This window comes from Lagopus leucura, unplaced genomic scaffold (assembly GCF_019238085.1).
Source record: "Lagopus leucura isolate 7727_CA_CO unplaced genomic scaffold, USGS_WTPT01 Super-Scaffold_100015, whole genome shotgun sequence".
Lineage (NCBI taxonomy): Eukaryota > Metazoa > Chordata > Aves > Galliformes > Phasianidae > Lagopus > Lagopus leucura.
The window spans coordinates 1,778,837-1,923,015 of NW_024962269.1; the positions used below are offsets into that span (position 1 = coordinate 1,778,837).

Consider the following 144,179-nt stretch of genomic DNA (forward strand, 5'->3'; position numbering starts at 1 on the left):
GAAAGCTGCACCTGGGAGATTCAGGCGGGATGTTAGGAAATACTACTGAAAGAGTGGTCAGGCACTGGAATGGGCTGTCCAGGGAAGAGTCACCAACCCTGGAGGTGATCAAGGAATGTTTGGACACTGTGTTGAGGGATATGGTTTAGTGAGACCTATCGGTGATGGGTGGATGGTTGAACTGGGTGATCTATAGGTCTTTTCCAACCTTGGTGATTCTGTAATTTGCCTCCCTCGTCTCTAATCGTCTCCATGTTGCCTTATTTTCATGTATTCTTGAGGCCTGAGTATTGCCAGTACTCATTTCCCCTCCCTCGTTCTCCTTTTCTGTCAGTCACTCGGGCGGCTGGCTGAACACGAACGTTCTTCTGTGCAGAGGAAGAACTATCAGCGAGCACCGCTGCGAGGCGACCCTCGCCCTCCCCGCGCCTACTTCAGCGCGCTGCTTCCCGCCTCGGGGCCGCTCCTCTCCCTGCCCGTAGTCCCCCAAACAGCGGCTCCGCAGCCACCCCGAGCGCTTCGCCGTCCCCTCAACCCCTGCGCGGCCCCGGCTCTGCGTGTGGCACTGCGCGGCCCCGCCCCGTCACCTGACCGCGGGAACGCGCCCGGCGCTTCCTCGCGCCGCGCCCCACCGCCCCTCCCTGGTCCCTCCCCTCCGCGCCGCTCTCCGCTCACGGTGGGCCGCGGGCGGCGGTACGGTGGGCCCGCCTCCGCTATGGTGCTGGAGTCGGTGGTGGCGGATCTGCTGAACCGCTTCCTGGGCGACTATGTGGAGAACCTGAACAAATCCCAGCTCAAACTGGGCATATGGGGGGGTAAGGAGCCCGTTCCGACCCGGCTCTGTGGCGCAGCGGGGCCGCCGCTGCCACCGGGGAGGGCGCTTCCTCGCGGGGAGCGGGTCTTGCTGGCTCCGGTCCCCCGAGGGCTGGCGGCCCCAGTGCGGAACGGGTGTGCGGCCCGAGGCGGCGGAGCCTACCTCCTGCTCGCTCCCCCGCGGAGGGCGGTCGCTACGAGGGCCGCGGCGCTCCCGGAGGGGCGGTCGGTCGGCTAGGGACAGCGGACCACCCCCCGGGGGGCGGTCAGTCGGCGGGCGCTGGGCCTCGTCGCTTCCTCGTGAGGGGCGGCGGTGGTCGACGGGGCCGCGGCTTCCCGCGCTGTTGGCGCCCCCAGGCGGCGGGTGGTGCCCCTGAGGGGGCTAGCGCTGGGGCGGGGCGGCTGCCCGCTGATGGCCGGCTCTTGTGGGGGCCGCGGGTGCCTCGAGGGCCGAAGCGTTTCTTCTCAGCTCGATTGCGCAGTTGCCATGGCGGGGAATGATTCATACCTATATTGTAAAGAACATAGCCCTAGGAAGTGTGGTGTTGAAGCACTCTGGTGTTACATGTGCAGTTTTCCTCGTGTGTGACTCCGTGTGCCTGTGCTCCCCAGTGTTAGACCTTATATTTGGAAGGCTGTGGCTGTTTTCCTTGTTCCAGCTTGCTGTGCATAGATGTTGAAATCACTGAACTTTTTTCTTCCACGTAGGTAATGTCGCACTTGACAACTTACAAATAAAGGAGAATGCACTAGTAAGTATTCCACTAATTCTCAAGCTGTATCTGGGTCTAAGGGCTAAGCCCCAGGTCTGCTTACTGTGTGTAGTCTCTCTTCACAGTGTGTGCCTTCTTTGCTTGTTACTGAAAGTGGTACTTGGTTAACGGCTTCTGACATTGCTAATGGTATTGGAACAAAGGGAAAAAAGTCCACAGGTTGTATCATAAGTACGTGCCCAAGAAAAGTGCTTCTGAGAAATGACCAATGGTGTTTTCAAGTATGTTTCTGATGTTTTCTGCATATCAGTCTGCCTGAGGGTCGGGAGGCCCTCCAGAAGCATCTGAACAGGCTGTATTGATGGGTTGAGGCCAATGGGATGAAGTTCAACAAGACCCAGTACAGGTCCTACATTTCAGTTACACCAATGCCATGTGCGGGTACAGCTTGGGGCAGAGTGACTGGAAAGCTGCATGGAGGAAGAGGATTGGGGTACTGGTTGACAGCTGAATGTGAGCCAGCACTGTGTCAGGGTGGCCGAGGTGCAGCCAGCAGGACTGGGAGGTAGTAGTCCATGTGTACTTGGCAGCAGTGAGGTTGTGCCTTAAGCACTGTATTCAGTTTTTGGGCCTCTCACTACAAGAAAGATGTGGAGATTTTGGAGTGTGTCCAGAGAAGGGTAGCAAAGCTGTAAAGGCTCTGGAGCACAAGTCTTGTGGGGAGCTGCAGATGGAATTGGGATGATTCAGTCTGAAAAAGAGGAGGCTCAGGGGTTGCTGTCTACAACTGCCTGCAAGGAGTTTGTAGCAAGATGGGGATCCCCTTCTCATCCCAAATAGCAGCAACAGGATGAGAGGTAATGGCCTGAAGTTGTGGCAGGGAAAGTTCAGATTCGATATTAGGAAAAATTTCTTCTCGGAAGGAGTGATTAGGTGCTGGGAAAGGCTGCCCAGTGCGATGGTGGAATCATCATCCCTGAAGGTGTTCAAGAAAAGGGTAGGGACACAATTTAGTGGGCAGTATTGGTGATGAGTTGATGGTTGGGCTAAATGATCTTAGAGGTCTTTTCCAACTTCAAAAATTCTATGATTCTACATAGATATCACCTGTCCTAATATTTGAAACTTGAAATAGTAAAACTAAAATGTTTGTACATTTCTGTTACTGCTTTAGTCTTCCAGTAGAACCTAGAGAACTGAATTTCTTCTGCTGCTGCATAATCGTATTTCCGTAAGGTCATAGTTTGGACTTCCATAGGATTTATCACTTGTATGTCCAAGCAGTAGATGGTTGTATGGTTCAGAACAACTTATTAGGAACAACTGGTATGCCCAGATCTGTGTATTCTTTTTTTCTGTTTGTGTTGAATGAATGGATTTTCAAAGCCTGACTCCTGCAGACTGTTATAACTGAAGTCCTCTGAGAGACTGTGATGCTGTGTTTAGGTATGGGTACACCGGGAGAAGTTTCATCTGTTGATGAAATAAAGGCTTATGTTTGTGGCTATGTAAGTTGATTCTCAGCTAAAACTGTCAAGGGTGACATGTTTGAGATGTTTATAGTCTGAATGTAACTTGTATGTACTGATTAACCATGTAATATGGTTATTTAAATGTTCCTGTTAAAATGGGAATAACAGTGAAGGGGGGGAAAAAAGCGAGAAAGAGCTTCCAATCAGTACCCTGATTCTTGTCTGAAAAATCCTTGGTTAGTTATTGTGTCCTGAGCTAAGAACAGCTGTACTACTGAAAGATTCTTACAACAAACTTCTGCATGCTTCTCACTGTACTCAGGAAAATTAGGGAAAACATGCTAAATTTTTGCTTGACATCACTCATTTTTCTTTGTTGCTCATGTCTTACCTGCTTCTTTTGCTGATAACTTTATACTTACAGCCCTTGATGAAGACATCTTTATAACATGGTAGTAAGAAAGGGAGTAGGTAAGGAAGGAAAATTAGGAAGTTCTGAGTGCTGTACTGATTATCAAAAAGATAAGACCTGTGGAATGACTGAACGAAGAAGTGAAATTATATTCTCGTATGTAGATGAAACTTTACTTCTTGGGTAACTTTTGTTGCAAAGCATTGTCATGCTTGTATTAAAGAGCTGCTAGAAATGTGTAACTCCTTTGTTTTTTGGCTTTCTACAAGCCTGACTGTATTTATGGATTCCCATGTTCACATGAGCATTGCTGATTAATGATACCTGTGTCATACAGAGAACTGCATCTGTTCTGGAACTTCAATTTTGTGTGCACGGTTTTAAGAGTAATCAGGATAATAATTCTGCTGTCCGAACCAAGTTGCCTTTGCAGTACGTGAATCTGTTTAATGCTTATTTTTCTTTTACAGAGTGAACTGGATGTACCTTTCAGAGTTAAAGTTGGCCAGATAGGTAAGGATTTTTGTTTTGTTTTGTTTTGTTTCAACCTGAACCTTAAAATGGAATTTTGAGTACAATCCTCAAGATCAGTCTTGCCTTTCAATTTCTTTTATTGAGGTTACTTAGGTGGTCTCTGTAATAGTACTTGCTGTTGAACTAGTGCAGATGTCTAATGTGACTGCCCTACATAAGTGATAAAAAGTTCCCTGGGTAATCCTGTTTGTGTGGCATTATAGGCTGAGTGTGAAAAATGTATCTGAAATGTTTCACAGGTACGTGGATGATCGAGGGAGCTGTTCAGTAGAGCTAGAATGTGTGTCTCTTCAAAGGGTGGATTAAGAATATGAAGAACTTAAGTATGATTGCTGAAAGATTGGCAGACGTACCAAGAGTTTAGCAGCTCTTAGATACAGGTTGTTAAAAATTCTTTCCCTAAAGGTCTGTGTTGCTTTTTCAAATGAAATGTTTTTTGGAAATAAATGTATTCAATTCCAATCCAATCACAGTCTCAGTTTTTGATCTGAAGTCTTTGGACTCAAAACTGCAACTTCTTGCTCGCGTTTTCTCTGTGTGTATTTTTAACTCCAAGGGCTTCATAAAAGATATACTCACACAGTTTCTCCTCAACTTCTAAGGCATTTAGAACATGAAGAAATAGAACTAATGACCTTCACTGTATGTTCAAACAAATCACAGCGTAGGTTTTTCTTTGAGTTAACTTTTATCTGTTTTTTTGTAGATAAACTGACTCTGAAGATTCCTTGGAAGAATTTGTATGGTGAAGCAGTTGTTGCAACTCTAGAAGGCTTGTATCTTCTTATAGTTCCTGGAGCAAGTAAGTAATCTCAGCACAGTGAAATAATCAAAGAGATAAATATCCAAAGGTACCATTAAATAAGCTGCTGTTTTTCACACTTGGTTCACCAGGGAACTTTCTAGACAAATGCAGAGAAGTGAGTGGAAGAATGGTGGGCAAAAAGAGCACTTCTTGCCTTTATGGAAAGTCTTGGTTGTGTCCGTGCATTCTAAGTTCAGTTTAACAAACATGATTCCTTTGATGTGTGCTATCTTGAATCCACTCTTCTGGCATGGTTTAGATCTTTTGGCTGTTGCAGGATACAGTCTGCTCCTAACTAATAACAGTCAATAGCAGTAATTCTGTTAGAACTGATTTTTATGGAGGGGAGAAGATCAGAGAACCTAATTTCCTTTCTCTGATGTCAGATGCTTTGTTATAATAAGAAAACTTTAAATTTTCTGGAATATCATGTACAGGTGTAGCAGAAATCACACCGTGTTACACAGTGCAAAGCATGTTTACGTGCCTCATTATATGTGGAAAGGTACTCCTGTAAAACAATGCTTGAATGTTGGTAGAAGCTTTTGTATCCTACTATTTTCAGAGGCAGGATGGAGGTTTCAGCAACTAGAATAGCCTTTGTTTAAAATGTCATTTTGCAGCATAATGTTCAGAATGTGCACATTGCTTGATTATGCATTTACATCATTTGCAATGTAGGGTAATGCTGTCCCAACTTGGTTTACAGGCATTAAATACGATGCAGAGAAGGAAGAAAAGTACTTGCAAGATAATAAACAAAAGGAGCTGGCCAGAATTGAGGAAGCCTTGCAGAAAGCAGCTGAAAAAGGTACAAGTTAATAATGCAAACTGTCAATGGAACTTGGGAATTTACTGTGCTATGAAGGAAGATGTTTTGTAATTGATTTAATAAATTTTAAGTGTCTAGCTAATCTTACTACAGTGCTTTAAAAAGGCTCTTTCCTCTCTAGTTTATGCCTAAGAAATGGTAAACAAAATGAGTAACACTTCATTGTCTGTTGGAAATGAGAATTCAGTTATCTGGAATGGTTTTGTTTTTTTTCTTTTTCATAAAGCTCTTTGGGAACAGGACCAAAGAGAGCCGCTGCATCTCATGAGGCAAATGTTTGTGTAAATCAACATTCATTACTGAAATTCTAAAGATGTTTTAGAGGTGCATGTGAGAAGTCATTCTTTGCTTAAAAGAAATTTAAAGGAAAGTGGAAAGGTTTAATGCTTTTCACAAAAAAATAGCAACAATAATGCCTTCAGTTTCTGCTGTTTTTTACTGTATGGTGAAAGATATATGATCTGTGGTGATATGATGATGATGGTGGCAGAGCTCAAGGAGAGGGTAGAGAGATTAAGGAGCAGCAGGGAGTGTGAGCAGAAGGAACGGGAGGGATATGGAGCTGTTGGAATGGGTTTTGAAAAGGGCGATGAAGATGTTCAGAGGGTTGGAGCACACCTCTTAGAGGAAAGGTTGAAGGATTTGGACTTGGTTAGCTTGGAGAAGAGAAGGCTCTAGGGAGACCTCATTGTGGCCTTCCAGTACTTGAAAGGAGCTTACAAGCAGGAGAGGACCAACTGTTTGCATGGTCTGATAGTGACAGGACAAGGGGGAAATGGCTTTAACCAAAAGCAGAGGAGATTTAGGTTACATGTTTTTACTCAGAGTGTGGTAAGGTGCTGCAACAGATTGCCTGGAGATTGCCTTGTGAGTGTTCCATCACTGGAAGTACTCAAGGCTGAGCTGGATGGGATTCTGGGCAGCTTGATCAAGTGGTTGGCAACCCTGCCAATAGCAAGGGGGATGGAACTGGATGATCTGCGAGGTCCCTGTTGAGCTAAGCCATTCTGTGGTACTGTGTTGGATCTGGTTTAAGAAATGGGACTGTCTTGATGAGGAAAGAAATGTGACACAAGAAAATAGTTAAACGTGAAGACAGCAAACTTTACTTAAAAGTTTGGATCTAGACCATTAAGAATTTAGAACTAATTGGTTAAAATAATTGAATATTTCAGACTGGTTAGTCTGGTTTTATTTTTTATCATAACAAATACTTATGTTAGAATTATGGTACAAAATAGGCTGCTTTGGACAGAGACCAAGCTCTGAACTGATGACAGGCAACTGTGCTTGTTAAAGACCTGATTACTGAAGGTTTTGTGTGATAGGAGGTACAATGGTTGATAAGATGCATCTCTGTGAAAATGGTAATTCTGCAAGTCATGGGCCTTGGAAAAGCTCCTGAAAATGAAATTGTTCATAGAATATTTAGGGAAAGATAGTCTGTGTTGTAGCTTCTCTGCTTGCTTTATTTTCCAGCTTCAGGACACTACTGCCTTATTCTTGTTTTCCTAGTTTGAAATACACGTTTGCAGTCCTTCATACAACGGTTTACCAGTCTGTATGGAGTGCAGAAATGAACCCTGCTTCATTTATTGTCTTTAATATGTCAGAAACTATTTGTGAGCTAAGCTACTTCAGTGGATGAATTTTGCAACTGTTACTTCCTACAGAAGGAAGGGAATATTCATAGAGTACAGAAGTTTTTTGACCTTTGCTATAGCCGTGCCTAAGCTGTAATTCTTTGCATCAGTAGCATGGGGATGAAGGGAGAATATAAGAAGAGTTTAATCTAATGGGCAGCACTCAAGGAATAGCAGATCTGGAGCTTTGTGCAGTGGTTAGTGCATCTGCAGGAAAGTCTTAGTATTTCTGAAAGAGATTTAATGCCTCCAATGTTTGCAAGTCATTGGGAAAGAATTTTTTTAAAATGATACCTCAGTAGATTGACTTGTCATATGAAGAGCTACAATTAGATTTTTACTCATGTTTTGCAAGGCTGTGTTACTAAATTTTTCTCCTGAGGAGTCAGAAACTAGAGGAACATTCAAACTGGATTATTCTAAATTGCAGTCCTTCTCTTCTAGGTTATTGTGGTCAGGATGACTTGTCCAGTTCTTGTATGAGGAGATCTCCTGTCTTTGCTAGATACAAAGTTCTTGGGGTCCAAACTGCTCTGCCGTTCTGTGAACTAATAAGAAGTTCAGCTCTTTCTAAAAGCTTTTAAACTCACTTAGATGGTAAAAATCTGGGAAATAACTGAATGGAATGTTTTCAGGTCTGTGAATTCTTGGCTTTATTTGCTCTTTCTATTAGTACTCAACTGACATGAATATGCACAGAATCTTAATTCAGTAGATCATGCTATTCAGATGTTGAACAAAATGGTCATGTCTCTGTGTGGTTAGTGTAATGTGATAGAGAAGTGGTAGCAAGATCTGCTAACAGAAGCAGAACACTTTCTATTTTCCAAGCTATTTAAATTTGTCAGTATCAGAACTCATACATGGAGACCAAAGTTTGAAACACTTGTTTCTTGCTGGATAGAGGTAAAAAGAAAATGCCATAATATCCATCTGTAGACAGTCTTTGAAGGTAGGTATTTCTGAAGCAGCTCTGGTTGTTAGGTACTACAATGTAAATACTGTCTTGACACGAGGTTTATGAACTCAGTTATTACAGGAGCTGAATGTAACATGAAATTGGGCTGTTTTCCTTCTTTTAAACAAAATGCATTTTTTGGTTATTTGCTGCCATGTGGACCAAGGTGCTCATTCACAGGATTCCCTGTATGGGCTGGAGAGTCTGATTTACAAGGACACCAAGCCTGGTGGGTATGCATGGTTAATTGCAGCTTATATTTTGAAACAAGAGCAACAACAAAACCCAAAGCTGCCAAATGTGGAAATAAGGAAACAATGCATGTTTGGTTAGCATGTGCATATCAATAAGATTTTAATGATTACTGATTCAGGCAGAGGCTTTAAGTGACTGGGGCTCTTCAAGAAGACTGGGAGACCGTTCAGGAAGTCATCTGTGTCAAATTCAGAGTGTCATAAAATGCTGATTGCGTTCTTCAGCATTAAAACACTGGTGTAGATTTTCTTCTCCTCCCTCCTTAGCCCTCTTATTTTTTTATTTGTAGGGTGGCCATTTTGTAACTACTTACAGGACAGGTTGAAATCTTGGCTGGCACTTTTTCCTCCTTACTTTGAAGGAATGCGCAAACTGCATAAAAACCAAAGCTCTTCCTCTAAGTTAAACTGGCCTTTGTGCTTGTTTCCAACTTTAGTAGGATGCACCCTTCTTGTGGTATATCTTGTAAAGTTAAGTACAGGCAGCCCTATTGCTAGGCTCTTTTCCCCCTTATGGCCAGAGGGGTGAAAGAAATGAGACAACTCAACAAACTGGTTTTCTTTAGAAATGTGGGAAAACAGACCATTAGCTTAATTTGTGGAGTGATTGTGTTTGTTTTTTTGACTGCAATTTGTGTGTGAATATTAGAATTTAATTTCATATGAAACTATTAAAGAATTATTATTTCTGTATGCATTTTTTTTTTCAGTTTCAGCTGTCATTCATTTAAATTACTTTCATATCCTGCTGTTGATTGTTGTGAGAATCTTACTGAAAAGCCTTCTGTGGGTTTTCTTGTACATCATGAATATCTTAACTTGGAAGTTATGCACTTGCATGGAAGTCTCATCTGGATTTTGACTTCAGTGTTTTTCCCATATGAGTATTCTGTTAAGTGTTTTGTTACGTGCATTTGCCTGAAGTCATGAAATAAAAGCTTGGATTACAGAAAAAAATATTCACCAGGGTTCTAATAAGTAGTCATGATTCTGTTTTCAGATCTGCTTTGTACATTGGAGATCTGAAATGAACTCATTAAAAAGTTTGAGTGTGTATTTGCTGAGAAGCCTGGTGATTATGGCTAACTCCTTAAACTCATGGGATCTTGTGTAACAGATCTTGAAACGTGCATTTACACTTCCAGTTGGCATGGCCCTCGATCACAGTGCAGTTTGTATACTGAATCTGAAGTTTTTACTGACATGGAGTAGAAAAAGAAAAGGCAGTGCTTCAGTTGCTTCCACGAAAGTGAATTCATGTATATGTGAATGATGGAAAATGATGCTCTGTGTTATGAGGATTAGTTGATTGCTTCCTTAACAGCTATGAAATTCTTTAATTCTTTTAATGAGAGCTTATTAAGGCATTCTGTTTTGACAAGCTAAACTTTCTGCTGTCTTTTCTTTTCTTTCTTGCATTTCTGCTTTGCTAACTTGAATTTTATGCTTTTCCCAAAAAAATTGCTTGCCCTGAAAAAAGGACGTAAGCGTAAAAAGTATAAAAAGCATTTTAAGAGACCCTTTAAAGGTCGTGATCACTCAAAAGGTGGGTAAGAAACATGACTTTGATTTTGTTTTTAACCGCTACATAGTTTGCGTGCTATTTGTATTAGTTTCTCCTAGTCTTGCATATGCATCCACTGATTATTTTTCCTTCCCTTTTTTGAAAGAGAAAATAAAGTAGAGAGAGCATTTTGTTGTTGGTTATTGGATCAGATACACTTGTGCTTAGTCCTTCTGAATTTTGAATTTACTAACTTAGCTTAAATGATCAGAGTACAGCTCTACTACTGAAAAACTAGAATATTTCACAGAGTATATTTTCATTTATTGTATTCAAGCTATTTAATCTTCTCAGGCAGTATCAGGCAATATCCTGTGAAAAGCTCTAATGAACCGATCCTTTATTATCCAAGCATCATCTTCACCTGGGTATTTTAGGATATTTTGTGCTAAATAACACCTTACCTGTTTTCTAATTGAAACTCCTAGTTAGTTGCTGATGGACTTCTAAGGGGCTTCTGCCTTGGAGGGTGCGGGGAGGTATACCTTAAAAGTCGATCTGGAGATTAGTGTAAGCTGCACTATTGTTAGTGAAACTTAGACATAAATTTTCTTACAATTGTGGTGCACGAAACTAATATTATGTTTTCACAATATGGATGTACAGAAAAGGAAAAAAATTAAGTAGCTAAAAACTCAAGTACCAGGTATTCACATTAGAATAAGTATTAAGTGTACATTGGAATAGCTGTTGGTGTAGCTAAACTCGATATGTATTGTTTCACTTGATGCTATTTCTTTATTTTATTTTCCAGATAAACCAAAGGAGGAGAAGAAAGATACTTTCTTGGAAAAACTTGCAACTCAAGTTATAAAAAATGTCCAAGTCAAGATCACGGGCATTCATGTTAAATACGAAGATGATGTAAGTACCTGGAACATGCTTTCTCCATTTTGTATGACTCTAGTGCAGTCGTTATGGTCTAGTCCACAGACACAAACTGTTATTTACCATTTTGAAAAAATACTGTGACTTCTTATGCGTATCTTAGAATTAAATACTTAAGGTACAACTGAAAGCCAGAGTTATTTTGGATATGTGAAGTAGATAATCTCTATTTTGCATTGCCTGGTGCTGCCTTGCTCACTAAACTTATGTGGTGACAGTTTGTCATACATTGGTACAAACAGTTGATATGCAGAACTTTTCATTGTAATGACCAGAATGGCAGGGACTTGTGAACTTAAGGATGAGTTGGAAAACAAAAAGTTAAATAACTAATAGGTAATAGGTAGTATTCTATCCCCATCCAGCTTCCTGGATATGAGTGAAGCAGTTTGTGATGAGATAGCTGCATGTAGAGAGGAAGCATTGGGCATAAAACATTACCCAGAGCTGTTCTAGATCTGTTTTTAGAGACACTGTATTTACAGTGGTGGGAAGAACGGAAGTCAGAAAGTGCTATAGTTGACTGAGACATGGTACTTGACAGTTCTTCAGTTCTTTACTATACAAAGGTTTAAAAACCTGAAAGAAAATTTCAGAATTGAATTCCTGAGCCTCTAATCTGCAGCTGTATGGTACTGACCCAACTGAATGCTTAAAAATTAAGCAAAGGAAAACAGCTCAAGATTTCAATCAATTTTAATGACATGATTCTTAGTATGTGGTGAGTATGGACAAATAGCTATTCTTTTTCTATTTTGCAGGTCACAGATCCACAGTGTCCAATTTCCTTGGGAATGACATTGGGCGAGCTTAGTTTATTGGTAATATTTGTGTGCATGCATGTGTTCATGGTTTTGATTTACTTATATTTGATTGGGCACCAGAAGACATAAGTCAGGCATGTAATAGAATGCAATTATTGTATGGATATGGTGGGTAAGACAGCCTTTGCTCCATGCAAGTAGTCCTTGAAGTTTGTACAAGCAGCAGGGAAGATAACTGAGGAACGTCATACTATTTTGTGACAAGCAATTTCTTCTTATGTTCAAGTGGTCTTTAAAACTGAATGTGCTTAATTTCATAGGAAAGCTTGTTTCCATGTCCAGTAGATAAATTAAGGCAGATGTTACATCATGATGAAGAATGTGGTATTTTGCCAGGCCTCCTGAGAAGAGAGGAGAGAGAATTTCAGCTAACTTGTTTGCCATAAATACATGGGATTTCATGGCTAGGATAAGGAGTTGAGAGCTAAAAGTAACTCACAAATTTGGAATTGGGTTTTGACTTGTGTGTGTGCAATCTAGAGAAGTTGACCTCTGTAATCTGGTAGCACCAAAATGATTTATTCTGTGCTTGGAAAAATAGTATAAAGCCACAGATGTGGTAGGTAAGGTACATCACGGAATGACTTCTGTCCCTTTGGAATTTTAGACAACAAATGAGAACTGGAAACCTTCAATTCTAAGTGATGCTACAAAAGTAATTTACAAGGTAATGTGTTTTGTTTTTCTTTCCTAAATGGCTAAAAATTTTAGCTAGCAACTGTTATTGGAGAGATGTAGTATGCAGGTACAGAGAAAAATTGGAGAAACTGTGAATTCTTGTATTTTACTTAATATCTTGTATTTACTTAATTTTTTAATAAGTAGAACTAAAAAGACTGGCTTTAAGTAAGGCACACCTTTCTACTCCATAGTTTAAGCAATCAGTGCAAACACTGATCTGCTCATAAACAACATTACACAGCAAGACAGAAATCTGTGTAGTAACTATGATTTCAAACAGTTTTGTCAAATTGCCATTTCCTATAGTAGTCTATATGTAAAACACATTTGGAATTCACAGTGAAGCGTGCCCTTTTGCTCCTCCCCACACCAATTACCTTTTAACAGTGCGTGTGAATGTGTGCACTTTAAGAGCATGCTTTTTAGCAAGTAATTTAAATGCATCTCAGTGCTTATAGTAGATTTGTTGTATAACCTTTTTTTTTTTTCCAAGTGGAAGCTAAATTCATAGAATGTATTGAATACAGAGTATGGAATCCGTTGAATGCTTTTTTTTTTTCTTTGCAGCTTTTATGCTTGGACAGCCTCAGTGCCTATTGGAATGTACGCAGCAAAATGTATTATCACGGCTCCCATGAACAGATACTGGTAATGTAGAGTTGAATGTTGAGTGGTGCTCCATCTCACGACTGTTACACTGTTTCAAACAATGTCTTATTAGTTTCAGCAGCACCCAACCCCAGACATCTGGTCAGCTCTATTCTGATAGCAGGGCCATATGTTAATTCATTGTGCCATTGATGGTTAATATGCTTTGGTAGCTCCATGTGTTACCAGCTCCTACAGACTTGGAGATGGTTGGAAACTGGGTTTGTAAGGACAGTTCTATTAGCATGTGACTTAGTGTGCTCTTGCTCAGTACTGTTTATTAAATGTCTGGGCTATGCGAGGTCTTATTTAGCTACTGTAATGAAAGCTGAAATAGTAAACAAATGTAGAGTTATTAAAATTTCAGAATATTAAACCTTATTGAGCAGAAACTTTATATTATCAAGATACCTAAGCCGTGTAAGTGAAACTAACCAATGCGATGTAACCAAACAGAAGAACAAGTCAGTAAAGCAAAGAACATTGCCAAAGAGAAGAGCAAGAACATCAAGTAAAGAGCATTTATTCTTTTTACTTTTAGCAAACTATACCTTGTAGGTGGTAACTGTCTACTGTCCGACGTGGAAGTTAGAGGAATTAATATAGTATTTCTCTGAAGGTAGCACCCCTCTTTTGGGAAACAGATATGGAAAAATGAGCATGCTTCAATTGTCAAGTTGAAAAGGGTCACAGCTTTACATAGGAAGTACTCAGTAGGACTGAGTAATGACTGAGTAAAACTTCTGAAAATGAAACATAATTAAGATAGACTGTGTGGCAGAGATGATGTTGGAAATAATTAAAATGGTAATTACAGGGGAGGGATAAACTCCAGTTTGCATGTATGAGCTACTCGAAGGCTGTGTCTAGTTTCTCTGATTTGTTAGTGTTCTGAGTTGCTGTTAGCTAGGTGAGTAGTGGTGTACTGCAAATTGTAATGTTGTAAGCCTAGGAAATACTCATGAGATAAGGCAGCAATTAAATAAAAGTAAAACAACTTTTACTTAGTCTAAAGAGAAACTGCGAATATAGCACTACTAATAGGGCAATTATATAGACATAAATTGCAGCTGAGGGCAAACATCCTCTTTCTGCACTGCAGCTGAGGAGTACTTGATTGCGAAAGTACCTTTGCTGTTAAGTTCGTTTCAGATTGCTATTACATAAATGTGGTTAAAAAAAATAGCTGATTTGTAGGTAATGAGAAGCAGCTAGGTATTCTAGAGAGCTGCTGGCTGGTAAATGAATGGTTTACGTTTTGAAAGTGAGCTTAGAAGGATTATGAAAACAAGTCAGTTGGCTTGGAATATTGTACGTATGACTACTCTTCTTAGTTGATCAGAAATGTGTTTGTTTCATTTTGTGGAGAACGCTGAACACGTGCTGTATATTATCTGCATTGTACTTTTGGTTTGAATAAGTACGTCTGTGCAAAATACAGTGCATTATTGACACACTGTGTTTATAAATGTTATACAAATGTTCCGTGTATCCTCATACAATATTCCTTGTTTCCATTTCTTCTGCAGTCCTAGTCTTTTACAGTTATCATTTATTTATTTTTCTCTTGTTAACAAAGCATACACTTAACGTGATGGACTTGATGCTAATAAGGAAGTATGCTTCAAAACTGGTAAAACCAGCCAGTCAATAAATGTACTCTGAATCCTTTCTGTTAATGTGGAACTTGAAACCCAAGACCTCCTTCTATTTTGGTTCTGGTTCCCATTGTAGGATAATTCTCATTTTCCAGAAGTTGGAATTCAAGTTCACTGCATGTATAAGATGCTGTGAATATGTTGTTTCTTTGTCCTGTCTGCATACTCTTACAGCTAAAATTCCTCAGGGTGCTTTCCATTATGCCTTTTTAGTTTAGTAGAGATGCTTACAAGTTCTTAATAAGCCATCATGAGGGAAGTGTGGAATTTGGCATGGGCGTAAGATGGCTTGTGTAAATCTTCTCAGCTGCTTATGAAGTCCTTTTTAGTACAGAAAATTCTGAAACAGAGACTAGAATACATTTTAAATGTAGTCTGCAGTATATCCTGTTTCCTGAAATGCTAGGACTTCCGTCTAGATAGGCCATTTCAGTCATACTTGTAAGCAGTATTATCAAGAAATCAGATTTAGCACAGTAGCTGATTGGTCTGCCTCGTAGTTGAAATAAGCTGTGTAATCCATAGCAGTCTGTCACTTTCACACAACAGTCTTCATATTTAAATAACATAAGCATATGGCTGTTTGTGAGATTAGCTGTTATACACTTAAGCTTATTGAAAAGCTTACTTTCACTACTGGAGTTCAGAAAATGCATTTAAATGCAAATATCTTTAATTAGCATGTGTACTTTTTTGTAAAATACGAAACATTTTAAAATAAGAAATTAGGAAAAGAAATTACGGGAAGAGATTTGTATCTGTAAGATGTTTTCCTTGTAAAAACTCTGCTTGATATTGATAGTCTTTGTAAAATAGGACAGTAACAAGTACTTCATCTGCCTTCATATAATGCATTGTATGTACTGCTGCTTAAAAGTGTGTGTCCTGTTTTAACTGATAGTGCCATTGCAATCCATAAACTAGATGAAATAATTGGTATTTGTATAGCATCTTCAAAAAACTGCTGAAGAATTGCAGCAGCGAAGAGACCTCATTTTGAATGAGGACTCAGTTCCAGCATGAAGTTGCTCATTCCTCTCAGGCTGCTTTCCTGACACTGTATCTTTCATTTCTCTCTTAACTGTGGAATATCAGAAGACTGAAACGGCTTCCTTATGGGATAAATATGAGGAAGGATAGATTATGAATATATTGTCTCTGCACCTTCAAGGAGTTTAAAAACAAATACTTCATCTATTACACCACATGTCTGCATGTACACGATTGCTAGAATGTTTTAAATTAGTGAACGCTAGTTGATGCAAGATATGAAGGTTCAGTGAATTTCTGAATGAAGTTGAATTAAATCGTAATAATGTTCTACTTGATGAGAGAAACCTATTGAGTCTGCTGTGTTAAAACTTTTAAGTACTTGGGGTGAAGGTTTGGGGAAACTCCTGCAGAAACATTATTGGAGTTGAACTGTCCTCTAGATTCCTAATGTCTTCTAAATTTTAAGTAGACCAACAGTAAATATCCTTCAGCAATTGCTAGACAGTATCATATTCCTTTACAGGATCAACTGAAAAGAGGAATTCCATATGGTGATAACCAGCCTCAAGACTACGAGTACAGTAAGTAAGCTACGAGTGAGTGAACGTACACTGCTTTGAGTGTTTTAATTGGTCTGAACTGATCATACAGGCATATCCATACTAGCTTCATTATGTTAGGCTTTTGTGAAATTTTACATCGTAGAGGTTTTTTCTTTTTTCTAACTATTGTTGGGCTGATCTCATTTGTTGTATGAATCAAATGTTTCATAGAATCATAGAATGGCGTGGGTTGAAAGGAATCGTATCCCTTGTCCTATCACTGTCTACCCAACTAAAAAGTTGATTCCCCCCCTTTTTTAATATAATCCCTGTTTAAGTACTGGAAGGCTGTAATGAGGTCTCCTCACAGCCTTCTCTTCTCCAGGCTGAACAAGCCCAGCTCCCTCAGCCTGTGTTTGTAGGAAAGGTGCTCTGGCCCTCTGATCATCTTTGTGGCCCTCCTCTGGATCCTCTCCAACAGCTGTCTTTCCTGTATTGGGGGCCCCAGAGCTGGATGTAGTACTCCAGGTGGGACCTCACAAGAGTAGAGTAGGGAGGGACAATTCCACTCCCTGTCCCTGATGGCCACCCCTCTTCTGATGGAGCCCAGATACCACTGGCCTTCCAAGCTGCAAGAGCACACTGCTGGCTCACTTTCAATTTTTCATCCACCAGGACTCTCGGGTCCTTCTCCGCAGTGCTATTCCCAAGGAGTTCTTCTCCCTGTCCGTATACTTATCTGGGATTACTCTGACCCAAGTGCAAAACCTTGCACTTTACTGTGTTGAACTGTTTCTGTGGGTCTTGAGTGTACATATCATATTATGTGGAGTAGGTGATATATCAGGCAGCGGGCTTAAGTATTTTTTAAGATGGCTACCTGTATTAAATTAATCTCAATTTTTTAATTTTTTAAGTTTTTAGACCAGTATCAGCCTCTGCAAGAGTTTTTATCAACCCAAATGCAGAAGCAGAACTGAAAACTCCCAAGCTTGATTGTAATGTAGAAGTGCAGAGAATTGCTATTGAACTCACAAAGCCACAGGTAAGTTGGGTTGGTGTCAGTTGTCACCTGCTTCAGAGTTTATGAGGAGCTGTATCAGTAATTGTGATTAAAAAATGTGATCCTTGTGTAACAGTTGCTCCCCGTCATTAGATTCAGGCTTTCTGACCTTGTTACCTGCAGAAGCTGTGAGAACAGCACTTGGAATAGAGAAAATGGAATCTCTTATGATTAACCCTTGTCTCACTTTATCTGCTGAAACTATAAGCCAGCACTGTAATGGGAGAGAAGGAAGGGTAAAAGCAAGAGTAGGAATGAATGGTGTGTACTGGCTTTGGCAACGAAGCCCACTGAAGTACAAAGAAACTCATTTTGATAGCACCTTAGCAATATTATTGCTTATTCAGTTATAATTTACAGTTCAAGTGTATTTTTAGCTCTCATCAATTCCCAAATGCAGTCTGTATTGAGAACAGTGCCAAGATTATTAGTGCAAATGCAGTTCCAATATTGGGGCAATTTTATATTGACAAAGGAAGAAAATAAGATTTGAGAAAGTACAAGACTGTGTTTTGAGCAGGCGAATAGAAGTAAGAAAAATAGACTTGTTTTGTTTCTCAAGGAAACCAGAATTTCAGATGGCAGCATTCTCCAACAGCAATAGGTATAGCTGTTGGTCTACTTTAAGTAGCAATGAAAATGCATAGGCCTACATTTCTGTGTAGTTCGGGGAGCACTGAAGGCAGCCTTACAAACATATATTTCTACTGGAAATATTGCATGTAATGAAATCCGAACTTTTGCTAAGGAACTTGTTTTCCTGTGTTCAGTACCTCAGCATGATTGACCTTCTGGAGTCCATAGATTACATGGTTCGCAATGCACCGTACAGAAAATTTAGGCCAAATGTACCTCTGCATAAAAATGCCAGGCAGTGGTAAGTTGCATTGAGTCATGCGCTCTCTGGGAGATGTGTCGAGATGTGTTGAGTCCTTTCCAGTCTTATCATCCTCCTTTGTGGATAATGTGCTTTTAAAACTGGGTTGCATGTGTCATTAAAACTTAACGTAGCTTTGTGTAGCCAAGTAAAAATAGTTTGCAGAGCAGATTATGTGAAAGATCCAGGTGATAAAATGATTTATAAAGCTAACTTTGATCCCAGAATCTCTGAACAAAACTCCAGTGATCTCTCTAAAGGTCAGAGTACAATTTTAGAAAAACTAAAGAAAAAATTAGTACATGTATTACAAGGGAAATGTGTCAACTGTAATTTTAGTTCTTAGTTTTGAGCTGATTACATTTTTTTATGGATCTTTTTCTGAATAATGAATTGATGCTACTTATCAAAGTGCTTAAATGTTCTTTATGCTTTTATAGCCCAGATTTGTAAACATGTGGAAGTCAGTAGTGAATATGAATTTATAGTTCATCAGACATGGAATATAAGCCTTCAGTCTTTTCATGAAGTGAAGTAGAAACTGTTTAAAATTTTATAAGTGAATTGCTTAAATGAAGAAAGTGCGTATTAATAAAATACTCCTTCTGCAGTTTCTAAGTTGCAGGGCACAAAATGAAATATGAAGTTATTCACATGTGGAATTTATTGTAGGTGGAAGTATGCAGGTGACAGCGTCCTTGAAGTTCACATCAAAAGATGTACTCGTATGTGGTCGTGGAGTAACATAAAACAACATAGGCAGCTTCTGAAGAGTTACAGAAACGCATACAGGAACAAACTGACACAGAGCAAACTGTCAGAAGAAACGCATAGACAAATTCAGGTATGCAGTGTTTCACTCAAGGGCAAATATTTTTTGATCCCTTGATTACATAATTCTTTAAATATGCATGACAGCCATCAAGATTGATGGTTTTCTTAGAGCACAAGAGTTCTAGAAAGACAGTTTTAATCAGAAGTCCAACATAACCTGGTGGGGGAAGAAAGAATTCTAATGTAGATGTGTAAATTAACATTTCTTGGTTGTAGGATAATAAACTTTGGTTTTTTACTGAAGTGTAAGACAGAAGGATAAGACTTATACTGTCTAACATCAGGCTTCAGAAGCAGATGTACCCATTAAAAGAAAGGAGCATGTCTAGAGAGAAGTTGGAGAGTAAATATGAAAGGATTGGTAGAGAAATTGTAGTAGTGAGACTTTACTAAATGTGACTGAGTAGCAGATGATTTCATCTTATATTTTTACAGGACCTAGAAAAAAAGCTTGATGTCTTCAATATAGTCCTAGCAAGACAACAGGCACAAGCTGAGGTAAGAAATTATTTCTGTTCAGTAATATTGTAGCACTTCAAATAGGATTATTTTGTCATTATAGAGTCTTGACAAAACCTGTGGTGATGAGTATGGCTGAATGGGGAAAAAAGAAGGCAAGCTTTCTGATGCCTTTTTGTGGACAGCAAATTTAATTAAACAGCTATGATAGAATTTTTAAGAGGTAGATGAAACCTACGTTTTATTTTGGAAATCATTTGTGACACTAAGTAGTTGCCTGTTACAATGCTAGGGAAAATGTGGGGTCTGCAGTTGAGGTAAAAAACACTTAGCATTCTGAAGGTAAACTCAGAATAGTCCCTCTTGCAGGGGTGATGTTGCTGTCCCTCTCATGCCTATTAAACACATAATTCGCAGGAAAACAAAATACATAATAATTAATTACGTATTTTAATGTCTGCTTTGTAGACAATAAGATCCGGACAGAAACTACTGAAGAAGAAAGGCACTGAAGCTGAAAAAAAAAGTGGAGGATGGTTTAGTGGTTTCTGGGGTAGAAGAGAATCTAGAAAAAAGGAAGATGAAGAATCATCCGTTCCTGAAAGTAAGTGTAGGCTGTAATATAGTAACTTCAGAGTTTCCATGTACTTGGTTGAATGAAGACAAAGAAGCAAGTTACGGTATGTCTTACTGTATGTTTCCTACTGTACAGAAGTGAGTATGAAATAGACAATACCACACAGTAGTGATCTATTCTGTGATTTTATTTACTGTTATTGATGATTGAGTTGGAAAATAGGGAGTATTTCTGAAATGGCCCTAAATACTTCAGAACCTTCTAAGAAGAGTATCGAGTTTTTAGCTGTGGTTTTACAGGTGACGACTGAAATATTGTATTCTGGTCATCTTCCATCTAAAAGAGAAAGTGCTTCTAATAGTACTCCTCAAAGCTCTTTTCATTGCTGGAAAATGTGGATTGTTTCGTAATGTAAATTATGGTAATTTTAGTGCTACATACATAATGCCATATATGAAGGCTGCTTATTATTTTACAAAGTGGACTTCACTGCAATATAATATAGAGCTTTGTGTCAACAGAACTCAAGTACAGTAGACAACTAGTGGGAGGGAAATTGGTTATAGTTGCTAGCTGAAGTGTAAGCTTTTGTGGATTTTATTTATGTATGTATATATTTATTTATTAGCTATCGATGAACTAATGACACCAGAAGAGAAGGCTAAGCTTTTTACTGCTATTGGCTATAGTGAGAGCTCCTATCACCTTTCCTTACCGAAACAGGTAAACAACTTTTAAGGGGATGGTTTAAAAGCAAATCTTTCTATTATTGTGCTTCCCATGGGAAGGCTCAGAATTCTAAGTGGCAACATTGTATTATTCTCTGTACAATCAGTCCTGTGAGCTTAGGTGCTTGTCAGATTGAGAAGAGTAGAGCAGCAGCAAGCATCTGTGACCAACAAAGAAGATGCAAAGTGCAAACAGTGCACTTGTGTAGGAAAAGGTTGATTTCTTGGTTTAGACGAACTGTGAACTGTAAAGGTGCTTTCATTTTTGTCAGTACCACATGGAAATGTGCAGGCTTCAAATTGATTATGGAGTATGGTTCAATTTTTCTTAATTTGCTGATTGACACAGTCACAAATGGTACATAGGCAAAATACATTTTTGACACTTGCTTCCACAGTTTAAAACCCCTGTGAGTTCTTAGAAGAAAAAAAAATTCAAATTAACTCAGCATTTCTTGAAATACCATGTTTTATATTAGAGAAATGTCTGGTGAGGGTTGAAAGTTCTGTAAACTGAGGTTATTGCATGTGGATGTATGGCTACTGGTTTAGCCATAACTCCACATTGCATTAGATTCATTTAAATTAGGAGTTCAGAAAAGAATTTTGTGATGAAGATGACTAATTGCAGTTTTCTCTCTCTTTGCTAGTATATTGCCCATATTGTGACATTGAAGCTGGTGAGCACTTCTCTTACAATTAAAGAAGACCAGAATGTGGCAGAAACTCTTAAAGTACAGATAATTGATTTGAGTACAAAAATATCACAACGCCCAGGAGCACAAGCCATTAAGTAATTAGATTTATATTTTGCTTTTGTAGAAATATTACTTTTTTCAAACTTCTTATACTTTTTTTTTTCTTGAAAATTGTATTTATTTTTTTACATGGATTTTTTTTTTTTTTTTTTTTTGTTTCATTCTTTCTAATAATTAGAAGATATTGTCAGTTTGGTGAATAATATTGAGTGGAATGAGGAAAAGGATATTATTTGTTGCTGTGTGAATGTGAATGAGTTGTTTGTTGAATTTATATGTTGAAGTGCTGTATATTAAGTCTGGGAATTATTTAAGCAGTGTGCAGTAGTTTAGCTAACACGTTCCAGCCAAGCTATTGAATGTGAGGTGGCTTACTTCCTACAGAAAAAAAATCCATGTCTGTGTATTGTGTGTACATATAAGCCAGCACACGGAAACCTTTCTCTTCTGAGAGAAATCACACCAGAAGTAATGGGCACAAGTTATTGTTACACAGTGATGTAAGAATGGTTTCAGTGTCTGGAGAACGAGTCTGCATTTGTTCACACTTTCATTTGCAGTTCCTTTATCTTTTGACTTCTTGCGTAGGATCACCAGCTGAGTTGTGAACTGTAGAAATATTCTGCTGAAAACAGTTTTATTAAAGGTGTGATCACAACCCCAGAAAAGTTGTACAAATTTTACATAAATGTATGCCATATCGTTTACTTGGCAGGAAGTGGTCCATAGAGAGATTCCAGCAAGAGAGACCCAGCACCCTGAAAAGAATTCTGTTTCTAATAACTGCAGTTGAAAGGAAAATATCACCCTTGTTGTGAAGAACATGGCTCCTACCTATTTCTTCACAGTTTATTCATGTTACAATGAGTTAACCATGTGGTTTGTTAGTCCTAGTTAGACACTAGCTTGATTTCTTATTTTCCTTTATCAAAAACCTTCTGATAGTGCTTGTTCCTCATAGATGGAACTGTTCTAGTTTCTAATTTACATAGTAATTACCCACCTGTTGTCTTTAGGGTGGAAGCAAAGCTTGAAAACTGGTATGTTACCGGCCTGAGACAGGAAAACATTATACCATCTCTTGTGGCTTCCATTGGGAACAGCAAGTCTTCTCTACTGAAAATAGAGTTTAATATTAATCCAGAAGATAGTACTGCTGATCAGAGTCTTAGTATTGAATCACAGCCTGTGGAAATAAAATATGATGCAGTAAGTAGTAATCAAAATTGTTCTCTCTTTTGTGATTCTTTTTTTAACTGTCGCTTTCATTCTCTTTGCTCGATTAAGATTTATTTTGTAGTTTTTTTCTGAATTGCTTATCATTATGTTGTTAAAACATGTTGTTAATTCTTGTCTCTTTGTCTTTAAAAGAGAACAATAAATGCAATGGTAGAATTCTTCCAGACAAGTAAGGGAATGGATCTTGAAAGATTAACATCAGCCACGTTAATGAAGCTCGAAGAAATCAAGGAAAGAACTGCTACAGGTAAGGGACATCTCACTGGAGGCAAAGCCTTGAATATCATAGAATATTTCTTTCAAAACTTTGTGTTTTGATTGCTGGCTAAATAGAATTACTGGATGTCTTTTCTATCTTGTTGTTTTTTTTTTTTTTTTTTTTTTAAACTTAGAATAATGGATGTTCTTTTAGTGGAGAGCAGTTGGTTTAGGTGGAAAACAAACCTTTAAAAAAGTCAGCCTATATTTAAGATGTGTTATATTTCAGATAACATTTCTTCATACGTGACCTGGAAAGATGTTTTCTTGTGAGTAGCATTTCAGTTGTAATGTCCCTTCTCTTTTGTTTTGTAGGTTTAGTTCATATTATTGAAATGAGGAAAGTCCTTGACTTGAAGGTTCATCTGAAACCTTCCTACCTTGTGGTTCCACAGACAGGTTTCTACCATGAAAATTCAAATTTGCTGATCTTAGACTTCGGTACATTTCAGGTATGTGAATGATCTCTTTTCATAAGCACAGAAGAAGAAGGAAATAGTTTTTTTTTTTTTTTTTTTTTTCTCAACATATCTGTCACGTAAAACTGTGAATATCAGAAAGTGAAGGTGTGCATCTGCAAAAGTATTCTCACCTAGTGTGCTTAAAAAATCAACTGCAGTCAGCAGTTCTGTCAGTGTTCGGAGCTGTTGGGTTGACTATGATGTAGCTGTATAACCTGCCCCAGAAACATTGTCTTTTTTGATAAATCATGATAATAATATTTTAATTAATAATATATTTAGCAAAATGTGATTATTTTTCCTTTTGTTCATCTTTAGAATGAGGTACCTCTTATTAATATAAGAGGATATATGTTTTTTACTTGATTTTGAAAGTTGATTCTGTTACTTCTGTGAAAATAAAAAATGGCAATTATTTAACTTTTAATTGACTAATAAATATTTTGTTTGTACTTCAGCTATGAACTTTTAATAATAAGACTTCATTTCACATTACATGAATTGTATGGTTTGATAGCACCATCAGAAATAACAATTTAATAGCCTTGGTGAGGGAAGTGTGAAAGTAATCAAGGTATGTTCTCTGTAATAATCCAACTGGCTATCAGGAAGTTACATGAATCATCTTTTTCACCATCACTAGAACTAATATTTTGCATGAGTTTTATACCTATCTTGTCCTTACATTTTCTAGCTGAACAGCATATACCAAGGCAGTAGTGAAGCTTCTAGTTTTTCATCCTTAGAAGAGATTATGGACAAAGCTTATGACAAGTTTGATGTGGAAATAAAAAATGTGCAACTTCTTTTTGGAAGAGCAGGTACTAAAACAAAACTTTTAAACTACTAATTAAATATTTACTAAAATGCTTTTGAACTAATAATCAGTTGTTTACTGAAAAACTGTTTACTCAGAGGATTGCTGAAGTACACCTTTCTGTCATTAGTAAATATGTTTTTGAAGAGAAAAGGCAAACAAAAATCCAGAATTTAAGTAAACAGATTAGTTTAAAAACAAACAAACAAACAGCCACCTCTTCTAGTGTTAAGCTGAGAAATTTCCTTGTTAGTTTTTCTTGAAACACCTGCTTGTGTTTTGGTTGTAGGTCTGTGTATTATTTCTTTATTTTGCTTTTGAGCAACGTAAACACATACAATTATTATTATCTTTACTATGCTGTAAAATATGGGTGAAGTTGGCCTTAGTAGTAGTTCATTTGGACTTAAGTTTTATGGTTGATAAAATGCTAGGTTACTTTAAAAAATTTTTTGCATTCAAGTGCATCATTTAGTGTGGAGTTGAGCTTAAGTCAATGTATTGTTAAGGAATGTAGAAAGTCTATTAAAAAGCCCTTAGAACATCTCACCCAAATTGTTCTGACTGCTTTGGTTTGTGAGTGGGTTCTTCAGCTTTTCTTGGGGATGCTATTTGAATACTCACAGTATTTTAATTATAGCAATTAGCAAGCAATGCGTTTCATCTAAATGGATTTAATACTTGCAGGTGAAGACTGGAAGAAGGCTCGTTTTCAGCATTCATCAACTTTACATATGTTACAGCCTATGGATATTCATATACAGCTGGCAAAATCAATGGTGGAAAGAGATACAAGAATGGCAAAGTAATGTACTAATGTTGAGAGGGTTTATTTTTTAATTACTGTGTACATACAGAAAAGAACAAAATATTGATGTCTTCAAATTCTGAAGTATAATGTCTTAGTTACTTACTACTTTTAACAAAGCCTTTTTTCACTGTTTGCTTCCTGATCACCTTAATGAAGTAACTAAATGAATGACTGAAAACCTGATTTTGATGGGTGCAACATTTGCTTTTAATGCAGATTCACTAGCTTTGCTGTGATCTGACTTCAGTATCAGTAATGTTTTAAATCAAGAATTGGTGTGTACTGTTTCTTTTGTCTTAGAACCAGATTTCTTTTTTCTTAAGGTTTAAAGTGTCAGGAGGGCTTCCTTTGATGCATATCAGGGTTTCTGACCAGAAAATCAAGGCAATTTTTGATCTGATTGATAGCATTCCATTGCCTCAGATGTCATCTGTTTCAATTCCAAGCACAAAGGTAAGCTGAATATAAATAATAAAAGTTAAACAATACTACTACTACTAAAACTCTGACAACAGAATCAAAGTGATTGTTATATGAATTCCTCCTAATGTCTGCTCACTTTTTTTATCTGAAATACAAGATCTGTTGCTTATCTGAGCTGTGCAAAGTGTCTTCATTGCAACTTCATATCAGAACATGTTAGCTAATTCCAACAGAGCTAGCTTTGTCACTGTCATGTTGGCTTCAGTATAAATATTGCCCAAACTCAAATGTCTAATAAATGAAAGACCAGCTTAAAGATTTATCATCATTGGAAAGTGCAACTCAACATACCAAGTTATGAAAACTTAAAAACTGACTTTTCTTCTCACTCTAGGCAGCAACTATTCCCACAATTCCTGTTGATGCCAAAGGGTTGCTTCCTACACACCACTTCTTAGCAGAAATGGTGTCAGGTAAGAAAGAAAGAACATAGCAAAATTTATGGAATAACTCAGTATTTTCAGGCAAGTATTGGTCTTAAAGCATGCTATTAGGACACTAGGGATGAGTACCGTTGTCTCTAACTTGGATAATAAGATTATTAAAATGCTGTTGTTACCTCGGAATACTACATATGCTTTTTTTTTAAAAAATAACCTTCTTTATTGAAATAAATTCATATTCTGCATAAGCAACTTCTTAAATAAGTAGAGTGAACTGTTAATAGCAATTGCATTAGGATGTGATTAGCAATCCAGCAATTATCCAGATGTCATGCCACGTCTTTTAGAGAATTGAGAAAACTTTTTCAAGAGTGAATTACACTGTTTTAGTAAATACCAAATCTGCTGCTGTCATTTGAAGAGTTTGATGTTAAAGACATCTACTTCGAAGTAAGCACATGGCAAAGGCTAAGTAACATATTCAAAGCACATATTCTTTTATAAGTAGCCAGTGTATGGCAGAAATACTGCTGCAAACGTTACAGGAGTGCTGTCTGAAATGTTTTGCATTAGTCAAGTTCTTCTGTCTCTGCAAATACAGAGCAAGACTAGCAAATGGCAAATTAGATTGATGCTTTGGATTTGAATGTTTATTTTCCTAGTTGTTCCAGAAAAATTTTGCACAGTGGCATCTAATTATACAACTAAACTCTAGTGCTTTCTTCAATAGAGCTTCAATTTTTGTTGCTTTGCCATTTTCATCCAGTGGGAAGAAGGCAATATAGATGTAAAAAGTGTGCTTTGTCAGATTAGATTTAAGTGGTACTAGAATGGGAAAGAAACAGGGAGAGATCGATCCATCCTTGTTCTGGTAAAAGCTTACTGAGGAGGAGGTCACCTCTGTTCTGCAGACTCTGAAGAAGAATATTTTGATTTTGAAGAAAGTTGTGAACAAAGCGATAGGACACTAAGAAAAGGAGAAGAAATAGGAAGCAAGGAATCTGCTAAAGAGGAACTGACAGATCTTCAACTGAAGTTTGAAATTAAAGAGGTATGTCTCTTTAATTCTATCTGAATCTCCTATATAAAGACTACTTACTATAAGAAAACCCATTATTCTATTACCAGTGTTGTCCAAGTTTATGGACACATGACACATGTTTACCAAAGTAAAAATGTAAGTGTGTGTGTATATATTAGTTTTATTTATAAAACACAGATAATGTATATTCTTCGAGTGTGTGTATAAGTTGTGTAATACAACACAAACAGCAACAAAAAAATCTAAAGAGCCCATTCCTGGAACTATTATTTTATATTAACACCAGCACCCACTTCATCCCTTCCCCAGAAAAGAAATGGAATGGAAGAGCAAAGCAAGTAACTTGGCAGGTCACACACAAAGAGCAAAATCCATAAAGTGTCTGTGACAGTCAGGTGTAAACAAGGCATTAATACAAATAGCATTCCTTCATTGTTGATTTGAGCAAAGAAAACACTCTATGTGAAAAGATGGCAGAACTTTATTTCTTACTCATCCAGGTTTTGCTAGAACTCACCAAGCAAGAAAAAACTGAGGAAACAGTACTTGTGTTTGATGTAATGCATCTTGGGACAGAAGCAACTGTCAGAACGTTTAATTTAGCAGCTGTATCATATTTGAAGACAATAAGCCTGGATTACTATGAAATTGGAGGTAATGTAGGAGTAATATATTGTATGTATTTATAGTAGCCTATATTGTATATATATATAGTAGCCTTTTTTTCTGTGCTCCTTAAAATTCAGACATTGCTCTAGTTTTACCATAAACATATTTCACCATGTGCACCCTATTTCAGTATTACGCAACTTTCCACTGGCAGTGCTTGTCTCAGTTGTACAGCTGTCAGTTGTGGACTGCCACCTTACTGCTTAGCAGATAAATAAATAGTTTGAGATAGAGAATACAGACTTGCTGGTTTAGACTTGAAGACAAACCACTGATTCATGTGTCATGGGGCAGTAGATTTTAACAGACTACATTGAAAGCTAACCCCTGTGTTCAAGGCACAAATGCCGCTGGCTCACTGAAAGGAGAAATCTAACTAACTTGTGTATTTTGGGTCTGTTTTCTTGTACGTTACAGGTAAAAAAGCACCCCTTCATTTAATTAGTTCATCAGATAAGCCTGGCTTAGACCTTCTGAAGGTGGAATATATCAAGGTAAAGTTTAATCTTTCTAAAGGATGATTTTTTTGTTTGTTTAAACATAACAAAGTCTTTGACCTTCTATTTACAGAAGATATTTTATATTTTAAGAGCCCGGAGGGTGGTCTGAGTTAACAACCTCTATGCTAATCATTCATTTCAGGCTGACAAAAATGGTCCACACTTCCACACTGTATTTGACAACACTGAACAGAAAATTCAAGTGAGTAGGGATTTTTTTCTTTTTCCTTCCTTTTGTACCATGGAGCCTGAAAGTTCATAAGCATGTGTCAGTTTTTATACCCTTAATGTAAGAGCTATATGTTGGTCTATTTCATAACTGTGGAGAACATCTATGTAGTTACAAGCTAATGTGGATAAAATTAAAATAGTGTGTGTGTCATCTTCTCAAGCATGTAAAATGTTAATATTGGAAAAATGTAGCAGATGGAGAGGTTTTTCTGCTTCTTGTCAAATTGAATATTTGTATGTTTGAATATTTGAATATTGTGATCTGTGTAATCAGCACTCTGGTTAAATTTGCCATGAAGTCTATGTACATTTAAGAGTGTTTTTTGTTAGAAAGGGGAACTTGTTCTAGTTCTTGCTGTGAAATAGGAGCTTGTTGTGATGCTATTTTCCACTTCTTTCATTCTCTAGAATGATAACTTAACCTCTCAAAACATCCTGTATTGCAGTAATTAATGACAATGAATATGTACTTTCTTAACTTCTGGTTGTTGTGCTAATGGCATATTTTTGAGTGTTCGTTCTAAGTAAAAACAGTATATTGGTGAGAAATAACTTCTCTGAAAGGTATTTCCCTCCCTTTTGAACATCTTGACCAATATTTTCCTGCCTTGAAATCATTTGAAGGCCATCTGACCCATCTCCCCTGCAGTGTGCACTGCTAGCCACATAGTTTTAGAGTATCTGCAGATTTTATCAGGGAAGTCCAGATAATACTGGATTTATTTATTTATTTATTAAGAATTGGCTCCTGAAGCTCCAGCAGGAGATGACGTGTTTATTTCAATGTTAGTGGATGGAACTGATTGATTTTACTCTATGGGAGAGTGCTGATATTTAGAAACTCCACTTACTCTATGTGGTTAAGTGTTATATTCTGGCTCCTCAGTAAGGTTTATGCGTCTGTAAGAACTGGATTTGAGGTCTTTTCTATTCCAAGCTGATTCAAGTGGATCATCTGGTTTGCTAAACTACAAGGCGGTGGTTTATCCGTAGTTTTGGATTCCCTTAATCTATTTGCTTACAAATTTCTCTATCCCGAGTATCTGTATGGCAGTCAGCTGCCTCTTATCCTTTCGTCTTGTACTGGGTTATGCATGCAAGGAGTCTGAGTCTGACAGAGCACAGTATTTGAGTGAACTGAATCCTGATTTAAGTTAGACTACCTTAATCCCGATGTGTCTTCTTAAATTAGTCATCTGAGAAGGAATTGCCTCTCTTTTAACGCTTCTAAATTCATTTTGTGTCATTTGAGGAAGCAATAACTTAGTGGTTATGGCTGTTGTTGTCAGATTGACTTATTTTTTAAGCCTACCATTTTTCTGCTTTACAAAAAACTTTTCTTCCCTTTATTATCTGTTGCTGGTGATATGTTTAACTTCTCTATTTCTAAGAAATTGTTGTGCTCCTGTAGTAGAAATGCTAAGTTATGGTTTGAAAAAGTGATTGATCACCTGGTGGGAAGGGAGGGCCAACCCAGGGCAGCTCATGTGCATGCAATGTAATATACCTGAGTGATAGAAGGGGTGGAGCCAGGATCCATCCCTTCCCAGGCCTCATTTAAGGGTTGGCAGTGGAGGTAAGAGTAACTTATTAGAGATCCCTTGTACCTGAGGGCTTCCAAGGGTAAGCAGATTCTTCCTTTTGTTTCTGTGTCCATTGCTGCTGCATTTGTGCATACCCTTGTTTGCTGCAGCCTAGAACTTCCCTGCTATGTTGTCATTGCTGCACTTCCCATAGCATTACAGTTCCATTGGGTGCTTTTTTACTTGTTACCAATACTTTGTGATGTGGAATCTCATGTTTTCAACAGGTAGCTTTTTCATCACTTAACATTCTGCTGCATACAGAGGCCCTTATGTCTGCTGTCAGTTTTCTAGCAACTGTTAGTCCATCAGGAAGTAGCAAAGTGACACCAACTAAAGAAGAAAAGCAACAAGATGACCTTTCATTAAAGAAAGGTATGCTTATGCATTTGTCAGAATGATGGGTCTGGGTGGATATGTTGTGTGTTGGCAAAAAGATGAAATGCTAGAGACTCTGATGAGTTTAGCCTAGCTGGGTGGGGATCATGGCTTATGTCACAGTGCGTCAATGCGTTGATGGACTGTTGTAGAGAAAAGCCTAATGACAATCTTACTGTTCCTAGAGAACTAAAAAATATGTTAAGACAATAGCTCCAGAGAGGAGCAGATTCTAACATGGTAAGAGATGAAAGAACCTGTAGGAAGTCATATTGAATCATCGGAATGCCAGTCACTAAACTAAAACAGGCCTCCTGTGCTTTTGGGAGTTTAACTGAAAACGTGTGCTGTGCCTTGGAAAAACACCTCCTGTCTTTTCTAGTGACGAGACCTTCGAAGGATAAGGATGTCTTTGCCTTCAAGGTCTTTGCCAAACTGGATGCTGTTTGTTTAAATCTATGTGATGATATAAAGAACATTGCAGAAATCAAGATTCAAGGTACTACGTTTTCTGTTAGGACTGACCTTGTGGTTTAATTTCAAAGCAACTGTGTTTTTTGTAGTTTTTTTCCTTGTTTTCCTCTTTCGGTTGTTTCTGTTGTTTCCTTCTGTTTCTATAAGTCTCAAATGCCTTGGATATAATAGAGCTCTTAGTTACTGTGTCCCTTGTTGTAGAAATGGTAAATTACCTGGGTCCTAATTTGAAAACAAAGGAAGAAATCAAGTGTTTGTAGGTTTACCTTAATATAGGTGTGCCTATGTTTTTTGAGGTATTTGTTTAATTTGATTTGGGATGAAGAACAGAAATTTTTGTAGCAATATTACTTAATTAGGAATGGTGAGGGGAATGTCTTATCAATTTTTTTTGTGTTGTCCCCCTTGCCCCAAAATTAGGTGTTATTTTGCTACTACTGTTTGTTCTTTCATTTGACAGGTCTTGATTCATCTCTTCTTCTTCAGTCAAATCAAACAGATTTCTTTGCCCGACTTAAAGACATAGTTGTCACAGATGTTGATACGAGGACCCTTCATAAAAAAGTACAGCAAGTTTTTAAATCTTAATTGTTTCTTCATTAATTTTGTGTGTGCAAGTGAAGTGCAATGCGTATTCTTATTCCATTCTTCAAAATACTTGATTTCACATGAGTACCTCTTTCCCGCTCGAAGTGGAGTATGAGGCTTTTGTACTGGAGGAATTGTCCAAACAGACTTTCCTTAAGAAGACTTCTGTTACTAGCTTATCTGATAGACTGACAATATATTTGTTTCTTCTTTGTACTTTCTTAAAAGCTACTGATGGCTGCTGTATATTTTTTCTTTCTTTCTAGGCTGTATCTATAGTAGGAGATGAAGTTTTCAGTTTCAGTCTGATACTATATCCATATGCTACTGAGGGAGAAGCCTATACTGATATGTCAAAAGTGGATGGTACTGTATCTTTGAAAGTAGGCTGTATTCAAGTAGTATACCTTCACAAATTTCTTGTATCTTTGCTGGTAAGTCTTTTTTCTTTATGTGACTTGGGATGCATTCATTAGCTTTCCCTATTTGCAACCTCAGAGAGACTTATAACTTGAGTTTCTGTAAGAGTGTGCTTAAATTTCCTTATGTACTACTTATAAACTTGGATAAGCCAACTGTAACTGATTTGGAAGTCAAAAACTACCAAGCTCTAGAAATGCCAGAGGCTGCTCTGTGCCCTTTCTACTCACCTATGCTCTTAAGGCATTTCAGTTCTCACACCAGGCCCCAGGGAAAGACTGAGGTCATTGCAAATGTAACTGAGTTAACACTGGAGACAAAAAAATTTCTGCAAATTAAGATCCTCTAAGGACTACAAATTAATCACTGTAAATCACTTGTCCTTTTGTCAGATATTCTAAATCTTGACTTTTGTAAAGCATTAGTGGGTTCTCTGCCACTAACTACTGACTTTAGTAAGTATTAGCATTCACTGGTAAAATAGAGGGGCTTTAAAACAACGTATCCCTTGGAAGGTAATGAGATAAAAGAACCTTACCACTAATGTGGGTGGGAAATGGAAGCAAAGTGATGAGTTTAAAGATCATTGGGTTGTAGTGGTTAGTACATTTCTGGCCCTGTAACAGATATAATGGGAAAAGGTATTCAAGGAAAACTTAACACAGTAAGCAGCAGAACTTTTAGTTGATGTTGGTTATTATTGATGTTGTAAAATGAGAGATTAGTTGAGATTAAAAAAGAAAAAGCCCTATTTATAGCTGTATTTCTCCTTTCTCTTCAACTCTTTATTCTAGACCTTCTTGAACAACTTTCAGACAGCTAAGGAGGCTCTGAGTGCTGCTACAGTCCAAGCTGCAGAAAAGGCTGCTACCAGCGTGAAAGATCTGGCTCAAAGGAGCTTTCGACTCGCTATGGACATTCACTTAAAAGCACCAGTTATAGTCATTCCTCAGTCCTCAGTTTCCTACAATGCTATAGTAGTAGATCTTGGCTTGATTAAGGTTCAGAACCAGTTTAGCTTGGTGTCTCCAGAAGGCAATTTGCTTCCTCCAGTCGTTGACAAAATGGATGTGCAGCTGACTAAGCTGAAACTGTCTAGGTAAAGTGCATTTCATCAAGTAATGCCTTAGCTAGTTGGTAATATTAATGCTTTGTAAGGCACTAATCTACTTGTTTATAAATTGTAGTTAGTGGCAGTCACATATTTGGTGTTAAAATACATCAGTTGAAATTAATGTCTCCCATTTATTTCGACGGCCTGTGTCAGACTGCCCCTTTGCCACCATCCAGGAAAATGTAACAATATTGGTGGGAAGGTTCAGCCTATACTGTCGTACCACCACCATCTGCCTCTGACATCATAAGCCCACATAATAAAATTGGAGGCATTAATTTTGGGGCTCTCATACTAGCTCTCATACTAACATGTTAACATAGGAACAAATAGATGAGAAGTGAAATAAGATTGCCCTGCTCAGGAAGCCATATATGCCTAAGGAGATTACACTTGATATTTTAGTATGTTTTGAGTTAAAAAAAAATATATATATAGCATGATTTAACTGTTTTCTTTAATGTTCTTTTTTTTTTTTTTTTTTTTTTTTTTCTTTTAAGAACCACTGTGGAGACAGGTTTATCACATCAGGACATTCAGATCCTTCACCCCATTAATTTGAGCCTTTCTGTGCATCGAAATCTAGCTGCAACTTGGTTTCACAAATTGCCAATATTGGAAATCACAGGGTATCTGGATACAATGAATGTAAGTTTAATGAAATTAAGACAGTGAGAAGCTCATAATACTACTTGATGTAAGGCTAGCATGTATGTTTCTGGTCACAAAAGTGGAACAAACTACATGCTGTTAGCTGAGGAATGTTTCAGGAATGTCGATAGCATTTAACTTATGTGTGTAAATATTGAAGCTTGAAAGTGCTGTTAAATGCTTAACTCCCTGCGTGCATTTCTTAAGCTGAAAAGATAGGGAGAACTGAAAGGGATGTCAAGCAGTCTTGGTTATTCCCTGTTATAAGACAAGATCAACTTACACTGTGTGTTGTTGTGCCCAGTTCTCTGAGTGAGTCTTTTTCATTGCCTTTTGAAAGTTGGTGTCTTTTTGAGAGGAATTTAAATGTGCAAATAATTGCTTTAGTAACTCCAGTTTTGTTTCCTGCCACCCTCCAGCGATCTCAAGAAAGTTCTGTATTTTAGCAATCTGTATACTGTATGTTTAGATAAAAGAGGAGGTAAAATGTCATGAGGTAGCATGTAATTCCTGGTATGTTATGAAAGGGGTTGATACTGTAAGTAAAGCTTTAAGAAGACATAACCTTCCTAATTCTTTCAGTTCCTATAAAATTATTATTGTTTGTTATTTTCCCGAAGAGATGAGAGTGCTGACAAAATAACTGTCTTGCTAGAAAAGTTTGGTACGCTTTGGTAGCTTGTTACAACTTTAAAGAACTGTTGTTGTTGTTTTCTGCTGAGAACTGTGATCTTTGATATTGTAGGTTGTAGTAAGTCAAGAGGATTTGAATGTCTTCCTCAAAGTGTTGACAGAAAACCTTGGTGAAGCAGAACAAACTAGTGCAAAACAAATACTGCAAGAGGAAGGTGAGAGATAACTTGCCTTAAATATGAAGCATGTTAGCTTTCAGAAATAATGAAAATCATGCATTATCTGGAAAGCAAGCTTAGATCTGAGTATGATGTGCAAAATATAAACTCTCTTTAGTTTTGCAAAGACAATGGTCATACTTAAAACAATATTGAGGAAGATGATATGGTGATTTGATTAACCAATGAGTCATGGAACTGGTAAGGTATTGAGATTCAGTGAACTTGTTGCCAGAGAGTTTCTACATTCTTCTCTTGCTCCAAAGTTTAAAGCTTTGTGGAAGTGTTGCTAACGTATCTCAAATGAATTTAAGCCATATGAATGGAAAAATGGAATTGAATTTGTTTCTTGAGCTAAATGAATGCTAGCAATTTGGTAAGTAAACTAATGTATCTAATGCTGCAGGTAAAATCAAAGGAATGGAGAAATCGACCTTGATGCAGAGTAAGGGTGTTTCAGAAGGAATACTGTCCGAAAAGAGAAAAGGAACATTAAGCGAAGATGTTATCAATGTGCTGCTTAATTTTGAAATCAAGGAGGTATATGTCCATTTATAAAACTTTCTGTTTCTTCTGTTTATCAGTAATAGGCTGTAATTGATAATTACTTAAAGAAGGAGGTAATAACTGACAAAATAATAAAATCTGGAGCCCAGATGCTTTAGTTTACAAGGATTTTTTGAGTAGTAACTTTATTTTATTTCTTCCTTGGTCTGCATGATATGAAATGGTATTAATAGAATACTTAACATACACAATATACCTAACAGGGAAAAACAGTTGGTTTTTTTTCCTCATATTCTCTGCATTCACCCAGTCTTCATCCTTTGTAACATGATACTCAGTTTTTCATAACAAAACGCCTAAAGTAAGTAAGCTAGAACTAATATTTTTGCTGAAAAAAAAAAAAAAACCCAAACAAAAAAACCACAGGACTGAGGGTGTTTGTAGATGAAGTACAGGAAAAGTGCATAAGCAGTCTAGCAACAGAGATGTTTGTGGATAAGATATCATCCAAGTACTTTTTTTTTTCCTGAAGATATCTGTAATACTTACACATGAGGAACTCAGTATGGCCTTTTAATTTTTAATGTTAGTAGTTATATCTAGTTATCTTTAATTTTCAGATGAGTTTAGAAAACTTTTCACAGCTTTTTCTTTTTTGAACCTATTATCAAAAGCTGAATTTACGTTGACACCCATTCTCTACTTCCTTCCTTCCAGATCAGTATAATCTCTATTAACTGTGTTTTGTTTTTTTGAATGTATTCAGACCATAGCATCCTGTTCAAAACTGAAGTGTGGTCATATTCTAGCCAAATTAATACTAAATTTAATAAATTAAATACTGTTTGTTTAATTAATTAATACTGTTTCTGAGCAGTTTTACTGAAATAGTAAACTTAATTCTTTTTCTGTATTCAAGGTTGTAATAACCCTGATGAAGCAAGTTCAGAAGGAGAGGTATCCATTACACATTCTGAATGTATTACAGCTTGGAACCAAAACCAAAATCAGAAATCATGAATTGACTGCAGCAGCATATCTGAAAAAAATCACTATGAGGTGCACTGAAATAACTGGTAGGTGTTCTAGATAGCTGGTGTCTAGTCACTACAGTGCATGCAGTCAGAACAATGCATACAGTCCTCTTTTGTCAGGAGGGTGCTCAAAGATTGCGTAAACAAACCAAACAAATAAGAGGCTAAATGGCAAGTTAAATTAATGAGCCTAGTAGTAGAATAGTAGTAGTGACTATAGCGTTTCAAAAGGTAGTGCTTCATCTGCAGCTTCTCAGTGAAAAGATGTTTACTGCCTCTGTTTCAGTAAATGTAGTTTATAATGGAGGCATTCCATGGGTGGAAGAAAACTTGTGAATGGAAAGCATTTCCATTAATTAGTATTTTATTTCTTTATCTGCAGACTCAAATGGAGATCCTCTCTGTATTATTAACTCTTCAAGTAAGACAGACGAGCTTCTTCTGAAAATGGAATACACTAAGGTCTCACCTTTTTAACTGAGATTATTTGGGGAGTAAAATAAGGCTTCCATACTTAGCCTACGTGGGATCTTTTTTCTTGCTTGTTTTAGAACCTGTAAGATTTATATTTTGCTTAAGAGTTCTAGATACCTATTTTTCCTCTTAGCATCACCTTTCTGCTCTGCATGGCATCCATATAGTGCTGGCTTTGCAAGTTAACACACACTTACTGGAACCCCTGCGCACCATGGATGTTTGATCTTTTGGTTTGCCTGGGCCACACTAAATGAAAAGAAATTGTCTTTGGCTGCGTATAAAGTAGATGATATGGTTAATGTATATGAGTCACAAAATTCTGAAGTTTTTTTTGTTAAAACATAAAGAGGAAAGCAGTGAGAACACCAAACTAACGAGTTGGACACACGGTGTAACCCAAATGTTTGTAGGCATTCTTTGTAAAAAATACAGAGTAGTACCTTTGCAGAATGAATAGGTGAGATTGTCTTTGCCTGTTTAAGTGATAGGCAGTCTTTACAGGGGATTAAAAACTTTTGAGAAGGAGTTAGCTGGTAGATGGAATACAAACTGACTGTGTGCTTGGCTTTTTTTTTCTCCTCTTTCAGGCAGATGCAGATGGACCTGATTTTGTTACTACTTACAATAGCACCAAGCAAAGCATTGATGTAAGCACAGGATGTATTTCATAACGTTAAGTTGCTCTAATAGTAATATGTGTGAGCTTGTTAGTTACTGAAGAGAAAAAAGAAGTCTTTCTAATCATTAAAACTTAGTACTTTGTATTTTGTTATTTCAAAGAAAAATCTGGGCAAAGAAATTATTTATAGTTATTACTGATTAATTAATGAGCTCGGCAGTAGAAGCTATAGGCTCCTAGCTCGTTGAAGTTTTTAAAGACATATTTCTGACTATAGGATTTATGAGTTTTTCCTTCCCCTTTCCCCCACCCTGCCTACGGAACAATAAACTTGACAGCATATAAAATGAGGCCAGGTATTGCAGAATTTGGAGGTTCCTAACTGGGAGATCTTAAGAGCGTTCTCAGAAGTGATGTGTTCAGTCAGTGCTTCTTGCTTTTGAGTTTGAAAGCAGTTACTGACGTGTAGTTTTCCATCACTACAGTGACTGCTAAAGTAAGCTGACTTTGGGAATTGTTGCTTTGAAAAACGTTTTCATTGAAGTAATCGTGTTAGGTGAAGCTTGCTTCTTGCTAGCCCTATGTGGGATTTGTAGTGGTTGATCTACTTCACTGAGAGTCAAGAAAGCTGATATCCCTTAGCGTATCAGTAAAACTAATGTTTTCAGAGAGTTCCTTTTGATTAGAAAAAAATGGTTAACTGATAGTACTTCAAGTAATAGTGAACGTCCTCATTATATTTTGCTCTAGTTTCAAATTTTGAATCTTTTTTTTTTTAATTTCTACTGAAATATATCTACTTGGCTCTAAAGACCTGATCCAAAGTGCTCTGTAGTGTACAACGAAATGCAGTAGAACTAAAAGCTTACTGAAGAAGTTTATCTACATTAAATAGTGATTTTGAGGCAGATTCTGTAGTTCTCTCAAGCTTCTCTTCCATAGCTCCCTCATCTACTCTAGAGTTTCTGTATGGTGTTAAGTTGAAAGAGGTAGAAAGGCTGGTATGCATGTGAAAAGCAGGACTTGAATTTTAATTATGGCAATAATTCTGATTTGTTATTAAATTGGCGTCATATAAGCTCCTTTGTTTTCCTGCCTTTGTTTTAGGTCGTCTTTTCGTGTTTGGATATAGTACTTCACACAGAGGCTTTAATTTCCATTGTGAGCTTTCTCACTTTTAGTGTTCCATCAGGTGCTTCTCCCAGCACTGATAAAGCACCAGACCACAAGCCTCAAACAGAGGAAAAAGAAAAAGGAAGTGTCCTCAGACCAGGTATTGCCATAAAAGAAAGCCCATGCTTTTGTTATATAGCAGCATCTAGACTTTGGTTTCATAAGAGAGTACATGTGACACCACTGCAAGTGAGAAACAAGTTATGCACAAGTGTATGTGGGGAGAAAATAATCTCCCTTAAAGCAAACAAAAAAACATTGCTGGTATAATGTTCATCTTTGGAGAGGACAGATCTTTTTGCCGTTGCTTAATTCTCTAAATCCACTTCTGCCTTATTTTTTTTCCTAAGTAGTAGACTTCTATTATTAAAGTGAAACAAATGATGTTGCAGTAAACAGTATCAAAGCCTTTCCAAAATGTGTTTTAACTAGGTTGTTCTCCAGTTTATAGGCTGTAAGAGTGCTTGCACTGATACAAAAATACACACACACACACACACACACACACACACACACACACACACACACCAATCCCCCCATTCCTCCCCCCAGAAAAGCAACATGAGCTCTTGAGTCATGGCGAAGCAAAGAGATGTTCTTGAGTTTCTCCTCCGTCTTATGTTTATTTATAATATTGATATTTCTAACCTTGAAATAGAATAGTTTATACATGTAGGCTTCTTAAGGATGTTTTGTGAATTCATTTCTCTGTTTGTATTGTCTAGAAACTCAGGATTTTTCTAATCTGTTGGTATTGAGTTTATGGTGGTTGGTTGTTGTAATTTTGAAGGCCCCTTTAATTTTGCTTCTGGAACATTTTTTTCCTCAGTAAATAGAACGACACTGACCTTGCTGTTCTATGCAAAAAAGACAGCTTAGCTTGTGAGATAATGCTTCAAGTAAAGAAATGTTGACTGTATTCAGCATCCCGTTTTGTTAGAAGCTAGATATTGTCGTAAGTCTTGTTGGATTGAGTTATGTGATGACTGTTCCTGTACCAGAAGGTTAAAAACTAGTAATAATCGTGTCATATCAAATCATTTATCGTTAACTGTAGAGAATAACTGCAGGTTATTATTTTTGAATCATATGTACATACATTCATGGAAATACAATATTATAAATGTAACATCTGTTTTAAAGCACTTGCAGTGTTCATCTTACATGTGGCTTGTTTTTCTCATCCAGCATCTGGTAGCACAACCCATGACAATATCTGTGAATTGAAACTTACTGCAAATCTAAATGCCTTCAATATTTCAGTCTGTGATCAGACTTGTAGAATTGCAGACATTAGAATACAAGGTAAGGTTTATTATTTTTGTGTTAAATGAGTTTGTCATAGTGAGAAGTGTTATTTCCCTTTGCACACACCTCTGAAAGGCAAATGTGTGTGTTGTGTATGTGCTTTGTGTAGCATGTTATGAATGTTATAATAATATGAATAATTATATAATGCTGTTCTACGTAATGCAGTAAAATTTGTTTTACAAAAATTGTTTTTAAGTTGCTAGATCCTTAATAGTATGACGATTTATTTTAACTGCTGTTCTAAAACCAATGTATTTTGGCAGATTTTTCGTGCGTAAGGTCAGGACTTCTACGCTGAGCTTTATGTCGGTTGTTACATAGCAGAATTCTGATTTCTAAGGTCTTCTCTTTGTATTCAGTAATAATGTTTCTTTCTTAACAATTTTTGCTCTTTTTTTTTTTTTTTTTTTTAGTTCATAAATGTCTTTTCATAAATGGCTGTCTTCTTCCTTTCGTTTCAAATCAGGAATGGATGCATCTGTAGCTGTGAAGACTAAAAAGATAGAAGTGTTTTCCAGACTTGAGGACATCATAATTACAAATGTTGATCCAAAAACAATCCATACAAAGGTGACGTATTGCACGGATTCTAAGCAAACAAAAAGACCTAATTCTTCAAGCTATTTAATGAAAGCATTGTAGTTATTATGCTGTGTGGGTACATATGCATCATATCAAATACGATTTAATGCATCAAATAAGCAAAGTTTCATTGGTTTCTTTCCTGTATCTCAGGGAAGTAAAAACGTATTTTTAATTCTGAAGATTAGCATAAGCTAAAAATAGAATAGAATAATATGACAATCTAGTGAGATGACAGTAGTTACCTGTTGATTTGTTTGTGGAAATATTTATCCTTTAATAACTTAAACAATAATTCTATCACAGCTCACTGCTTGGTAGTGTTGACTACGCAGTCTTCATCTTCTAGGCTGTCTCCATAATGGGAGATGAAGTCTTCAGATTTCAAATGTCACTTTATCCAGATGCTACTGCAGGGGAAGCCTATGCTGATATGTCGAAGGTGGATGGTAAAATGACTCTGAAAGTGGGCTGCATCCAAATAGTTTATCTGCATCAATTCTTCATGTCTCTCTTGGTAAGGCATTAGCTACGTTTCTCTTCTTAACAGTAACAGTTGTTTTTGTAACTTTTAATCAGCTCTGTTTACTGTCACCAGTACCCTGTGGTGAGCTGATGTACAAGCACGTACAAGTATTTTGTTGATGAACTGTCAGTTTAAAAGTTGCACTGTTCTCTGCCCTTATTTTTTTTCCTATAGATGTCCATAAGCAAGTAATGAATGAAGTTGATAGCTTTAAAAACATCTTAAAAATCAAGTAAACAGTGTCTTTGTACACGTGTGGGTGTGGTTTTTTTTTTTTTTCCATTTTCTTTGAACCTTTCTTGGAATTGGAAGATCAGTATTTCTGACACAGCTGAACTGGTTTTCTTTAACTGAAATCTAAATTTTGTCTCAAACATATTTTTTTTTTGAGTTTATTTCGCTCTCCTAGAACTCTTACCCTCTTGACTACTTTCCAACAGAACTTTTTAAACAACTTCCAAACTGCCCGAGAAGCCCTGAATGCAGTCACTGTCCAGGCAGCGGAAATGGCTGCTTCCAGCATGAAGGACTTTGCTAAGAAGAGTTTCCGTCTCTTAATGGATATCAACTTGAAAGCTCCAGTTATAGTTGTGCCTGAATCTTCAACTTCCTGTAATGCTTTGGTAGCTGATCTGGGCTTAATCAGAGTTCAGAATGAATTTAAATTAGTGACTTCAGATGAATCTTCTCTTCCTCCAGTCATTGACAACATGGGCGTGCAGCTAACTCATTTGAAACTATCAAGGTATACATAGAGTTGTCTTCTGTCCTGGGAAGTGCTTGCTAAGAAATCAGGTCCATCTTCCATATATGGCATTATTCTATTACTGAAAGATTGTAGATAATGGAAACATACCAAAACCAACCAAACAATACAGCCCAACCTATGCTTGAGTGCATTTATATATGAACATATGTCCATATTCTTTAAAACTACATGGAGAAAAAGAAATGGTCAGAATGTTTCAGTTACTCTCCTAACTGCATACCTGGGTGTAAGTGCATGTATGCATACACACGATTATCAGTTTAAAAATAATAATTTTGAGAATGCTATTGTTTGGGATTTTGCAGATATTTAATATGTTTTCTGCTTATGCCATTTTTTGTAGATGCATTTTATCTGCAGATTCTCAACCAGATTCTGAAGTTCTCTGTCCCGTGAGTTTGACTTTACTGGTCCAGAGAAATTTAGCAGCAACTTGGTATCATAAAACCCCAGCAATTGGAATCAAAGGAGATCTGAAGCCAATGCAGGTAACATCATGGCGTGTCAGAGCTGTGCCGAAAGTTATACTTCTGGAGTGGTATTTATTCTTGTTACAGAGCTTGTAATCTTGTTGGAATTTGTAATGTTAAGACTTGTTGGCTGTCCTGTTTGTAGATCTGTTAGTTGTGATACTGTATAATGAGTAGTTTTGGTAATGGCATACAAATGGGAAACTTTTTTTTTTTCTGGGTGGGGTGTCTGTAGAGATATCCTTGGGATTAACAGTGGGATCAAAAAGGATTTATCTGTTTAGTTAACATCTGAAATCTAGATATAATACTTCCACTTGCTTAGCTGTAATAATCAGCTTACTTGAACATTCAGTAGACTTAGAAACAACAGTAGAAGTGTGTCACTGAGTCATAACAGTTTAAAATTACAGTTATGTCTTTGCGGCTAGAGCGGATTACTTTCTCGTTTACTGTGTTAACCATAGGAATTAAAGTAGGTAGGAAAGCACTGGGAGGACTCCTAATAGTAAATTAGACCTACTTTGCTCCTCTGTTCTGATGCCAGATGCAGCACTGGTGAAGCACAGAGGGATGCAGTACTGGTTGAGTACTGTTAAAAATATATATATAGAGAGAGAAAATATTCTAACGCAATATTTTTACTTTCTAAATGACTGTATTTTTCCACTTTTTACTACTTTTTTTTAAATGATCTTGCTAAGTTATAATTGGATTCAGATTTATTAAGTTTTTAGTTCCTTTTTGAATGACAGTTCTTTAATGTATACACTGTAAATCGTGGATTTAATGATATCTGGCTATGTGTCTTCATTACTGAATTGTTAAGAAGCATTGGTGCTCAGCAGCTGTTCGTACCTTTCTGCAACCAAGGAACCTTCACAAGACCAATAAGTATTTAACGCGTAGTATTGTTGTTGTAACTCCTGTTTGTAACAAATGATCTCTTCCTAAGATATCATTTATTAAATCATTTTTGTTAGAATTTAGGATGTTTTATCTAGGATCTTTTTGACTCGCTGACACATTTATGGTGGAATTGACTTATTGTCTGTTATATGCTGTTGACCAAGACAGGGTTCTGTACTGAAAGGAAACAGCATCACTAAAATTGAGATTGTGGGTTTGTTGCTTTTCAGATAGCTCTCAGTCAAGGTGATCTAGCTGTTGTCATGAAAATTTTACTTGAGAACCTTGGAGGGGCTTCTTCCCGGCCAGATACCTTGCAACAGAGCGTTGAAGATAACCAGGTGGTTAGGAAGGAGAAGGTTCCAAATGAATCTGATAACACTGAGGGTATGTTAAATTCTCTAACTGAATAGATTGAAGGAGAGGACTGCTGACAAATTAAAGCATCATTGATCTGAAGAGCTTCAATGTATATAAATAAACTTTTTATTAATTGTCATCAATTTTTACATGAAAAGTTACAGGGTGTGTGTGAACATATTGGAATGCAAAATAAATATTGTAGCTTTTTATTTTGCCATTTTTCTTTTATAGGGTGGAACTATTTGGCTTATATCAGAGGCTGAAGTTTCAGATTAAAAAAAGATAAAACAGAAGCAACAAGCTGCCTAGAATGTACATGTTAGGTCCTGGGCTTTTATAATTGTGCCTTTTAATATCTTAGGTGTGCATTAATATAAACGTGTCCTTAATCTTAGCATTTTGCCAACTTTCAATATTAAGTCATTCTTTTCTAGGCTAGTAGTTGAAATGCTACAATATGGAAAGAATCTAAAAGGAAGAGAGCAATGAATGCTCTTTTAACAGTATTGATATTTTCTGTAGTTATTCATTAAAACAAGTGAAGAACTGCCACAGTAAACTAATGACAACTTGCTAGAAGTTCTTAAACTACTGAGTTATAGGTAGCAACCATTCAAGAGAGCAAAATCCTACTGAATATGTAAAATTGCAAATTGTCATGAGTAGTCTTTTTGAATTAGATCTTTTCTTCCTTTTGTCACTTTCTGAGCTTAAATAATAATAATATTATAAATAATATAAATAATAATAAATAATATAAAAATAATAAAAAAAAATCCAAACCTGTAAAGCTGTCCCCAGTCTCAGTATTCTAAAGGAATATGCAAATATTTGCTTTTCACTAACCTGCTCTCTTCTTTCTCTAGGACAAGAAAACATTCCTGCAGCTCAGTCTTCTGCAGAATGTTATACAATGCTTACGTTTGACTTCAATTTTGAGTCACTTTCAGTAACACTCTACAATAGTGACATGAATCAGGTCTGTGACAAAAGCTTTTATTACACTGGTGGGGTGGGGAACTTTTGCTTCTTACATGGGCAGAACCCAAGATAGTAAAACAGAGAATTTCATCTGTTGCAATGCTTTGTAATCCTTGTCTTAAGGATCCTATAAATTTGTCCTGCAAGCTGGTGACTTTGAGCAGAAAATGACCTGAATTTGAAGAATGTCAGTGTAAAATTCACACTTAAAAAAAATGAATCAACCAACCAAAATGACCCAGTGTCTCTTTTGGTCATTCAAAGCTTGATTCCAGTTGTCCAACCTACGAAATGAGATTTTCAGTTGTAGGAGTTGCCACCCTCCATGATACCAGTTCAGTTCATGACTTATGTAGTTAGTAAGCAGGCCCAGTATGTTGTACACCACCCATACTTGTGTCTTACACAGTCCTAACAACCTTTCTGTGCTGAAAACAGAAGAGAAGAAACATGTAATGTGGCTCTGTCATCATGACTTTATAGCCTTTATCCACCTAAGAAACTGCATGCTTTTTAAGCTTTGGTTATAGCGAACAGATGGTAGCTTGTATGACAGTTGCGTTAAACACAGTAACTTTTTGTTTCAGGAAATGTGAAAGGAAGCTGTAATGGGATTTCATTTAAATGTCTTGTTTGTATATTTTCAGTTTAATCTTTAGGTCCTGCTTGTAAATGTAGTTAGTGTAATGAGAATGTAAGGATCCTCTGAGGTTCAGAGTCAGGTGGAGTATCATTGCATTGTGCATTCTGAACAACTACTGGAAATTGCATGTATTGCAACCCAACATGTTTGTTATATTTTTTTTCAGTTAGTTTCTTAGATTCATTTGTATGATTACAGGAATGATTACATCAGATGGCTTCTGCCATTTGCAGATCAGAATGTGCATCTAGTGAGTAGTATCACAAGAACTGTGCTTAATACTTAGTTCTGCAGTAACTAGTTTTACTGACTTTTATTATGTAGAAGTCCATGCTTTCACTGCATAATGAGAAATTATGCCTTGGTGAACTCCGACTACATCTCATGGCATCGTCAGGGAAGATACTCTCTGATGGCTTAATGGATGTGAATGTTAAACTTAAGGCATGCACCTTGGATGATCTCAGAGAAGGAATTCAGAATGTGACAGCAAGGTGAGTATGAGTGGATCAGAAATGAAATAATACTGTGTAGTTCATGAAGAAGACTTTCCTAGGCCTTCATATTTTGCTGCACATGGTATTAATATGTAGCAGAACTGTCAGTCTTACTATGCCCTAATGCAGTTAGTGGTGTAATTTTAATAATGTTAAACAGTTATGTCTTGTTATATGTTGATTATCCAAATCATCCGAAATGAAAAATAACCATGAAACTTGAATCTTACAGTAAGCAATGTGGAACTGCTTAGTAGTGTATACCCTGTCTCAGCTAGAGTTTTGTGTCCTGAATTTTAGTCTGATGGCTAAATGGTGCTTATGTAGTTCCCAAATTGTACAACAGATTTTAAATTCAAATTGCTTGTTAGAAAAAAGTTTGTATCATTTTTCTGTAGACAACACAGGTTGTGTATTTTATAACTGTATTTTAAAAGACAAAAGGAGGAAAAACGTACTATTTGTGCATCTTTGTTTTCTCTATTAATGTGTTATGATAGCAGAAATAATTCACTTTAAACTTGTTTTCCAGAATGATAGACAAGAAAGATAACACGGATGACAGTTCTATGATAGATGTCAGTTACAAACAGGATAAAAGTGGAACTGAAGTTGTTGCTATCCTTGACAAGCTATATGTGTGTGCCAGTATGGAGTTTTTGTTGACAGTAGCAGACTTTTTCATTAACTCCATGCCAACATCCTCAACAGAAAGATCAACGCAGCTCCATTTGAAGAATGTTACTTCTGGTAAATCAAAGCCAGAAACAGGTCTGTAAAACTGACTTTTTCCCGCCCCCATTTTATTTACGGATTTCATATTGAAAATAAATCATTCAGAAGTGCTGAGGATGCTTGTCTTGCTACCTGACTTGGTTTGTTCTTCACGATGTATAAACTGGCCACTCAAGCCATAGTTTACTGTGAGCAGTAGTAAATGCATAAGTGCTGTGTGGAGCAATGGAGTGCTCTCCAGCTGAACTAAATATTAAAATTTACTCCTGTTAAAGTGTTATTCTTTTTTCTTACCTATTTCTGCAAGGAAAGCATCCATAAAGTAAGATGGATTGTGTGGATAGTAGTTAAGAAAGTGAAAAAGAAACAACTTGCTCTTCAAATGTGAGTGGTAGCAAATATCCTACACATCTGCAAGCTGAGAATTTTGGAATTATGTCTTGTTGTTTAAAAGCATGATAACTATATGTTATTTCAAAGTTGTGGAAAACTAAGTCAAGATGACTTTTCCTTTTATGTTAAACACTGAAGTTATAGTGTGATGAGAAGTAGGTAAGAAATCATCTCTTAGTTAGGTTTTGTTTGAGTGACTGCCAGTCTTGCTTATCTTTTGGTCAGACCCAGAGCCAGTCATTGTGTTATGTGATCTGGCCTGTTCAACAGCCCCCCTTTTCTTTTTGGGATGTTGGCAGAGTGGTAGGAGTGAACCTTCTGTTTTATATTGTATCAGGTAAGAGTGATTTTCAGCATGGCTTTATAGAGCCAGTGCTTAGACCAATTTAGTATATTGAAACAGTTTTTTGAACAGTTTATTGAAAGGACAAAATGCCTCACCAATTTCTTGAATTCTGGGTTCTGTGTGGTTTTTGACTTTCAGTGAAATGCTACAGTATTTCTGTAAAGAATGAGATGTTTGTGAAATTTATACCTATAAAAGCTACGCAACAATTTCTGTGTGAAGATTAGATATTGCATCTATAGTAATGCTTTCAAGCATTTCGTATTCAAGAATGGTTTTACTTGTTTTCACAGAAACACCTTTTCGGCCAAATATGAAGGTAAAAGCTGTGATCATGGATCCAGAAATTGTGTTTGTTGCTAATTTGACCAGCGCTGATGCCCCTGCCTTAAAAGTTTCCTTCCAATGTGACTTTTCTCTGACATCGGGAAAGCTTGCACAAAGGATGACTGCTCAAGTGAAGGACTTCAAAGTATTGGCTTGTGCTTTCCTCAGAGAAAAACAGGACAGGAGTGTAACAAAGGTATGTAAGGTAACCAATGTATGAAAGATAATGAAGGTATGAAGACTTGACTTCTGATATGAAAAAAAAAAGTAGCAAGAACTCTTAGTGGGCATATTGAACTGTAGAGATGGCCTGTGTAGTTAATTTTGCACATGAAATCTTTATATACACACACACACACACACACACATATATATATAGTTTATATATTTATATTTTTATATATATATATATATCTCATATATAGTTCTTAAGGATTTTGGGGTTTATGACTATACCTGCATGTTAGGTTTCTGTTGTAATGTATTTTTAATCTGTATTTAATTTAGTGAGTTTTAACCAGTACAAAAGAGCCCTAGTTCAAATTTGGAAGCTGGAATGAAGCACAGTAGTATAGAGCATAGTCACATGGAAAGAACGCTGTTCCTCTAAAACCACTTATTTATGTCATCAGTAGCCCTTTGGCCTATGGGATGAAAAAATAAGTGTTTTGAAAGGCTACAATCCAGGAGCTACTTGACTGATCAAATTACATTTTTTTTGCTCAGGTGTTACAACCATGTTCTTTGGTCATGGAAAATATGATGCATATTTCAGGGTTGCAGACTGTGGTTGTAACAGTAGAAGAGCTTACTATAAAGGTAAGTCGGATTATTAAAGCTGTCTTTGAAAGAAGACCTCTATTTTCTCAAGTGAGCTATTGATTAGACATTCTAATCTGTATATTCCTCTCCTAAACATTAGTTTCTCACAAGAGTTGAGTTCTGGAAATAGGTGTTCCTATTTTTCAGAGCTGCTCTGTGTTGGGCAAATTGTTACTTGTCTATTGTTTTGGCTGTTTCTTGACAACACAGAGTGAAGTTCAATATTTGATACTAAGATTCCTCCTATTAGTTTCTTCCTGTTTTACATAGCAAGTGTTTTCTTTCCACCTCTACTGTTTTTCTCTTCAGAGAGGCACTTACAAACAAGTGTGTGCGTAGAAGTGCATATTAACTTAAGGCTCTTAATGTGATTTTTCAGAATGGTATATAACGTGAAATACTGTCTTCTTATTAGGTAAATCATTGAGTGTATCTGTAGTAAAAGTCTTTCTGAATATAATCTGCAGACTCTTGTAAATTCACAGTCATTTGTGTTCTGAAGGAATGGCTAGAGATGAAATCTGAAATTGGAAACAACAGTACATTTGCTTAAGCTCTTTTGATGGCTGTACTGTTAATAAAATGATGTTATATGTAAGCATGCTGACATGCTTTTTTGTGAATATTGTTCTTGAGCCTTTGGTATTCTGAGGGAGGAACTAGAAAATGTAGAAAAATGGGAGGTCCAAGAATAGTTTGTTTGTCTTGAAACTTAAGTTACATAACTTTTAAATGTCATCTGTGCTGCGTACCTGTATCAGGAGCTGAGGAGTTATTTGCCATTTCCATCTGTCTTGTGTTTTAAATGCTTGTCAGTTTAAAAATGTGTCAAGTGATGTTTGTTTGTTTGTTTAAGATCTCACCAATAATTCTGAATACTGTGGTGACCATTATGGCTGCCATAAAACCAAAAACAACGGAGGAGGATTCTAAAGGAGCAGCTGAAGTTCCTGAAGATTTGTGGCAAGTGAAGCCTATAGATGAATGCAATGCTTGGTTTCTTGGTGTTGATGTAGCCACAGAAGCAACAGAAACTTTTAAGGACCGTGAACATGCTGTGAAACAAGAGAAATTTGACATTGTAGTGAAATCTGTTCAGATGACCTTGGAATGTGGTCTGGGGCATCGTACTGTCCCTTTATTGCTAGTAGAATCTGTATTTTCTGGTGTCCTTAAGAACTGGTCCTCAATGATGGAAGTCTCTGCTGATATGTCACTGGAGGTTGGTACCATCAAATCATTACCAGTTTATGGTAGGTGCAGAAATGTTTTAATTGTCAAGTAACTTGATTTTTGGTAGTTTTTTGTGCTGAGTTTACAGTTGGTTTACACTGTAATGCTCTGATAATTCTCAGTAGTCAAGCTATGAGTTAGCTTGGTGTGTGTACAGACTTCACATAATAAAGCACTGCTGTACATGGAATCAATAAGAGATTCCAATGGCAATTATGTCTGTGGAATAATCTAGTCCTCACTGAAATAATTGAAGTGTTGAAGTTTCTCATCCCAAAACTACTCTCATAGACACTGTAGGGGAGAAAATAGAGAATGCATTATTTCAATAAAAGTTAGCTATGATATTTCTAGACTGTCTGGCTGCATTTCTCTATAAGCGAGCTTTTTAAAAATGCTGTCACTGAAGAAAAATGTATGATATATTTCACTTATTATACTGATTTTATTTTTTTTTAAGCTGTTAAAAATTAATGCTAGAGCTCTGAAATGTGAATCAAAGATTGAAAAGAAGTTCTTGCTTTGTTTTATTTTCTTAATGTGATAGTGTATTAATTGCTATAGGAAGGAACTTAGTTCTGTGTTTTTATATGTCATATTTAATTTTGATTCTTTCTTTAGATTCATTATTACAATGAAACGTATGCAGTATGGGAACCTCTAATTGAAAGAATTGAAGGAGGAAAGAAGCAATGGAGTTTAAAGCTGGAAGTATGTAAATGTACTAGAAACTTTGTAAACACTGGGTTTGAGTAGAGAGCTGTTTTTTAATCGTTTTATGTAATGGAACATTGACCTTTCAGATGCTGTTGCTTTGAGGGAGCTAGGAATTTCACAAGATTAAATTCAGTCTGTTAACATCAAAGTTTTTCTGAATGAAGTTATTTGTGTGGTGCACAGGCAAAATGTAGCATGTAACCACACGTGTTGTTAGAAAGTGAAATAACTTGCCTTCAGAATTGGTATAAAATTTCCATGTTACTGATAAGTTTGTCTGAGATGTATCAGATTTACAAGATAGTGTGGCTACTCCTTTGCTTGGAGAAGGGTTCAAGTGTAGTGCATGCTTTTTCCTGTTGTAACACAGGAGGAAAAACAGTTCAGTACGTTCATAATTGCTAATGAAATTTTTGTTGTAGATGAAGACTAACCCTGTCCAGGAAAGAAGTTTGATGCCTGGAGATGATTTCATTGTGTTTCCTGAGCCACAAACTGCAGTTAACATCTCTTCGAAGGATACAATGAACATAACAATATCCAAATGTTGTCTTGCTGTATTCAGTAATTTAGCCAAGGTAAGCATCAAATTATTTGTCTCTGTAGAAGGTATAGACCCATGAAGAGCTCTGTGCTGTTAGTCATGAGCTAGTCATTGTTCTACAGCCCTGACAAATGTTAGCAAGCATGGATGACAAATTTAAATATGATAGCCCTTAAGGGTGAGCAACAACATGATGCTGGCTTTGAAGAAGGCAATTTCTGTGTTAGAGGAACAGGTGTGCTTGTACAGGACTAAAGGAGAAAAGATAAAAGGGAAGTAAATTTCTCTTAATATGTATGAAAATGCACTGTAGGAAACACTTATGTTAATTAGAGGGTTTTATTTCTATTCAGCCTGCTTCTTTTCTGTAAGACTGTTCCATAGCAGAAATCCAACCATTTGTACAGAAGTATCTTGTGTAATAAAAGAGATGTTTGTATGCCAAAGTTGTGGTTAAGTACTAAGTATGGTGATGTTTGTGACTTCTGTGTTGTCTCAGCTCATTTAGTTTTCTTGTAGAGCCTGCTAACAACAACAGAAATCCTTATACATGTGTAATTATTGAGGTATCAACATTTGCTGTAAGTTACCAAATAACAGTAAAATCTTATGGAAGTTACCTTCCCTGAAATAATACTTCACATAATTACACATATATATTTTTCTCTATATACACTATACGTCTATATCTACATATGTAATTTAGAAGATTATTTACCAGGCACTTTCTTTTAAGACTTGAAATTTTACATTTCCGTAGCTATTTATGTATGATTACGTAATTATAGTAAGTTAGTAATCACTATGAATGTTCCTAATTGCAGGCGTTTTCAGAAGGGACTGCATCTACGTTTGACTACTCCTTTAAAGATACAGCTCCTTTCATAGTGAAAAATGCCCTTGGTGTTCCTCTCAAAGTGTTTCCTGGCTCCAGTTTTCGAACTGTTAGTTCAGCTGAAAAGGAAAATGGGCACTATGTAGGAAGTGGTCAGAACATGGAACTGGAATACTCGGTTTTTGAAGCTCCTCAACGCAGAAAGCTGTCTGCCTTGTACCGACAGGAGAGCTCTGCCTTCTCTTTAGATTTAGGTATTATGCTAGGGAACACTGTACAATATGTTGAGAATGGGAAAATGGGTGACTCAACTCAGTTAAATTCAGGTAACCTCTGTTGTGTTAAAATTATTTTTGAGTACTGATGGCAATTGGGAAAAAAAAAAATCCAAACAACCACAAAGCCTAGCATTGGTGTGTTTAAGAAGGTAGAACTTCTAGTTATTTGGAGTGCTGAGTACACTTTTTCTCTTAGCCCTTGGGATAAAATAGGTGTTTTAGTATGGTCATTGATAAACTGTCTCACAGATCCCTTGGACTTAACTCACTCAAAAAATACTTTTGTGTATCCTTTGATGTATTTCTTATGCAAATTATAACATGAAGTTAAAAGTTAAGATCTTCAGGAGTGTTCTGCCTTAAAGCTTCAGTTTTCCCTAGTGCTCAAATGCCACTTCAGGTTGTTTTTGCTAGAGGCCATCTCTGATACTTGTTATTGAGTCCAGAGAAACTTGGATGTTGTTCTATTCTTTAAAACTGTAGTATGAGTTATGTTTTGCATAATTAACACTTGTGTATTTTCATGGATTAGAACTGGAAGGATACAAAAAAGTGACAAGCGTTCCCATTGGCAAACCAGGTCGACGACTGTACAACATGAAAAGCCTTCTTGGTGGTAATTCAAACTCTATCGTTGTACAGATTGATGCTACAGAAGGAAATAAGGTTGTTACTGTACGATCTCTTCTACAGGTAAACAAAAACAAAACCTGAAAGAAAGTTCTTTTGAGTGATTTTTTTTTTTTTTTTTTTTTTTTTTTTGTTCTTCATGGGTTTGTTTTGTTTGGTTTCATTTGTTTGAAATAATGCATTTCCCAAAAAGCTAATTAGAGACAAATTAAGTAGTTTACTGTATTTTTTTTCTCTGCGTTTTAAAAGATTTTTTTTTTTCTCTTAAAAATAATCTAGGTTTTTTATTTTATTTGACTTTCTAGTGTTATGAACGTTGAGGAGTATATATGTATCTTTTATGTGAATTAACATTTTAAGCATGTTTTTACAGTCTTTACAGTCCTATCAGTAATTTTTACTAAACAAATGTAATGAAAACTTTTGTCATTTGATCCTAGATTAAGAACCATTTCTCTATCCCGTTTGTAATCTATAAATTGAGTAAGGACTCCAGATTGTTGGAGCCAATTGGCACATCCAAGCCTGAAGAGGAATTTCATGTTCCTTTACATTCATACAGGTGTGTTTTGTTTTGTTTTCTGTTCTGTAGGGCTGTTCTTTGCAAGACTGATAAACAAGTATAGCATTACTGTGGAAGCTTAAATTTGCAGCTCTTCCTGGTTGGGCAGAAAGAAAAAAAAGTCTTCATTTGGTAATTACACACTGTGCTGCAAAATTCCTCCAGAATGTTAGCAATTACTTAGAGCTGGTTGATGTTGGCTGTCACTGTGCAGATGTTTGTGTACCATTTTTGTCTTCTTTCTGTAGGTGTAATCTGTATGTTAGACCAACGGGAATTTTAGAGGGTCAGTTTAGAGAGTCCACAACGAACATTGTCTGGAAAGAAGAGCTACATAGGAGCAATGAAGTAAAGTGCTTGTTACAGTGCCCAGCCACCGAGACAAATTTCTTGCCTCTAATAGTCAGCACAACAGCAGTACCTGATCAATTAAACCATATTTCAGTGTGTGAAGAGAAGTGGGATCCTGCCTATATAATCCACCTTCATCCTACACTGACTGTGAGGAATCTTCTGCCATACTCCTTGAGATATTTACTGGAGGTAGGTGCAAAGTATTTGAGTGATGCTGCACCTTGTAGCATGACTGTAAAATCCATTTGAAATCGTAGTGGAGGGAGGGAACTGGGTCAGGGGATACGATGGAATGGGTTTGTTGTCTTGAAATTTGCAGGACAGTAAAGACTAAACAATTCAAGTGAAGTGTAGTTGACCCTGGATTGTTCATAGGATCAGGCTCAAATAAGTGATTGGATGTTGTGACAAGATGCTAAAAATATCTAAAAAATGAGCATCCTGCAAGAGAAGAATAAAATGCTGTTTTGTGAATGTTTTATGTCTTAACAGCCTGATTTGCCCCTTATAATTTTATTGCAGGGAACAGCAGAAGCTCGTGAGTTGCTGGAAGGGAGTGCTGCAGATGTTTTTCATTCCAGAATCAGTGGGGAAATAATGGAGCTTGTGTTGATGAAATATCAAGGCAAAAACTGGAATGGCCATCTTAAAATTCATGAAGGGATGCCTGAGTTTTTTTCAGTATGTTTTACATGCCATTCTGCAACAGTGATGACAGTGGACTTGTACATACATATCAGGCGAATTGGAAGTCGTATGATCCTGTCTGTCTTCAGTCCATACTGGATAATCAACAAAACTTCTCGTATTCTTCAGTATCGAGCTGAAGACATTCACGTGAAGCATCCAGCAGAATACAGAGATATTGTTCTGTTCTCCTTCAAGAAGAAAAATATTTTCAGTAAAAATAAGGTATGCTTATTGTAGGTGGAGGTTGTACTTCGCAAACATGCTGTTAAGAAGAAAAGTAATCTGTATTGCTTATCTACTTACTCTCTTCACTCCAAGAGACATAAAAATTCTGGAAAATGTATTGGGTGGCGGTTGGTTGGTTTTTGGTTTTTGTTTGATTTAGTTTCTATTTTCTCATTAATTATACATTTAGAAGGCTAATTACACTTCATTAGAAGATTAAATAAGTAGAAGAGACTTACTGTCTGCATGCTTTCCCAGCCCCTTCTGGATGTTGTGCTGCATCCAGTCAGCTAACTTTGGTCCCGGTGAGAAACTGTTTGGTGATATAGAGTAGGTAGGGACCCCAGTGTCAGTGGGGTACCCTCCTAGCTTACCTGCCAGAAAATTCTTCCCTCAGGGAGAGGATGAAGGATGTAAATTGGGATTGAATATTCCTGTGGAGATATTTTCCACTAAATAACGAGGAATCACAAAATTATCTTAATTATCTTTACCATTTAACATGCCCAGTGTAAATATTCTGTCCAGTGTTAAACAGACATACTTTGTTTGACAGGGTATTTGCATGGCCAAATGAAGAGTACTGTAGCAGTAGATGTATTCTTTTTTTCCTCAGATGACCCTTTCCCTCGCAATTTTTTTTTTACTAGTGGTTGAAGAAACAGTTTGAAGTGTTATTTTATTCCATTCACCTCCCCCTTCAAGTTGGTAAAGCACCACAAAATAGTATTTTTTCCACGTTTGCATGTGCTCTCGTTAATGAATAGTGATAATAAGTGCTTAAGCTCACTTTAATTTACTGAAGGATTTAAAAGCACTTAAATGTGTTTTTGATGATGTTCCATGTGATACAGTAGCACTCCATAATGTGTGAACTCTAAAATTAATTTATTGAAGTGTTTTGCATGTTCCCTTTTTTGTGTGTAGATCCAGTTGTCTATTTCAACGAGCACTTGGTCCAGTAGCTTTTCCCTTGATACTGTAGGAAGCTATGGATGTGTGAGGTGTTCAGCTAAGAGCATGGAGTATCTGGTAAGAAAGTTCTTCTGTGTTTCATGGGTCTTTTGGGGTACTTGTTTTTCTTCATTTTGAGGCTTTTGTTTCACTAGTTTTAAATCAAATCTCAAAATGAAAATTAACCAATTCCTGTTATAAGGCCTTTTGAGATTACACTATTGAATTTTAATGCTGAAGACACAAGTGTTCATTTTGAAAACTCAAAGCTTTTGGGGTTACTTAGAGCCTGACTTAGCAACTTCATCTGAAGTATGTTTGAAGCTATGTAGAATAAAAAATAAAAATTAAAATTAAAAAAAAGACAAAAAAAATACTACCTGAAGCTCCTGCTAAACCGATACCATATGCTACCAAATATTACAGCTAAAACCATCTTTTTTACCTTTGGACTAATCATGTTGTATAATGCACTTCTTCATTCTCGTGTTACAGGTGTTCAGGACCAGCTAGCCTTTGTAATTAATTTAACATCTGTTTTTCTTTTCAATCATCATGTCTTTTCTCTTAATCTTTCTGTTGATTGTTTGAACCAGTTTTCCTTGTTTAACAGGTTGGAGTCAGTATCAAAATGAGCAGTTTTAACCTTACGAGGATAGTTACCTTCACTCCATTCTACACAATAGCAAACAAATCTTCTCTGGAACTAGAAGTTGGTGAAATTGGTCCTAATGGTTCTTTTCCAACAAACAAATGGAATTATATCTCATCTTCAGAGGTAATTTTTGTTTTGCTTCCTTTGGATTCCATCATAGAGAAATAGCAGGTCTTTATCTGTCATTTAAGAAAATAACATCTCTGTGGATGCTCTGTCTTCTCTGTTGCTGTGACATGGACTCTTCACATATCTCAGGTCATGGTGAGCAGCACAGGTGGCATATATTGGGTAAATTAAGTCTTTCAATTTATGTAACTCATTAAATGTACACTGTATGTCTATCACTAGGAACTGGGGTAAGAACCTAAGGCAAATAGGTTCATCATACAAGACTACTTACTCTGGCTTGCTACATTGAATACATATGAACTGGAAGTGATTGCATATCTCTTGTTTTACAGTGTCTTCCATTCTGGCCTGAAAACTCATCTGGTGAACTTTGTGTAAGAGTAGTTGGCTTTCAAGGTGTGTCCAAACCATTCCTCTTTCAAGTCCCAGATAATGGCACTCTGCTGAGGCTGGAAGAATTGGTGAGACTACGAGTCTTTCTGTCCTTACAGCTTCATACTTTACTTTAGTTTTGTAGTATTTGAACTTAATACAGCTTGACTCTTGAAGATGACTGAGATAGAGGCCTTCTACTTTAAGGTCTTGGCACATCACACTTCAGTTCTATTTCGTAGTAAAGATTGTGAGTCGTCTTGATGATGTTCTCAGTGTTTTCATAGATGTTTATTCAAGAGAAATATTCTGCTCAGTGATCACTTGTTAATGATCACTGAATTTATCATACATTCTGTGATGCAGTCATCTAGACTCCTGTCTTTCAGTTTTGTAGAATTTGAAGGAAATGTCTGCCTATTGGTTTTACTAAGTGTAGCCAAATAAAGTAATTAAAAAAAAAAAGTTACACATCTGTTTTTAAAAGCCATTTTTCTTACAATGGGAATATAAATTTTAGTTTAAACCTACACGTTTTGTGAATGCTACAAATGTCTTAAGCCACATTAAGTTTGATGTTACTGTTACTAGATAATGTGGAATAAGTTTCCTTTTTTTGTTTGTAAGAGGCCCATGGAAGACTGACATCAAAGTAATAATTTAGCCTCTTCTACTTTGAGTGTATGCGTAGAGCAAATACTGAACTTTCTTTCTAACTTTTACTCCAGACAGGGGGCTTATTGGTAGAGGTGAACGTGTCAGAGCACTCTACTCTTATAAGCTTCTCAGATTACCATGAGGGAGCTGCTCCAGCTCTTATTGTTAACCATACTTCATGGGACTCCCTCAGATATAAACAGAGGTATGTGAAAGAAGCAGTTCACTGATAATTATTTAAAGAGTGGATATCCTTTGAGAAGAAAGTAATAGTTCTCTTTTACCATTATGGTAAATAATAATGTTTTCAATAAAAAATAGTAATAAAAAGCTATATCATTCATTTAATGAAGTATTCTTTACCTGCTATTAAGTAGTTAGTACTATTTGAGAAACTGGAGAAGATAAAATAGGAGTATAGACCATAGTTCACCAAGAGCCTAGCTACAGATTGAAGATGATCTCCTGTGCCTTTCATGCCTCACCTCCAGGAGGCTGGATCAGAAGAGTGTATGGTACCATAACATGTTGTATTACTTTAAACAGTGTTCTTTAAACAGGGAATTATATAATCTTTATTTTAATTTTATTATTATTTTAAACTGCAGTGGATTACAGGAGGAAATGGAATTGAAACCAAAGCAAGTATGCCTGTTTGCATGGACAGATCCAACTAAAACAAGAAAATTGGCCTGGAGCTACTCTCAAAGCTTTGGTGAACATGATCTACTGAAGGTAAATCTCAGAAAGGGAGAAGTAAATGCTGAACCAGACTAGGACTGTAAGAAGTCTAAAATTTTCAGAGTGAAAGTTTTTTCAGTAACTAGGCATTTCTGTCTTGTCCTCCAGCAGATCCTGTTCTCAGTTAAACAAGTTTTTAGATTGGTAGTAATAGAGGATTTCATACAGTTTCCAAACTGTTTTCACCATGCTTTCCTCAGATATTAAAGAAGAGTGGTGAAGAGCTTTGGCTATAGAAGTATCTGTGTAATACAAAGGACAGCATAAATCACTTTAAGCAGTGGTGCATTTGGCTTAAGTATTTCCCCAAAGCTCTAGGAAAAACTCTGTGACTGGCTTCCTTATCAGAAATGCTTGCATAGAGTAGAAAACTGGGTTGTTCAGTGAGAGGTATTTGTAGTGTTTCTAGCTCCCTCAATATTAAAATACTGTTAAGTGGGTGCAAAAGACAAATGATTCTGTTGAAAATGAGTGAGGAGGTGGGGGAGACTAACTACAATCAGAGGTAAATCTAGGATAAGACTAATCAAGTATTTTATTAAGTTATGGGAAGCAAGCATTTACCCATGTAACCACTTTCTTGAGTCCGATTTTCCACATTTATTTTAACGTGGGTTTAGTTTGTGTGAAAAATTATTTCCTTGGTGTATCATTATGATTATGTTTGCATGACTTTTAAGAAGGAGATTTTTATCTATGTCATTTGTACCTCACAAAGTAACAAATGAGCAATCTCTGCATTTGAAGTTTTGAATCGTTGTCCATCTTTACTGTTTTATGGTATGAAGTTTAATGCATTCTGCCCCCATAGGATTCTAAGTTATACCCTTTGCTGCAAAGGGCTTTGTTTACTAATCATTGCCATAGTTCTTCTCACTGGCTACTATTGCTACAGTTCAAAAGCACTTAAAAAATAAATGAGAAAGGGGAGGGGAAAAAAAAAAAGAAAACCAGCCTGCTGCTTCTCTTTACAGCGTTTTGAGATACAGCATGCCTCTAAATCAGTGAGATGCAATAAACTGAATCAACAACTGAAAATTATTTTAGTTCTGGTTTACTTGTGTGCCAGTAAACTGGTTGCTGTATGTATATAAACAAACATAGTGGGTTTACTCCTGTAATATATTATGTTATTGTTTTCCAATACAGGATGAATGTGGCCAATTTCCATATAATGCAAATACTCAAATACACTGGGTTTCCTTCCTGGATGGTCGCCAACGGGTGCTGCTGTTCACAGATGATGTTGCATTGGTTTCCAAAGCATTACAAGCTGAAGAACTAGAGCAACCTGACCAAGAAATAATCTTGTCAATTCACAGTCTTGGACTTTCTCTTGTTAACAACGAAAATAAAAAAGAAATCTCTTACATAGGAATTACGAGGTAGTGCACTTACAGGCCTAAACATTTCTTTGAGTACTCAAAAATTTGACAGTGCATGGTAAATTTAGCAATGTGGTTGAATTTATAGGAATGTCTTGTCTATGTGATTAATATGGGTGAAACCTTTTAAGCAGATTGAAGTTCTGCCTTTTTTCCTGTTGTACAATAATGGGATATGCTTGCTTTTTTTCTTATCTTCTACAGAAAAGCAAACAGTAGTTCATTCAGGCCTGAAAAATGAGGATAGCATCTTTTTATGTGGCCTGTGTGCATAAAAAGGCTTAATTATTTTAAAATTGTTAACCTTGTTGTATGTCTCGCAGTTCTGGTGTTGTCTGGGAAGAAAAACGGAAGCAGAAATGGAGGCCGTTTAACCAAAAACAAATAAACCTGTTGGAACAAGCCTATCAAAAGTATCTTTGTAAGAGTGCTTTCCAAGCTCCAGGTTGGCATAAACTAGACAGCAATACAGAGGTATGTTCTGAGTTGAACCATTGAAATGACTGTAGCTCCTGAACAACAGTGAAAATACTTACATTTTGTTAATTAAGGATAGGTGACCAATTAAAAGATACTCAATATGAGAAGCAAATTTTATATTGGAATCATTTTGTGTTCTAAGTAAAATATCTTGTTCTGATGTAATATTGAGACAATATTGATGTGTTTCCTGTGTACTTATTACTAAGTAAGAGATCATCTGGATCAGGAGTAGAAGCATCAACTGGGAAATGAGAAAGCTGCATGTAAACATCTTCAGTTACACCAACGTGTACTGAGTAACTGTTAAGATAACACAGACACTTTTAGTTTGAACAGTTGAAGTTTCATGTAATGTGCTTGTCAAAATAACTGAATTTCTTTCCATGCAAATACTTAATTTGAGTAATTTTGGTAATACATGTGATCATGATGTAATGAATAATGCAGGTGGTACGTACTAGTCTGTTTGTCGGTATTATGAAACGTTCTTTATCCTCAAGCTTAATTTAATGATACACTTGCTATGTTTTTTTTTTTTACTATTCCCAGGTGAATTTTAGTAAGGTCCCGATGGAAATGCGCCTCCCAGTTAGATGCAATATCCGACGTAACTTCCTATCAGGAATTCAGGTTGAATTCAAACAGTCACCTCACCAAAGAAGCTTACGGGCTCAATTGTATTGGCTACAGGTACGATCTTTCCTCGTGCTTTATTTAGTAAACACTTAAGATTTTATTGTATTGTACTATATCTACATGAAGAAATATCTCCAAATCTGATGTTTATCAGAAAATCATAGAATTGCAGGGGTTGGAAGGGAAATCTGAAGGTCATGAAGTTGAGCCCTCCTGCTAAAGCAGAGTCCCTATGGTAGGTTGTGCAGCAAAGTGTTCAGATGGATCTTGAGTATCTTCAGAGACTTCACAACTTCTCTGGTCAACCTGTTCCAGTGCTCTATTACTCTCAGAAGTTCTTCCTTGCATTTGTATGGAACTTCCTGTGTTCCAGTTCTTTCCCGTTGGCCCATGTTCTTTTGCTGCACATCACAGAAAAGAGTCTGGCCCCATCCACTTGATGGATGTAGGACTCTTTGCCCTCTGATGTCAGGGTAGCTGAAGTGGTATACTCACTGGTGGAAAACAACTCTATCCTATCATTTGGCATAATATGGAAAAGATTGCACAAAATTATGGATTAGTGTGAAACAGGGCCCTAAAATGGAAAGTGTGTTTCTAAAGAAAGTTTATAGGTGAAGAAAAAATAAATAACCTTTTTCAAAATTTATCGTAGTTGCTTCTGTACAGTCATAGTTTGTATATAGTCATGTGACATGTAACTGTAGATAGTATACCTGGAGAATCAGAGCTCTTTGTATAATCAGAGGACCAACCTACTGGAAAGCAGACAATGGACACTAAACCAATATCCAGCAGTTTATCTGTACACAAGTTTAACAAAAAGTGAATTAACATTCAGTATTTGTAGCTAACCAGCATGCTGCAGTTGATGCTATGAGTGCTGATACATGAACAAGAATAGCCATATATTGTTTGAGGTAATTCTGAGAAGTGCTTTGTGTTTGAGGGAAATATTGACGAGGATAGCTATCAACTTCAGCTCTGGTGGCCCTTCAGAGTCTTTCACAAAGGAGGCACTCATCAAAGACCCTGTTGATACTTTTTCTCACCAGCTGCTGGGGAAGATTTTCCTCTATCTTTCTTTCACGTTTTGTTTTTATTTTGCATGAAGGTGGTACTTGTTATTAGAGTCAAACATACCATCAGCTACAGATCCTCTAAATGACTGCGTGTGTGAAATTCCATAAGCATCCCTTTCCAACAGTTTCAACCATTAGATCTTCTACTACTTAAAAAGTAACTTTTCAAAATTATTGCAGCAAAATCTACTTTCCCTTTCTCCTTCCCCTAAGAAGAAGGGGGAAGGAGTATGAAAATAACATTGAAGTGTATTTTAAAAAAAGGGATTTCCCCAGGCCTTCTAAAACTGAAATGGTCTTTGATTACTGTGGTATTAAAACACATGTCTAATTAATATGATAATTTTAGGTTGATAATCAGTTACCAGGATCGATGTTCCCTGTCGTGTTTCACCCAGTAGCCCCTCCCAAGTCAATTGCTTTGGATTCAGGTAAGTGAAAACCTTTAATGATACCAGAATTATGCAGCCTTGAATATAGCAGCTTGACAATTTATTTTTTATTTTTTGTTTCAGAACCAAAACCATTCATTGACATCAGTGTTATCACTAGGTTTAACGAGTACAGCAAAGTGCTGCAATTCAAGTGAGTGTAATCGTGTTGTAATGCATCTTTAGAAATCTTTAATTCTTTTTAAAGTGAACATTGTTTTAGCAGTGGGATTGTCCTATCCAAACTACTCCTGACTTGGATTGAGTTTTAAACGTCTGTAGTGAAAAAAAGTTTTAAAATAATATTTATTTTAGAAAGTAAGAATTGGCCTCATTAACTGTTAAGGAAGTTCTTTAGTAATCAGAATGATGTACATCTTCAACTGAAACATCAGAGTTGCATATCTGCCTATTTGCTATACAGTGCTGGGTTTATTTGGTGCTCTAACAACAGACTAATTTGGTCTCTGATGTAGCTCAAGACAGTGTTTTACTGTGAAATGTATCTTCTCGAGTTAATACATCTGTGTCTTTGTTTGAGTTCTTGTACTATGAAATGAGTTGAAAATGTACTGATGGTTACTTATGAGATTTTGTATCTGGCTAGTATGGGTGTGATATTTGAGGATGGTCAATTTTATTGAAGTAAATAATAATATGACTTACAGAGGAAGGCAGGTGGATAAGAGGAATAAATATGTTACAGGAGAGCACACAAAATCATAAAGTACAAAATAAAAATTACTGATAGCTGATATTATTAGGTCAATTTTGAATAATTTGCAGTATAGCAACACATAATTTCACACGGCTGTTAAGCCCTCCTAACTGTAAATAAGCAGTTAATACTGCTTTTTTAATAAGCAGCATTGAATAACCAAACCTCAGTTACTTGTACAAGTTGAGCTTAAATTCCGGGTCCTTTCAAATACACGCTGTTCATCTTCCCATTTTAGGTACTTCATGGTTCTTATCCAGGAAATGGCACTGAAAATTGACCAAGGGTTCTTAGCAGCACTTATTGAACTTTTCACTCCATCTACAGACCCAGAAGCTGAAAGGCAGAGGGTAATGTGATTTTTGCCACAATAGGTCCTTAAGGGCCTACGTGATTTTCTGAATATTTTAGTGAATATTGCATTAGAGAACAATGAAAGAAGAGACTTAATAAAATAACTGTCAGTGAAGCATTGGGGTTTCCGTTGTCATTTAGGGTTGGTTATTACTAACAGACAGGTTTGACTAACAAATACAGTGGTAAGTGTAATTGTTTTTTCTTTTAAGGTTTAATTGTTTGACATGATTGTTTCAACTGTGGCTGCAAAGTGTTAAGGGTAGTAAATGAAGGTTAAGGTATTTAGAAGTAACCTTTTGACTGACTTGTCAGTAGTGCTGTGTAACTGGAAAGTGATTTTTTTTCTTAGAAATGTTACCTTCAGATGTGTTATGTAAAATTCTGATCTGGTGAGGAAATACAAAAATACAAGTGACTACAGGAAGTTATTACTTCTAAGTTCTAAGTTAATATGGAAGTAATATCTGTTAATGATTGGGAAATATAAGGACATATCAAGTAATCGAGAAGGACTAAAAAGTCACAAATTTTCACGTTTACCCTTTTAAGGAAAAGACTTGGTGTTACTCGGATGTTTGTTTGGGATGCAAAAGCAAGTAGCCCATTTCCAGTTTTGGGGTTGCTCACCATTTAGTTAGCTTGCTGTTTTGCTGTGTTTGTACACAATTATTCCTTGTGCTAGCTTTTATTCATATGTTTACGTATGTTTTTGTGTAATACGTATATGTTTGTATGTTTTTTCTGCTGTTACATGTGTTGATAACCTTCTGTTCAATTTTCTTTCTTCTTACTTTATAATAGTCTAAACTAATTCAGCAAGATGTGGATGCACTTAGCACAGAACTAATGGAGACTTCCTTAACAGACTTGTCAATGCTGAGCTTTTTTGAGCTTTTTCATATTTCTCCTATTAAGGTATGTAATAGATGATTTGGGGTAATAAGATACTTGATAAAAATTATTTCTTCATTCCTTAGGGTAAGGTAGGTGGTGCGATTGACCTTCTGGATGAACTTGTTGGTTTTACTAATTCCTTCTTTACAGTTGCATTTGAGTCTGTCTCTGGCTTCTGGTGGAGAAGCATCAGATAAGAGCGAAGAAATGATAGCCATCCATTCTCTTAATTTACTGTTGAAAAGTATTGGAGCTACTCTAACAGATGTGGATGATCTTATTTTCAAGTAAGCCAAAGAAGTATTTTTATTTTAATAATTTGAAAAATATGTACTATACACTTTTGTTAGAATGTCTGTATTAAGGTTTGCTGATTGTCTCTAGTATAAAGGTATATGGAAGAGGAGGAATGCAGGAGTGGTGTGTTTTCTTCTCTTTTTCAAGGGAACATAGCTTCAAGTTTATCTCAAGTAAAAGACAAATGAAAAACCAGAACTACTGAAAAGGAGTAAGAGTACCTATATATAGGTAATGTACAGTTACTGCACAATCGTTTGTCTTTCAGACTTGCATATTTTGAAATTAAATACCAGTTCTACAAGAGAGACCAACTGATGAAGAGAGCTGTTAGGCATTATAGTGAACAGGTAAATTTTAATCAAGCCTTTGTATAAAATATTGAATAATTGTCTTTACGGAATGTGGAAAATAGGAAAGAAAAGATGAATGAAAGCTACAGATACTCCCCTCCCTCCCCCCCCAAGTTCATGGTACTGAAGTAGGAATTTGGAGGCACGTTACTGAAACCATAATTACAAAAATGTTCTCAGAGTATGTTGAAGAATATACGTAGTTAGTTTTTTTCTTTCTGTCTGTACATTTATTCACTGCAGTGTTCTATTAGTTATCCATAAATAAGCTGTACCTTTTACATTAGCCAGTCTTTCTCACAACAGAAATACTTGCTTCAGTACTCTAACACCTTACTTGGGCAGTCAATCAAAAAAATGTATCACCTTTGTATTCTACTATGTAACAGCAGCCATTAAAGCTGTTCTGGATTGTTTGTTGTTGATGGTGATTTATTTTTCATTTCTGTTTTTATTTAGTTCCTGAAACAGATGTATGTTCTTGTACTTGGGTTAGATGTTCTTGGAAACCCATTTGGCTTAATCAGAGGCTTGTCTGAGGGAGTTGAAGCTTTCTTTTATGAGCCTTTCCAGGTATGACTTTGATTCTTTAACCGTACATAAACAGTAGGCTGATGAAATAAATGGGTAGCATTGTAGGCTTTTTGTCATTGTACTCTACACAGTTAACATTAAAAAAAAGTGTTTTCTCAATTCTTAAAGAAGTGCCATATTAAAACAATCTTCAGAATCACAGAGAATCACAGAATCACAGAATTGTAGGGGTTGGAAGGGACCTCCAGAGATCATCGAGTCCAACCCCCTGCCAAAGCAGGTTCCCTACAGCAGGTCACACAGGTCGGCATCCAGGCAGGTCTTGAACATCTCCAGAGCAGGAGACTCCACCACCTCCCTGGGCAGCCTGTTCCAGTGCTCCGTCACCTCACTGTAAAGAAGTTCTTGTGCACATTTGTGCAGAACTTCCTATGCTGCAGTTTCCAGCCGTTTCCCCTTGTCCTGTCTCCACTCACCACTGAAAAGAGTCCGGCCTCGCCATTCTGCCCCCCACACCTTAGATATTTATAGACCTGGATCAGGTCCCCTCTCAGTCTCCTTTTCTCAAGGCTGAACAGACCCAGTTCACTCAGCCTTTGTTCATAGCAGAGATGCTCCAGGCCCTTCACCATCTTCGTGGCCCTCCGCTGGACTCTTTCCAACAGATCCCTGTCTTTTCTGTACTGGGGAGCCCAGAACTGGATGCAGTGCTCCAGATGAGGTCTTACCAGGGCAGAGTAGAGGGGGAGGATCAATCTTGCTGATGAAAAGGAATTCCTAGAACTTTCCTGAAATGCATGTGTAAGTTTTCTTCTAATGGTAATAGACTTCATTTTCAGGGTGCTGTTCAAGGACCTGAAGAATTTGCTGAGGGCTTTGTAATTGGTGTTAGAAGTCTTCTTGGACATACAGTGGGTGTGTATCCTATTGCTACTGATTTGATAAAATAGATTAACACATGGATTACATGTTTTGCATTCTTTTCCTTATTTCAGAGAGAAGTTACATAAAAGAAATATCCCATAGATATTTTCAAAACAGGAGTTATAATAAATGTGCAGTGGTACAATAAATGTACAGTGGTACATCAGTACAGCCAGTCTTCACCTTACAGACCATTCATACCTAACTTGAGAGCATCTAAATCTGTTTCGCAGAACAGGAAAGCAAACAGAAAAATTGTGTGTGCAACTGAATTTGTAACATGTTACAGATGAATAAAGAAAGTGAGGCTGAATGAAGTGATTCTAATGATTCCAAAATATCTGGAAATGCCTGAGAACTGTACTTTTCCTAAGTTTTTGTTACATATACCTTAGATGTTTATTCAGCTGTTTTACAGTTCATAGAGAAAGTCAATTTCCATTCAGTATGATATGTGAGACATGGAGAGCTGATGTAAGAGTTATACTAAACTAACAGATTTCAGACCAATTTCTTCTCATACTCAATGTGATAGTCAGCTTCTGTATATTAGTAATGCCTAAATTCAATATGGGAGATACCTCTGTCTTACTGTATTTTGTACTATTAATTTGTGAAAGAAAAATAGCTTTTACTTTCTGTTCCATTAGGTGGTGCTGCAGGGGTGGTGTCTAGGATCACTGGTTCTGTTGGGAAAGGTTTAGCAGCCATTACTATGGATAAGGAATATCAGCAAAAACGCAGAGAGGAAATGGGTCGTCAGCCAAGAGACTTCAGCGGCAGCCTGGCTAAGGGAGGAAAAGGCTTTTTACGGGTATGAATTGGAAGCTGAGTGTATGATGCGTCAGCTCTTAATATGTACCTCCATGCATATAATCCTTATCATGTCGTCTTTGGCTTTATATTAAACGTGAACTCAACAGAAGACAAAAACAGGAAGTCAAAAACAGGTTATAGTAGACTCAATATCATTTGTTAGCTTTGGTGTTTGAGGTTATGTTCTTTTGGCCAGCACAAGGAAATGAAGATAAGATCTTAAAAAGGGAAATCGTAAGAAATAATACGAGTTTTTCCTCTGAAGTAGCTGGGCCCTTTATATTTTCTTCCAGTTAATTCTGTCATTAAAGCAGTTTGGCTGTGAATTTGAACTCTGGACTTGTTCTATATAGAAATGGCATTCTATGTGCTGAAGTCATACAAAAACTCGAGTTTTTTCATTTACTTGCACATTCTTCTAAATCAAGTTGAATGTGTATGAAAGTGAGTATCATGCTAGGTGGGAGAGATTTTTCTGGAATAGAAACTGCTGAAGTGTCATCTGTTCTTTATTATGTGAAGTCAGGAAACATTTTCTGGTTAAAGAAAAAATGTGCCTGTTTCCTGCTAAGTGTAAAGAACCCATGTAAACAATTTCTGAGGGATTTCTGTTAGACGAAAGTAAATAAGATTTCAATAAATTCTGTGACTTGCCATTCCAATTCATCAACTTATTTCTGAAGAATTATGAGTAATAAGCATTGTGTCAATTTCTGATTGCGTTTGCTGAAAGTTTAGAAGTTACCATGGATATATATATATATTTTTTTAAACCTTAATGTCATTCAGTGCTTCAACTTTAAAATCCTTCTCAGTTATTTGATGTTACCCTAGATATTTGGTACTACTCACTCATGATTGAAAATTCTGACAGCTTTCTGAAGAGCTTTGTTAGAAAGAAGCTTTCTTAATTATTCTGACAGACTGCTATGCAAAGGATTTCTGTGTCTTTGTAGGCAAATAAATGTTATTGGAGCCATTTCCCTCTTTTAGCTTCTATTTTAGAGCAAAAATAATATATTGATATTGAACTTCATTATCACCTTCTAAAATTGAAGGTGAGATTCTGTTTGTGTAGCTGGACAACAGCATTCTAGCTTCTAAATAGGGACTTAATTGTTTTCTTTGTTCTAGGGTGTTGTTGGGGGTGTGACAGGAATAATTACGAAACCTGTGGAAGGTAAGTTCTAAGCCTGCACTGCACCACTTAAAGATTTTTTATTATTAAGATTAATATTAAATATAGACTTTTTAATTTTAAGAAATTTTTATCATGATGCTAAAGTGTAAGAAGATAATTTTTATATTTCTAGTTCAAATGCAACCTTCTGCAGTCTTTTACTGTGATACATCTACAACTGTTTTTGCTTTTGTATGAAATAGGGAGGAATTGTCTTTGCAATGTATTATGTTAGGCTTGCTGTAGTAACCAGATTGTCATTTAAAGCTAGAATAAAAATACTAACAATGATTCTATAAAAAAAAACCAATAACTTAAACACCAGTTGAAAAAGCTTTAAAGGGCATAGCTTCAGTGATTGGACTTAGTAAGTCAAGTTGATGGTTGAACTTAACCTTGAAGGTCTTTTCCAAGCTAGACGGTTCTATGATTCTGTCCTGAGATTCTGACATTTTATATCTTACACTACTTGTGGCATGTTCATATCACGTGTTGAGTTAATAGATACTTGATACTGCAAAAGCAATGAATACTTAAAATAATATGTTTATTGGAGATGACAGAGGTCATGCATTTTAATTTTGGGGGGACTTCAAATATTGGGGAAATCTTAATAAATGAATCTGATTTAGTTCCTGAGAGCAGTTTGCATGAAGGCTGTCACTTCATGAAACGTAGTAAATCTGCCACAATATAGATGATGCTGAACATCTAAGAAAGATATATTTTACATTAAAGTTCACATCCAAGTGATTTAAATATTGCAAGTTAATTATTATTGTGCTGTGTATCACCTGTCTCTTATACATGGTTGGCAGATAATTTGAGCTGTAGTATTCCTTTCAGCAGTGGGTGCACAGATATGCTTTCTGAACATTCACCTGGTTCTTCTATTTTAGGTATCACCATAAGCATGGAGTTTAGAGAAATGATTAACTCCACTGTGTATATGCAGCTTAGACAATTCCGATTATTTTGTTGTTACTGACTTACAAAGACTGATATATTAGCTTGAAGACTTGACTGAATATGTGAGGAGCAGAATCTAGTTTGGCTGATTTGTTGGGCTCAAAGAGTTAGAATAAATGAAGTTACATTAGACTGGAGACCACTGGGATTCCACAGGGCTTCATTTTAGGGTCAGTTCTCTTTGATATTTTTATAAATGTTCTAAATTGTTCTAAATGTTATAAATTGTTCAGTGCAGAGCCGGCTGAGGGGAAGCTTATGGTGGCTGCAGCTCCTCACAGGGAGTGGAGGGCAGCACTGAGCTCTGATCTGTGACAGCAAATGGGCCCAAGGGAGCGGGGTGGAGCTGTGTCAGGAGAGGGACAGCTGGGGGCTAGGGAAAGGTTTTTCAGTAGATGGTGGGGCATGGAATGAGCTGTTGCAGGCAGTGGGCATGGGCCTGAGCTGCTGGAACTCAAGGAGGACTTAGACGCTGCTCTTAGAAGTAAGGTTTGGGTTTGGGGTAGTTCTCTGTGCAGCCAGAAGGTGGACCTGGCCTATGGGTCCTTACTGACCTTGTTTGTGTTAGCTTTGAAGGCAGTTAAAGCTTTAAATGAACAACTACGTTACTGAATGGGCAATCTGTGACTTGTATGGAGAGCTCTGTAGTAACTGGATGGTACATAATCAGTTCCTGTGGGCTCTAGTTACGCAATGATGTTTGGAGCTATAGTGGTTTAATTCTGTGCTACTATCTTCTGTCAGATCGTTGAAGCTATTGTTTTTTTCCCCTCTTTCTTCTGAAGGGGCTAAAAAAGAAGGTGCAGCTGGATTCTTTAAAGGAATCGGAAAGGGACTTGTAGGAGTGGTTGCCCGCCCAACAGGTGGCATTGTAGATATGGCAAGCAGTACCTTCCAGGGAATTCAAAGGTAAGAAGTCAAGAGGATGTTTTCACACAGTCTCTGTACGTTGCATGCCACGTAGTGAAATGATCCAGTAGTGACACTAAATCATTTGTGTTACGTACAATATTCAGTAGGATTTATAGGACCAAGAGACACCTAGCAGTCTCTAATGAATTTGTGTTATGTTGATCTCAGGAAATTGTTCCTTTAGAATTTGTCCTGCAATGTTGCAGGTCACACAGACAATAACTAGCTCGTTCTCATTTCAGTTGCTTCCCTTATAAAAAAGTAATTAAAGGATCTTATTTAAATTTACCTTCTGTGGTATATTTATATACTGCTGAATGCGAATGTTTAAATGACATTTAACTTGCTGTAAAAATTGACCGTTACCAGTTTGAAACTCAGCAATGGGGTTTTGTGTGTTCTAAGGAAAGCTTATGAAAATGTTAATCAATTTGAATTCTTAATGCTTGCTAGAGCATGGGAGTAAGCTTTTCTAAATTATGTTGTAGTTTGCTAGTTTTCTAATGTTTTTTTTTTTTTAATGTATTACTAGCATTGTATCTTCATTATTTACACCTTTAGGACAATTGTAAAGTTTAAGTGATGTAGTAAATAGGATAAGTATTAGGCATAAGTTGGTGAAACTCAAATGTGTAATGAGCTAATGAGAATGCTGTTCCATCATCTCTAACAGGGTGGCAGAATCAACAGAAGAAGTACCTAATCTCCGCCCTCCACGTTTCATTCATGAAGATGGCATCATCCGGCCATACGATAGGGTGGAAGCTGAGGGTTATGATTTATTTGAGGTATGACTTACATTGTAAATGCAATTCTAATTTTTCTGACCCACAGGATTCTTTAAAGGATGATAGAAATTCTGGAGAAAAAAAAACGCAAACAAAAGCATTGCTCTGAAGGGAGATAGGATTAAGAATAGTTTGAAGAGAAAAAGTTTTGGCACTCATATGAAATGCTTTGCTGATAAAACAGAACTTACTGCTACTAAGTAATCTTCACAATGAAAGCAACTCTTACATAGGGTGAATAGAGCTTGAATTGCTTAATTTATTTTCTGTTTGATACAATTACTGATTCCTGGTTGTATTAGCAATGGAGAAAACTATGAAGTCTGAGAATACCACCTTTTGGTATTTATTATTCTTAATGTTGGTGTGTTGTAACTACAAGCATTCTGTGAACATCTGGGCTGCTTTTACATGTGGATGTGGCTAACGTACAGGGAATTAGTAACAGTTGTTTTCAAGCTCTAAATAGTCTAGTTGAAGTGTATTTCAACTTCCTTAAATTAAAAATTTTTTTTTTCTTTTTTTTGCTAAAAATTAGAGTAAAGTAAATTTCCTGATGGACATTTGAAAAGTAGAAGTTGCTGTTAGTACTTCCTTCTTAATGTTCAGTACTAGTCCTTATTTCCTAGCCTATTTCTAATGCTTTTCTTCTTTCTCTTTCTCTCCTGGCATACGCAGCAAGAACTGGAATAAAGGAGTAAACGTTTTCCATTTTTCTTCTTGATTTCCTTTGTGATCTTTTATGAACCTCATTTATTTTAGGTTAAGGGCATGATTGCATTTAACATGTCCTCTCCCCACTTTTCGTGTCTTCTCTTTGTAGTAGATAGTGTTTCATGTTGTCCATGCTAAGAAACCAAACTAAAATGAACTTGAATAAGGTAAGACTAGCTAAGCGAGAAAGATGAGAGAAAAGGGAGCGCTTTTTTCTTTTATGTCTGTTTTTCTGAGACTGCTTACCTCCTTATGAATGGCAGCTACTGAGGGCACCTGAGTAGAAAAAAAATAATCATGGTAGCATAGATGCTGAGTACACTTGGTTGTTAATATTACCATTCTCATAGAGCTAGGGCTATGGATGAAGGGAGTAAACACGAGCACAAGATTTAAAATAGCATTGAAGAGAAAATTATTCTGTGAAAACATTTGCTTATTTCATAATTGTAGGGAAATACTGTTTCCGTAAAAACTTCAAGAAAGCTGTGTCTTTCTGGTTTCTGTAATATGCTATAGGCCAACCGCTTCCATGTTTGAAAACCCCTGTGCCTTTTCTACTACTACTACTCCATCAATTCTATCAATTAGAAATATTATAGCCAGCTTATTGACTCTGGTTTCATTCACAGAATCTTCTGGCTCCTCTCTGTTTAACGTAATTAAGTGTCAACTGTTAACGTGAATTGATAATTAAATTTATTTCTACAGCAAGAGATGCCATAAATTTCATTTCTAATGCAACACTGTAAATTAACAAAGCTGAACAAGTTGTCTTAGGAGCAAAGTACTTTCTTGTAATAAATGAATAAAACTTCAAGCAGATGCATCTCTGCTGCTAATACCTTTCTAGAGTTTACAGTTCAATAGTCAACATTTTTCATTTAAGTTGATTAAAGAAAGGAAATGTAATAGAGTTTTTTAATTTTAGCTATTTTAGAAAACTTATCATTATTATGTATGATGCAAAACAGATTTTTTTTCATACAATGATTTTTTTTAAACTATTTTTATTTTTAGATCGTGCTGAAGATATTTTTCAGTAATGTTGTGCTTTCTCACTGGTTTCACAATTGCTCCATCTGTCAGAAAGGAGAATGTAGCGTAATTAGCACTGAAAACTACATGTTTTGCATTTCTTGCGCATCTAATATTTGTATCTTTCTTAGGACTAAATTGTTTTGATCAGAATTGTGTACTAAACAAGCATGAAGCCTGTGCATAGTCCTCTAGATAGTCTCTTCCTTTTGGAAGCCAATTAATTGAACACAGCTTTTAGTTTATTTACATACATATTTTAAACTGGCTTTGATGTCTTTGCTAGAGGCTAGCATTGGGAAAGTTATGTATCTTAGTGTAAATTCCAAGCAAGATGGGCAGTGTCTTACAGGAAATAAGATACTTCAGCAGGGAAAGCAATTCGGAAGGTCAGTTTATACAGACAAATTTATTTGCCATAAGTTTATGTTCAGTTTATTTTTGGTTCCAGTTCTGCCCCAAGATCACAAGTAGTTCAACCAGGATTTTCTCCTTATCATCATCTCATTAACTGTATTTCCCCCCTTCCCTCTGTAAGTAGCTGAAGAATAAAATTTATTCAGAATTGGAAAACTGTATTATGTAAATGTGTTTTGGATTCTTAATTCCTATATTCTCTTGCATGCCTGGCTTCTTGATGCTTTCTATCTGCCATACAAAAACATTGACCCAGAAATTATTCTCCTGCCTATGCAGTTGAAATTATTTCAAATTCCATTCTTACCTCCACCAAATACTTCTGTATCTTGCCTTGATTGTATCATCCCTGATTCTGCCACTGACTTGTACCTTATTAAATTGAGTAACTAACTCAAATTAATTTGAGAAAGCTCTGCTTCTTGCCTGTTGCTTTAGCCCTCATAGTTAATGGCACAGCTCAGATCCATTTACAGAGTTCATTGTTTGCATCAAAATATAAGTGACTTTCCTTGGTTGATTTGAAAACCTCATGTTTCAATATGCTTTCTTTTCCAGCCACACTACTATGCACCTTATGTCATTAACTTGTTCACTTTTCCATGGGAAAAGCTTAGCAGTCTTATTACTCTGACTTAATTCCTCTACAGAGGAGCTGTGCAAAATACTTTTCTAGTTCACTTGCTTTGACCTTTTTAATTTACTCTAATATGTATATTCTTTTAAAATAAATATGTATATCCAAGGTTGAAACTTTGGCATATTACCTTAAGGAAAGAATGCCTTAAAAATATCCAGTGATTGGATAAAAGGTGTTTTACATAAAAATGTGGATGTTCCTAAATGTTAGAGCCGTATCTTGCAGAGCATGTCTCTAGCTCGTGCAGTGAGGCTTAGTAGTAAAGAATATGTTACGTGCAATCTATGTACAGTTGGAGGAAGCAAACTAAAAAATACAGCAACTTTGGGAGAATTGTTTCTTGAGAAGCGAGTTTTCTCATGAGCTTTATCTTCATGCAAGGCTTTGTTAGTTGTTGCCTTTTAATGTGTGGGCATTACTGCCTGTTCTGATGAGGAGACTCCCATCTATACCCAGTACTTAAAGGTTTGGCAGGATGTGAAGTGTTCTTATTCGTGTTTACAGTGCTACTTTGCCTCGCTTCCTAGTTAACACATGGAGCGTTATTAAGAATACAGAATACTTGAGGATAATTAGGTGATGCTAGTGTTTCACAGTAAGAAAAACTGCAGATTATATATCTAGTTGAGTTTCAGTTCTGCTGTGTATATATGCATTACTTTCATTTCCATGCAAAATAACTGTAATTGAACTTCTTAAAAGCACTGTAGTGATCTCATCAAAATAAAAGCTTCTGATAAAGATGCCTGAATTTGAACAGTGTATGCAGGTCACAGTGTATTTTGCATCAAGTGTCCCAAACCCCTTTTTACATAATGCACCACTGTAATGCATTGAATTTGTATCAGGAGTGTTGGTACAGCTCTGACAAATACTGCATCTCTTGGGCTGAGAGCTCCATGGAAGCTCTTGTCTTAGTATACAAAACATAATACCAGGATAGTTTTTGAAGTTAGGGTTACGAAACCAGACTTTCTCACTAAAGTTTTGAGTTTAAACAGAGGAATAAGCTTATGAATCAGTCTGTTTAAAAGTGCAGTGTGTCTCACTTTTTACATATCCAACAAAGATTCAGAATGAGTTGCAACTTCTGAATTGTGGTCTTGCGTAGTGATGTGTTTTGCTTTTAATTTCGTGTTTTTTAATTTTATATATTCAGACTTACATAACTGAATCAGCTATGGTTTGGGTATAAAATGTGAGTTCATGTGGTTTTAGTCATTTGCTGCTGTCTTTGTACGTTCTGAAGAAATGCAAAGAGTGACATGAGCAGTCTTTTGTGGCGTGCTTTTCTCTTTCATGTCTATTTTACAATATCAAAGTTCTAAGATGGCCAGAAATTGATTATATAGGTATGTATTATAGAAGATGGGGACCCTATATTTTTGGTTGGTTCAAAAAAATAAAAAAAATAAAAAATACATATATATATTAATATCACATCTGTTGGGAGCAACTCCAGGAAAACACTATGCCATTGATTTCACTGACTGCACATTTATTGTCATGGATCTTTAAAGGGTTTTCCTGGGATCTCTTCAAATGTACGATGATGCTTTAAGACATTTGTTAAGCTTTAAATAAATGAGAATAAAATGTAAACTTTGAGATTTGTTTCAATTCTGAAGTAGGCTGGGATGATGGCTTTCTTTGTGGTTACTTGATATATACTGAGCTTTTAGCCTGTGTGCTTGACCAAAGACAGATGAATATGGAGTCAAGTCGTAGAATCAGCTATGGAAATTGAGGAGGTTGTTTATTTACAGGGAGTAACCAAAACTGAACTGGCTTGTTCTTCCCTCCTTCATTTCCAGTGTGCTCTTCCTAGTTTATCAATTAAATTCAAATTTGCTGCAATACAGCGGATGAATTCCCTAATAACAGAATTAAACTGAAACTTCCTTCAAATTCATTGATGTATCATTCTGAAATGTGATGTCTTTAAGCTAAAATTTATTGTGGGTGATTTTGAGATATACTGTGATACTCTGCAGTACTGCTCTTTGGGGTTGATTGAATATTGTAGAGCTAGTGATGTAATGTAGAAAAAATCACTCTTCGCTTAAGTGACACGAAGAATGGAAAATCAGAAAAATACTTCATCAAAAAGTATTGAGGAACGTAAAAATAGTTAGAAAGCACTTCAGTTGAAGCTTTTCTAAACCTCTCTTTGTCATTTAATTTGTAGCTAACAGGAATGCGATGGGTAGTTTGATCTGCACTTTCATATACCTTCCGTATTTGGATGTTGAATATGCATGCTTTTCCAGTGCTGTAGAAGCTGACCCTTGAGGAGCACTGAGTGTTTGTAATTTGGTTATTTCTACGGGTCTAAGCCTAACATTATATTCTTTAAAGGTACTGTCACAGGATTTTCACTCTTGAATCTAGTCTGCAGATGTAGCAGAATAGGAATTGCTAAACAATAATTAGCACAAAAGGGAAATTCAAGGTAAATAAGTAGCCTAATAACACCATAGTGTCATGTTCTCCCTTTTGAACGGTGGGAGGGATCAGATATTTCACTGATGCTTCAGGACTGGGAACACTGTGAGAGAATGTCTTGAAAGAAGCAGTTCAACAAGGTAATCCTCTTGAAAAGATTAATTAAATACATTGCTTTGACTTCTGTTTTTACAGGCCAAACGTTTTCATTTTCTGTTTCAGAAATTGCACATAAGAAAGCTGGAAGAAGAGAATTACCGATACCACTGTGAGCTTCCAAAAGGCAGAAGGGCAAACCTTATTGTTACCAATAGGTACTAAGTTCCAAAGGCTTTTTATGAGCTTGTTTCAATTTAGGCATCAGGCATCTGGCTAAGTCTGAAATAATAGCTGTTCTTTGCACATGCGCTTTCCTTATTTGTTTTCTTATTGATTTTGTAATTTGTTTTCTTTCTTTCATTCAAAATGTGAGGTCATGATCAGTTATATTGACACTACCTACTAATTCAGGAAGCTATTTTAATTCTAAAGTCAGTGACTATTTCATTCTGTTGGGGGAAAATGCTTTTTTTCTGTTTCTGATGTTTGAAACTAGCTTGTGCGAAGTGTCTGCAGTCAAACCAGTGTTTTAATAATGCATGTTTACAAGCTTGTTAAGTAAAAAGTACTCTGAATCAGATTTTCTTTTGTTCAAATTAAAATGAATATTAAATCCATCAGGCAGTATTTAGAATGTAAGATATTGCTTGTCTTGGATGGTTTGAGAGCTCAAAACCTTGTAACTGTGCTAAGACAAGATGATCCCATGGGTTATGATCTCTGCATCCTAGACGTTACTAGTTTTTGCCCTTTGCCTGGGTGTATGAGGTAGGCTTATCCATACCAAAACTCTTGGAGACAGCCAACCTGTATTTGTTTTATAACAGTGCACTTGATGTTGTAGCATAACAAGATTTTTAAGATAGATACACATTTTTATGATAGATGGTTTAGGTTTGGTTGTGTTTTTTTTTTTTTCTTATTTGCAGCTTTAGTTAAAATATGTACTGCTGTTCTCAATCCAGTTGGTCAATATATGCTTAAAGCTTCTAGCTTAATTCTGTTTGAAACTGCTACTTTTTTTTTCTTTGTTGTGCGCTAGATGACATTGGATATCTGAGGAGATGAAGGGGCAACTAGTAAACAAATGCAAGCTGTAGCAATGGATCATCTGTCAGTCTAATTACATACTTATTTCACTGTGTAGTCAGTATTCAGCTGGCTGACTGCTGGCATTGAGGAGCTGGTTAAAATTAAGTCATCTCTCTCTATTATCCAGTGGCTGGTGGTTTTGATTAATTTGCCTGAGCATCCCATATGATAACATAGAGCATCTGAGTCTTAAGGACAAAGTAATGGTCTTAGAGTATACATTAAGGAAATACAGTTGAACTGCTACTGAATGGATACTTTTGATCCACATAGAAAATGCATTCTGAAACATTTCTGTTTTCCATTTTGTTTTCTCGTACAGCTGTAATTTCTGGTGGCAATTGTGTATTGACGTGTTTTTCCTTCTGAACAGGAGGGTGATATATGTAAGAGAAGTGGAAATCTTAGGTCATTTAACAGCAGAGTGGGATTACTTATATGAAGACATTGTGTACGGTCCCACCTGTGAAGGAAGTGTTTTAAAACTAACTGTTTTGGTAAGAAAATCGTGTGGTTTGTTGTTTTATTTTTGTCTTCTCTAAAAATTCATTTTAAATTATTTATTATTCAATACTGCTTATTTAGAGTTCCCAAGATGCTTTTAATTTATCTAATGACTCTTAACTCCTGGCTCTGGTGATAGGAGACATTAATTCATATTTTTGGAAGTATGGATGTGTTGGACAGAGAATGAACTGAAGTCTAAGCCGAAGCTGACACTCAAGCCATTTATGTATCAGATTCTGCGTTCTTGTTTTATGAGTCACCTGAACTATATTTTTGTGCCCCTTTGCAACAGGATCAAAGGATGTTCCAAAGGAAGGACAGCATAGGTCATAAATGTGAAAAGGCCATTCAGTTTCAGGATGAAGCTACAGCAGCGGTATATTCTTCATTCTTCTGTTTTCTTTTATTGTTGTTGTACTTGCTGAAACTCCAAACATCTAAAAAATAGTAATGTTCACATTCCAAGGAACTATTGACTATGTTTTCTTGTTGAAAAATGAGTTTGACCAGGAAAACAGTGAGATAAGGCAGTTCAAAACATTTGAGGGTGTGTGCAGGAATAAAGTTGAAGTTGCATCGTTTTATACTTTGTACGTTATAACTTAGTAAAGGAAAATAATTCAAATAATTACGTTCATTGTAGTCAGTTGTATGTCTGAATTATGCTCCCTTCTCAGTATTTCAAGGTAATTGAATTAACCCAGAAAGTGTACCTGTATGTGAAAAGAATTACTTATTCCCTGTTCCTCATGCTCTGCTGGTTTTCTACCATTTATTTTCTGATGTTTGAGAGGCTGATTTGGGGGAGTTTTTGTTGAGCGTGTGCTTGGGTCTTGTAGCTGACTTGCACAGGCTAAGCTAACAATTTGTATCAATTCCATGATTCCTCAACAATGGAAAAATTGACCTGGGTAACTATCTGCCTTAATGTAGTTTTGTAGCAAATTCTGAATTTCTGTAAGTTACCAACAGTCTATAAATGCTTGAAATGCTTCAGCAACACTAATGCTTGTTGTCTGTCCACCGAGCTTAAATTACTTTCTTTTCATATTCATGGTAGAAATTAGTTAGACTTAATGAAATTGTGAGCAAAAGCACACTGACAAACATTTCAACCACTTCAGCTTCCACTGAATGCTGGCATTACTTACGTAAAACTAGGTGGGCCATCCAAGCTACTCCAGTACTCAATGCAAACAAGCCATGCTTCGCATATATAGGTTTGAATGTTGGATTAGCCATTTTGGGTAGTATCTCACAGAAAGAAACTACAGGCTAACTTGGACTTCTTTCAATGTGTTCTTTACAGAGCGTTTGTGTTGCCATTCAGGGAGCACAGGCAACAAGAAAACAACAAAAGCTGGTGAAACAGGCATCGCTGCGGTTGAAGAAACCATAAATGCTGTCTTGATAATAACAGGATCAGTTGGGTTTGACTTCGACATACGATCTTATCACTAAAATTGATTAGAAGCATCATACAAACATTTTGCTGAAACTACAGATAAAAAAACTGAGGTCTTCCTTTGATGTTAATTGTCATAAACACTTTCTTTTGAAAATCTATGTGTTTTGCCAAAACTAAGGATTTTGTTACTCTAAAATAAGCATCCAAAATTTACAACTTGTTATAAAAGGTTTTCTTACTCTGAAATGTCCTTTTCTGCTTTTTTTTTCTTTCTTTTTTTTTTTTTTTTATTTATATAGCTTCTTTAAAATAAATGGTTGTCTAATTCATGTTCTAAGGTTCTGGTTTACAAGCACATTGTGGTAATTGTGCTCTTTGCAAACTAAAGTAATAAGAAAGTAATTGAAACTGGTTAAAAACTTAAAATTAGTAACATTCAGTTAAAGAAAGAAGCATAAACAATTTAGCTACTATAACTTAATCTGTTTATTTTCCCGGAAGTGCTGTGCTGGAGGAACATAAAAATGAGTGTGTAATGGATGAAATAGACTGCTGCTGCACAGAAATATTTACTTTAGAATGTTGTCATTTATATAGCAAATATAAATCTGCACTTTAAAAATGGAAAAATACTATTTACCTGTCATGAGAATGTATATGTTTTTATTATACCACTGTTGATTAAAGACTTCTCCAGGAGGAGCAGTGTAGTTGTTAGAAAACTATGTATGCCAAATGCATAAATCAAAGTAATTTGTTTTCAGTATTTCAGTGTAAAGCTATTTCACTGCAAGAGTACTATCTAAGTCACTTCTCCATATTACTTTCTGTTGCAGTTTCTCAAGGACTCTTAGAATACAGTTCAGTAAGATACTTAAGCATATTCAGAGCATAGTTCTTAATGGGATGGATAATCCTACAGACATCATTGAGACAAGTTGTGTTCTTAACACAAGGCATACACAAGGTAACTGTCTGTGTCAGGGACTATATGAGCAAAGGGGATTTAGTTTATTAAGTGCTCTTGCTCAAGTGCCCTTATGTACTTACTCTTAAAAATGTGTTATTTCCATCATATTTCACTTAAAAGCCATCAATCAATGAACGATCTGTTTTTTTTCTCTTTTTACTTTATTACTATATCATTTTGTACTAGATAGGAACTCATAATAAAAATGTCTCTATTCTTGCATAGATCACTCTGTAAGTGGAGCAATTGTGAGAGCTAGGCCTGGGTTTTTGACCTTTCATAATATTTAAGGGCTGGTGGATTCTATAAATATGTTCTGAGCTCACAGCTATGATCTCATGAAAATCAGAAAGCTAAAGAGCGTTGATCCAATTGAAGATAGTTGAATCTAATTAAGATAGTTTAATCCAGTTTACTATGAGATGGGGAGAAATGCAGCATGACACGTTTTGATTCTGTCGTAACACCTATTTTCTATACTCAAACATTAATGAAATCAGCTACTTAAGTTGTATGTATTTCAAGCCTTGTTTAAATGATATTATATAGGGAGGCAATAAATTTTTACATGCAATCCTTTGTGCTATGATTTTAATGATGTTGTTTCAGAAGTGCATTATATGTTGCTGGTTTGTTGCTTGTCCCTGATACCATATGGGAAAAAAAGATACTGGGCTTCAGTGCACTGCATGAGAGTTATCTTGGAGCCCTGTGTTTCCTTCAGTTTGATGTCTGGGATATAAGAAGTGATTCAGATATGTATCATAGAATGGCTTAGGTTTGGAGGGACCTTAAAGATCATCTATTTCCAAACCTTCCTGCAGTGGGGTTGCAACCTATTAGATCAGGCTGCCCAGAGTCCCATCTGATCTGGCCTTGAATGCAGGATGGGGCATGCACAGCTCCTTCCAGTGCCTCATCGCCACCCCTCAGAGTAAAGAATTTCTTCCTAACATCTAACCTAAATTTCCCCTCTTCTAGTTTAAAGCTGTCCCCGGTATCCCATCTGCCTGTAAGACCATGCATAAAGTTGGGTCCCCTCAAGTGCTGGAAGACTGAAATGAAATCTCCCCAGAACCTTCTCTTTTCCAAACGAAACGAGCCCAGAACTGTACTGTGCTGTCTTTTAATCCTAGCTGAAGACAGATTACAATTTGTGTGTTTTAGTCCATGTTTAGAAGTTACTATGTGCCTTTTTTAAGGTGGAGAATGTGAGCTTAAAACAGTCCTGATGACATGTTTCTGGCTCCAGACTTCTGCTTGCTTCAGTTCTGTACTTCCTTGTTTTTATTTGTAAACCTTCTGGCTTTGAATTCTCAACAGTAGATACTTTTTCTCACTGTGTGATTAGATACTGGAAAAGAGCTTCCTATTTAAAGTGGTCTGGAGAAGCAGTAGGGTTTTAAAGAGAACAACTTCTGATTTTGAAGTGCACGTCATGTTGTTAGCTAAGTTTGAACTGTAGATGTCAGCAGGAATTGCAACTGAAGTAATGAAGGGCCTTCTGTACCACTTAGGTCAAGCACTCTAGAAAATGTGAGAGAGATCATTTGCTAAGGAGTTACATTTCTTGCTTACATTAATGTGGATATTCGGGTGTAACAGATTTTTAATGCTTCTGTTGTACTTTCTTCAGTCTTCCATTTTACTATGCATCCTTCCCTGTTTTGCCTTGTTTTTTTTGTCTAGCCTTTTTTATGGCTGTAATCTCTCCAACTGCAAATTCTCTTGGCTGTACCCCGGTTTTGCTGTCTGACTTTGGCAGCTTTTTTGACCTGTTACATGTCTGTCCTTTTTCTTAAATTTCACATCCTGTTGGTATGCTGGCTGAGAGCATTAGGAATGAGAAGTGTCTTGACTTGTTCCTAAGTATATGCACAGTGTAAGAACAACAGCTGAATTAAAGGCTGTTTGGATTATCTGTAAGAAGGAGGTATTGTTGGGGTGGAATGCTGTTTTGGTGAATCTTTAGTGAGGAATTTCAATGAGGTGCTGCGATGTCAAGTGAGGTTTGTCAAAGATTTAAGCCAGTTCTTGCAGTGTGGCAACAAAGAGATTTCCATCCAGTGTGGGTATTATGCTGATATGAACTCTGGTTTCAGTGCTACTGAGTACGAGTTAGCAAAACTGCCCAAAGAAACTTAGGCCTTTCATTACAATAAACTCCCAGTTTTTTTTCTCTCTCAAAAACAATTTTTTACTGAATACAAGACATGGAATACTAGATTTATTAAAATACCAAGCACTTAAGAAGAAATTGATCCTTGCTTTGTACAGGCTGGTACTGCAGTTTTTTAGTTATTGATTGATGTAAGAGACAGTTTTACATTTTCACTGTTTTTCTGTCAAATCTGTAGAGTAGTAAGTTCAGACTGTATTCTGTTTCCTCTCAAAAGAGCACAGTATTTGTTAACTACACCACTGCCGTACATAATGATGTTTTTCTCTTCAGAATTAGAGTAAGCCAACTAGTTAAAACTGCTTAAGTGAATGTAAGTAACATCAAACAAATTTAAAATTTAAAAAAGAAAAAGAAGCAGCAGCCCTATGTAGCTCTCTTTAAAAGCATTCAGTCTGTAAAATCTTCATCCCTGGAGATACTTGCATCCTCACTGGACGTGGTCCTGCATAACCTGCTCCAGCCAACTATGTTTGGACTGCATCATCTTCAGATATCTTTCACCTTCAGCTGTTCTGTGTCAATAAAAAATCTGAAATACATTTAGAGAAGAAAAAGTCAACAGAAGGTGTGATGGTATTTTTTCTTGGGTTAACTTAAACCTATGAGAACAATTTTACACCTTCCACCTCACGTTTAAACATTTTCTAAACACTTGCAGACTCTGGAAGAACAATTATTATGGACTCTGAATAGAGTGCCTCTTACTAATAAGAGGTTAAATATAGTCTTTTAGAGGATTGCTTGCCAAGTTGAGGAAGGGCAAGTATAAATCAAGAAATTCAGCTTACCCATCCAGATAACAGTACTGTTATTTCATCATTGGCAGTTGTTAATGCATTTGTTATAACAGAGTAACATAGTGATTACATTAGGTACTTTCTAATGTTTCTCTTTCTTTAAGAGAAAACTTTTGTGAAACCGTTTTGAAATGAGCTAGTGTTTATTTGACAAAATAATTCTTTCAACAGCTTAAAAAGTCACATTTACTCAAACCTGAGTGTGAAGATGTAAGTTAAAATATGTGCCAGTGGACTGACTGCTTCAAGGGACATGATGGTATAAGAAAGAAGAGGGATTTAGAACCACTGCATACAACTAAAGATTCCATCTGAAAAACCCAGGCTTTAGTTTCATTGAAGTTTCCTGGATGAAGGTATGTTTTTGAGAGGGAGGGCAGTTAGCAGTTAAGTGTATACCACACAGTACATGAAGGGCAGCTGGAAGAAAACAAAGGCTTAGAGACAAAGGCATAAAAGGAAATGCGTTCAAAATTTGTTAGCATTTTTCAGTGTATCGATGCTACCTAATGCAAGTCCATTCTTTGGATTATGGCCCTCATTTGTGTAGTTACTAAGTAACAGTGATGCAAAAAATGCAGATCTCTATGCTTCAGCAGTTATTACCTGTTCTGAAATTTACTCATGTTCTGGAGTTTTCTAAATGTTTGTTAGCAACTTAGGAGGATGCTTACTCAATTTACCTGATTTAGGGAAATGAGAAAAGGATATTTCTGCTTTTAAAATGATTTTATATTTTTATCATCTGTTTTGCAGTGAGAACATTCAGTGTCTATCTTGATCTAGTCTTCAGATAGCATTTGGGAAAGGAAGAACCCTTCTGTAGTGTAGGTGTGGTAGCTGGGAGCAAAAGAAAGTGATACATCTATAGCACATCTCATCCTTCAGAGGTAGGATATTTGTAAAAGCTAAGTATATTGAAAACCTGCTACAAATTCCTTTCACATCAGTAATGATGATTCACAGGAATTAAAAATATCTCTTCTAGTTACGAAGAGTAAGCGCAGTACTTGAAAGCAATAACTACTGAATTGTAACAAGGAAAAGAACTTTTGGTTTGGATTTCAGTCAGGGAGGCACTAACTCCCACATGTGTATGGCTGTCAGCAAATGGAGCACTAAAAATCCTGTGGTTTTTTCTAATAACGTGACAACAGACAAATTCCAGTGTTCATCTTGTATTTGTACTCGTGGTGTTTGGAGACTTTGTTGTTGATTATAGGCAAGCATAGTCAGGGTGTATAATTCTATCCAAAACAAAGACCTGGAGAATAGGGAAGGTGACTATGCGCTGTACAAGGGCTGCTCCAAAAGTAGTGCCTCCTATTTTATTCTTTTGACCCACAATTCAGAGGTAGATGTTGGTAGGATGGCGGTAGAGATTGAACCTACCCACCAATATTCTGTTACAGTTTGTTGCCACGTGACAGATGGCAGCAGAGGGGCACTCTGACCAAATGACATCTGGTGTGGACATATTGGTGAAGCAGGGGTGTGGGATTCAATTCCTCCATGTGGAAATAATTGCATCCACTGACATTGGATGCTGAATGTCAATTTAGCACCTGTGGCCTACTTGCAAAGGTTTGAAACTTTTCTCCATGAAATATGATAAATTCCATACATATATTTATATCAGTAGGATTTCATGGGGACAGTCTTGAAGGAACAGACACCTCTTATATTTGAGCCCCAGTCACTTAAATTCCTTTTGTGCCAGTCTTCAGACTTTTACAGGACACAGCAACTTTGAATTATTGATAACGGATGCTGATAAGCATCAGAAGACATTCTCCACATTCTTGTGAATTTTTAATAAATAAAAGAGAATATACTACTTCAAAAGTATTTGCAATTCACTCAGATTTAAGATTGACATCCTGTAGTATAGCAAAAATGAATGTGAAATTTCATAAATGTGTTGCAAGTGATGAAATACCCCAGTAAATTGTTGTTTCAGTAATTATCCACAAGGTGGGGGAATGGATCTTTACGTTCTGCTGCTGTTGTCTTTTAGCTTTCTTGCCCACACTCCTCCCATCTGGATACTGTGCTGTTAAAATCCCCTTGTCAATATGTTCAATACAGTGCATGGAGCTGTGTGTCAGAGGCTGTCAGAAAATTTTACCAACTGTAGATCCAAGCCTGAAGTTATAGAAGTATAAGGGGAAAAAGAGTATAAGGATCATTCGTATATGAATTCTTACTTGTAAATGCAATGTTTGTTGTAGAATTGGTGATGATTTCCATGTGCAAGAATTTCTTTGGAGGCTAGTGTTTTTGAGTAAAACCTCTGTGTAGATTTTATTCATGTGCTCATTCTGCTAATGCTACTGTTGAATTGCAGAAATTCATCTGAAGATGGCTGTAGAACAGACTGTCATATAAGGTACGTACTGCTTTTCTTCTGTGTATCTAATAAATTCAGAGAGATCAAAGGCAACCCAAGAAGCCATCTCAAAACTGTTTAACAGGATTTGATTTTTCTTTGCATGGTTCATCTAAAGCTAAATCTAGCTTTTCTAAATAGAAGAGCTTGTTCTATAATAGATATCATACTTATTTCAAATAGTGCTTAAAAGCTACCTGAGACTGCCTAATAGTTGTAAACAGGGAAAACTGAAAAGTAAGTAGTACTATTCTGTATTTGGGTCATTATCATCACTTATTATAGGTGGTCAATGTGAGCTACTGCTCCAGAGAGCCAGTCTTCACTCAACTTCAGCTATAGGAGCCATTCTCATACTTGCGAGCATCCAGGAGAGTGCAGAATAGCATTTATATTAGTCTGTTGTGTGCAAGAAGTGGAGATCTATTAGCGTGTTTGCTCTTTCTCTGTCTGTATTGTTGGTTGCAAGTGTCCTTTTCTTTGTCTTCTTTTAGGATCCTTTCCTATTTCTACTTTCCCCTGCTACTTCTACAGAACAACATACCAAAACAGGAAATAGGTAAGGCTATCTAAGTGCTTAAAAATAGTAATTAGGCCATATAGTTCTTCTGAGTAAAAAAACAAAACAAAACAAAAAAAAATTGAGGGAAAATGTTGCTGGGATGGCATACACGTGAAAGACGATGTTAAAATGTTTAAAATCAACGCTTTAAAGCATAGCATTTCTAGTATCTTGAGATGTAAAGCTTTTTCTGTTTCTGAGGCTTCATGGCTTCTCAGTTCCTCCTGTCATCCTTCTGTTTTCATATCCTGCAGCACCTGGGGCTTGCAGGCAGCTATTTCCTGTTACAGACAGGAGTTGAGATTTGAGGAGAGGAAAAGAAAGAGGCAAGGTGCTTGATTACTTCCAGCAGATGTAGTAAGATCGCTGCCTTACTCCTCTTCTAGTCTCTGCCCAGCCAGTCTAATCCATGAGAAGAAAAGAACGTACAGCTTTATGTGGCCCATCTACTATATCCTAGGTAGCTAGCAAGCAACACATGATTTTATTTTTTTTCCCCTTTTAATTCTAGGAGCTAATGGCTCCCCCTTTCTAAGGGGATACTTTGTGGGGTTTCGTTTTCACTTGAAGGGCAGACTAGGCTGGCTGAGAGGCCAGTTCAGGTGGCCTCTCTTCTTTCTAGTCCGTTACGTTTGTCTGACTAATCGGGAGGCTTTTGGAGGATTTAAAAGTCTGTAATGGAGTTTGTAACCTGGAAGAGTCAAGAAACTTGAGAATTGTGTTCTGATTCTGTAGCTTCACTGTTATAACACTTATATTTGACTTCTAAGACCTTCAAAAATTCTCTTAGACTGAGATAATATTAATTTCTGTCATAGATAAGAGCACAGGAGGACTTCTTTAATTTTCCTCTATGAATGTCTCATAATGTATTCTTTAATAATTGTTTCTTTTGTATTTACGCACTTCCAATTTTAAATATAAATTCTATGTATATTTAGGTACATTTTTTGATGCTGCACGTTATGTGTTTCAAGTCTCTGTTTTCTGTTTTTGAAAAAGTATTCCGCAATCTGATAGGCCTGGGAAGTGCATAATGTAGCTGAAAGCATGTTTAGAGCTGTGTCTGCAAATAATAAGCATTAAACAGGATGGCTAAAGTAGTATTAAAATTAGACAGGTAGTCTTACCAGTGCTTATAAGGAGGTACTGATATTTATCATGGGCCCACTTTACTATTTTTCAATCGTTCTGCATGACACGTGAAACAAGTTTGACAATATAAAGATTTTATAAGCAACATTAGTTTGTGGAGTTCAAGTATAGTCTGAGCCACTCATTCCTGTTAGTGTCAGCTGAGTAAATCCCATTGTTGGTGGAACCAAATGCTAGATCAGATCAGGAAACTCAAGCAGCTGAGGCAACACTAGCAAAACCCTTCAGTTGTGGGACAAAGCAATTGGAATGAGTAGCAATATTGCTACTAAATGATTTGTGTAATTGAACCAGAGGCTTGGCCTATGTAACTCTTAATTGTTGTGCTAGTACTTTTCTAATGCATTGTCTGTACGTCAGCGTGAGAACTTGTACTTTTTAAAGGCTATTTCTGTTCTCGAGCATGAGATATACACAATTTAACAATCCTTCTACATCTGTGGAGGAAACATATCAATAATCCATATAGTATGGCGTTTCAGTTGTTGCAGTGCAGTAGTTAAGTCAACAACACATCAGTTTCCCTCCTTTATTTTGATTTGTTGCAGCAATCATAGCTGTGCACTACATGATTGTTTTTCTGTTTTGTCTCACCAAATAGAAGGCAGCCTTACATTTCTCACCTTAAAAAGAGCTGTTCTAAATTGACATAATATACCAGGATGTGTCCAGGGGGTATTAGTATGCTTGATACAGCCTACATTTGATGGATCAGAGGACATCTATGTAAGATATTTGTGCATTAGCCATTTTTCAGCTTGTTGGAATCTGTATTGAATGTGGATGTTACTATTTCACACATAGACTGTAAATTCAAATGAGCAGTATGGTTTAATGCTCAGAAGAAATGGAGGTGGTACCAATCGTCTTAACAACTTTGAGCTCAAAGATACAATGGAAGGGTGAAAAAGGCACACAAGAAATATTATGGAGACTACATCAAGTCCTGTGATGTCAACACCTAAGTACAAACAACAAAATTAACCAATGCGGATTAAGTCTAAAAAAGTTGCATCCCACTTGCCCTCTGATGGATTAATTTTCTGCCAGGTTAGCAATCAGCTGAGTAACTGAGAGGAGGGGAAGTAAAAGGGGGAAAGCAAGGGAATAGATGTTCCCTTTTGATGATGGGAAATCGTTAGGTTGGATCCTTCAACCTAAAAGTCACTGAAACTGAAGAACTGGAATTTCTGCATTGACATTATGCTGTAGAAGGTAGACTACACTGTGGTCTGGTAAGAGGTGTGAAAGTGATGGTCATTTTACAGATATCTTTGATACTTCATGAGCAATACTGATGAAATTCAGCTTTCTTTTCACAGCTGGTTCATAAAGGCATTTGCTGCTCAGTGGGAAGGGGGAGCAGGGGATTGCATTTCTGGTCTGGATGTTGTGTGTGGTTACTAATGTTGCCCCAAATTTGTAGTGAATCTTACAGCAGATTTTTTTTTTTTTTTTTTAGTGCTTTTTACAGCCTCACCCTTAAACGATTCAGTTTCCCATATGGCAAATATGATTACAGTGCTTTTTGAAACTGACTTGTATTTGATGTTTAAAATTGTCAAGTAATCAAATATAATTATGTTAATTCTGTTAACTCAAGTTAAATCTCCGCTCAAATGATTTTGTGCATTGACAGTGCGAGTATGTCAAAAGAAAATACGATAGATATTTGGAGGTCCTTTGTTTTATATACATCAAAAAATATTCATCCCTTTGCACAGACTCATCTTGGCCAACGCTTGTAAACCAAATCATTACAGATATTCTGTTGTTATACTTTGCCTTTCCCTTCTTTAATGAATACTTGGAGAGATCCTGAGGGTAATGGAAAATAATACTTACTGGATATTATTTTAGTCGAAGTATATGGATTTACTGAAATCTTGGTTCTACCAGGTTATGTCAGATTTGGAACTATTTTACTTTTTACAAGAAATGGATTTTAAGGTAGACTAATAATCTGCTATCCAGTCTGCTATCCAGATCTCCTACCCTAGTTCGGTGAGATCTAGACCCATATGGTGGCAGCACAAAAATCCTGCCTTCTAGTTTTTGAGTGTTTTCAGTCCTACTGGAAACAGATGAGGTAGAGCACTGATCCTTCCAGGTAACAGTATTTTGGTGAAACTTCTGTCCTCCAAAGTCTCCAAAGCATAGTGCTTTTGTCTTAACAGGTGATGGAGAAAAAAGTTGCGAAGATATGGTGGAACTGGAGATTAGCTTTCCTCCTGGCTGTGAATCTAAGCTGTATTTTAGAATCAACTCAGTCATGTTATGATGCCATACTAAGCCTTAGGGAAGAAGAAAACACTTCAAACCTACTGAGTACATCTTGTCTTGTCATGATAGTGTGTGATGAGGAGGACAAGACAATGCTGACTCACCTCAAGATATCAGTATTCTAGAAGAGTTGGAGCTATATTTCTCCTGTGTGGATGTTCAAGTGTTTGAAATGGCCATCTGTAGGGACAGCACAGCACTTAACCTTTTTCTTCTTTGTGAGTTATTTCTGTAAAAGTCAGAGAAATAAACTGGGTTCTAATCTACAGAGGAAATTCAGATGGTTACCCACTCCATTTTTACAGAAGATATGATGCTTATCTGGATAATTTACCTAATAACTTCAGAAAGATTGTTAGTACAACCAGTGAATGCTTTTAGATGATAATTAAATACAGCAGTAGTGCTTACTCCAAATGTTCTGAAGCCTGCATTAATTTAGTTAAAATCGTAGCTCTAGGATAATAGGTAAGCTCCTTGAATATCCCTGAATTAAAAATATAATTTTAATTAAATATGATTAAAATACATTTAAAAAGCAGAATATTAACAAGCAAAAATTAGACTATTTGTGAGTTTTACTTCTTTCTGTCTTCATTGTTGTCAGTTCTGAATCAGTGACCTTTGCTTATGATACCAGTAATGTGATTTAACTTGCTTGTATTCACTAAGGTATTTCTTTCAAATATACTACAAGAAAATTGCCTTTTTCTCTGATTAGGCATAGATTTCTCAAGGCTATTATTATTTGTAGTCAGAAATAAAGCCTATAGTATTTTTCTGGTGTAGGGTCTCTACAGATACTTGTTCATTAATGAGTTCTCGTGATGCTTGTAAGTTCAATATCTTGAACAACCAGTAGTTGACTAAAGTTCAAAAGTGTTCATGAAAGACCTTCAATTACAAGCCTTCCTGCTTTTGACAGTTCAATATCTATCTCAATTGACTCCTTTTTTTCCAGAGAGACAGTGATTTAAGATTCACCCTAAACATAAAACCAATGATCGATGGCAGCTGACAGTTGCCATTGTTTGTTTGTCCAATCCAGTTAGATGAGCAGCCAAGTCGGAACAATTAGTCCTCAGCTCAGTTCTCCTTTGGGCTGTAGCTAATTTTGTACAGTGTTTATTTTTCTGGATGACCATGTAGAAAGGTATGTTTTTGACTGTTGGGAATCTGGGAAGAATGAAGTTATGATAAAAAGTTGTACTACACTGCAAGAAGCTAAAGCTTTTCTTGTTCAAAATGAGCCTGGGGGAGGGACAGATACTACTAATTATATCTGATGATAAAGTTACTTTAAAAATGAATTTCTCTTCTTATGGTGTTAAATTCCTGCACACAAGATCCTCATTCTATTTATTTTCTATTCTAAAACACAATGTCTTGGCTGTGGCTCATTTAATGAAATCCAGAAACATTGAGAAGGCACACAGTTGTCTTCCCTTCTGGTCTGTCCTTTTTTAAAATGCTAAGTAGTTATTTTTGCCATAGTGATTCTGATGAGAAAATAGATGTTTCAAAATGTAAATTCTATGTATTTGAAGAAAGTAACTGAGCAGTGGAACAAACACCTTGTTTTAAGCAAATGGATGATTTTTTCAGATCAAGTCTTCCTTGAGACTTCTAAAAATTTGGTTTCTAAGATGATGGAACTAAGATGCCTGTTCTAATACCTGTGAGGTTCTATTTTTTATCTCAAAAGGGCGTTCAATATTTGTTACTGAAACCCTTAATTTGTGTCTTTTAAAATTCTGTGTGGTTTTAGCCTTGAATTTTATCTAAATTTTAACCTTTTCCTGCATAACAATTATATCAAGATCAATAGCTATTAAAAATGGCCAGGAAGAGCAAAACAAATCCTAGGCTGAAGCAGTGGGGATGGATAAGAGATGTTTAATTTGTCTGTTTTTTCATGGGAAACTTTTGTTTACTGATTTTAACGATAAATTGTGATGGTTCCTTAGTGGTGTTTATGGTGGCTCCATTTTAGATGGTTTTCTTTTCATTTTATCATGTTTCTCTCCTCCTGGATCAACTCTTTCTCTGCTATTGGCTCTGGAAAAAAGATGAAGTAGAACTTGTGCTATTATTGCTCTGACACTGCCTAAAGACTTTGGTAAAAGATCTGACTGTGGTGCTAACCTGTTATTTCCTGCACCATTCTCTGAACGCACAGTTGAAACCCAAAAGATTTGTGACTAACACCCAGTTGAAAGTTTGCGTAATTTAGATGTGCCAGTGCAATGATGAGTCAAATCCTCCTTCTCTGGATTTGTATCACTTATTTAACATGGTGGCTGGAATCGCACCGTGACTAAATCCAGTGACCAGCTTTAGTACATGGGAAGTGAGAGTTCCAGGGGGGAAGTGTTTGCGTGCTGCAGTTAGAAGGGGTGTAATACAGACAGACCTGGCAGTAATACAGTGCTTACTGGAATGTTTGCTTGCGTAGTTACACATAGCCAACAGGGTAAATGCAACAACGTGGTTGTCTAAGAGGAGGTTAGCTGCTGCTGGTCTGGGACCTGGGGACCAGGAAGTGTGGGTAAACCAGATACAAGCACTGCCGGTTGTTTGGTGAGTTCATCTTGCTTTCTTGTGGTGAGGCCCGTGCCTGTCCATTTGTATTAGTGAATGCTGCAGGAAGCATTTGTCATCAGTAATCTTACTGGCTCGGGGAAGGGCTAGCCCTGTGCTTATGCCACGTACATCCTTTGTTATTTGACACTTGGCAGATTTTAATTGTATATACACACACACTGTGATTAAATCAAAGAGAGTGGTCGTGTAACACCTGAAAAAGTTCCAACAAAAGAGTTTTGTGTACATCTGCATGGGATGTTTCTATATCTGTATGTGTCAAAACAAACAGAAAAACAAGGCTCAATTCATGATAAGCATCTGCTTCAAAACTAACAAAATCCTTTCTTGTCAGAACCTCTCTGAAGAGTGAGGATTCAGTTAAAAGTGTGGATTCAATTAAGAGTGTTTAAATAAAGAATAGATGTGTTCTTATATTACCTACCTATATCCTGGTAATGTTCCCCTTGTAATCCAAGATAACTAATTCTTTAAAAATATTTAAAACTACTGTATTATAGGTATACCCTACTTGGACTCATGTGGTCATTCTGTATTTCCTTTCTTGATAAATATAAAAGAGAATGACCTGTTTTATTCCTAGTTTTTCTCCCAGTAAATAATCTCTACCAAATGATGTCCTGTATTAATATCATAAATTGAGATGTTTGTATCTTTCAAGCTGCGGAGCACAAGAACTAATATTCTGACAAATTTTCACTTTAGGAAATAAACCTTATTCATCTTTTAACTTGGATTTTTTGTTTTATTCTACTGAATTCATAGCAAAATTTTTCGGAAAAAATATTTTATGTTGGCTGTTGTAGAATTGTTTTTCTGGAGAAGATGGGTTATAGAGCCTCTTATTTGAATCACAGTTTCCTTAATTCATCCTTCATTCTGCCATAGCAGAAACAATAGATTTCACATAGCTCACTTGCTGAAAATGTTTAGGTGCTGTGTGCTTTACTCAGACCTTTTGAAGGGTATGGCTTGAATGGAATTAGCTATAGTAAAATCCTGTATCTTTTATTCTGCGGCAGTTAGATGATGCTTTGAATTTAGGCAAAGCACTGTGTATCGTGTTTAAGGAATAGTTGTGGGTTGTTTTACATGAAGTGGTGTGAATACAGTGCTATTTGCATTTGTATCTTGTCTGTGTCCGTGCATGCAGTCTCAATTACTGCTAATAGGACTTAGATGAAAAATCAAGGAAGGCTGGAGAAAACAGTTGTCCTGGTGCTGTAGTGCTCTCCTGCACAAACTAATTTTGTAAACCTAATTTGGAGCCATAACTCAATTCAATTTTTCTGCATGTGTGAAGGAAGAAGACTTGAATGTAAAGAGGTCAGCGGAAGGAATAGAGATGTCCTCACATCCAAGGTCCGTGTTGCTTTACAAGGCAATCCCTTTTTTTGAAAAGGAGCAGGGACACAGAAAACAAGGGAAACAGTGCTTTGCTCAGATCTGGAAAATATGTTGTTAGTTTCCCTCTTCCTCCTCCTCTGGATGTAAGTGATTTGATGTCTTTTATTTGTTCCTAGTGAGGAAGACAAGTTAACCATGCAGTCAATCTTTTCTTTGATACGATCTTACTTGTTTAGAAATAATACATACAACACCACTTGAGTGAAGGAACCCAATTCAGTAAGTGCTGCATGCAGTATCAGCAAGTAAAACCAGTGGTGTGGTGGCTCCATACAGTCTTTTTTTTTTTTTTTTTTTAACCTAAAATTTGTTTAGTGAATTACTATGACCAACCTTGTAATCCCTAAAGGCAGCAAGATGTTGCAAATTGTTAGTGATCATTAATACAATTTTTTTCCAATGAGAGCTTATGTTATTCTTCCCTTGCACCTTCAGTGTTCACTTGCCCAATTCTTTTTATAGTTCTAATAATTACAGCTCCTTAAGGAAAAGTATTACTTTGTCTTGGATTCAAATTGAATTCATATCTTCAATGTCTTTCTTTAATATGAAGTGGTGGGAAAAGTGAGTAAAATGGAGAAAATTTAAATCGACTGTGTGATGCATTGAATCTTTAAATTACAAATGGCCTATGTTTCTGAACACGAGCCTGATTGATTTGTCTCCATAAATACTTTTAAAAAGATGAGATACACGGAAAACTTGTAATTCCATATCTCAGTAGCTGTATTTTCATGTAGAATACTCAGAAGCCTTTTCTTTGCTGTATGACAGAAGTGTATGAAATTGCATGGAAAAAAGAAACAACTTATCCAAGCTGTATGCTTCATGATTGATAATCTTAGGTTAAAATACTCTTGGAGACTTGAGTTGTTATTTTGTAATTATTACTGCACAGTTTTGTCCTGGATGTGTTCTGCATTTTCAGATGCAATAAATTAAATATTTACTATACTCTGTTTTCCATAAAAGCTGTAAATCTGTATTAAGTAATGCCCACAGCAAATGTATTTGCCTTTGGCTTAGCCTCTAGCTTTAAGACTGTCCAAATGTTGATGTTACTCAAGAAGCATGGTGTCCAAGGTTCTTGGCATGTTCATGCTATAAGACTGATAGAGGACTCGTTTGGCTGTACTATAAACTGCAGTTCTTTATGACTATCTCAAATAGCAAGTTCTCCTGGTGATGCTGAAATGGATTTCCCAGTCAGTGAGACAGCAGACTTGCTGTAAGGGGAGCACAACCTGATTGCTGTGTCATATGAATAGTTATTGCTGACTTTGGTTACTTTTTCTGCCTTTGTCAGCTGACTGACATAGATGCATAGAGTGAATAGATCATCTTTGTGGTTATGAGAGTGGAATAGCATGAAGTTCTTCCTGTTCTACTCATATCTGGGCTATTGTGTTGGATTCCACTGCGTTGAATCATCGGACATCTGCCTTTTAATTGCAGTAACTGAGGACTTTTTCCTCTGAGGTGTTTCATGTTATTTTAGTGGTTGTAGCTAACTGAGCTACCAGGGTGACATTTTCTCTTGAGTCTGCTGTATTATGATTATATCATAAATCTCTGTCACAACTATGTTCATACTATTCTCTAAAATTTGGCTTATTTTCACAAATGGGCATAATGATAGTCATTAGTATTGGTGAGACTCAGCAGCTGCCGGCTTCCTTAGAGCAAAGCCCCTGCTAATGCCAGAGTCTGCTCTTTGTTAACAGAAGGTCACTGCCACTTCCTTCTTTCTTTTCTCTCCATCCCACTGCATCCTTCAGCAGGTCACGTTAAATAAACTAAATTAAATAAATGATCTCTACTTTTCAGCTGCATGTAATGTGCCATGATGTTACATAATTTTATAAGTGCCATTTCTGAATGAGGGCTACAAACATGGAGTCATAATGCAAGATCATCTCTGCCTATGTTTCTTTTAAAATAAGTCTCTATTCTAGAACCATCTCTCTTAAAGCACGGAAACCAAAGGCTACTTTCCAGTGAAGCTGGAGAAAGGGTGTGCATGTTGTGGTTTATTCTGCAGGCTAATAGATGTTGTTTCCATTCTTCCAAACCATTACTTTGACACTTGCAGAGATATTCACAAAGGTTGTTTAACTTTGAGAATCTGTCTCAGTAGGTTTCTTTTATGGCTGATTCAGAGGTTCTGCTAACAGTGATGCAAAGAAGGAAAGCAGCCGTTCCTCAAGGATGTGTTGTCCTTCAGTACCATCCAACTTGAGACAGGACCTGTGGCATCCTTGAAGGAAGGTTTTGGAAACATAGCATGCTTTGTTTTACAGGCTCTGAGTCTAGGAAGGTGGGACTGCCTCCTGACACATAGCTTAGCTGTGGTCTCCTGGTGGAAGGAACAGCTGTGGGAAGGAACAGACAGTCTGCAGGCAGATTTTAATACCCATTTTCTAACTGTGTGTGATTTCAGCCCTCACTCCCTGCTGAATTGGACGCAACTGCATCTAATATCCTCCTCAGAGGAGAACTGCACTGGTGATGAAAGTGACATAGGTTGATTAACCTCCCCTGGCTGAAGTTAGGCTCCTTAAATACCTCCCTGATTTACAAACTAGGTATCTTCTTGGTAGAAAATGATGAGTAGAAAAATCTCTACCAGGTTAATACTAAGTCAGCCCTCAGCATTTCTCTTCTATTTTCTGTTTCAGTCAGATGCAGGATATATTCTTCACTTCTTTACTTCATTAGTGTAGGATAAAGTGATAAAACTGAGAACTGGAGATGCTTTGGCTGTCAGGTGTTTGGCTCGTGATGCTTTTGTATATAATTTAAGCAAGAGAAGGGACTAATCTTTGGCAGGGGGGTTGGACTCGATGATCTCTGGAGGTCCCTTCCAACCCCTACAATTCTGTGATTCAATCCTGTGATTCTAATCACAGCCATTGAGCCTGGAACTGGTTTTATTGCAAAGGCCACCCAATAGCACAGACAGGCCTTGTGTCTACTCTTCATTTTCCTTGCAGTGGTCTGTAAGCTTACTTGTAAAGTAAGCAACTCTCAAAAACAACTTAAAGAGCTGTACAGATTTCTGAACATTTAAGGGTACATTTTCATTGTTCTTGAGCAAACGTTTCATTGTTTCAGTGGAAGAAAATGTTTATCCAGAAAATAAGTTTACCTCATAGCATAGCTTCTGTAGCACATCCTGTCCTGAAGCAAGCTGACTGAGGTGAAGGAAATGCCTTCACTGAGGATTCCAGAGGTTTGCAAACTATTCGCCAGAATCATTCCAAAAAAGTAGTTGTGAAAATGGAAAGTTAGAATCAGTCTGAGAACTGTTTTCTCTCAGGAACTGACAGAGTAAGTGACTCTTTATTCAGTGCAGTGTGTAAGCTGTGCATGGTATTGGCACTTAATAAAATGTATTTCTTTTGTGTTCACAGAGCATTTGGTTAAAATGGAAAATCTGGTTGAAAGGACACCATTTCCTCTTAACTTAATATTGTGAGTTGAAGTAGTTGAACAACTTGTGTGGAACTCATATAACTTTAATGCCCTGTGCACGCTTTGTTTACTTGATGGGCTTGTAACAGCTACACTGCTTGAGCTCCTTGAAGACAAAATTTGTTTCATACCTTGAGGGTGCAAAGTCCCAGGGCAGCAGATGGCCCTATGATTATTATTTCCAACCTGTCTTACCTGACCATTCCTTCCCTGTATGAACAGCTGTTTCATTTACTTCAGTGCAGCCCAGCCCGATCGGCTATTTTTCTTCTGCCCTTTTCTTTGTATGCAACATAAATCTTTTTTCTTTTTTTTCCTCCTTTGACCTGGCCTGCAGCTCCATCCACCTGTGCATGCCTTAAGCAATGTCAAACTCTTGCCAGATCCACTTCCCTTTTTCTAGCTACATTATTTTGAAACTGAACTTCTTTGCAGTGGTACTGTATGGTTACAGACAGCCTATTCTCCTCTTAGAATTCTCACTTCTTGTGCATTTGATGGGTGTGAGTTTAGTTCTCTGTTGCAGTGAATTCAGCCCATTGATTCAAAGGTATCAGCCTGTGTTAAGCTCTGAGTGGGCGCTTTGCAACATAAAGGTTGTGCAGAGCACTTCATATAAACCTGTGAAGTTGATTTTCTCTAATGTTGCAAAGTCAACTGTTGATATAATAAAATGTCAAAGCTAAGATATGCCTGTGAAACCTCAGTTTGGCCTCTTAATGCACAGCTGCCATTTTGAGGTGGTTTTGAATTCTTTAATTACATGCGTTTTCTGAAATAACCCAGTTTCCTTCACTATGCATAGTGAATGAGCAGTTCTTTTTTGCTTTATCCTTTTTATATAGACTATGGCTTATGTCTTTCTTACTGTGCAGTACTCAGTGTGCTGAATATAAGGAAAGATTTCTGTAATGACAAACATCATTCACCTTTAAGAATTCATTTTTGGAATGCCATTTCTAGACAAGTTAGAGACATGCCTTCCAGTTGACATCTGGAACATTGGGAGATGTGGAAGTCTGGTACGTACCTTACTAAATGATGGTACATGATAACATAACCTCAGTTAGCAAAGCTGTGGGTTTTTAAACATAAGGACAGCTCCTGTAGTGACTGATAATGCTCAAAAATCCTGCAAACTGAGTTACTGAAGTTGGGCCCCCATAAAATGAAGTTTCAGTAGAAGCTGTAGAGCTCCTGCTGTATGTAGTTTGCACAGCATCAGGTGTTCCTGGGGTCAGAGCCAGCACCAGAATCCAGAGAAGAAGTAAAATACCTTCATAGACTGTCTTAAACTGTAAGATGGGAAGAGGACCCCACAGATACCAGCTTTGTTCTGCACACCATTCAATACAGTTACTGGATGCTGATATTTCAGTCCATTTAAGAGGTCTCCTGATACAATTTAGAGATTTACCAGGTGACAGGCACTCACAAAGTGAACTTGCTGAAGTTTCACAAGCATTCTCATTTTTAGTATTTCTTAACTTTGTATACTTAACTCTGTGGATCTGCTGCTGTTTTGATGTTATTTTTTTTAGGTTTTAGTCATCCCATAGAGATGTTCTTATCTCCATCTTCACACCATGGTAGAATAACTTGTGGCACGGCAGATTTCTGATGTTGCTGCAGCACAGTGTCTGTCTCCTGTTACATGGATAATATTTTTTTCCTCAATCAAATGCCTTGATTTAGAACCAAGTGTCTGGCTTTATCCACTTTGAAACGCTGCAAGCAGTTCCTTTTAGGTAACTTGAAATGCAAATAAGGATATATTTGATATAAACTAATCCCTAAAAGGACTTGATGAAGTGCTGCAAGCTTATTTTTCTGAAAGCTGAGTCAAGTCCCACTTAAACATCAAACTGTCTACCGGCGTGTGCTCTACACAAATAATGAGTAAATGATGCTCTAAAAACATTTCATCAGACACATCTCTGATCTTGTTCTGTGATTTTCTTTTTTAAAGCACATATAGTGTTTTACATAGCACACAGAATTCTAGCCCTAATTCTGTATCATGTGAAAAATATGTATTCCAAAGATTAAATAGAAACCTTACATGGCAACTGGAAGATCTAAAAGATGGTGGATGTTTAAAAAAAAAAAAAAAAAAAAAAAAAGAAAAAAAAAAAGGAAGAGGTGTTTGTGAAGAAATATCTGTAGAACAACCACCTTAAGCTGAGATACACAGGTAGAGTTCATCTAGAAGCAGATCTGCTTCTTGTATTGAAAGACATAAATGTGTAACAGGGATGTGAAACAGTTATAAAACTAATTTTCAGTGCAAATATGTTTGTGATATAACTGCAGCTTATTAACTTCTCTGGAGAAAAAATAATAACAAAAGGTGATTTGTGGATGTAATGGGGGAAGAAAGGATGATTTTACCTTTAGGTTCTAAGCAAAAGACCGAGAAATCATTTACAGTCTGTGAAAGACTGGAAGAGAAATAGTGATGGTGGCGATGAATTACATAGATATCTGAAAATTAACAGGCACAGATGTGCTTGTGTTTGATAGACTTATTGATTTGCAGAGTCAAAGACGTAACACAAGGATGGTAGTCACATTCCAGTAGTACTGTTAGATGGCATGGTATATTTCCTCCCTCTTTCTGAAGGTATGTAGATAGAAACAAATGTTTGCTGTGATTTCAGGACAATTTTATGTTCTTTTCTTAGCTTCAGTCCAATGACAAATTGTATTTCAAACACGTTGTTTTGAGTCTGGGTTTAAGAACACAAGTAAATCAGTATGATGGTCTTTAATTTTTCTGTTTATCTGTACTTGTTTTACTGAATATAGCAACTCTGTGTACAGAGTTAGAATAATAGCTGTAAGGTAGGAAGGAAAACATGATACAGTTAGTGTATAACTGGGCATTCAGTCTGTGTACCAAGTGGTTTCAGTTGTTAATGCTTTGAGTGGTCCAGGAGTTCCTAGTGAGTGCTTTGTAGATGATAGAAAGCAGCTGGCTAGAAACAATGTGAGTCAATGTGTTTTCCTGAACTTCTGGCCAGCTTCACAGCACAGCTCTTGTCTTTTACCAGATGCAGTTCTCCAGGTGGGAACTTGGGACAGTCCTAGAGATTCCCCTAGATAGCTCCTTCTGTTTCTAGCCCAATTAATATTGACACTTTGTATGCTTCAATGTGTTGATTAACATCCTGGGTGGAGAATCTGGCAGTCTCAGGAACTCCCCCAGGCAACTCCTGTTGCAGTTAACCAAACTATGCAGGTAACATACCTGCAAACAGTCAGCAGAAACTGCTGATGGGAAATTAAGATAAGAAGAGAGATTTGGAATGTAGTTTGAGGCAGTCACTAGCAGTGCATTGTGGAGGTGCTGGAGTGTTCATGTAGGACCATGAACCATCTTGATTGGAGGAGTTTACAGGGTTGATGGGTCAGGAAGGCAACATTCACCTGACAGCTGACTGCAATTCCAGGCACTGATGCAGCAGAGACTCCTACCAGCATCAGACAGCAACTGTCTGTCTTGTTTGAAAGGTTTAATTTCTCCATTTAAATATTATCCTGGAGAGTATAATTTTTTTAACCCAGCACTGTGTCTGTGCAACGTAACACACCAATGGTTTTTCTGCACATCCATCTGTAAAATCATTGCAAGTGTGAAGCTGGGTGGGAGATGTTAATCTGCTGGTTCTGCTGACAATGTACAAGGCTGGATTTTGACTACAGAACTCTTCTCTTGAGGAGGAGGCCAAAGAATCTGTGTCCTGCTTTAGGACCATGACCTTGCCACAAGGCAGTGACAGATAGTGTGGATTATACTTATAGAGTTAACCAAAGCAAATGTTATGGAAATGACTGAAAATGATACAAGTAAGAACATTTAAAATGCTTCTCTTACTCAGCAAGCAGTATCATTAATTTCCAAATTAAATCTTTGACTGGTCTGTAATGCATTTTTCTCAGATCAAAAACTTCTTTTGGTGTTCTCAGGAAGTTACAATATTAGAAGATCACATTCTGAGGGTCTGATAGCTTTCAAAACTTTAATTCAGCGTGGATTTCTTGGAGACATTTTGATGTATATGTCCTTAGGCCACTACAGACACAGAACTGGAGTGTTCCTTAGTGTTAAGGATACTCCTTAATATGATTTCTTAATATTTCAGAAGCTAATTTGAAGTTAAACATTTCAGTAGCTAATAGGACAATTGAGTAAAAACTGGTATCATACTTGAGGTATTTCTGAGAGCCAGATGTGTGTCAGCAGTATGCTTCATCTGAAAGCTGTTGTAAAGTGTATGTGCGTCCCTGTAGGGTATACTTCATTTCAGATAGTGAGCCCTTTTTCTTCTGGTCTTGTCTGTTACTACTGATAAAAGGAGCAAATGCTCTTCATAATTCTCCCTTGGACGTTTTTATGAACATCTGTAGTGTTGGAAATTCAGAGAGGGAATAGTAGTGCTCATTTTGTGTTTCAGTGAGCAAAATACAGAAAGTAGGCAACGCAGGCGGAGGGTTTGCTAAGCGTCTTAGCGGCTACTGGCCTTGCATTTGTAAGGACTTTTTAAAGCTCCAAGAAACGCCCAGTCTCAGGCAACAAAGGAGATAATTCAAGTTCTTTGATATCTCTTAGAGCACCCAGATAAGTACAATTTAGATGAAGTACAAAGCTGAGGGCTCAGAAAGCAATGCAGCTATTTTTATTTGCTAAATCACTTCTACCAATAGAATGTACTGAGACACTCAGCAGTTCTTCAGCAGAGCTGCTTGTGTCACCTGGCTTAAAAGGGTTTCTGGAAGCAAATCCAAACATGATTTGTTGCATCTGCTTTTGAAAGCTGAAGGTTGATTAAAATCACTGGGGTCACTGTTTCTTAAGCTGCTAGGAATTGTACAATGTTCACAAAAACATGCAGGCAGTGTTTGGAAAGTTTCTTTGCTTTGGATGCTGAAGTAGATGGTGACTGAAATCCAACTTGGAGCTATGCTTTTTTACTTGATTCTTCCCGCTTGCCTGTAAAAGACATGATTAGTGCATAAAGTGTTTCTAGCAAGAAATTTCTAGAGTAGAGATGATGAAAAACTTGGTATGTTAGATCCTGTCTATGTCTGTAGTGTTAAATGTGTGTTTCCACTGCTGCTCTGCCTGCTGTGGAGCAATCCTTCCTGTTTGAGTTCACCTGTTCCAAGAGGAAAAATATTTCTAACCCCTTACAAAGAAGGCAGAGGCACACATTCACCTTGTGAAGAGTGTGTGGTAAGTTTTTCAGTGAGCCACTCCTTCGTGCTGCAAAAGAAGTGTAATGGCTTTCTCACAATGTGAGAATGTGATTATTTTGGATGGTGGTGCTCAGGGACATGATTTAGCTGAGGGTTGTTGGGGTAGTATGGTTAGGCTGTGGTTGGACTGGATGATCTTGAAGGTCTTTTCCAACCTGATGAGAAAAGAGATGTTGCTTTTTTTTCCTAGTGTTTAACTTCACTTCATTTGAACCTCTTTGGCAGTGTTTCTGTACTACATGAATACACTGGCATAAGATGGCTCAGTTAGAATTAATAAGAAAATCTTCAACATCAGAAGTAATGTAAGATGTAAAAATGTTAGAAAATATAGCCTCCTAATTTCCTGACGTTTCAAATCCTTCAGCGTACTCCTAATGAATGTAAATGGGAATTAGAAGAAAGCTAATAAAACTGGAAGACCAAACTTTTAAAATTAAGGTTGTGAATTATTAAAAATAATTGATGTTAATGAAACAATGCGTGCTCTGGGTTTCTGAGAGAAAGATTTTCTTTCTGAATTAAAGGTCAGAGCTCTTGCACTTTTAAATGCCAGCTCTGGCACTGTTATACCATTTTGGGCTTTCATTAAGTAGTGCAAATGTATGCTAGGAAGACTCCCATTCCCCTAGAAATTTAGTACCGCTTACAGGAACAAAAGTTAAAGGAGATATACTACCAGAGCTACATTTTAAATTTAGACCTGGAGCCCGTATCATCTTGAACAATTGTAATTCTGGGGCTAACTAGTTATCCTATCTTTATATTTAACAGTAACAGGGTGTAGGTTATGGAAGAGGATGGGGATGAAGTACAACATCTTTAAAAATAAGTTTAAAAACTGTCACCAGAATACTAGCAAAGCAAAGCCTGATCTGGTGTGTGCTATTAAAACCAGAAATAAATTTATCTGTGTGAGGGACCATGTGTTAGCTCCCCTAAGAATGCCTCAAATAACAAAGCAGAAGTTCAGTCCTCCCCTAAACTTTAAACTTTCTTTTTAGCTTTGTTTTTCATTAAGATACATTGTACGGCGATTTCCTGGGTCTGAATTCACCATTGATTCAATTTTCCCTTCTCCTATTTGCAATAAGTTATGCCTATAACTCTATTTTGACTGCATCTGTAGAGTGAGTTAATATTCTTCGGAGAAGCTGTGCTAACTGGATAGACTAGCCCAACCACCTGATGTTGTAATGGATCCAATGCGATACTGTTGGCAGCAGAGAAGTGTTTGTTACAAAACACACACACCGTGTTTTCTATCTGAGATCCTTCCTCCAGATCCATTTCTCTCCAATTAGCCTGTCTTCTTTTCTTGTCTCAAGGTACAAAGGCACACAGAACATCAGAGGTTGATGAACTGTGATGATTATTGCATAATAAATATCATCAAACATCTTTTGCCATAAAAATAGCTGTTTGGTATTGCCTCTGGGATATTTGATTTTGATTCTTCTGATGTTTTTCCAACTTACTTGAGATAGATTTGGAGAGCTTTTTTTCAATTCGTTTGGGCTTTGACACTTAAATGTGCAGATAAAATACGCAGTATTTTGCTGCTCAGCTGGGTGCATGTTACTGTTGTGGGTGCTGGACAAGGCACCCCCACAGAGTTGTTGAACATGGGTGTTTTCTTCTGATACACATGCATAACTCTTAGCCAGAATTATAGTTACAAAGAAATTAACGCAGCTGTAATACTCATGAGCTCTGTGAGTTTAAATGTCATCTCATCCCATCCTTATCACATGAATATGTTGTAGGCCCCATACCTGGCTGAAAGGGTAATGGGCATCAGGCAGCTTCGACCGCATGCCCTGACTCTGGGAAAGGGTTTGCAGAACTGTATATCTTTAAGCTCAGTCCCACAGTGTAAAATATATGAGGTTATGTTGTAACTTTCTGTTGTTACTCATTTTTATATATTTAAAATGTACCATTTTACCATGTACCATAAAGTCTTGGTTTACACTCACGGTTACAACTTCTTTTGATTGTCTCTTGAACACTGCAGCTAAATGCAGAGGGGAGATGGGAAAAGAAGCTCAAGGAACTATGTTTTTTTTTTTTTTTTTTTTTTTTGTACTGAGTATTGTTCTTCTTTCCTTCTTTTAAAAGTCATATTTGTAATTAAAGCTGCTTACATTTCATTTTTTTTTATTATTATTTATTTTTTTTCTGCAGTTTACACTTTTTTTAAGCTTGGTTCTTGCTTACATGAAATACACTTCAAATCAGCCTATTTGTAGCCATTTTGAACATTTCAACAGTTTCTGTGGGTTAAATGATTCACTAAAGTTTCTGCCAACTTCTGGAAGTCTTCCCCAAGGAGTAGTGCTGTTTATACTGCTTCTTTTACAGCTTATATTTATGTGTATCATCTTGATACTGCTGACATTTCCATGTTGTTGGGCATCATAAAGATTTTTGCACTGTTACAATCCATAATTCTAGGCATGCATTTTCTTAGCAGTATACTTTGGAATTACCCTTTTTTTTTATCCCCTGATGCTTCTTAGAGGAATCCAAGGCACAAGTTCAGAAATGCCTTCCCCTCACTGCTAGTCATAATGTGCTGAATCCATCTGCACCAGAAAGTAAATAGCCAAATGCAATGCTTGTTTGTTAATAAATTATTAATCTTTCTAACTTATTATGAGCACATATTTAGATGTGCTAGGTGAGGTAAGCAAATAAACAGTGCAGTCACATACAGCACCCATGGCCAGCAGCTCTGGAAGCAGCAGAACAATGCATTTTGTGCTGAAATCAGGAAAAAGGAGCAGCGAAGTCTGACAGACGCTGTCGGGCTTCTTGGAAGTTTAAATAAAACTAGTGAGCCTGTTTGCAAAGGTGGTTCCCCTTCCTTGGCAGGAGGAAAGTATCAAACATATTTACAGAAGCACTGTTTTATTCTGACAAAATGTACCAACTTTTGATATTTTATCAAAAATGCCAGTGTAATTACCATCTGCTCTTATTCTGTTTGCCTTTTCCATCTGGATACCAACATATCTCTGTATAAACATAACCCACCTACTAACTCATCGGTCTCTAGCCTGCTTTGTGAATTGTAACACTTAAATGATGACTTAACCTGTCATCACCTTAATTGAGAGCAGGTTATGACCTTGCTGAATTAACGACTCCAGCTAGGGGGCTGTGCTGAGTGAGCATGGAGTGGGAGTTGCACAGAAATATGTCCATTAAGAAAGAGCGTGATGGACTGTATAGGGAGAGGGATTAGCATATCCAAAGCTGTGTCCATGCATGAAACAGCCCATTGGGGTAATTCTGCCTAGTATCTGCTCTGGAAAGTATGAAAACACAGGTGTGTGTTTATCACATGGTGTCTCTGATGCTTGTGAGTTGTTAATTTTCTGAGAAATGATTAGATTTGAACTCCACTGTTCTGGATTTTACAATTTTGTTCGTTCTCAGTAAGAGGCCTGAACTGTTTGTTATTGTATTTTGATTTCAGACTTGGAACTGATTTGCTTTATTCTTCACCACAGTTCTGAGGAATTGCCAAAAAAAAATTCACTGCAGAATGCACCTGTGCTGGGACTTCCTCCTTCATGCAGAAAGGGATAAGAAATAGTGCAGATGTGCAGTGTGCCACCAAGCCAATGTGTGTGACCTGGGATTCTGGTTGTCCATTCCTTTCTTATCCTAGCATTTACGTTTTACCTCTGTGGTCTTGTTACCTTCGGAATGAATGGAGCAGTGGTGCACAATATGTATTACTCTCTAGAATGAAGAGGCTGGGGAAGTGGTACAGAAGATGTATGCTGCTCTAACCACATCTGTTCTTGGGCCTGACCTGCTGGGTTGTTTTTTTTTCTTCAGTACTTTAGTAGCTGTAGGTGTGAACTTGGAAAGTCTGTTTCAGCCGTGTCCCATCAGGACAGCAATCTCTTGAGGGTTTTTTTTTTTTTTGTAATCAATATCAAACTAAAGCCTTAGAAGAGCATTTAAGGGACCTCTGGAGTAGATGCTTCTTGTTTTCTCAGTTCACTAGGGCTACACCTCTGTCCTTGGGGGATCTAGGCTTGGTTGGTAGCACAATACTCTGCTCCTAATAAAAACTGGGGCCATGTAAATCACCTATGTCTGCTGGCACTACATATCTTGAATAGATCGTGTTCTGACCAGAGAAATTTCACCTCAATCGTTTCCTTATGTTGTAAATTGAGTTGTTGCTCTCTGCACACTAAGTGTCTGGCACCTTCCAGCTTCAAATGGGAGCAAGTGAACTGATTCCTCCACATTCAAATTAATCACACAAATTACTTCTATGCATAAAATACTATATAAATACATGGGGTGGCATTAAATGCCATCTCCAGCAGCAATCGTTCATTGATTTGCTTAGTTTACTGCTATTTTTCTTTCAAGGAAGTGCCCCAATGTCTTTCTCGGGTTCGGTCTGGTAAAATCTGTCCCGTGATTGAATAAGAGACAGGGTAGCCAAAAGCCTGGGCTAGTGCTTCCAGAGTCATTAATTCAGTCTGTCAGACAAATGGGAGGCAAGAGAACAAGAAACAGTGACCAATTGGTCACATGGCAGGGGATCTGCCCTGCAGCATGAGACACACTGAGTTCAGCCCCTAAGCTGGATGGTCACAAATATGCCATAATGATTTCTTAGCATGGCCCTGGCTGTGGTAGCTCATGCCAGCCTGCTGAGCAAGCTTGGCCGGGCTTCTTGAGATTCACAGATAAGATTTATTCCTGAAGCCTGACCTACATGAGTGTGTATCTAAATGTGTGAAAGCTGTGATTTGATGGCAAGCAATGAAAGGTCATAGAAAAAGCAGGCAATGCATTTAAATCAAAATGATGAAGCTGGGTAATTTCATTAGCAACAGTTGTATTTACTGGAAGTCACAGATGGTGCAGTTTAGCTTATGGCCAATTTGTTAAGACAAAATAAGTATAAAGAAAGAAATATTCCAAGTGAGAGGTGGTTAAAAATTAAATAGGCACCAGATGGCTCAAGATTGTCCTTCATACAAATTTGGTGAAAGAAGACATAAACAATCCAAAAGCATTTCTGAATGGGACACTCACAGGCTGGCTAAGCCTTTATCAAAGCTAGGTTTAAAAGCAGAGTGATTAAACTTCCCTCACTTCGTTCTGACATTCCAGCAAAATGCTCTAAATCAACTGATGAATTATTTTCTATTGCATAAGCTGTTTAAACTGAGAAGCAGTGTAAATGGAAAACCCACATATGTGTCAGTTTTCAGCTACCATTAAACTAACTTCAACAACCAGGAGAACTTTACTGCACAATGTCTGTGTCGATACTCAAGTGATGCTCAGAGAAGTAGCAATATTCTAAGTGTTGTGTGCTCCTGAGAAATGTCAGCAATGGTTGGGGATCACCAATAGTAAACTAAGGTAATGGCTCTAGATTGAATTGCAGGAGATTCAGATTTCTTTCCCAGGTTGCACCTCTCTGGTTTTGGACGAATCACTTTCCACTGTTATAGATACTATATAGACATACATAGTATATGTCAATATACCAGCCCCTCTGCTGCATTTTGGGATGTTAGTATTTTCTGCATGGTCCAGAGCTGCTAGATCACTGACACTGATACCTTTGAACTCTCCCATAAGACCGATTCCCTTGTTTCTGGTTGGTAGCATCTTACTGTACACGTTACCTGAACTCTTTTCTGGCCTCCTGCTTTTTGCAGAGGCAGATGTCAGGGGACTTACAGTGTTTTGTTCAAATTATGGTGTACCCCCTGTATTGTGGCAGGAAATCTAACAGTTAAAAAAATAAAGCGCAAACATTATAAATGAATTCAAGGAAAAGAGTTGGCATAATGTGACTGAAATGTGCTCTCTGGTTTTATGTGGAGCACTTAATATTGATGACATCAGAGATACAGCAGAATCCTCTTTAAAGAAAACTGTATGCATGGAGCTGGTTTCCCTTTGCGAGGGGAGGGAAGGAATCTAAGGAAAACAGCCTTGAATACGGGAGGCAGCTGGAGACTCTGTTAACTAATTAATGAGCACCATCCACTTGAGAGCTTTTACTAGTCCTGCACTGGCTTTGCTCATTTTCTACTGCATGTTACATTCTCTCGGAATGAAAGCTGTGCAAGTTGTGCCTGCTTGCAGGGAAAAGATGCATTGAAAAGGTAGTGGTACTCTCTCAAGGGCTATGAAAACACTTACAAATGTCCTGAAAAAGTCTGGAAGAGTCCAAATGGGGGACAGGATTTGAAGAATTTTAACAATAAATTAAATAATAGGAAAAAAAAGTAGGATGATCCAGGAATGATGTTCTCAACGTGTTAAGTGATGCACAAGCACAGCCTTGCCAGGGAAATACATTCTCCCCCTGTCAGGAACAATTTATGTGTCAGAGTTAGACCTATGAGCAGGAAGGTGATACACAGCCACGGCTTTGTGCTGAATGAGACCATCCAAGTGGGATAATAGCATAATTTTTTTTTTTTTTAAGAGACAGAATGACAAAAAATTTTGCTGCCTTTTGAGTAAAAATAGCACTGAGTCCTGTATGTGTCTACAGTGTATTCCGTGTGGGAAGAGAAAGGGGGAAGGGTGGAGAGGTGGGCTGGGAAGAAATGGCTCTCCTTAAAGTGCACACTCCAAAAGCTTTGTGTTTAGTTACTGCCACTCTTTGCAAATTGGTTAAATGTCAGTGCCCAAGCAGTGTGCCTTTGCTGTACTCCTGACAATCTGCCACCTGTGAGCTCCGGCCAGCATTTACACCAGTAAGGTCGGAGCCTCTGCAGGTAGCACGCCATCCTGCATGATGCCCGTGACCCCTGCTCCTCACTGCAGGAGTTGCTAGTTTATTAATGTAGTTCTGTCTCAGGCCAGTTGTCCTGAACTTGCAGTTAATGGGGCTGTAGGGACAGAAAACTTACCCTAGTTACAGATGGCACTGAGCAAGAAATCTTGCCTTTCCCAGTGTTTGAAGCTAATCGTGTTCAGTAGTCCAGTAGCCTTGGTGAACAAGGTGTAGGGGCTGTGTGGATGATTAATGACGTTGATAATTGATACTTGTTGAACAAAGGGTGTTGCTCTGACATATGCCTCAACTTCTTTTTAAATGTGGCAGAAACCCTGAAGTAGAGAAAGTAGAGAAAGTATAAAGCTTGCAAATCACAGTGAAGTTTCAATGTTGTATCTGTTTTTCTCCTGATTAAGCAGATTAAATGTTAGTGCATTAAAGAAAATGTTGGAGGTGAATTTAACTTTCTGTGAACAAGATATTCCATATATCAACTGAACAACTGAGGCTTGGTGCTAAACACCTGGTAAATGCTGTTCTGCAGAATGTTTTCGAGTGGAAGAAGAGGTGCTGATATTGCCCTAGTATTTGTTTATGTTGCTTTTAAAATCTGAGATCTTGTGTGGTTTAAATTGTGTATATGGTTTTAACTCTTTGGTATCCAGCATAATGCAAGATGCTTCTCAGCTCTCTCTTTGTTTATATATCTTTGAGGACTAAACAAGCTTCTTTGGGTCGCATGGATATTTGTGCAACCACCCAGCTCAGAGGTCAGTGTGACTTCCCAGATTTGCCATGTTCTTTCTGCACATTCACTTTTTCTTGTCTGCGATCGTCTGTGTTTTGATAGTTTACCATGAACATTTGTTTTTTTCTCATTTATTCTCCTGTTAATCCTTTTTCAAGATGAGAATATCTAGTTCATAATGACAAAATAGACAGAAGAAGCATGGGGATGTGTAGTTGGCAGATAGAAGAGAAAGTACAGTGTATATGGGACAACTAATCGCTGTCAGACAGTCACAGAAACACTATTAATTGACTTTCAATACTTAACGCTTTCAGAGCAATTTACATCTTCTAACAACAATACTACATAAGCACTAATTAATATCTAATTAACTTACCAACATGTATTAGCCAGTTAATTTCTAATTAGTTTATTTACAGATTCTTCCACGCTGGAAATTTAGATGGGTTTCTTTTTACTCTGTTTCTAGAATACTGTCCGTAATATGTTTGAGGGAAGGCATTAATTCCCTCACTTTGAAGAGGTGGTGTAACTGGTGGTTTGTCTGCTTCAGAGATGTCCGTTCCCACTGTTCTCCTTTATGGTGGGTAGGAATGTTTAAGCCATTCAAAGGTAAACCTTCTTCCACTGTGAGCGTGCTGCAAAGGCTTGTCCCAGGACAGTAGGATGTCTGGCTTGGACCTTGGGTGGCATGCGCTGCTTCAGCTCCTGCTTCCAGGAGCACGTTGTTTTCTGTCATTTCCATATAGAGCACTAACTATGAAATACAGAGTCTGAATCTGGGCAAAGCTAGTATAACCAAACTGCTCTGCAGTTCTTTTGTTTTTGGGTTTGTTTTTTTTTTTGTTGTTGTTATTGTTTTTCGCTATCCCATTAAAGGAGAGAAATACGTGTGTTCTGAGAAAGCTATAAAGATCCTTGTGTTATATTTACTGGATTAGTTCATTCAGCTGAATTCAGTGGACTACCGCGTACTATTGCTGCAGCAAGGAGACTTGCTGGAGACAAGGAGTCCAAGAGTCATGAAACTGATATTTTATTTAGATGTCCTTGCAGCACAGGACATCATGTTTATAGTCAGAGTGCAGTAGAAGAAATATAAGAAATCATATACATTTTGGTAGGTAATGTTCAGATTCGGTTGTAATAATTCACAGTGTTGCTTCAGGGCTTCCATATTGCTTTAGGCATAAAGCTGTACTATAAATTACAGCACACAAAGCTGAATTTGACCTACCAGTTGATGCATAAGAAACTGACTTAATTCTGAATATTAACTACATATTGTGGCCTAGAGCTTTTTTCTTCTCCAAGTGTAGCACTGAATTATACAAGAAGCTTTCTCTTGAGTGGAACCTAAATATAAATACATTCCCAGTCTTAATACCACACAAAGGTACCAGTGGGAAAATATTTTCATTCTAAGTATTTCTAATGATAGCGGAAAGGTAATTTCTGATTATTGCCTTCTACAAAAGGTAATTATCAGGACTTTCCAAAAACTAAGCATCAGGAGCTGATTAATATCGAAAGAATTTAGCAGTAATCATTGATTCTGATTGCAGTGCCATATGATTCCTTCCTGCATCCAGACCTGTCTTTCAAACATGGATCCTAGCTCAGCTCTAAAATTTTGCCTCAGGCTGAAGCACAGGATAAACAATTTTGGCCGTGGTGAAAGTGTCTAAAATAAAAAAAGCTGTGGTTCAACCATCTTGGAATTTGAATTCCACTCACAAGGATTTTGTTCCCAGTCAATGTATGTTAATTTAATCTGCAATATACTTGCTCTCCAGTAGTAGTAGAGTTCTGTCTTTAGAGGTTGAGTCATAATGTGCTTGTTTTCTGGAACTATGGAACTTTTATGGAACCTTGCTGCAGGAAGCTACAAACTGGTTCTTTGTGTTACTTCACAGCTATTAAAGACATAAAAATCATGCAATATCATGAACTTGTTTTTAAAAAATTAATTACCCCCATGCTATATTAAAAGTAAACATGTATTAATTACATGCAGCATTCTATGTGAAATTCTTATGGATTTGCAGGATTTTTCCACAAGAGGTACAGCTAAAATATGAGAAACATGTTGTGTGACCTATTGTAGGGAATCTGCTTTAGCAGAGCAGGGGGACTTGATGATCTCTTAAGGTCCCTTCCAACCCCTGCAATTCTATGATACCATTTTTCTATTCATTATGAATCACATCTCATACATAACTCTTTTTCTTTCAACCATCAGCCTAATCTGACTCCTAAGAATATTGTATAGAACAGTATCATTTAGTGCAAAAAAGACAGCATATTTAAAGTGCTTTAAGTAGCAGACATACGATGCCACACCACCTTACTGTGTTTGTGATGCTGACACATCACTGTTAATTCTCACCTATGTGAACTGAGCTCTGAATGGCATCAAATCAGAAGGCCTCCCTCCCCTTGTACAGTATGGCTTCCAGGGAAGCTGTGACCCTTTGCTGGGCCAGGTCTGCTGGCTGACAGGATCTTCCCAGGAGATGTTCTGGAAGCCAGTAACTGCCTTTAAAAAAAGAAAGAAAAAAAAGCTGTGGCAGTATAAATTTCTCAGAAGTGCTGGATGGAAGATTAAAGAATATCTGCATGTCTTTTTCTCCATGGCACATCAAAAGGAGAGAAGATGAGTAGACTATTTTTACTTCTGCTATCATCCAACCTCAGAGAACAGAATAAAGAGGAAGAACATGGAGCTGGTCTGTTTGGGATATCCCCATCCCTTGTATTCTTGCTGAAGGAAGAAGACAAAAAATCCCAGATCCCCAGGCCCTGTCCTCTAGCAAAGTCCATACTAATGCTATTAGTCTAGATAGGCAATGACCAGCGTTAGTAATTTAATCAGAGTCAGTCAGGCTTTCTTTTCAGATGTCATAGCGTTTACTAATACCAGCCAATTTCTGTTTTCTCTTGCCTGAGACACTTCAGGTAGAGTGCAGGTGATGCATATTGCTAGTAAATGCTAAAATACATTTGGAAAGTTGTGATTCAGGAGTACTTTAAATACCAAGTCATCAAATTGTTTTTAAGGGGGGGGGGGGGAAGGAGCTCATTTCAAAATATTCTGAAAATATTCTTGAATCCACTTTCAACTACTGATTTTTTTTTCCTGCTTGTCTAAAAATTCCTATAATGCTATATCCCCAAATTATAGTCTGATGTGATATTATCACAATTTCAGTTGAGTCCTGGTGAGAAGCATATGACAAACAGCAGTACATCCAATAATTTCCAGATACATACTTCATCCATCGTAAATATTTAAAATTTAATCATTGATCAAAACAGCTGCACACTTTCTTCAAGTGATCAGCCACTAATAGCTTAGGAACCCTGATTTTAATTTGTATTTTAAAAAACAACAACAACACAGCAACAAAAGAACCCCACAAAGCCCAGCTTTCACAAACTCCCCCTCTCACCACCTTGCATAAGGGAGAATCGTGTAACAGCTCTCTCTTCTAATGGCTCCAGCTAGCAGGTGAGCTAGCACGACAGTTGGAATTCCTACTGTCTGGAATCCCTACAGGGATTACTCCTGTTTGGAGCTACCTTATGGAGTCTGATTCTGGATTTTCATCCAAGCTCTTGACTATGAGAAACGATGGCATGAATGATGCTGTGTCTTTCCTAGTCAGGCAACACTACAAGAATTACTTGTTTGCATTCATAACCAAAGAGGATGAAAAATAAATCTTAGCTAAAGGCTTTTTTAAACCAAACCAGCAGAGAAACAAACACTTTATCTTTTATTTCTAGAGTGGAACATAAAAATCTTTCTTGAAAAGAACCCCAGTCGCTGCCTTCTATGACTACGTTAAACTCACTGCAGATAGTTAGCAAGAATAAAAACTTCCTGGCTTTGCTTTGAATCCTAGATTGCAGTCACTGTTGTTTTAAATCTGGGGCTTACACCTGGTAAATTTTGAGTGAAGTGGCAGCAGGATAGAACTGTAACAAGTTCTCATTCTGGCTGGTACTGTAGGATGGTGGTTCATTCTTTTTCCTGTATATGCAATTGTCAACATGCAGTAAAATAGATAACAGCTGATATTTAAGTGCTATCTGAATATACGTGGCCTGCTACAGTCAGTTTTCATTTAAAAATGTGTTTGTGAGGCTTCTGATGCTGTGACTCCATGTGCATTGGAACAGGACTGAAACTGTCTGATAATCCTTAGTAGAAAAGAGACAGACCATCCCTGTTTTTTATAATGCCTTGTAGCAGTGATATACAGAGCCCTTATTTATGTGCTGTTCAGATTCATGGCCTGCATTCAGACCCAAGCTTTGTGCGATGTTTTGTTTCTAGCCATGTGATAGCATTAGAGAGGTCTGAGGGTAGTTTATGTCTCAGGTCATGCACTTTCCTACTGTATCTTCCCTCTCCAGGGTGGAACTTGATGAATTACTGACACTGAGCAAGTCTGTATGAATAAAGGTGACCCAGTGTTTGCCCAGCACTAAGGATTTCCCAGTGGCTTTTTTTGTCCCCATGTCACATGTGTTGTGTGCCACCTGTTCCTCCTGACACAGGTCAATGAATGCTCTATGTACTATTTACATGCACAGTGTTTTATTGGAGTTACTGAGCTGCTATGTACTGTGCAAGAAAATGATTACTTCTCTGGAGGTGATAATCCCTTTTGATGCCATTAGCTAGTACTGCGATGTGCTGATGTTTTAAAGTTGTGTTGTGATAAGTTAAGTGGCCACCATTTTAGATGTCTAGATGTTGTACTGAGGGACGTGGTTTAGTGGGAAATATTGGTGACAGGTGGACGGTTGGACTGGATGATCTTAGAGAAGTCTTTTCTAACCTTTTTGATTCTATGATTTTCCCTTCCTGGCTATTTTCTTCAGAATTATTATGGCCTGGAGGACGAAATCATTTCTTGATGCCTAGACCTGAAAAGACAATGTATTCAAGACAGAGTTTGTTCCATGGATAAACACTCCCTAGTTCAGTGTAATAAAACCTGGGTAGTGGGTAGGAGAGAAATATGATATAGAATCTTACATCGTGGTGCCAAAGCGTCTGCATTTGTGAGCTGTCCATCTTCAGAGACTAATCCAGTCTGCCTTCCTTTCTTTCTGTGATTGATATGAGCAAGCACATCACCTGATACGGCCGTATACGATAGCTGCTCCATAGTGCTGTTTAGACCCCTAAATGAGGAGATAGAGCCACTCTTTAAAATGCTGGAGTATCCCTTGATCAAACTCCTGAAAGTTTCACCACTTCATGGCAATCTTGGCAAATCTGTCCTCTTGTTCTCTGTCTTCAGATACTGCATCTGTTCCATTGCAGTGCTTTATCACGCTCTGCTTTGATGTCTAAATCTAAAGACAGAAGAAGTTGTCCCAAATTCTTCTCTGATTCCCAAAAGCTATGGTCTCAAGAACAGCGTGTTTCTGTTCACAATGCTCACTTCAAGTATTCCTCCTGCTCTTCTATGTACTGCCTCCTGTGTGGTCCCATGCGTCTGTTGATGGGATTTTATTTAAACCGGATCAGCTCACTGACTCAGTGGGCCACACAACTGCACAAGTACCTGTGTTGGCACCAGTGGAGAAGGAATGTGAGCATGCAACAAGGGCAGTGTGAAGGAAAAGAAATTCAGTCACTAGGGAGAGCTGTCACCAAACGCTACCTGTCCTGAGCTATGGCCTAAGTTCTCCTGTGAGGCACTTCCTTTTGCCAGGAATGCTTTCTGCTTTCTTGGGACTTCTCTTTTCTTAATTTCTCTAAAAAAAGTTATATAGTTTCCAAAATGTAAGTTAAGTTGAGTTTTCTTTCTAGCTACTGCGGATGAGCAGCTCAATGGATGAGTTTCCACTGTGATTAAATAATGTCTGAAGGGAAAAGATGCTGAAAACAGCATATCTATTGTTGAATCTGATTTGTTTATTGCAAACGTAAAAGACAACTGTCTTACAGCCTCAGCAGGACGTTTATTTTGCAATATTATCCACTTAAAGGTTTCTCACATGGAATTTTTGTGAGGTGAATGTAAATGTTACTTATAAAAGATAGCTCGTGATTTGGAAAAACAGCCCGTCTATGCAGTGAAGAATTAATCTCATGAATGACCTCCCCAGCTGTTTAGACTGAGAACTAGTATTTCAGAGTGTTAAGAATACAAATTAAATAAGGAATTTGAGGTTGTGAAGGATATTAGATACGTTAAATGCCTAATTAAAAAATAGAAGTGTCAAATTCTGAAAGGAAAATGGAATCATAACAACAGGACATTCCTTGTAGGACGGATAGAAAATATGTTTTCCTTTTAGATGCACAGCGTGTGTTCAGACCTGTAAGCCAGAGTGCTGAAATACAAATTTAGATACGCAAACATTGACAGAGATTACAGACTTTCACATCTGGAAAACTGGATAATAACAACAATTCAGTTCATGTAGACGCATGAAATTATGCTTTCAATTCTGAAGCATGGCATGCTCTAGATGAGCAGATACAAACTGCAGTTTGTATGAGTTGACTATTTTCCTTTTTATTTTCCAAGTGAAAGAAAGAAATAGTAGCTTGCAGAAGCTGTTGCTTGGTGGATTCTAAAATAATTCTTATGACATGTCTAGATTTTGTTTCCCATGCTGCTCCTAACATACATCACCTGTAGTAGAGTAAGTGATGAAGTACCATCTGACTGAATGCCAGTGTTTTCGAGTCTATCAAGCAGTAGATTATCTAATTTGTTGTATACATTGCACATGTGCACCTGCTAATTCGAAATGCTGATGCACCAGAGAGAATCTAGGCTGCCTGAGGAGTCAGCTCTGACCCATTTCTTTGATATATGACTTGTTCTATCTTTGATATTAGCAAAGAAGTTTTCTATCCGCTTGTAGTTTGAAGAATAATAGCTTGGGGCCTGAACACTACCTATGATTTCCATTTTATTGTGAGCATCTGTATACTGCACAAAACCCAAACTACAGACTTCAAAGGAATAAAATGTAAGAAGATAGAAGCATCTCTTCCCCACTCCTCCGAGGTTAGAACAAAAGGCAATCTACTAAAGATGAGCTCACAAAAAATGTCAGACTTTGTATACTTAAAGTAGAAAAATGTGACATTTTTTCCCAGATTAAAACATGTTAATGGGAAAAAATTGCAGCCATAATAAATATTGTATGAAAAGCTGCCAAGTAACAAAGCCTTGACAAACTCAGGAGAACAAGGAATTTCAGTTGATGCTGCCACTTTATTTTAGTATTATATTCTACCTGCTCTTCATGTGTATGCAGAACTCTTCAATGTCAGTAGGAGTTTCACATTGAGGGCAGATTAACTTAGACATCACATTGATACATGTCTTCTAGAACACTATGTGGCCCAGTGGTGCTGTTATCATAAGATGCTACCATCTTTGTAATCCCATGTGAGAGCCTGTACACCAAGGGTGATTCTTGCACACATCATTATGATTTTTATGGCTGACAGACCAAAAAGACAGAAAAAAATATGCAGAAATTTCCTTCCAGTAATGATTGATTCTTTAAGTAGGTAGAAATGTGTATCAGTTCTGAAATAAAAAGTTCCTAATGCATGTGAAATGAAGCATTATTATTGAGAGCAATGAAAAGATGTCAGACTTTGAAGAAACTCTGAATCATATCAGCAGAAAATTCAAGCTGATGTTTTGGACATTTGAATGCACGTATGGATGGATAACTGATGTCCTATGTGTGGGATGTCAAAAACAGAATTTGCCTTTCACAGGATCATAGAATGGCTTAGGTTGGAAGGGACTGCAAAGATCATGTAGTTCCAATCCTGTGCTGCAGGCTGGGTGTTAACTGCTAGAGCAAGCTGTGCAGGATCCCACCCACCTCAGCCTTGAATATTTCCAGAGCTGGGGCATCTAAAGCCTCTCTGGGCAGCCTGTTCCAGTGCCTCGCCACCCCCTGAGTAAGCCATTTCTTTCTAACATCTAACCTAAATCTCACCTTACTTAGTTTGAAGTCATTCCCCCTGTCCTATTACTATCAGACCATGTAAAAAGTTGGTCCACCTCCTGCATGTAAGCTCCCTTCAAGTACTGGGAGGCCACTGGAAGATCTCCTCAGAGCTTTCTCTTCTCCAGACTTAACAAGGCCAACTCCCTCAACCTTTCTTCATAGGCGAGGTTCTCTCTAAGCATCTTCCTGGCTCTCCTCTGGACCTCCTCCAACAGCTCCACATCCTTCTTAAACTGGGGACCCCAGGCCTGGATGCAATATTCCAAATGGTGCCTTACAGGGGTAGAGCAGAAGGGAACAATCACCTCCCTCGCTGCCACCCGCCTTTTGATGCAGCCCAGGATACTGTTGGCCTTTTGGGCTGCAAGAGCACACAGCTGGCTCATGTCCAGCTTTTTGTCTGTCAAGAACCTCACGTCCCTCTCCACAGGACTGCTCTCAATGAGTTCTTCTCCCAGCCTGTACTCGTATCTGGGATTACCTTGACTCATGTTGGCTTCATTAAGCTTCATTAGTTTCTCATGTACCCAATTATTGAGCATGTCTGGGTCCTGGATGGCGTCTTCTCTTTTAATGTGTCAGCTGCACACAATTTTTGAGCTGGTTCCCTTCCTGTGGCCACAAGTGTAGTGTTGCTGGTAGAGTTCAGCAGGCTGAGCATGTGGTAGGAAGAGGGAGTTTGTGGTCTGCTCCTAATTTGAGCACATTCTTCAAAATAATTGGGGATATATGCAAAGTGCAGATTTATTATAGGCTTGAACACAGTTGTGCAGGCAGGCAGAATGCCATAGCTGAGGAATCTGCAGTGCAGTTTGCTGGGTTTTTTTGCAAAAATGCAGTGATCTGCTGGTCAGGAAGTAGTAAATATTCTGAAGTTCAGTTTGAAGGTATAAAGAAATTGTGAACAATGATTCTATAAAGATAGTGTATTTAAAATTAAAAAAATAATAATAATTCAGATGTTTATGTAAAAGGTCAGCTAGTTTTTGCTTATTTTGCTTTATGTAAAATAGTGTTGTTGAAGTAGGTAGTTGAAATGCAGAAGATGGATGATGTGACTACTTTTCTTATAAGTGTATCCGTTTCTGGAGAAAGTAACTGACTTTTGTACTGACAACTGGTGAGGTGGTGGTATTCAAACTTCTATGAACTGCCCACTGCTGTCTTCTGTGTAGTGAACTCAGTTTCTAAATCTAAGAATTCACGTCTTTCTGAATTAAATATGTAATAGTCTACTAAGTAAAATGTAAAACCATCATAATAGTCTTAAAACCTACATGATCCAGATTCACCCCAGAATGGCTGACTCGAGCAATTGTAACAGCACTGCTTCTGTGTGTGAGGATTAACTAAATTCTGCTAGTTTCATCCATAAAGCTGGATGAATCTGCAGTAGTGCTGCCCACTGTATTACTAGAATGTGATCTGTTTTGCTTTCTGATTCCTATTTCCCTGTTGTACTGGCCCCAAAGCTTCTCAAAATACCTTAACAAAAACTGAGTGCAGTCCCTAGAATGGACTCCAGAGTCTGTCTATAAACACAGCCACCTCTACAATGTGGAGAGTCAAATTCCCTGTGTGTGACAGATCATTTGTGTTGTCTTAATAGTAATTTCTGTAACCAGGGTTTCAGTCTTGTTGCGAAAATGATGTGCAGGTTTCACAAGCCTGTACTTACTCAGCAGTCTTTTTTTTCCCCTGTTCTTTCATGACATAAAGTGGAAAAGAACATAGCATAACAGGAAAAAATTACCAAAGAGTTGGAATCTGCAATATGAGTAACTTTCTGTTCTGTATCTCAGTCTGCATTTTTCAGCTTGCTACCCAAACACTGAAACACTGAAATGTTTTATAATTGGGCAACAAAGATACAATGGGAAGGAGAAAAGTGGGAGGAGGGAGAGGGAAGGAGGAAGAGAGACGGATAGATTAAGCAGTACAGGCAAGAGAGCAAAGCCTTTTGATGCTGTGTTTTCAGACTCAAAACTTAGATTAATGAAGACTGACTGTCTTAGATTTCTTTGGAGTACTGCACATGAACTTCATCTGATAGAAAAAGGACACTTTCAATGTAACCTTCCCTCCTATGGTTCTGAATAAGCTGCTGGCTAATAACGTGGAAAACTTCAAACCGTCTCTAAATATTAGAGCATCAAGCCAAATGAAGAAAGAATGACTTATTAAGGTGTTAGCACAATGTGAGTGACCTTCTTGATGTGACATTTGTTTGGCAGAAGAAACACCTCCAGCAGATGTTTAGTATTTAAAACTATTTGAGAAGAATACTTTTCCATGGAAGTAAGTTGCTAGATCATTTAAACAACAAACTGCAGGCTGTCTGTCTACACAGGTAGCAGCAAAGTAATTGTTAGGATTTCCATACAGAAAAGAAAAAGATGCTTCTTTCTATTTTACTTGTAAGTTCAGGATTCTTTCCTCCTTGCTCTCTCACTTCCTGTATGGTTTGGGGGAAAAATATTCTCCTCTTCACCTCATTTTCTCTGCTGCAGGTTGGACTTTGTTTTCTTTTTTTAGCATCACTTTGGTTTTAAAACTTGTCTTTTGTCTCTGAAATGCTTTGAATATCTCACTGATAAACAGGAGTAGGGGGACAAAAACCAGGGTATCCCTGTCTGAAGAGCATTCTTTCCCAAAGTGGTATTTTCTTTCCATTGGCAGAAGAATATAGCATAAGCTTTTGTTGTCAAGAAGAAATTTGCCAGGGGATGTAGTTAAGAGCTGAGTAGGAAATCTATTTAGTCATAGTGATTTCAGGTTTGGAAGCATCCCTGAGTGCCTATGCAGAGGTAAATGAGCCTACCTACTACCTTGATCAGAGGGACAGGAAAGACTGGAGTTCAGATCCTTGTGTCTGATCAGTTGCTCTCATCCTACAGCTCATGCCATGCTGCTGATGACTGGGGAGATGGAATGATTTTCACTTTGACCTGAAAATGTGCTGTGGACCCAAGAAACTCTTTCTGATTAGCATGTCTTTGAACTTGGTGCATTCCCATGAAAGCTCTTTGATTCTTCACAAATCCATTGAATTTACATTTTCTGATGAGGCAACTAGAACTGATCAGGAATTTCTCTAAATGTCCTGTACTTTATCAAGCCCTTAAAGGGAAGCAAAAAGGAAGAGAACGGGTACAGCTTCAATGCATTTAGTTTGCTGTCTTGATCAGAACAAATCTTTAAAGGACAGCTCACACAATGCTGGTATCTCACAGGTTTTGCCAGTACCCTTGGGACTATGCAGTTGCCTGAGTTACATAAATCATTCTTAAAGTAATGCCTCCTATTTATTTTCATGTAAACTACAGTGAAGAGCACTGTTACACTATTTGATAAATTGAGTTCTCAGCTATCAAATGCTATTTTGTGACATAGTCACTGCCATTATCTATGCCTCTTTGCCAGTGATAAATAGGCACCTGCATTCCATGCTTGTAAAAATTTGCACCACCAGAGGTGACCCACTGTTACCACTGCTGAAGTGCACCATCCACTATGCTGACATCTAATGTTTGGTCTCCATAAATATTCAGCAAGTGTTGATGAAAATCAGTGGGTGCCATTTTTTCTGCATAGAGGAATGCACTTCCATCCCTTTGCTTCATCCACACTTCCATGTCAGACTGCTTCTCTGCTGCCGTCTGTCACACATGAGCATAATTTACTGGCATATTGGTTGGAAGGTTCAACCTCTACTGCCATACCACCAACATTCACCTCTAGAGTCATGGACCGACATAATAAAATAGGAGGCATTGCTTTTGGAGCAGATACTGAAAGAAGCATTGAATCAGTACACATCAAACATTTATAACAGTATCACTCTCTGTACTCAATCCATACGGAAAATGTCTGGATTGACCCACTGTTGGTGTAGGGAATACAACCTGAATGAAATTTCAGACTACCAAATTGCTGCCCAGTACTCACAGTTGTCTTGTTATCATTAAGGGTCCTCAGCATGGTGCACCTGTTTTGTTCGTGCTGTAATTGCAAACTTCCCAAAGCATTACGTGCAACATGGTGGCAGTTACTCTTCTTAAAACCTCCTTCTTAAAAGTATTGCTTTTGTTTTACTGACAGAAAACTTGATGTAGAGAAGTAAGGAAGTGATGAGAGAAATCCATGGCAAAGGCAGAAAGGGAGGTTGTACCCATGAAATCACTGACACTGGACGTGTACAACATTTGTAGCAGTAGCACACAGGCTGCTACAGAAACGTGTGTAACTGCCCATGAGCAAAGCTGCTCTCTTGTCCGTTGCCAGCGGCTGTCCCTGAAGCATGCTTGCTTAGACCAGGTCTGAAAATATCTTAGTTCAGAATTTTTTTTTCTGTTCCAGAACTGTATGTCTGACTATTTGAATGTTGCTTAGTTCATGGCTATCACCCTCTAGAAATAAGCAGTGTAGGCTAATTGAGATCTTGGAAGAAAGTTATTCTCCTGTAACTATTTTGCATAAGTTCTTCTCTAGCAATAAACCTTCCTATCAGAATTCTCTTCACCCTTCCCACAACACTCACCTCTTTGCATTTAGGTTGCCTGGAAATTAACAATCACTACTCTTTCAACTCAGTATCTGGAGAGGATTTTCCAATGCTTCTGATCGTTGTTAGTGTTCATCATTCTTAAAATGGCAAGAAAGTCTGTGTGTATCTACTGAGGCACTCACATTTAGATCATAGAATTATTTTGTAGTTTAAACATGACAGGGTTTGCAGCAGGCATAACTTTCATTAGGCCAGCTAGCACAGCTGCAAGGGGAAAAGAGCTGTTGTACCAAAACTTGCTAGGTATCAAACTCTTCCACTTGAGTTAATAGAAGATACTATAGCTACCTCTGCCATTTTTGTGCTTTATTAAGGAGAATGTACCAACATGTTGCTGAACTTCAAAACACTGGGGCAGTTATTCAACATATTTTTACTTTACTTTGTCAGTTATCAAAGAGATCTGATAGGGGCCCTGTGTGAATCAAGAAAGATTGCTTCCATTTACAGAGTACAATGATTCCAGTAATTCAGTGATTCACTGAAATGTTCAAAACAGAAACATATGAAGAATTATCACATTGATTTCTGGAACATACATGGTTGGTTTATCACTGTGCTGTATATTTTTTGCAAACTCTGTTGAGACCGTATAAAATCCTTGAGGAAGTCAACACTAATATGGTGATGAGAGTATTGGTTTCAACAGTGCTGCGGGAAGCCAAAGCAGCATGAAACTTTATGTGACACAGATCATATTTCTACTGGCTAATCATACTGAAAGAGCAGTTATTCCCCAGCTCATGATATATCGTACCCAATTCATTCCACATATAGCCCCATTGAAGTCACAAGGATATGGTGGAAAAGCTTTCAGCATTGTGTGAATAAGGGCATCAATATTGTCCTGATACCTGCTGAAAGTAGCTAGGGTAAATTTGTCATTTTGGACATATTGTCTAATAGCACTTTCAACCTTCCATTAAATACTTTTATTAAGTTTTCTGAGAAACGTTTTTCCACTGGCAGGGCCTTATTTCCACAATGGATCTAAGTGTAGTGCTGCTTGAACACAGCACTAGGAATTATGTTGTGCATGGATAATCTGCCATTTTGGTGTAGCTCATGAAAATGTTCACTAAATCACTTGTATTTAGTCACAGTTTTCCGAGTTTACAAGGGGGTGTGCCCAATAGATAAGTGCCACTGATGAACTGGAAGTGTGGTATCTTTGCACAGCAGCTGCTGGTTTCTTTATTAGCAGATGCTTTACTTCTTTTAATGCTAAAGAATCCTTCAATTTTAAGTCCCTGTATTTACTGTCTAATGTGTTGATCCCTACATTTGTTTGATTTTCAGTTGCGCAGCCTGGTGTCAGCCCTTCCTGCTTCACAGTTTTTTACTAGAAACAAGTGTTTGGTTTTCCCTTTCTTGAGAGTTCTGTCCTTAATTTTGCTGCCGCTTTGGAGGCATAGAGCATCTGTCAGCATAATTCTTACCTTTCATCTGTCACAGGACACCTGGACCTAAAATCCTCAGCTTGCCTATCTGCATGTTCCCAGCAGCTCATGGCAGACTATTGGGTGTCATTTTCCTCACTACCTGGCATCCCCCAGCAGTGGAGACTGGTAGGCACTCTGCGGCTCTGTGCTTCTCAATGCTTTGCTGCTGGAGGAAGGACTTGGCCACACTGTAACAGTGCTGGGTCATCGTCCTCAGGAAGAGACATTCAGGCAGCGCTGAGCATTGCTGACATCTGAATATTTCAGTGTTGCCTCTAGCTTAGTATCGGAATGGACTAGGAGTTGTAGTCTAAAACACTGCATTTCTAATGAGCTGCTACTGCAGTCTTGATCATGGCTCAGATGCTCTCCCCTCCTTTTCTCAGGATGTGGCAGTGAAATACTGTATTTTAAAAAGCTTGAGTGAGTTGTGAAAAGCTCTTTATTACCCACCATAAGTCACTTGTCTTTGCAACTCTTGCATGCTCCTATGGTTATTTTTACTTGCAGAATGTTTTTTCACCATTCTTCAGCTGCCGGGCAAGATGGCGTTCATTTGGCTTCAGTTCTGACAAAAGATAAATGAGCTTTGGGCCCTCAGTGATTCACTCTGGCTGCCAGGGGGTTCCAAAATAGCAAACTATTTTTCATAACCGCAATGTGATATGAAGTGAGTTGCAGCAGGTGCTCTAACGTATACTACAGCCGTCCGTGGAGTGGGGAATTCATTAAGTTTCCTCATTTGTCCAAAAAAAGTCACCTTTCTGACTGGCTAGCATTCTGTCTTTGCCAGCTGAAGGTACACTCTCCTGAAGCCAGAAAAAGGCTTTTTTTTTGTTGTGTAGCATGTACATACGGAAGCAGTACTGTGAAGTTAATTTGATCATCTTGTGAAGAATAGTTCTCATTTGGTTGATCCATTTTTTACTTTTCCATTCAGTGCGATTCTTTCTTTTCTTTTCTTTTGCTCTTTCTCAGGGATGCAGAAGACACAAGTCCATGATTTTCACTTTGCACTGTGTTACGCTGTCTTTCTGCACTTACAGATTTGCTGGAAGTACGACTTCTAATTGTGGTTCATGAAAAAAATTAAGTACCTAACATTTGATGGCGCGCTCTGGATAAAGCGCTTCTGTCGTGGACCCACTGTGAATAAATCAAGTGTGACTGCTACACCTATGGCTTCATGTGCGCTGTAACTTTTTGTGTAAGGTACCATAAAATATTTTCTAGTAGAAATAGGGGTCACATAGAGAAAACGAGGTCACGTGGTTTTCCTGCAAGATTTCCAGGAGAAGCTGTCCCACAGCTGTGAGCTGTAAGAAAGGGGCCCTCAAGCTGAGTACATGAAGTAGAAGGCCTCCTACCACACCTCCCATCGCTGTAAAAGGGGAACCTTATCTGGTTTTCTGGTGTTTTAATGGCCAAGCACAGCTTTTGCATAGGCTCCTACCTGAGCTCCCAGTGACATAAATAGGATACCATGTAAGCACTCAGGTCCTGCAGCATCAGCTCGTGAAGAATTTATGCCTCTATAATTGCTCAGACATGGAAAATGTAATAAATATTAATGTTATTCTCAAGGAACAGTTTCCAAAGAAGAAACGTGCAGATAAATTTAAACTTATACATATTTTAATCCATAAAATATAGATCTTTCTTAAAGTGCTGGAGTACTTAAACCTTATATATAGGCAAGTGTTCTATGCAAATATTTTCATACTAAGATTTATGTGGCCATATATTGCACATAGTGTCCAACACCCAGCATCATGTTTACAAACATTTCCTAACTGAAACATGTATTTCTTCCCCGAAAGGCAACACCCAAATAAAGAAATATCATCAGTATGACTTAGAGACCCCTCTCACATTGCAAACGTAAGTGTTGCGAATTCTCATGTGCTACGTATGATTTGGGGCTCAGTTTCTGCTGCCCTGCAGGAAGTCAGTGATCTGGACTTGCTTGTAAAACCATCATAATAAGCGTCTCCTCTCCTGCAGTACGTAATGGATGTCAACACCTCACCCAGTGGGCTGTTTCCAGAGCACACTGTTCTTTCTGTATGATTTTTAGTATGATTGTCATTGCAGAACTGGGCCTCACTCCTCAGAATATTTGCTGCTGCTGAAGAGCAATGTAGAAAAGAACAGACAACAGGCTATCCAACTGCCAGGGAAACTGAATGCTATACAAGTGTTATATGCTATACAAATGCTGTGCATTTGTTGTCTTTCTCTGCCTCCAATGGCAGGAGGAGAGAAACCGGTGTTACAGCTGCACCACTCCTATGCTTTCAAGGAAGAACAATATCATCAAGCTTCTCAAGTTTCTAAATGTTACAAGCAAAACCAGAAGGCAGGGCTTGGTTTCCCAGGTAGAATTAATGCTTTTTTAAAAGTTTCTGGAAAAGGAGGGTGGTGAAGAGGAATGTCTTCAGGCCTCTAGCATACAGTGTAAAGGTAGAGCAAAAATGGAATAGAAAAGCAAAAAAAACCAAAGCAATTAAAACATATTCATGAGATGATCTGTGGTGCACTGTTCATTCAGCACATTGAATGTTTCAGCTGGAGTTTCTTAAAACAAACACTGTCTGTTACTCGTTAATTATATTTGATTGATATTTAGTTGTTACCCTCATTTACCTTCATTTTTTAGTGATGTACTTCCACAGAAGCTCAAAGACCCATGTCCATTGGTAGAAAAAAGAAGTGGAGAACAATTAAAATAATCTTTGGTTTCATATTTTCAAGTTTATCTCTGTAGCTGGAAAAAAACTGGACACCTGGTGCATGATTGAAACCAACTTTCAAATTGTACAAGGCTTCAGGGTTCTTAAGTAAGCAGGAAATCTTGGCTTTTGAGAATGCTGTACGTAAGTGATTCTTACTGAACATAATGGTGAGCTCATCTTTTGACTCAAAATTCTCAAGTTAACTGCTCGTCAGGTCTCTCCCTAGCATACTTTTTGCATCTAATACGAAGTGTAGAAACACAGATTTCACACAATATCAGTAAGTGTTTTGACAGATGAGATCTGGCAAATTTTCTGTGCTGATTTGTGATGTTAATTAGAACGACAGCAACAAAAAGCCATAAAAATTTAGTTTCTGAGGTGAAGCAGTGAGCTCCAGTGCAGTGGTTAATGATTATAGCTGTGCTGAGAGGACATTTCTGCTACATCTTTGCGTCAGTAATGTCTTTCAAGGGCTGAATCAACTGGTTTAGTTGGGCATCTGTGTCGTTGTGGGATATTCTATTTTAACTAATTTCTGCCTGATAGTTTTGATTGTTATACAAGTGATATAGGAATGCCTAGTAGCAGTACTGTGCTATAACTGGCAAACTGTAATAAAGGAATAATAAAGCTATAAACTAGGCATTCCAGCATTAATGACTACTACAATTAGAAATGCCCAAGTGCTTCTTTTTTTCCCCATGTATACATACTATTATCGTGAAGTGCTTTGTTTGCATGATCCTTTTCTTTATGTTCATATATGTGATGCAAGCTGAAAAAAAATATTCTGGATTAATCTTTGGGTTTTGTTTTAACTGCTGCAGATGTCATTAAGGGAGTTGGAAAGTTTTATTTCCTCTTAGATCCTAAACACTTTAAAGCTGCTGATTTTCAATACAAGCCAGGATGAAATTTTATGCCTACAATTCAATGCAATTGGGATATTTCTGTGCCAGTCTCCCCCCCAGAATTAAAAATAAGGCAGATAGCAAACAGGATATTTTAGTTGCAGTGGCAAAATGACAGGGACAACCGTGATAACATTACTGGTGACTTTCACAGTATTTCTGTAGTGTCAACTCTTATTCATCCCATTTTCAAAGTAAGAACAATAAAAAATAATGTAATAAATAACAATATAATAATAATAACTTTAAGAAAACCAAACATGCACACACACATACACAAAAAAAACCAAAAAACAACAACAACAAAAAAAACCACCAAAAACCAAGCACTTCTTATCTTTCTAAATGTTTTTTGTGTGAGTGTTTTCTTTTTCTTGGGAGCACTGACAGCTAAATTCAGGTTTGAAATTTGATTAAATAGATTACACTTCTGTTTGCAACAAGAGATGAAGGATATTGTTGCTGTCATTTGCTTTGGATGATTTATGCGAGTATATTTAGAAATACAGGATGGTCTTAAATTGCTAATAGTAGAAAAGAGTGGTTTGCAAACAATCTGTAGAACAAAAATTATTATTAAAAAATGAGCTTTCAGATTTTTATTCTCTGTTTGTGTAACTATTGAGAGTTTAAGCATAACCTTGAACTATAATTATGTTTTCATATTACAGTGCTTTTTACAATTCAGTATTACTTGATATTTTAAGATTGATACAGAGGTTTGTTACACTGCCTTGTACAGGCAATGATATGCTGAATTCACATCAGTGAGTTTAAAGAGTTCAGAGCCTACTTTTACTGCATAGTCTTTAATCGGCAAGTCCAGAATCTGCTCTGCTCCCAGCTTTCAGATTTTCAGAAGAGAAATAACAGCAGCCATTACTGCCTTGAAAACTTCATGGCACATGTGTAGTGAGATTCGTTTGTGTTGGATGGCTTTATTTGAGAGGCAGCACTGAGATACTATAATCTTGATACAGCCATAAAATGCCAGCATTAGACCGGTACTGTATGCATATGGGTCACAAACGTGTGAAAGCTGCAGATGGGATTTTCCAAGAAATAAGATTTTTGCTAGATAACAATAAAGATTTCCAGGTATGTTTCTCAGCTGTTATCATTCTTGTACCCTTATCTCAAAACTGATGGACTACTACTGTCCCCAAAAGGGTATCTGTCACACACCCTGAGATTGTTTCCTGCTCACTTCCCTCCTACTTCTAATAGCTCTCATTCTTGTTGTGGAGGGAGCCCTTCTCTGTCCCTTTTCCAAAGAAACACATTTCTGTATGTAGAAATCATTTGCCTTTTTCCTTTTTTTTTTTTTTTTCTTTGCACTCATTTGGTACTTTCCATTCTAGAATGTCACACTCTTTAGGTTTGTGTATACCTTTTGCTGGCCTTGTGTCCCTTAGACCACTGTTCTTTGTGGTGACTGTTTCTGCAGAGTAATGTCAGAGGGGCTATGGAGATCAACTTCTAACTTCCTTCTGGTGTAAGTAACTCACCAGTGTGGGGTGTGCAGCCATGGCAGATCACTCTGGAAGCTGTCTTCTCTAAGGATCAAGCATCTGGCTAACAGCATTTCCTAACATTAAGTATCAGCAGTCATAGCAGTCAGCAATTAGCCACAGTGATGGGCAGATCAAAGGTGTGCTGATGTGTTGTTGTGAGGTTGGCTATAGATATTCTGCTTGCATCTCTTAAGTTCCAGCATTGCCACATACAGGGAGTTTATTTGGTATGTGCTATGGTGAGATCTCAATGAAGATGTGATTTAATACCTTGTGGTACATCTTTGAAAATCATGGTGCAGAACCTGAGTGTTGTTTTATAAAGCCAGTCTCTCTCCACTGTATTCTTATCAGCAGCACTGGACTCTGTTTTTCACCTATTCCTCTGTCCATAACTTTTGAGAGAAACATATGTCATAATCTTATTTATTATCTGAAAGTAAGAGCTGTGTCGTTCTCTGCACCCAGTCGTGTTCTTAGATTGGAAGCATTGCCACCTGCAGCTCTAACCACCCTCCTTTCTCATTATAGCAGCATTCTTAGAACCCAGTCATTTTAGGTGTTATCAGAAGATATTATTATAGAAATGCTTGCTGTAGTTAATGTTGCATCAGCATTTTTATTTTAAAGTGTTTTGTATCAGGCCTATAACCAAGCCATAAAACTTAGGGGAGGCAGCCATTCTGATCCCAAACTGGCAGTCAAATCTGACACCAAAGGAACTCTGTCAGCATCGATAAACTCCAATTCATTGTTTTAAATATAAACTAATGGTGAGATTTGAGGGTTGTACATATCAAGCAATCTCCTGCTCTGCTGGAAATCTAACAGCAGAGTTGCCTTCAGATTTTCTGAGTTGGCTTCTGCTTCCCATAGAGATGTGCTAGAGAGTTACAGGAGCAAATCTCCAAGTGGGATAAAGCAGATGTGTAAGATTTCTTCTAGCCCTAATTTCTGTGAATCAAGCTGAAAAGGAATACAACTCAAACCTAAGATGAATAATTGGATTCCACTCTATTTCAAATCTAGCAGTGAACAAATGAGTTAATAATAATGCATTTAACTCAGATAGGAAAGATGTTTGACAGGAAAGAAGAAAGGCTGTTACAGAATAATTTAACTCATTTCCAAAACTGTTGTAGGCAGTTGTCGTGTTGTCATAACAGTGGCAGACAAGCTTGACAGTTACAGGTGTGCATTTGCTGCAAATTCAGACACATAAGAGTAGCAGACATCCTTTAATACACCTGGTTTTCAAAATTAAGGCTCAAAAACTCAGAAGGTACTGTGGAACCTCTGATCACTCTGTTCATTCACTGATGTGTATTATCTGACAGACTTAGGTTGAGCCCCACTTTACATGTTCTAAGTTGCTGCACAGAGAAATTGCATAGTAACTGCTACGTAACTGTATTCAGGGTGTTCAGGAAGAGAAAGAGGGACTACTGGAGGAGAGAGACTGGATATTATGTCCTCGGTTGGTTTTTTTTCCACCAGCTCCATGACCACGTCTACTTTTCTGTTCATAAAAGGATAGTATTCCGTGGTGTGCAGGTTGTTCTGCAAGTTGTTCAGGAATATTCAACATACCAGGAAAATGTAAAGTACTGTGTGGGACCCACCATATTTATTAGCATCTATGGCTCTGTCTGATTGCTGCCATGGAATCTTCTGGGAGATAACTCCTGAAGCTAGAGCCAAAATATTGGGGAGCAGCAGCCCTAACTATAGTTATTACTATGGAAGCTCTTGTCTCTTGGGTATCCTGTGATCTTGACAATTGCATCTTAGGTCAGAAACAGCTATCATACTACTTGCAGTGAAAGATATTTTCATTCAAACCTCCAGAGCTATTTCTGAAGTGCAGCAAGGGATATGCATTCTCAGAGAGGGCCTTTTACCACAAAGACACCCAATACAGAGGTCTCTGGCGCCATATCATAGATCTTCATAGTCTAACTTCAAATACCCAGACTTGAGTTTTTCTAAGGTTTTCTAAAAAGTGAATTAAAGGAAGAGGCCATCGTCCTGTCAGCTCTGTTTTGTAAAGGGCATAAGAACAGAAAAACAAAAAAATGGTTTTAAGAATACATTTATTTCACTCGTAACATAGTTGTATGTTGATGTGTACATCTCCATTATAATTACTGCATTGGTGCAGCGTCAGAGAGCAAGAGCTGGCCCTTACCATATGTTTTGAATAAGATTTGGGCATTATAAGAAGCTTTGATGCAGTTTAATTTTGATGTAGTTTAATTTTGTTTGTTGGCAATGTAAGTGTGGCTTCAACAAAAATAAAAAGCATCTTTGGCTAGCAGAATGATTCTATTCAAATAAAAGAAATGTTATTACTTAAGAATTAATTGAATCAAAGCTAATTTTACTTTTTGGCTTTGTATTACATTTACATTTCCAGAACATGAGCCCATCCTAACATGTATATGTGTTCTGAACTTCCTTTCTCTTTACAACCTAGTAAGAAATGAGGTATATTTGTGGCAGAGAGAGAAATATACCACAGAGCTATCCTTCAGTTCTCAGCTGCAGCAGTTATACTTACCCTTCAATACAAAGCAAATTACAGAGTCCAGTGAATTAGAGATCACTAAGGGTCAGAAAGAAATTGCCTTAATATCATGGTGGTTCTCTTTCTTCTCAACAGATGACATATTAAAATATGAAGCTGAAAGACTGCTGTGAAGTTGTTTCCAGCTGTGCAATGCTCTTTCTTGGAATCCCAACATTATGCCTGTTAGAAATACATTTTTCTCAGCTGAGAGAAGTGGATGGCTTACAACTTTATCCATAACAACACTCCGAATGTTGGGGCAGGATAGGTATTTCCTAAATATGTAAGCAATCTAATGGATAGCTAAGCTTATGCCATTGTTCCTGGGGGGGTTCTTTTGTTGCTTGTGTGACATTAGACCCCTTCTTACATTCTACCTTGCAGAAGATTCTCAAGGAATTGTTCTACCAACGACGTAATAGGTGAGAATGTAGACCGCGAGGTTCTCTGTGCCTCTGTTGATTGTCGATTCATTCAGTGTTGTGTTTGTGCATTATACTGGAAAGATTATAAGTGCTCCAATACAATTACTTTTTTTTTCCACATGAAAATGCTTTATTTCCACCCAGATATTATGCAGCTGTGAATACGCAGTGCTTCGGTTGCCAGCTATCAGGATGGGGTTCCCATATTATGAAAAATTAACTCAGGTGTGCAAGCTTTTTAGGAACTCTTTTGGCTGCCTCAGAAAGTTTCTTTAACTGGGCATGTATCTGTTCTTTGTCCATTCTGTCTTGCACAGTTTTGCAAGAACACCATATGCATACCACAGGTGCTGGTCACTGATCCTGAGGGCTATATTATTGCCAAAGTACAGTAGCATCATTCTGAATCACGGGAATAACAAACCACTCTATGAATTTGTATTTGTGGACACTGTCTTGTGTCTTGTATTTGAAGCAACTTGATCTTCAGAAACCACTGAATCTGAAAACACTGGCAAAGTGTTGTCTTCTGCTCTTTACATACAAATAAGCTTGCTCTAGCTGCACATATGTTGGTGCATTTCCAAAAGCTGAAACGTAAAGGGCTTGCAAATTATTTAAAAGGGTGTCATCCTTCCTGCACACTTCTCAAAAGTAAACAGGACAAAACAGAGGAAATTCTGAGACTTACTAAACGTATTCTCCATGCTGTGTTCTTGTATTGCATATGCTTCCTAAGTCCTGTCCAGCACAAGCTAGAAAAGCTTTGCAGATCTTGAAATATTGTTTCTGAAATACCCACCGTTTAGCTTTGAGCCACTTTACTAATAAAGCTCCAAACAGTGCAAAGTGGCACCTAAAATGTCAAGCAAATGCACAGTATAGTTTATTTTTGCATTCTTTGTTTTCATATTCTGTCTTTTGAGGCTCTGTATTCCTGAGAAGACAGTTTTTACCATCCATATATACTTAGGGAGTAGAAAGAAATTTTATCTATGAGCTGTACATGAAGATAGTTAAGCTCAGCAGAAAGCATACTAGAAAAAGTATAGACTACATACATGCATGTGTGCTTATGCTGCTCTACTTTCAGACGGACTGTCACGCTCTCTGTCCTTGTCTCTCTGACTTCCTCCCCTCTCAGTGAGCGTTAGAATGTGTGAGCAGAATCTCTAAATTCAAATGAAAGTGCTGATACAGAGTACACTGCAAGAAGACTCAAAGCAAAACGCTAAGCTCTGATGATGTTTTGATCCCTTACTTTATACTGTCTTTTTAAAGAAAAGAAAATGGAAATATCTGTTTGGCTGAAAGCATGTTCTCTCCTTCAACAAATATATCTCATATATAAAAAGTCATTCTCCTGTGTCTGTTTCTGAGCATAGTTTCAGATCAGCTTATGGTAAGTTGGAGCACAAAATAGGCTGTGTGTTTTTGTCAGATAACCTGAAGGGGTCTGGGAGGAGGTCTTCTCTCTTGATAAGATCTGGCACAAATGGCTGGATGCATCACAAGAGTTAGTGCTTTGGTTTTTGCCTCTGTAGAAGCAGGGAATAAAACCGGACGGACGATCTGTCTGCTCCAGTACAGCAAACTCTGCACCTCTGTACGGCAACGTTAGATCCTTTTGTTATTTCCTTTCTCTCTAAAAATACACAGTGTGTTGATGCTGACTTGTTTTGAATAGCTGCACTGTGAAGTGGCATTGCAAATGAAACATCAATGAAGACTGCATTCTTGCCTATATAATATTTGCACGCATTTCAGTTGTCATTATGGTCCTTAAGCCTTCATTTAAAATGTTTCCAGCCTTCCACAAGCACCTGAGCTTTGTGGAAGAATTGATGACCTTCTGAAAGTAGCTCCTTTTTGCTTCATGCACAAAATGTTTTGCAGGCCAGACACTGCCCTCATTTCTACCTGTGCCACCCTATGACTTTCCTAGAGGTTGCACAGGTGTAAGTGGTGTCAGAGTTTGAAGCCCATGAGGCTACACAGCTGGTCCAAGAACCTGAACTTAGCAGTGCTAGCAGTGCCCTTTTACTCTGTTTTGCTGTATGACTAATGAAAAGCTCTGACTGAGTAAGGATTCAGGTCCCTGATCAGTTTCTGAGATGCTCTAGTCTTTGTACTGTACTGTCACATAAACCAAAGGATATAGAAAACTCTTAGACTTGTATCTGCAGAACTCCACAGTAATCATGAGAGGCAGCTGAAATCCTAACACAAGCAGAAATGAGGCTGCAAATCCTTTCAGAGATGATCTGTTGAGTAAGAAGGTGCCATCTTCACAGTGTCGCATCTCAAGAGTGAAAGAGCACATTAAGTATCTCAGGAGGCACAGAAAAACAACACCTGGATGTGTAACAAATGGACAGGTTTGTTCTGGGATCAGAGCATTATGGATACAGAATCTTCCACAGTCTGTCTCCACAATGTTTTTTCCAGCATTCTCCTGTAGCTTTCTTGGTAACTTGGGCAAGTCTGTAAAAATATCCTCATTTGGTTATATTGTTGTTTTGTTGGTTTTTTTTTCCCCCTCCAAATGCAGAAAAGTCTAATATATTTTCAGTTGGCTTTTAAAGATAATCATAATTTGATTCTTTTACAGTAAAATATATTTTAAACTATGGGTAGTGCAAAAATTTCTGAAGTATTTCTGGTCAAATTTCTTTCCTGGTATATTATTTTGAGATGACCCCATCATGCCCTGGTATGGAGCTCATTAGCTGGTAGCTTTTCTGGTATAAGTTGGCAGAGGAGAGAATCTATTAGCTATTCTTAATGACTAGGCAGCCAAGCAAGGCTGCTGTAGACAGTGATTGACAGGTAGAATCAAGTCAGGATAGCTCATTCTTCCAAGCAGAAATAAAACAAAAAGGGTCAAAAGCTTTTTGGGGGAAAGATATTCTTATCCTAGAGAATTCTGCCCCTCTTCCGCTCTCTTTTTTTGCTCCTCTCTCCTTGTTTGTAGTCTCAGAACAGCGAGTAGAAACAAATGAGTAATTTCTGGACGTTTCCTTGGTCTGCAAAGTTATTCTCCTTATATTTGCTTCATTTTTCACACAATGTACACTTTTCCCAAAGACTTATTGCTTGAGTTTACGTAGCTAACTACAGTGATTTCTCTGTAAATGGAAGCATGACGCTTTCCATCATGTACTGATGTACGAAGGAGAGCAGAAGAACCCATACCTGCTTACCTTTCCTCAAGGACAAGAAACAAAGGGCGTTTGTTGCTTTCTCTTCTTGCAGCTAAAGGTGAGCTAGCAGCTGGGTGCTTGGCTAGCTGGTCGAGATGGAAGGAACAGGAGGGATGGCCAGCTGCCACTGTTCAGTTTCTTAGATACAGTTGTTTGATGCTATGGCTCCCAAGTATTTCCATCATTGTTCAGTTTCTAGAGAGATTTGGAGAAATGTGTCAGATACTGCCTCCTGGCACACAAAATGAATCCTGGCATTTACTGCAGAGAGGTTTAAGCACGTGAGCAGTTCCACCTGTGCTAGCACAGCAATGTTCACACACTTAATTTAAAGCATTTACTTAAATGCTTTGCTAGGTTGGGGCTGCATGCCACTAAAGTTTACAGATTTTTGAAGAGGCAAATAGTAGTGTGAAGTCTTTGGGAAGCTATTTTCTTAGACATTTGGAGTATCTTTAAAAAACGCAAGAGCAAGAGAGCAGTTATCTACAAACTCAGTACAGAGAAGGAAATAAAACAGTGCTGGATCAATAGAGCCGAGGGCTTTTTCTCCCACACCTGCTTTATCTGAGATTATCAAAGCCAACAGCAATGATACCTCTTCAGTTACTGTCACTAGGCAGAGCCTAACAGATATATTCCAGCTGTTTGCCCTCAGATTTCACTGTCTCTGCCGGAATACAGCAGTAATCTAAACCCCAGAGACAAGACAAAAGGGCTTCTCAGCTGTCTGTGGCAGGTTGGCGTGAGAGAAAAGATTGCGGACCTCCTTGCTGGGAAACGTGGCCAAAGCTGCAGAGGGGCTTCTCGAAGATGGAGTGGGAAGGTAATGAAATGCATCTGGAGGTAGCTGTAGCGAAATGCATAAATTGACTTTAAACATGGGGGAAGGATTGAAGAACTTTCCCAGAGTGAATGATTTTGCAGATTATTGATTTGGGCAGCAGTTTATTTAAACATTAAAACTCTGAATGAAGCAAGTTACCCTGAAGAAAAATGTGTCAGGTATCGGACTTGTTACAGCTAACTGTTTAGCCTCTGAGGACTTTGTAAACTGTCCAGATATATTTATTATAGAAAATATTTTCTTGAGGAAAAAATAGACTGTTTTCCCCCTCCAGAGTACGCTGTGATATTTTTTGAAGCGAATGCTTGAATTTTGTCATCTGTTATCATTACAGTTACTGTAATATGTATGTATGTCTGTACCCAAGAATTTGTAACCTCTCTGTATTTCCCAGGGAAAGAGAACAAAAAATAACAACTCAGAGAAAAGACAAAATTACTGCAATAGTAAATAGCAACAGTTGTACCATTACCCATCGAGATGTATTATTGTACTTAGAGCTGTCTCTGTGTAGTGCCCCACAGCAATATGTAAGCTCTTAGAAAGGATCTGTCATTCAGAGCTGGAGGGGAGCTTCAGGACAAGGAATGACAGAGCATATTCCTGCATTCCTCACCACTCCTAGCAATCTGTGGATACTAAATCCCTCACGCTTCTGTGTTTACTTGCAAACAAGGTAGGTGAAATACAAGTCAGGCAGTTAGGAGTGGGGGAGGTTATGGAGAATATTTATTCTGCATTTAATAAGGACCAGATCCTCAGGCCTTGACAGAGCTAAGCAAAATGAAGGTTTGTAGAAGAAGCAAGTGAAACAGCCTCCCTCCTTCCTGCTGCCAAGGGTGAGGAGAGGTTCTCCTTAGGCTGAATGGACAAAGTGGATGCTTTGAGAATCCCTATGGGTGCTCTGCAGCTGCTAGTGCCGATTTCAACTTCTGTCTGGGTAGTGACACAGGCATAACAAGCTGGTTCCTGGCAAATGTGACTTAGCTTGAAGTTGCCTCTCTGTGCATCGGTGCACAAGTAGGAGAGAGGAGGGTTTGGCTAGACAACTCTGAGTATCAGGATCAGATTTCTGAGCCATCAATCCTGAAACATTTCACTGTTTTCTTGGTTTTTGTAGCAGAAATGCTAGGTCAGGGATGGAAACAGTGATTGAGCACCTGGTGGGAAGGAAGGGTCAATCCAGGGGAGCTCAGGTGCATGCAATGTAATATACCTGAGTGACCAGAAGGGGTGGAGCCAGGATCAATCCCTTCTCAGACCTCATTTGAGTGTTGGCAGTGGAGGTAAGAGTATCTCAGAGGAGATCTTTGTGTACCTGAGGCCTTCTAAGGGTAAGCAAATTCTCTCTTTTGTTTCTGTGTCTATGGCTGCTGCAGCCTAGGGCTTCACTCCTATGCTACCATTGCTGTGCTTTCCATCATGTTATTGTGTTACAGCTTTTTATGTGAATTTTATTTACGTGAACGCTGTGGAAGTTTAATGAACTTGTGTAGTTGGTCACAACTGGCATTAGATGACTTCCTAGGTTTTGCAGTTTCAGCTCAAATAATTCCTTACGTCCATTTCTATCATTACCACCCCCTCATTTCTGTTCTTCTTTCCTTCTTTAGTACCTACTTTCATCTCCTTGGCTTTCATCAGCACATTACTTTCCAGCCTCTGGTGAGCAGTACCATTCCCCTCACAGCCCAACCTCATGGCCAGCTTGCACCCTGAGTGTCCTATAGTGAAGAGGGGTTCTTGAAGTATAGCTCAGCTCTGCACAACTCCGTTCCAAAAAGTAGTTCTAATCTCTGACAGTTTTAATTTGTCTTTCTTCTAGAATTCTCTCTCTCCCCTCTCTCTCTTAAGCGTCACTTGACCAGTTTGGAAGTGTTTCCCAGTAACGTGGTTGTACAACTGTTGACTCCTTGATTTGATTGCCCTCAAGCAGTTTGCATGTATGTTTTGTACGCTGCTCTTCAAAGACCTTCAGTATGAAGTGTGGTTGGCAATTTGCTGCACAGAGAGAATAGGAACAGCAAATGTGATTTGTGTGAGTTAGATGAACACAAAAAAAAGAGCTTAGTGTACAAATTAGAAGTGCTTGAAACTAAAACTCATTATTTTGGAGATGTATCTACTCTGGGTTAGCTTACTGCCAGGAAATGGCCTTAGTGGATTGTCCACTGTCCAGATTGTATGGTTCATTTTCCCTAATTAGCAGCAAACATCCACCTGTCCGCTCTCCTACCAAATTCCACTATTTTGAATTAGAGAAGCTTGATGCTTCTTTGCTGTGCGTTTGCACTAGTGCGTATCGGGTCTATGCACGTAATGCTGTTGGTGCAGCAGCTCAGGAGTTCAGCCTCACTGTTATCTGACTCGCTGCCTTAAGCCATTTTTTCAAAATAAGCGTAACACAGTGAGCACTGCATCAATAATTTCTGACTATCCCAAAGCCAAGCACTGTGGAAGCCAATGAACTTGGCATTAAGGTTAAATTGAGAGGAAAGAAACTAAGAAGGGCATGTTAGCATCCTCTCTGTGACCTGTGCTGAGGACCATATGTGAATAATAAAGGCACTGCAGAACTTATGGTACCTCATCAGTTTGAAGAGTTCATTGTTTGATTTAGTTTATTTGCTTGCTTTTTTTTTGTTTTTAAGGTGGCTTTCATTCTTTTTTCCTGGGTGCTAGGAAGCTCCTGCTTCAGCCTTGATTTCTATTCCATCGTAATTGTATTTCTTAAATTAACTTTAATCTGAATTATCTCAGTAAATAATGCTTTTCTGGGAAGGCAGGTAGCACCAGAGAAGAACAGTTAAAGCATCTCTGTCGTGTATTCCACCTTAAATTTTTGATAAGTACTCTACTGCAATTCCACATCCCCAGAGCTTTTCTTTTTAAATATTTAAACAATAAAAATTACTAAAGCTCTAAGAATGATGTCTCATGATATTCAGTGACCTGAAGATAAGCTGTATCAGCCTTCAAGAAGGTACAAAAAATACTTTCATGTAAAAGGTGAAGGAATATAGTTTCAGTAGACCTCTGTGAGTGAAATCACCCACATTCTCTTATGCTAGGGCATACTATCTGACAGGCAAGTCCTGGAAAATGCCTGTTGCCTTAACTTGTACACAACTGAATAATTTAATTTTTCCAAAAGGGGGATGCTCTGCTTGGACTTTGGGTGTGATGCAGATCTTATATTTTGTCTTACAGAGAACTGGCTGAGAAACAGCCCTGCATACTCTACCATTTCTCAAGGGAGGACCATTGCTTAGGGTGGCTGAAAAGCTAGTTTTGACTATTTTCTACAGTTTTGCCAGTGGATTAGCCATTAGGAATAACAGCACTCCTTTTCCCCTGTTACAGTCAAGCACACCATGCACTGCAACCAGCCCACCCCAGGAACACTCTGCAGTTTGTGCATTAAGGCCTTGGGCAGTGCTGCCCAGGGATGTTTCACACTTCTGCTGCTCACTGGAGGTGGCTGTTTGAACTGTCCTTTAAGTTAAAGAAAATAGGTTTGCACAATCAAAATATTTCTCTGTTGAAAACAAATGGCGAAGTGAGTCATTTGATATCTGTCATCTGACATAATGTACATCTGTCATACTGCACATTTCAAAAGTATGTATTTCCAATTACACCTTGCTATAAATCTCAAAAATCATTATTCACCTCTTCTGTTAAGCAGGGAGGCAAGGTCTGACCGCCCTTGGTAAGGGGCAGAGGAACTATTCTTTTGCTTTAACACTCAGTGAATCTGAAATCTTGTGATAAGACCTAGACCAGACCCAGATTTCTCTGTGTTCGTACTGAGAGTCATCTTGCAGCCCTGGAACCCTGAGTCCCAGTTAGCAGTTGCCACAGGAAGGTTTGCTTAGGTGCAGTTCAGATTTGGGCCCATCTATAATGAGAAGCCCAGATGGTTTCGTGCAGCTAGGCTTATACTTCTTTTTTTTAAAGTGTGTTTCTTCAGTGAAGCTGAAATCTTTCCCATTACACCTGGTTTTTAACCCTTCCCTTATCAAAAAAGCAACCAGATGGTGATTTGCATTTCCTGGGGGAACAAAAGCAGCGGATGCTAGCATGGAGTTCAGGGCTCACTAAGCATCTACTGCCCTGCTGTGCTGTGTGTGGTTCTGGGAACCCAAACCAGCTGCTGACTGGCATTGCGTTTTGTGGTATCCTAACCCTGTGTGGGTTGGTCCTGCTTGAACCCACGCTGTTTTGCACAGGAAAAATCATCCTATGTTTAATTCTAAGAAAACCTGGTTTGCCTCGAAAGATGGTGTGAATCTCTTTGAAGTAGAAACATATCACATTTTTATGTGTGAAAGTGGGGAAAAAAATGCTTTCGTGTATTACTGGTTTGTTACATTGAATATCATTTGTGTGGTCCCTGACGTGTCCACAGCAATATACAGCTGTGCAAATGGACACGTTACTGGGCTTTTGTCAGCTCGTATCAGTCAAAACAAATGCTGCCTTCTGTTCCTCAGCTGGTTTGCCCACGCCTGTGCCTTCCTGGTTTCCTTCCTCAGCGGAATCCCTTTTTTTGCTCTCATTCTGTCTGCTACAAATGGCTGAGAGTGGGAGTCAGCAGAAGCAGCTTGGTTTTCATTCACACCGAGGGCAGCAGCAGACAGTGTAACAGCCAGGCTTCCCAGCGCTTCTCTGGGGCACAAGGGGCCCTGCACGAAGCTGGGGAAGCTGGATTAATGCTAGTGAGAATTTGGTTTTAGCTTGTTTCTCCGGTGCAAACCTGGCCAGGTCTGAGAGAAAAGGAGGCAGTGGCAGGCTGGGTGGGATGGGAGCAGGTGCTGCAGGACCTGGGCTGCGGTGGAACGGGGGGCTGCTCTGCCATTGCCCTGAGCACTAGCAAGGCTGGGCTCCAGAAAGCCTTGCTGAATGCAGCACGCTGCTCTCTCCGTAGCACCGTGCCTTCCCAGCAGCCATGTCAGGCTGGGATTTTCTGGTGTTTCTCCACAGTTCGTTGTTCTTCAGTTTGTTCAGAGCAGGCTGAGCTCCTGGGAGGCCTGATGGCGGCTGCAGCTCCTCACAGGGAGCAGGGGGCAGTGCTCAGCTCTGCTCTGTGACAGCGACAGGGCCTGAGGGAACGGCATGGAGCTGTGTATGGAGATGGTCAGGGGGGTTAGGGAGAGGGTCTGCCCCGGAGAGCGGTGGGCACGGCACAGGAGTTGCTTCAGTGCACCTTTTCTGTCTTGTTTTACTTAATTGAAGTTACTCAAGAGTACTTCACAATTCAGCAAATGACCAATTTGTATTGGCTTTTTTTTCCCCCTTCATTTTCTTTTTTTTTCACTCTGTAATTTTTACAAAGACTCATTTATTTTCCCCACTTTCATTTTTAATCCCCCAATGTCATGGTTGGCTACATAAGTAAAACACTTCTTCCCCTCTGGGATTTCTTAGTCTTTTGATTCAGAATTTCATTCTTACGAAAAACCTTTAAAATCATGGTCGTTAAAACTTCATGGATAATCAAATGGAGTGATGAAATAGTCCCCTAAGAGAAAATACACTTCAATATGTAAAATATTCCCTGCAGATGTCTTAGAAAGCGTTCCCTCTTCTCCTGCAGTTCTCACTAGCAATATGACATGCTTTGCATTGTAGATGTTTTTCCAAAGTGTCAGGCATTGGGACTCCACAGAAACACCATCCTTCCCCATTTGCATTCTGTGCAGCTTAACCAAAGGAATTTCTTCTGAGGGCATTCACAGGCAGAGCCAGGGATGGATACAGACCAATCTTCTGTGCTGTGCTGTTAAGCAGCCACATACAGTCCTGTTTGCTAAGCAGCTATGTTAGATAAATAAGGTAAATCTCCAGCAGAGAAGTATTCACTCTGGGCTTTTTAACATAAATGCAGGATTTTGCCTCAGCAGTGCAAGCACGTGTCCAGGGTGTCCTTGCAGGGGCTTGCCTGTAGGCTTGGCTGCAGCAGAGCTATACCTCATGCTCTGGCTCTGTTTGCTGTGAATGATGCAGCCCACGTGATACAGCAGCCTGACATCTAACACTTCCCCTAATCAGTTGTTAATTTGAGTTTGATAAATGCCCTACCTGGGAAATTTAACAAGTTGAAATAAAAATGTGTTCTGGCCATTCCTGAGCCAGAAGCTTAGAACCTGGGCAGTTCTGCTTCATTCCAGTCTACAGATTTTGCTCAAGCCCTAGTTTTGTTGTTTGTGAAATGCACTAGATTTGATCCTGGCTTGCCTTTATCAAATAGGTAACCTCTTCTGACAAACATATGTCACAACAAACTATTTAAATGTTACCTTTGCCTCCAGAGCTGCTAATGCTTAGAGAAGCTAAGCATTCTGACCCTAATGTTTGCCCCCCCTCTCCCCCTTCCAAAAATTTATTTGGTCTGGGCCTTCTTGTATCAAAGTAGCACAATGCAGTGCAATGGGAAGCTCACCTTTGTTTTGATTCACTTCACTTTTTATTCTGATATTCAATTTGCTTTTGTGCTTATTTGAAATTCTCCCCACCAGCTGTGGGATAATTACCTATCAGGGTGTAAATGTGATGTTTATAAACCAGTGATCCTGCTTGTCTTCTCCTCCAGCATGACCTGATCCTGGTAGCTGTAGAGCTTTATTTTTTCCAAATGACTCAAGGGCCAATAATCATGACTGCTGTCATGTAAAACACCATCTGTGGTTCTGGCTTGGCTGTGCTATGTTCCAGAATGCACAACACATGAGCATTAGTTCAGATTGTGGTAATATGTTGCTATTTCATTAGTTCTTAGTATGAGCTAAGAATCATGCATCTTTCCTCTGCTGTTTTTACTGCCATTGACATGGCACCTATGCTCTCAAATGTGTGATAGAAGGGTGCACCCTCTTTCTGGAGGCCCCCATCCACACTTACTGTACCGTGGTTTGGCTTAGTGTGTTTTTATGTCAGTTTGATTCAGTTGCTGCTCAGCAGAACCTTATGCTATGGTAATGTTTTATCCATCAGTATTATTCCTCTCTGTCCTTCCAGATCAAAGTCAGTCATAGCAAATGTTTTGGGCAATGCTGTGTCTTCCATTCATGGGTTTGGCAAGAACCTTCTGCACTCTGCTGTTATCAGTCCTTCCTTTCTCATTCTCAAGGAGCTGTGAGAAGATGGAATTCCTTGCTAGTAACCCCAGCCTGAACTCTCTGGGCCAAAACATTGGGTAACTTCTTAGAGACTTGGTTAGGTGCCCTAGATGTAGTTCTGTATATCCTAGCAGGAGTTACAGATCTGGAGGGAGAGAGGGGTGTGAGCTGGAGGGAAAGAGTGTGCACACACATCTAAGTCCAACTCAACTCCATGAGCATCAAGTTAACTTTTGTTTATAGCCTTGTATGTATGTAGGTACATGTTTAGTTCACTACAAAGTCATTTCGTGGTGTGGTTTTTTTTTAATAGATATGTGTACAGCATGTTCATTTGTCTGGAACCTCTGAATTCTTCATCAACAAGACTGACAGATGACAATTCTGACCAGCTTGGGAAGGTACTTTTGGATAGATTTCCCAGTGTTTAAGATAAAAAGATGACCTCCCAACTTTTTTATACATACAAAAATGTCAAATGATGAAAGTGTAAATAATGTACAAAAAGAAAAAAGCAATGCTGCTTTACTTTTAACTTTCTTCTTCAGGTTTATAAGCTTTGGGTTACAAACTCCACGCTTGGATCTTGCCTTACCTGTTATAAGAACTAATCAGATCTGAACACAGAAAGCAAACAGTAATTACTGAGTGAAAGAGGGAAGTGTTATGTGAATGTTATTTGTTTTCAGCAGTTTACTGGGTGACTTAAAAAAAAAAAAAAAAAAAAAAAAAAAAAAAAATTGCATTTAGTCATCATTACTGTGACTATCTTCTGGAAGGGTCCTGTCACAGAGAAGAGGAATTCTTAAGGAAAACAAAACTGTTAGGTTGAACTTTGTCTCATAAGTAAGAAATGGTGTGAGAGTTGCCTTTGACTATTGCTGATCTAGAGGTAGAAACACCAGGAGATACAAATGGTACAAATTCCAATAATCTGCCATCCTTCTGTTTCCTCTTGAGTAGTGCTCTGCAAAACCAAAAGCTTGTGACTTGTGCTGCTGCTGGAACATGGAGGGCCTCTTATCTGAACATTTTCTAGGTGAATGATCTAATTTTAAAGACTATTGGAGAACTGCATCTCCTCTTCATGCTGTTTTTATTTTTTGCTTACTGCAAGTGGTCCTGGAAGGAAGTTTTATTTTAGTACTTTTTATCTTTCCATTTATATTTTTAGGGCTGTGGACACTGCTGTATAGGCTGAAAATACTTTTTCTGCCTTTGTTTCACTGTTCTGTGCTCCTCTTCTCTTTGGGGAACCTTTATTTGCTCTCCTGCCTGCAGATGGAATCGCGTACTGCTGATAGAGGGTCATGCTTCTGAAGGGAGCAAGTGGTCAAGGGTTGGCTCCTCTGAAGAGCTTAAAATTTTAGGTTGGACTGGGAATCCACCTTCCCTGGTCACTCAGATTTTTAAATGTCAATGGCAAAAAGCATTTTTGGAGGTTGTGTTTATACTGGATGCTACATTGGGATGGGTAATGTTGTTGTTTTTACTGCAGTTGTCTCTGGGTTGCGGTGGACAGCTGAGATTCTTTGGTGCTGCAC

General features: G+C 37.8%; 1 protein-coding gene across 1 annotated transcript; it reads left to right on the top strand.

Moving 5' to 3' along the window:
- Positions 1 to 667: 667 nt before the first annotated feature.
- VPS13C (vacuolar protein sorting 13 homolog C) lies at positions 668 to 80,209 on the top strand. Its single transcript, XM_042876242.1, has 83 exons — positions 668 to 815; positions 1,522 to 1,565; positions 3,881 to 3,923; positions 4,651 to 4,746; positions 5,459 to 5,560; positions 10,755 to 10,864; positions 11,650 to 11,709; positions 12,320 to 12,379; positions 12,961 to 13,041; positions 16,216 to 16,273; positions 17,152 to 17,279; positions 18,068 to 18,174; positions 18,847 to 19,018; positions 19,444 to 19,506; positions 19,936 to 20,071; positions 20,673 to 20,767; positions 21,423 to 21,565; positions 22,547 to 22,739; positions 22,902 to 23,016; positions 23,343 to 23,479; positions 24,183 to 24,309; positions 24,993 to 25,110; positions 25,440 to 25,569; positions 25,934 to 26,012; positions 26,894 to 27,033; positions 27,525 to 27,678; positions 28,111 to 28,187; positions 28,336 to 28,395; positions 30,235 to 30,382; positions 30,768 to 30,884; positions 31,320 to 31,423; positions 31,714 to 31,881; positions 32,662 to 32,966; positions 33,482 to 33,629; positions 34,378 to 34,480; positions 34,890 to 35,023; positions 35,910 to 36,066; positions 36,407 to 36,486; positions 37,089 to 37,148; positions 38,228 to 38,393; positions 39,482 to 39,598; positions 40,071 to 40,174; positions 40,536 to 40,703; positions 41,153 to 41,457; positions 41,825 to 41,969; positions 43,091 to 43,247; positions 44,090 to 44,202; positions 45,172 to 45,341; positions 45,877 to 46,115; positions 47,112 to 47,341; positions 47,872 to 47,964; positions 48,824 to 49,189; positions 49,822 to 49,911; positions 50,340 to 50,495; positions 51,286 to 51,550; positions 52,107 to 52,267; positions 52,645 to 52,766; positions 53,015 to 53,309; positions 53,643 to 54,032; positions 54,963 to 55,067; positions 55,603 to 55,767; positions 56,109 to 56,237; positions 56,877 to 57,010; positions 57,414 to 57,540; positions 58,696 to 58,931; positions 59,255 to 59,405; positions 59,964 to 60,104; positions 61,482 to 61,563; positions 61,648 to 61,717; positions 62,520 to 62,631; positions 63,440 to 63,553; positions 63,683 to 63,819; positions 64,098 to 64,179; positions 64,642 to 64,755; positions 65,556 to 65,631; positions 66,291 to 66,454; positions 67,591 to 67,636; positions 69,391 to 69,514; positions 70,191 to 70,305; positions 75,782 to 75,873; positions 77,124 to 77,247; positions 77,550 to 77,633; positions 78,567 to 80,209. The coding sequence occupies exons 1-83, from the start codon at positions 716 to 718 to the stop codon at positions 78,654 to 78,656; spliced, it is 11,118 nt and encodes a 3,705-aa protein (XP_042732176.1). The 5' UTR covers positions 668 to 715; the 3' UTR covers positions 78,657 to 80,209.
- Positions 80,210 to 144,179: the final 63,970 nt, after the last annotated feature.

What these genes read in the sequence shown, in the direction of transcription:
- VPS13C (XM_042876242.1), top strand. Translation starts at nt 716, where the DNA reads ATGGTGCTGGAGTCGGTGGTGGCGGATCTGCTGAACCGCTTCCTGGGC. An exon ending in TGAAGGTGGAATATATCAAG is followed by an intron (nt 28,188 to 28,335) that starts GTAAAGTTTAAT and finishes CATTCATTTCAG; the next exon opens with GCTGACAAAAATGGTCCACA. An exon ending in GGTATCTGGATACAATGAAT is followed by an intron (nt 33,630 to 34,377) that starts GTAAGTTTAATG and finishes TTGATATTGTAG; the next exon opens with GTTGTAGTAAGTCAAGAGGA.